The sequence below is a fragment of the Manacus candei genome, unplaced genomic scaffold (assembly GCF_025592945.1).
Source record: "Manacus candei isolate 608988 ecotype Guabito, Panama unplaced genomic scaffold, ASM2559294v1 h1tg000033l, whole genome shotgun sequence".
Classification (NCBI taxonomy): domain Eukaryota; kingdom Metazoa; phylum Chordata; class Aves; order Passeriformes; family Pipridae; genus Manacus; species Manacus candei.
In genome coordinates this window covers 11065080-11209258 of record NW_026138081.1, presented here as the reverse complement: position 1 = coordinate 11209258, position 144179 = coordinate 11065080, and the positions used below count along the sequence as shown (strand labels likewise).

Sequence of the window (144179 nt, the reverse complement as noted above, 5' to 3'; positions counted from 1 at the left end):
ACTTGAGAGGAGCCTTTTTTAAATGTCTGCAAAATCCCCTTAAACTTTTTTCTTTTTTATTACATCACAGAAACCTTCACTTGAATTTAGCTACTAATTCTTGTGTAACCTATTACATCCTTTCATCTCCTGAACTTCTGTCCCATCAACACCACTCTTTTTTCTTATACTTAGAATGACCCTTGTAACATGTTTCTGTTCTTCTTATCCTCTTCAATAACATGCTGACAAACATCAAAAAGAAAATGAGAAACTGCAGATTCTGTAGGAAGCGACTTCTCTAACACTTTCAAATATGGCAAAAAAACACAGACGGTAAAAAAAAAATCAGTGAAACTTATAAACTGCATATAACACAATTTCATGTGGGAGGGTTAAATAAAAAACATCATCACTACACGTACATTGCAACAGCAAAACAGAATGTAGTTTGTTTAATCATATTGTTTTGTGCTGTGAGGTTCAATTTTGATATTTCCTTCACGGAAAATGTGGCAAGACTTTCCAGCATTTCATTTTGCAAGCTTCCTTTTGCAAATGCTTTTGAGAGTGTTTGATCCTGGATTGAACCAAAGGTTAATGATACTTTAGTGGAAACTGCATGGGTCTCCAAGCTGATGACCGTCACTGACATTTTGACTTAGACAAATTCATTCACAACTGCTCTGCATCTTTTGCAATTAGTGTTTCTGCACAAACAAGATGCAACATTAGAAAATAAAAATGGTTGTGTTTTAAACTCTGTAAGAAGAGTACAAATGACCATATAGAGAAGAATCAGTTTATATCAGAAAGCAGCATTTTGTCTTGTGTTGTAGAAGATACTACATGAGTGCCAGTGACTAAAATTTTGAGGGCAATACTTCTCTGTGTAAAACTGCATCAGCACATTCACAGAGCTGTAATACAGAGGAAGAGTCTGGGCTGCCACCTTTTCAAATTGCCCAGTCTGACAGCATTTCCTCTGTTACTAATGGACACACAGCCTCTAGGATAATTATTCATTTGATGCAGCTCTTTCTCTTCCTTTAATAAAGATATTAAAAACAAACATTGGCTGCAGATCCACTGCAGATGAAAAAAAGACAGTCCTTGTCTTCACTCAGAAGCAGAAACAACCAGATGGTGACCTCAGTATTAATGGCTCATAGCAGGCAAAATTCCCATTGGCACAAAAGGGTCTGTGACATTGTAAAGAGCACATGGCACTTCAGAAAGCCAGTGCTGAGCACCACAGCAGTGTCCTTCCCACTGTGCTTAGAAGACATGCACCAGCATCAACATTTCCCCTAAGCACATTTTCCCAAAGGAAAACACGCCCAGACACTGGTCTGGATGTAACACCCTTGTGTTTTCCAGCTTATGATCCCATTTCTCACTTTCTTGCTTCAGTGTTTCTTCGCACAGATAACTCAAACTTAGAGCCTCAACAAATGCTAAGCAGTGAGAACATTCTATGGCTGTGGCTGAACAATATACTTTACACCAGTTTTTGACCCAAAAGCAAACTGAGAACTGTGGATTCCACAGTACAGCCAAATACTATGATCACATTGAGAAACATAGCAAGCAATAAGAATAAATGCTACTCAGTGTTTGTAACAATACACTTTTGGAAATGTTGTTGAGGAATACATTCAGTGCTGGAAGCACATTTTTTTCTCCTGAAAAATGAACTTCACAATTATACTTGCTGTTAATGAAAATAGACACTTTTCAACAGAATGTGCATTTTTAACATCGAATTAGTAGCTACCAGGACCTCCTTACCTACCTACTCACATGTCAAGGAAAGGAACAGTAATGCTGTCCTCCTGCTTCTTCATTCTAAATGAAAATATTATGAGCCTCTTGTCCTGCCTCTTCTAAATGTCATAATATCACTAATGCAATGCCAAATTGGTTATGTCTTTCCAAATTTAACTGATGATGCTGGTGTTGTGACTAAACTTGGTGAGAGACCATAAAAGAAAGAAAGGGAACTTTACTTCATTCAAAACTAATTTCACTGAGTCACTGTCCTTCTCTCATAGATTTGATTCATTTACTCTTTTACAATCATTCTTTCATATCCATGTATTCACAAGCCCTAAGTAGTCTGGCCATGATGAAAAAGGACAGTAGTTGCCAAAACCTCATAATGTCTTCCAGGACCTTCTTACACTGGAGATTATGGTCTAATGTTTGGACGTGCCTTTTATACCCTTGGCTTAATGATTGTCAACCTTTAGACTGATAATCACTGTGAAGCACTATCTTCATATTGTCCTATACTGTCTGAATCACACTGATGATTTACTCAGTGTGTTTTGTCTCCTTATCTGGGTGGCTTATAGTTTTAATTCTTTATCTTCCTGCCATATTTTCCTTAGATGAGAAGTCCAGCAAGAATATACTTAAAGATCCTATGAAGAGGACAACAAAGACACAAGGGCTAACTGCACATTACTACAGCTCAGGAGTAGCACATGACTTGGAGGAAGTCGGGACCAGAATGATCTTCCCACTGCACTTCCTGATTTGGCAGTAATTGGAAATAGCAATCTTTATGTTGATGTGGTTCCCAAGCACTAGGGCCAGATGTGCTGAACACTTGCAGTTCTGAGACCACCTACCACTGAAACAGTATCATTGGCTGAACATGGCAAAGGCACCTATTTGACAAGATGCACTTCCTGCATAACAAGTGGCTATACCACATTCCCTAAAGCCCTAAATAGCATAATGATCTAAAAAGCTACTATTAAGTTTTCTTGCAGATTGTCTCACTTGTGTGTGATTGTGCAAGTCTATGAATGCTTATGAGTGGGTGTGAAAAAACCCAGATCTGAATAGCAAGAACTGGAATGAACTGAGAAAAAAAAAAACAACATCTAAGTGACAATACAAATACTTCTCTAGTCCCATATATGGTGAAAAATCAACCCTGAAGACACTAGACTCCATTTCCTCTCACAATCCACGCATTCTAGCAGATTTTGTGAAGAACAGGAAGAACCCTGCTGCCCACAATCGGTCAAAGTCAACTATTTTACTTAGGTCTCTTCCTACTTGCACCACAAAGAAAAGAACTGCACATTTCAAAACAGGGGAGTCATCAAAAGTTTTACAGATACATGAGCAGGAGAGTAGCTAAGAAAAATACAGAGGGCAGAAAAGAAAAAAATACACATTTCTGTAAGAGTCATTGAACCAGACACAGTGTTGGTGCAGAAGGAAGCACTCAGATATCAGAAGCTGCAAAGCAAAGGTTTCACATGCAGGAAGTTATTGTCAGTTCTATTATCACGCCAAAAGCAACAGAAAGCTACACCAAAGATCAGTTGAGGGTGTCCTTTATAGACAGGAACTATAAAAAACAATAAATGCCCAGAAATTATTGATTTGTAGGAAGGCAGTAATGGTTAGAGGTTTGATATAGATCTCCTTCTATAGAAAGATAATGTAAGAAGACAAAAGGCTTTTAAACTGAAGAAGGGACAGGTGATATAAAAAACATGAGTAGTCCAGCTTTTAAGTTGTAAAAAATTCCAAGTGACCACATCAGAAGAATGAAAATTAAACAGTTTTCCAAAAAAACATCTCTGATCTCAAGGAAGTTCATATGATTATCTCTGGGTCCTGCTTATTGCTCCTCTGAGCAGTCTCTGTCACAAAGCGCTGCAGCCTCCCAGGCTGCACTGACTGTTGTCCTGCCAGACCTGGAACCTTCTCCCCAAAGCAGCACCCATGCCCTGCTCTCCTTTCCAAGGGCTCTCCTTTTCCAGCTACTTCATGTAGGGACACAGCACGTAACTGAGAACACGCACACCAAACAAATACCATCTGTCACATTTGGGAATTTAATTTGTGTATGCATTGACCTGAGACAAGTTCTGTAGGCAAGAATTGAACTACATGCAATCTCTGGCTGAGTTGAGCAGAACAGACATAAATTTGCTTCCTCTAAGCCACTTTCTTCAGATCTCCTAGTAAATACAAGAACACATTTTCTCCAGACCTTATATTCTGCAATAGGGTGAATTATTTTTGGCTCAAGCAAGCCACATAGGCTTACATGGGAGCACTTGGGGCCAGATCTCCCCATCCATCCCCTTTTACACAGATGAAGCTATACCACAATTACACTAAAAATATCAGTATTTTCTACATTGATCACATGATGGAGGCTATGCTGTACTGATCATGTAATGGGCACACATCCAATGCTGCACTAATGGTGTCCCTATATGATGGCTTGACAGCCAGTCTTGTCACATAGCCAAATCTGCACCCATCACTTGAACTGCAGGTTGTAAGATGGCTGTTATGTCACCCATCAGTTGTGTGATGGGGATGGGAGGAGTAGAGAGAGCAAGGTTACTGAGGAATGAGGTGACAAGCAATACACTACCAGCACAACATATTCTGCCTAGAGACTACTGCTTCTTGCCTTCTGAGGGGCCCCTGAGGAGACTGGTGGGAGTAAGATAGATTAATTGTTCTAGTATGACAAATTTGGTCTGCATGATGGAAGCTTCTTACATTGCCCTACGGTAAGAATGAATGTGCTCTAATTCAGTTTGAATTCCCTATACTGTATTCAGTCACAACTGCTCCCCATCAAGTAATGAATTCAGTAGAGGCAGAAAAGTGAGGAAAGAGCACAGTTGCACCAAATCACAGAAAATCGTGAAAAGAAAGTGAAAAAAAAAGTCCTTCAGATTCAGAAGACAAACTCATAGCCCTGGGCAAAAAAAACCCTGTTATTAATTTCCTGTGCCTAAGTGAATGATGCTAACTTTTCTGGGGAGTTCAGATAAGGAAGCCAGTTCTTTTTTGGAAGTTGTAGCTGGGGGTACACCTAACTAGTTCTTAAATGAGAGGATCAAACCATTGGCATGTTCTATTCCAGTTTGTCTGTGGACAGAATTGTCCTCTCTTGTACAGGACCATACCAAGTTTTCATAGTGTAGAATTGAAATACAAAGGGATGACAACCATTATTTGTCTGATTTCTGCATTGAGATGTCTTTAGCAAACAATCTGGGTGTTTTCACCTCAATCAAAGCTTTGTCAACACCTGTAGGCATTGGGAACTTCTTCCACTCTTAAAAAAAAAAAAAGTTAGGAGTAGTAAAATAAAAAAGGTGGATGACAAGAATCATGCAGGAAAACTCCACAGAGAGGATCACATCAAAATAGAACTTCAGTAGAGAAGCAAGGCCCTTCAAAAACTTCACCCTTGGTGAAGTAATGGTTCCATCAAATGGTCTGCAAGTCCAGAGTACTGAGGAAATTGCTGACAGTGTTGATTTCATGCTTTAAAATAGAGATATGGAAATATGCCAATAATGTAGAGGCAAACAGGAACTGCAGCTTGAAATGAGAAAGAATCTTAGTCTTTGTTTCCTCCTAGAGACTCTACAGAGACAACCGTCCATGACACCACTTCATTCCAATAACAATTTTTATTTTGCCTATTGATGACTTGCGCAGGAGAACACAGGTTATAGGCCTCCTCAGATCATTCTATATAGAAGGTCAGCAAGCCACCACATCTGTAAGTCAGAGGAAAAAATGAGGTCCTGACCTAACCAGTGGATTTAGAAGTAAATTTTTCATATTTGTCATTCTCAGTATTTTAAAATGCCATAAGACACTTTGAGGAGTCTCATTAACTGTGTAACAGAGAGGTTTTATCAGCTCTTCTCAAATATTTCTATTTAAAAGTCTGTTAATCTCTATGACCTGATAATCACCACAAAAATTAGACTGAGACCTGGATATCTAAAGCCATTCCTGTTCCAATAACAACCCTATAAACACTCAGAAGGCGGAGACAGACACGAGCTGCTAGTTTGCCAAAACATTTCCAGTACCAGCTACCACAGAGAAAGCTTCTTCGTCAAACAAAGTTTTTATATGACAGCCAGATGGTGATACAGGGACAGCCGGCACCTTGCAGTAGGACTAAAGATGGCTGATATTGATAGCTGGACAAACAGTACCAGAGGTATTTCTTTACTATGGATTGCAACCAGTTATGATTAGTCAATAACTAGGAGAGAAGTAAAAAGACTCTTCCATTAACAACAGAACTAGGGAGAGCTGAGAAATTCAAGAAAGTAGCACAGTGCCTCTATGGGAGGGAAATCAACATTTTCATAGCATCCTACCAGAGACATCTCTGAAAAGTCGATAAATAAGCATCACTGGAACATGCAAGACTTTTAGTCTTTTCTTCTTTCTTTGAATAGGAATAAAACCAACCACAGGAGAGGAAGTGTTTTGCTTGTGTACCTGTTCAAATGGGCATTATTTAAGAACTCAGAAAATTAGTAAGAGATATATCAGTTTTCATCATGAAATATTATGTGTCGATTATTTAAGTAACTGCAACTTTGTGTAATAATCTTTCTGACTACTAACCAGCTGTGAATATGGAGCCACAACACTGTACAGCAAACCAAGTGCCTCTTCTTTGAGATACACATAATTCTATTGTATTATTGTCAGGTGACAAATGTGACAGCTATATCAATATTATGGCCAGAAGTGGTATGAATGTCCCAACATCCAAGACTGCTTTTCTATTGTTACACTTTATATTGATCAAGAACCCAAGGAAAGTCCAAGACACTGCACTTCTGGCAATGAAAAAAACTACAGACTCATTCAGCAATTTCTTAAAATTCCAGCAAATTGTCAGTACAGAAATCAGGAAGGTGGCTTGGCTACTCAGTTCTCATTAATCTGCCCTCTGGCACGTGTCAGTGCTCTGAGAGAATTTTGCATTATGCTTTAATAAAATCATTCAAGAAATATTGAATGTGTAAGTAATTTTTCACTGAAGGACATTCATGTGGTAGTCCTTAGACATGGATTAATTTTTTACTTTAATATTTTATAAATAATATCTGGCCTCAACAATGCAAGAGTAATATTTTGTCATAACTCAGACTCATGTTATTATATCTGTTTGATCTTTAGAGGACAGTAAACAAAACATACGGTCTCATTTATTAATTTAAATGAACCGACTCTTCTAAGTTATTATGCCTATGTTCATTCATCTAAATTTTCCAAAGTATTAATGAACAAGAAACAGAGTTAAATTATATACAAAAAGAAGCTAGCTCCCTCGATTGAAACTCCAAAGAATATATTTGAGATAATGTTATTTTTTTTATTTCCACAGGTATTTCTTTATCAAATAGTTTTATCACCATTCCAAAACAGTAAAATGACACTGAGACAGAGGAGATAGGAAGAGGACTATGTCCCCAGCAGCTCCATGTGTGTGTGTTTGCTATTTTTAGCCCAGCTTTGCACTTTCCCAAGTCTAATATAACATCTATTTTTGTCTTTTTTCCATATCATTAACTGGGAAACCTGTTAGAAGAATTCTAATGTTATTGTTTAGCAATGTTCCACTCCCATGACTTTCCTTATTAGAACCATTGCCTTCTGCAGTATTATTGGTGTGATTCTAATTATCTTGCAATGCACTCAAAGTAGAGAACCTCTAGTTTCTTTTCTAAAAAAAAAGAAAAAAAATGAAAGAAAGAAAGAAAGTAAAACTAGATCTTATAACTTTAAGGATTGATACAGTCTCAGTATAAAATCTCACTTTCTGCTCATTTTCAAAATAAATTATATTTGATGTGGAGAAAGGAGAAATGTGAAGTCACAGAAATCCAAGTGACTACAGCACACACAAATGAAATGCCAGTTAAAAAGCTCTGAAAAATTCCAATATTTCAGAAAGGTCATCTATTTTGTTTCTGCTAGTGCATGGGCAGTTTGCCTGACTTATGTAGTAGAGAAAAAGCAGGTCATATTTTACACTGTGAGAACCATCTGATGAAAGAAATAACCATTTAGCACATCTGCCAAGAAGAAACACCATAAGGAAACATTTCCATGAGCTATTTCATATACGTTTCTGCAATTATATTTTCTTTAACAGGTGCACTGCAGGACAGAAGTGTTCTGTCAATTCACTGTAGATTAAAAACAATAAATCAAGCACACACAAAAATCTCCTCTGTTTGCTTTGGAGATTGTAAAGAACTATGTAGCTACATCTGAGTCTTTGCTGCCTCTCAACCATGTTTTGTTATTCTTCATAAATGAAACTGTGAACATATTTTGTGCTTACTCAACAGAGGCATGACAGGTTAGACCAAGACTGTCAGAAAGTTTATTGTGCAAAACTGTGTAATTTTAACTTCAAAACAGCTAAATGAAATGCTACATACCTGACTCATCCTGATGGCCCTGCAGGCTCTTGGGCAGAAGCATCCTAGAATTTATGACAATGGAAACTCCTGTCTTTCTTCTCCATATACTATACGATGAAATCTTTGAAGAATTACTTTAGAGACAAATTTCTAGGTCTTTCTTCTTTTTCCTTTTTAAGGGAGAGGAGGAAATAATAATAATAATAATTATTATTGTTATTGTTGTCATTGTTGTTATTGGTGTTGTATTTTATTTTTATTATTTTATTTTATTTTTAATATATGATCTGAAAACTGAAGCAGCTTCCATTCCTCTATACAGTAAAAAGAAGTTTCATTAGACGTTCACTTCCCAATTTCTATTTTCCTATTACTGGTAGTAATCACTCTGTCCTATCCAGTTCTGATAGCTCTGAGCAAGCAGTACTTAAAAAAAAATAAAAAATTGAAGGATTCCAAAACCTGGAAGGATTTGTTTGACAATGAGAAATTTGAACTAAGTAACATTTAATCAACCACTCAGGACAACTTTGTTTCAGAAATAAGGGGAATTTAAAAACAAGAGTTAGACAGTGCTCACACTTGTAGCTTCACAAAGCACATACAGTTTGACATGTAGATGGACCTCCTTGAAGTTCATCATATGTTGTCTTGCTTTCCATTGTACAAATTGCACTATCAGGTACAGGTTTCTCCCTATCCACACCTCCTATTATATCCAGCATGTCTGCCTCAGCTCCATCATACCAGCTTTTCTCCTTGATTCAGGGAATACTTACCTTACCTGAACTTTCTTGAGAACCATGGCCAGATGTTCTTTTATATACAACCTGATGAGGTGCCCTGAAAACTCTGCAGAAAAGGAGCTCTGAAAAATTTACACATTCCCGTGCTTTTAGATGTCTTGAAAAATTTCCATCTATACATCTTGTAATTGTTGATTTGGCATAAAATTTAACTTTAGGTGTATGTGTGACTTTTAAATATTAATGCTCTCCTGCTCTCACATAGAGAGTACTAAAAGCCCCAGAGAGTAACTCCTTTCAGTATGACTCTAGTTAACAGTAGCCAGAAGATGCACTTCATCTTTCTCTGGTCAATTGATGTCCTATTGAACATGTATTCATTATGCAGCCCTGTGAACCACACAGAGGTCTGAAAATTACAGCTTAATGGGGGTGATACAGGCATTGTTTGCAAATAAGGTGTGCTGCTGGACCTTGTAAGGGGATGTGAAGGCTGAACACACAAGGGCGTGTGAAGGACGAAGGCTGCCTTGCCTGTAGTTACCATGAGATGGTGGAGTTCGGGATCCTGAAAGGAGAGAATGTAAAAGAAGTAAGATCTCTGGACTAACAGGTAGTATGTAGAAGGTGGAAACAGGGATAGGTGACCTGCGAGGAATATAGAGACACTGGCCTGAGCATGCAGAAATAGTTAGAAAAGCCAAGTCCATCAGATGCTGAACCTGGAGAAGTCTTTTACAAGTGTATAAGTAGCAATAAATGCAGCAAATAAGTAGTAGTAAATAAGTTTTTGGTCCAAAACTGTCCAATGTCTTCATTAATGATCTGGATGATGGGGTAGAGTGCACCCTCAGTCAGTTTGCTGACGACACAAAACTGGGAGAAGTGGTTGATAAGCCAGAGGATCGTGCAGCTATTCAGAGAGACCTCAGGAGGCCAGAGAAATGGGCCAACAGGAATCTGATGGAGTTCAGCAGAGGAATTTGTCAAGCCCTACACTTGGGGACGAAAACCCCCATGCACCAGTATAGGTCACCCAGTTGGAAAACAGCTTTGCAGAAAATTATCTGATGTTCCTGTTGTACAGACAGTTAACCATGAGACAGCAATGTGCCCTTGAAACGAAGAATGACAGTGTCCCCCGATCTGCATTAAATCTAGTTTTCCACAGTCTCCTACATTTTAAGATATATCTGTTATTGCTTAACAAAACTTTTACCAGGTAGAACAGTTCACTACATACATTTTCAAGAAGAGAGGTAACAGAAAAAAAATCAGAAAACAGATTAGTCAGAAGAAAAGAAAGGTAACCAGACATTACCTAATCCTTCCTTTGTTTCATATCAAGGTCCTTTCTATATTATTACACTGTGCAATTTCTAATTTTTTGAACTACATTACTGTTTAAAAAAATTTTACATTATAAACACTGGAAATGGAAAACTTTAGTAATAAAAAGAGAATGTCAATGACTTTGAGGACAATTAGCTTGAAAAGGTCAGAAATATTCCGGCATTACTACACTATTGTATGTACTTAAGAGAGCCTTTGTTTACAATCCAGACTGCCTGAATCAATATTGCTACTTTCTGACTTTTCTTCAACTCACTCACTAAACATTTCTAGTCTACTTCACAAAAAAACTGAACACTTTTGTAAAACAAACAGAGAAGATGCACCAGTATATGTAAGTAATGACATTTATAGTACTACTTGTCTTTCTACACTTCATTAAATTTTTATATTTTCTCAGATAGAAGAGGATCAATTCAGGTATGGACAAAACAAACTGGCCTCTCTTTTGCAGCTACTACAGATGCTTTACAAAGTCTGAAACCAAAGCTGTTGCAGTCTAAATAACAGATGAAAGTGACATTTGTTGAGAGGACAGCTATTTTTTATGTTATGGATGCAAAAATCAGGGGGATTAAAAGACAAAAGGGTAATATGATAAGGCTCAATCTCAAAAATGGCACATGAACAGACATCCAAGAAAAACTAAAATCAGAAAACTAAAAAGCTTTTTTATCACATCAGTCCGACGCATGAAGCATTCCCATTCTCAAGCTTAGGGTTGAAAAAGGGTCTGTCCACAAAACTGAAAAACACTGCTGGGACTGTTCGATATACACAGGCTGCAGAACTGTATTTAATCACCATTTTACCTCCCATCCAGTCATAAGGTAGCTAATCTTATGTATTATCTTTGATTACAAGATTCTTTACATAGAAAAAGAAAATTATTATTTTTACTGAAAGGTACTTATCTGTAAAGGTTTATCTTCATTTCACAGCAGAAACAACCTTGCAAGCATCTTTGCTTCATTTTTGCATGTATCTTAAGTGGAATATGCAACCAAAAAATCCCTAATATTATCCTAAACAAAGCAGTTGAAAAGACACCCAGAAAAAGAACTTAAATGAAAAGCTGGCTTCACTCATCATATTTCTGTTGATACTAATGAAGCCACAATTTCACCCATTCATACATGAGAAGATATAATACCTGCATATAGCAGTGCCCAGGAATATCTTGTCTGTTATATGAGATAATATGAAATCTCATGGACGAAATATGAGATTTTCAGGTATAAATTAAAAGTTCTTCAGAATGTAACTAGATTGCTTTCATTCAACATTTATAGGTGTCTCTGATATCATCAAGTGAAAGATACCAAGAAACACAGAGCATAATAATGTTTACACAGTGTATATGCTTATTGATTACTTACGTATTGTGTGTGATATTGTTGTGATACATGCTAATAAAAAAAATTATTACATTTTAAACCAGTGAGCATGACCAAGGGACAGAAAATTAAGTAGATGCTATTTAAAAAGTTCTTTCTTCAAAATCTGTGGATTATTTTAGAATTTCAGGGAGTTTTTCTATTTATAATTTATTTCTTCCAGAGAAAGTAAGTCTGGGCATTCTTACCATATCACTAGTACTCTGCTGTTACCATTACACTGACTTGATGTATTTGAACTGTGAAAAAAGGAATTATGCTAAACTGAGTTTAAACTGAAATATACAAATAATTGCTGTATCAGCAGCAGTTTACAAAATTAACATCAGGGACCCTACCTTACAGTTGTTTATTTTTAAACATATTCATTTATTATACTCTCTAAGGTCAGTGCTCATGCCAAGCATTTTTACATAGAAATATAATCTATACCTTTGATTTAGTTTAGAAAGTAAATATAATCTGTTTAAAATTAGTAGGGTGGCATGGGGTTTTTTTTGTTTTTTGTTTGGGTTTTGACATGAACAATGCAAATGGATTACTTTTCTGAAAAGAACAGTCTCAGAAACCATAATTATGTAACAGTGCTAGCTAGAATCAAGCACAGGCAGAACCTATGGAATTTTTATAACACATAAATACATGTTGAGCTACGGAGCTACTATAGTCCATGTTTTTATTCCTCTCAAACTTCAAATCACAGATCTGTGCAGCCCTAGTAATGCTGCATAGGGCCCTAGTAATGCTGAAATTGTGTTCTGACCTAGATTTATAGATCATTTTCACAGAGACTCTGAAAATAAACCTACAGAATGACACACATATCCTCCTCTCTTTCATCTGAAAGCTATACACACATTTACTCCATGACACTCTAATATCCAAGACCTAGGATTATTACAGAATGTGTAAATCAGTTGTAACAAATTACATGATGGTTCTCAGAGGCAGACAAGTTAATCATCAACAGCTTTGTATTAATACCAGGGTATTAATAAACAAGAAAGAATAAAACTCCAAAACAATAGGCCCCTGCTGTTGCTGAGGATAAAGCAAATTCCAATATAATATGTATGACTAAAATCACACTTAGGGATCTGTGCAAATTCTTAGGTCACTAGTGCACAATGCATTCTTTGCTTCTGCCGCCTCTCTCTTCCAGTTTCTTTCCTATATAGGTGGTTCAGTCACGTCTGACCAAGCTGCAGAGACAGCAGAACAGACCCAGATAAAATAAGCATAGCTGTGTTTCAGCATGTGCAAGGGCTAGTTGTACGTCTCCCTGACTAGCCATACACATTTCTTGCTTTACATTACTAATTGTATCAGGAAGTGGGTTTATTTAATTTACCTACTTGCAAATGTAATCATGGCATACCTTCTATATATTTCAGAATAAATGCAAAAAACATACAGTCTCCAGAAAGGGAGAAAAGTGAGCATTCATCACTGGCATCTCTGCAGTTCATGATTTTGTTTCTCACCAAATGACTGCCCAGTCAGAGGCAGCACAGTACATATTTTTTCATAACTTGTTGTTGTTTACATTCTGCATTATTAAAAAAATTTAAAAGAAAAAAAGTATCCTCTCAAACATTGTCCACTTTTAGGGCCATATTTCCTCCGAAATTCACAATAGAGACTGGAGGTTGAACAAGACAATATAGTTTCAAGTCATTTTCATAAATGCTTTATCATTCACGTTCTGAGTTGCATAACAGAAAGAAAATAAATTTATGCATCAAGCATTTAACCTTCACAGCATCTGTGCCAAAATTAGAGGTAAATGTAAATTTGCCTTACTTAGTGCAAACAATGTATTGTACCAAGCCTCTTCACATGTATGTTTTCTCTGCTTAGATTCCATCAGATGTTTCACCAGTATCTTTCATGAGTAGTATGTCCAACATGATCAAGTAAGTAAATATGGGAATCCTGAATGGTTTTGTCCACTGCTTTGTTTGCATTCTCTGTTTCATAAACACTAATACCAACAACCCAACTTGAAGTGTCAGACACCATCACACATTAGTCCCGCCCAGTGACTACACTCACCTTCTGAGGATTCTCCAGCCTTAGCAGTCATGGTTTCAGTCTTCTATGTTTTGTAGCTGTGGGTTAATAGAAAAAAAATACTATTCTCCTGCAAGTATTGAACACATTTTAAAATAAAAATCACAAAAGTATTACCATATATATGGCTGTGTTCATTTTTTTCCATAAATTTCCAAATATATGCACTTATTATGTATACTCACTAAATTTAAGATCTTGATATTTATTTTGTCTAACTTGCAAAATTTTATAATAATAACTTACTCTATTATCCATTTTCTTTAAATGCTTACTGACTGCTGTTTCTTTGATCTTTCCAGTACTTCCTTTTCTTGCATCCAACCTTTTCCATAAAATAAACAGGTTTCCCTTAGTCCACCTACCTCTTCCTACATTTTCACACTACTTTGTGAAAATATTCTGCACTGTTCCAAAACTGAAAAAGTTGCAAATAAGTTATACAGAATGATATCTCTGCCAGCTCAGGTCACCACATCTCAAGACTATTTTCCTTTAGGATAGGAGTAAGCTTTCCAGATGAACAGAGGCTATTTTTCCTAGAAAAACATATTACACTTGTTTTCCCTCACACTGCCTCTTCCTTTACAATGGGAATTTTAAACAAGGAGTCACATTTCATTAACGTTATTGCTGCTCCTTTACTTTACATTGAATGCTGTACTAAAAATACAGCCTTACAGAAAAAGCTCTAAAACAGGCTCTAATCTTTTTCTGTATGTAAAAATCTCATGTACTGCATGATGCACAACTCTTAGAAAGCAATAATGTGAACATGTAATTAGCAACTGTATGACAATACAGAGATTCAAAGGAGAAGAAACATTCATGAAGGTATCCATGTCTGAGAACATGATTTCAGAATCAGAACAATGTTTGCTTTTGAACAAATGTTTTCATAGTAGAGTGGGAGATGGCATAACGTGGCACACAGTGTGACTAGTAGAACAGAAGCAAGTACATAGATCTTTTTTTCCTCTCCTCCTTTACATCAATCAATAACACTTTGCTTTCAGCATCATTCCTGTCTGCTGTAGGTGTTCCTGCAGGACCTGAATGTTTCAAATACACATTGTTCCTTTACAGCAGCAGCACAGACTTGTAGCCTTTATATTCAGTCATTTTGACAGCCTACAAAAATCTCTTTCTGAAATGCAAATGAAGTCAGGGAAGTGGTAATTTGTAAAATTTTATAATTCAATGAGAATTTAGAAATATTTACAAAAGACCTATCTCCTGCTGCAGGTCTTTGACCCTGGCAAACTTCAAAGGTTGGTGAAAACAGTAAGGTATTAAAGTTTTGAGGAAAAAACCCCAACATACTACAAAAATCTAACAATGGAAAATGCTAGGCAATTTAAATTATTCCACATTTCTTATTTTGCTTCTTTCATAACTAAAAACTTCAATGTTCATTTTTACTTTCTGCCTAATGAGGTCTATTCTTCCCTTGCAGACAAAAAAAAACTGAAAGTCCTTTAGAAATCTTATCTAAATATGTACATTTTCAACTTCTTGCATACATACTAGTTTACAGTACAGGTAAAAAGAACTCAGACTTTTCAATGTAATGTAGTAAATAAGTAAGTAAATAAGGTCATTGTCACTGTCCAACAAAATTATCTCTATTCTGAAACTGTTAATTTATACTTAGCAATAAAGTTTGAGATTTCTTTGAATGAGCTAAAATCCTTTCAAGGCATTGATCTATTTTTGCTGCATGTGTATATAGTTTCCCAAATCCTGAAGACAAGCTTCTAGGTGTTCTTACAATGGTAAACAAAACTTTAAAGACCCTATACTCAATTAACTCCATGAACAAACACGGGTATCACACAAAACATTTCCTTTTCCCTTCAGGAATCTCACAAATGTCATTATCACCATTTATTAATATGTTGATCCTCTAGTTATCCATTGAAAATAGCAATTACCCTGATTCCTATTACAGGAAAAAAACAAGTATATTTGAAGTTTTTCAAATTAAATCCCAAGTGGCATGTTTAAATGAAAATTACTTAAACACTGAAATGCATGCTAAAGAGCTCTCTTTTTCATTTTACATGATCTGTTTAAGTTTTAGCTGAAAGCATACAGGAAGAAGATAGTTAGTGCTGGAACATTTACTCTGACTAAAAAAGCAAGATGAGTGCATATGTTAATACCATTGAAGATGAAAAATTTGTGAAGTGGAAGGAAAGCAACAGCTCCATAAGTCTATGTAGGCACTCTAGCTTTAGATAATGATTCAAGAACTTAGGATTTCTGGCTCAGGGAAGCAAAAAAAATATGCAACAAAGAATGTCAGAACTGCTTAAATCTCTTCTCTCGGATACATTATGTTCAGTACACAAGGAAATTTCGGGCAATACCCTTGTGGTCAGGAGTATCAGTAAGCATTAAAAACACTGCACAACCAAACCAAGCTCATCAGCTGCATCATTCAGCTAAACTCAGAAACAACCTAATGTGGAACTATCTACAGTTACTGTGTGATCAAGCTGCACAAATTATAAAACCAATCTGGCTATACAGAATTTCTTTGTTTGGCTGATGCCTTTCCATGACCAAGGATACAGACTATAATTCTTACTACCTGACTAGTTTTCAGGACTATATTGGGGACAGTATTATGCAAATCTTCATCAATGACAATTTCTTCTAGGCTGGTTGCCACCAAAAGGAGCTTTAAAAGAAAGATAAATCTCCTAAGTTACTTTTTTTTGAAACACAAAGGCTTATAAGGTGCTGCTATGCTTACAGAGCAGCAAGAAGCCACCACTAACATTGTTCTTAACAAATGTCCTACAGTGATTCAGCAACTTTTCCAGTATACTTTTGAAAGATCTTTTAGATTGTTAAAGTCTTTCTTATACCTGCACAGGTAGACCTCATTGTGTGTCTCCTGGTTAAAGAGGATACTCTTTTTACTTTAAAATATCTGATAAGATTGCTTCCCCACAAGTATTCTCCAGGATGAAAAATCCCAGTTCATTCAGCATGGTAGATTTTTCACTCCCTTAATCTTCTTCTCGGCCCTTCTCTGGACTCACTTTACATCCACATTTTTCTTGCACTGGTAAGGCCAGAACTGAACACAGCACTCCAGATGTGTCCTCAGCAGTGTTGAGTAGAGGGGAATAACCACTTTTCTTGACCTGCTGGGATGCTTTTCCTGATGCAGCCTAGGACAAGGTTGACATTTGTTGCTGACTTATTCAGCTCATTGTCCACCAGGAACCCCTACTCTTTTTCTGCCAAGCTCTTTTTCAGCTGGTTGGTCCCCAGTCCCGCTCCAGTGCATGGGGTTGTTCCTCCCCAGGTGAAGGACTTGGCACCTCCCTCCATTGAACTCCATCAGACTCCTGTCAGCCCATTTCTCTGGCCTGTCGAAGTCCCTTTGAATAGCAGGGTGTGTCAGCTCCCCCTTTCAATTTTGTGTCACTTGTAAAATTGAGGTGCACTCTGCCCCCGTCAGCCAAGTCATCAATGAAGATGCTGAACTGTCCTAGGCTCTTGGATACACCACCAGTGACTGGACTCTAGATGGACTTCATGCTGCTGACAAAAAACCTTTGAATTCAGCATATCAGTTAATTTTCACTCCACCCCACTGTCTACTTCTCTAGTCATAGCTTACTTCATAAATTTGTCTCAAGGATGCATTTCAGAGGCTGTCAAAAGCCCTACTAAGATCAAGACAAACAAAGTTCACAGCTTTCCTCTCATTTGCTGAGCCAGTCAACTTTCCAGGATGTCTGGTTGGTTGAGCAAGACTTACCTATCATAAATGCATGCCAACTACTCCAAATCATCTTCTACCTTTAATATGTTCAGAAATTGTTTCCTCAATTAGCAGCTCTATGACTTCCCAGAGACTGATGCAAGGTCGGTCAGTTTGTAGCTCCCAAAATCCTCATTCTTGCCTTTCTTGAAAATAAGGGTGACATTTGATTTCTTCTACCTGTTAGGAATCTTCTCCAAACACAATGACTGTTCAAAAACAATTAAGAGTGACCTTACAGTGACATCAGCCAATTCTATCAGCACTTGCTGAGTCATGTGTGATTGTGGACTTGCATATTCCCAGTTTGTTTAAATCTTCCCTAAACTAACCCTCCTCCATGAAGGGTAAGTCTTCCTTGTCCCTGCCTTTTCCACTGGTCTCAGAGACAGGTGAGAGATACAAGTCTCACAAGTCTCTCCCTCATTTCCATTTTAAATTCAAGAAGGTATGACTGAGTTCATCCTGTCAAAGATGACTGAATACATCAGTACTCACAGCACCTCTCTGAATTAACCTTGAATGGGGACTTTGCTAATCCTGTTTTATGTCAGATTAATCTGAATGATGAATACAATGATGAGAAACTGCAACACAGTCTCTGTGAAACTTCTGGAACACGTTCACTGCAACAGCATTTGAGTGGATGAGAATAAAGTTGGAAAATTGATTAGCACCTTCATGGCTTCTGGACTGAGGTTATGATCAGGAATTAAACTCTCCATGTTTAATAGTGCAGAGAGCATTATCATGCTCAAATTATGTTACCTCAGTGGGCTCCTCACTTATGCTATGGAGAGGAGTATCTTTTAAGAAGAATCTTGTCCCTGTCAGGAAAGTAATATTGCAGTGCTTTGCAGGAGAGCTGTACGGATGAAATAGAAATTAAATAAGTATTTAAAAACTTGGGAAAAAAATAAAGGGTGTGACAGAATTTGAACTCTTCTGTGGTAAAGTGGAAAATAGACTTTGTCCAGGGGAAAAATAATCATAGAAATATCCCTTCTATGGGATTTTCTGTTTGGTAGCAAAAATTTTTTTTTCTGATAATTGATTATTCTCAGAAAAATCACAACATTATTCAAATAGTGAGCATCCAAACAATTAGAAACAGGGATAATGGAGCATGCTGAAAAGAGTTATCTTACAAGGGACCCACCATCAAGGCATAACAGGTCAAAAATGACAAGTAGCAAACAAAAAGAAAATATTTTATCTATCACACCTTATCCTTGAAAGAGTCACAGGAGAATTAAGTATAAACATAAAGATTCTACTCAATTCAAAATAGAACATTTATTAAATATCCTTAAGTTCTCCCTTAGAATTCCATTTTTACAGAGATAGTTGTCACGAGTAAACAGACTTCAGAAACTTTCCATTTTTGAAAGAGTACATTGACTTAGGATCTTTTCACAGGACACAATGCTGCTTGTTAAGTTTATCTGCAAAGATCTCGTTTTTCTTTCAAGGACAAACAAAGCAAACAGCACCTCCCCCATGGCTATGGTATGTTAATTAACCTATCATTTCTAGAATATAATAGCTTGTCAGCAGAAAAGGCTAAAATTGTGAACTGACTTCAATAAAGTTCCCCATTCCAGATGATAAGTTTCTTTAATTAGCATTTAAGCACTACTAGGTAGCCTTATTTGAATGGTCCAAACAGCTTTTATTAGGCTTGGTAGCCATTAGGGTATAAAAAGAAAAAATATCTTATATTAATCTTTGTCTTCAAGACATATTCTCAAAAGAGCAACTAGCAAGCTCTTAAATGCAGTCAACAGTAATTTTTTTTCAAGTGCATCGACAATTAGGACTTCAGTGTTGTGTAGGTGCATTTAATGTAGGGTTACACTGAATGAAAGTGTAATCAGGCTATGACAACTTTCACTTTACTATGGTTAAACTGCTGCTGTTACCCTACCTGGTATATAAAAACTGTCTGAAGTACGCCTGACTGAATAATCCACCAGAGTACAGGCAGCAGACCATTGAGAAATGGACATATATGATGATCAGGACTCTCCTACAGTTTTACTATCCTCCAGCACTTATGGATTAAAGCACTATTAAAGCAAAACTGAATTAATTTATAATTACCCAGCAATAATGATTATGTTTTCTTTTTGTCTGAGCATCTGTCAAGAAGTGTTTTCATCCTCACTGAACATTAGACAAACACCTGTTTCTCTGAGCTATGATGCTGTGGGGAATCATTCTCCAACAGGGGTTTAATATGTGCTGAAATGGGAATGCATATCTGTGCCTTTAATTAACAAGGAAAAATGTAATAATACAAAAATCAGCTAACACCTCTTGGAAGTTGAAACATAAACATAAGTTCTCTTTCAAACTAAAATGAGTTGAACCACTTAAAGCCATTAAAAAATAAGGATCAAGACCAGTTACAAGGACTTTTTAGCTGCAAGAGAGTGCACTATCATTAATCTTCAGGGTTCAGAATTCTTCCTCCTCTTTGACATGTTTCATTTCTATAAAATCAGGATCCAAACATGCAAGAGTAGTTTAAATGCTTTGTGCTTTTACCTGGCACATGCAATTCGGTCTAGATTTCAATTTCTCATTCCTAATATATGAATGTTACCTTGAAAAAATAAACTATCTCAGTTAATAAATGATGACACAGTATGAACTCAAATATGAGTTTCTTATGTTTCACTGATTTTAAGGCTGGTAGGTTGGAAGCTGAGAGTTAGTCCTGCCACTAACTAATCTAATCTAATCAGGGCAATTGTAAACAGAGATTACCACCTGACGACAGTTTTATTCATAACACTTAGGACAATTAGAGTTGTTCACAATATATGCTCAAATTAGGCATATTTCCCAGCCATTACAGTCTTATCAGTGTCAACTTCTAGAGACCAACATGGTTCCTGAAAATAAAAAAAATAAAGAGAGAATCATAGTATGCATAAATGATAATGCAGTTGAATAAATGATACTGGGAAAACGGTGAATCGATCTGTATATAAGACAGACTGTTAGAACTCTAGTGAAGAAATTAGCAAGCTGCAATATACAGTTACAACCACACCTACAGGGACAGTTCAGCATACACAGAGGTTATACATACTTCACATCATAAATCACAATTTATTTTAGACATTTTATTCACTAAAAATTAACAGCTTTCTTCATTCACAATTACTCTCAGTCACCCGAGTGCTATGCACTTTGTGCTTAAAGATAAGGATGGTTAAGGGATTGATGCCTCTGTCTCCCTCTTGTTCCTGTATCCCCTTTCTTCACTTGAGACTGCTTAACATTAGATTTTTATTGTAGACATCTTAAAAATACACGCAAAAATCTAAGGCTCTCATTAAACATACTGCTAGATTTCAACCACCATTTCAGATACCGTATTGTCTAAGTGCAGTCTCCATCAAGAGACTTTAATTCTACCATCATGTATGCACAAGCTATTGATATAACCATATGGAAAACAAATTTCTGGGATTTCTTCTCTAACCACAAGAATATATGGAACAGTGTTGGATGTGAGAGTTTTATTGTAGAACAAAGCAAACCGCTAGCTGAGTTGCATTTAGTACATCTTCCCTAAACTTGGGTAAAGATTAAATTAATTTTGACCTTCAAGCAATTAAAGAGATAACTCTTTGAGTTTCACTAATTTGCATAGTTTAATTCTGCTGAGCCAGAGAAGGACTTCTGTAACTTCTCTCAGTGATGTGACTACATTGCAGTAATAGCTACAGCAAGTGCGTAGCTGGTACTAACCCAGACAGGATTTTGCAGCACTGCAAGTACTCCGAGTTAAACTGTGTATCTAGTTCAATATCGTGAGACCTGCAGTTCAGGTCCCCCAACGACCTCATGATAACATTATTTTTAATTTCATTAAGAAGGAAAACGAACATTGCTTTCAAGAAAATAATTGAGCAGGCTCCAGTTCTGGTAAGATTAAAATATAAAGCTATAGGGATCTTGGAACCAAGAGGATTGGGGTTAAATAGTAACAAAGATCCATCATCTACGCTGCTATCTGCACATTCGCCACTGTTTGTAAATACCTGTAATAAGGGAATAAACCTAAATTGAGTGACTTAAGTTTTCCCATAAAAGCACTCAGTCTGCTCAAACAACATTCTCTCAAAATACAGAGTATAAAAATAACATAGATAGAATGATATACATACCTATTCTAGAACACGGAGAAATAATCTTAAGTCAGTGATAGCTAAAACCGAAAAATGTCACTATGAATTTGGGAACTATGTGTTTGGGTAAAAGCATTGCTAGTTATTCCATCTCTTAAACATGACTGTGCAGGAAAGAACAGACAGAGGAGTAATCTGTTTTTCTTGCCTTAAACCCTCAAAAAGAGCTATAACAGCCCTAGAGTGTAGTGGTTGATAACTAAAACACCCATGACACTGCATACCAAGGAGTAGAATAAATATGTAAGACAACTACTGAGAGAAGTGCAACTCTCTTAATACTAAACTCTTAATAATGAGAAAATACATATCCCTAAAGTATCTTTTTTTCTTCCTGATGTGTTGCTGTAATATGCATTCCACTAGGGCTGGGCATGCATTTCTGCACCTAAAGTCAGAAAATCGAGACCCTTCAGTTCCTAAGTACACTTCAGCCATTTATGCACAGTGTAAAGGAAACATTCTCCTCCTATTTCTTTTTCATTATGGACTTCATAAGGTGTACAGAAATATGAAGCAAAGAGGAAAGTTAGAAAAAAAGGAATCCATTGGGGAACAGCATGTTAGAAAGGTAAATCTGTTAGATAGAGGCAATTAACTTTTCTCTTTCTTGACCTATTTATTCAGTTGTCATTTTATTCCAAACAATAAATGAAGTAAGAAATTAGTCCTTTTTCAGTATTGATGGAAGGAATGACTAACTAGAAAACAGACCCAGAACAATGCTTGTTCAAAATACTTCAGATAAGGACTTCAGAGAAGTCTATGCTATTTTCTTGTACTTGCCAATGATTAAAGCTGGTGAAAATTTTTGGACATGCTGGAATTACACTGAGCATTCTTGTCTTAGACCATTCACAGCACTGCACTCCACTCGTATCTAGTTTGAAATTTTCTGGTGCAAACTAGAAGATTTGTCAGACTCTTAAAAGAGACAAAATTTGATCAGTTTTATTCAAAATCAAGTCAAGATTACAGCCATTGTGACACCTGAGCACTGTATATTTATCAGTATTTTTAGGAGCTTTGGTTAGGATTTAATTGAAACTCTGTAATGATGAAACACAGAGTATATGCACATATGTCTCAGGGGGTTCCTATATCAAAACTTCCAAAAATCTGTTCTAGCTACTGCAGTCTTAAAAAACATACATATCATAAAAAGATGGAGAAAGACAACACATGTATGAAGAGTATTAAAAAGACAAAATTTTAGAAATTTTATTAGAGTATAAGACAAAAGATACTGCTTTTTAAAGGACAGAAGACTTTAATTGCTTTCATGAAGTAAATCCTGGGAGTGCTCCAAAGTTTGCAAGGAAAACTACAGCCATTATCATCAGAAGATGCAATTAAACAAACTCCCTCCCCCCCTTTATTTCCATATCCTTTTTTTTTTTTTTAGATATTTTTCCTGGTGTTCAAATTAACCCTTTCTTGAATGCAGCCTGCATAGGTCAGGAATGCATACCAAAGTAACCTTACTAGATACTGTTGAAAAAAGTTACAGTGTGAAACTAATACTTTGTCATCAGTCAAAAAATCACCATTTTTTCCCAGAAAATGGGCAGATAATTTGAACTACTCTGTGAACTAAGTCTGTCTTATTTATGAAGAAATTGCCGGTATAAAGTCCTTTACCTAACTTCATCCTCAGGCAAACGTGAATTCCAATCTTTGAAAAAAGGGCTTGTTTCCCTTCATTGCAGATAAGTAGCTAAATGATACTACTGCTGAAAATAAGGATCACTCATCTAGGGAACTTCCTCTTGTGATTCCTGGAAAAATATTTTCTGCAATTGCAAGCATGCTAGAGATACTTAACTTCAATATTGACATGATAATCTGATTATGCACGCATGCACCCATTCCAGAGCACCAACATGTACACAGAAGGAAAAAGCATTTTGGAATTTAGAACAGTCTTGTCTGCTTGTGTAGCACACTGTTGTTATGTTGTCATAAACAAAGAGAATCTTGACATATGTTAGGAATTCTGAGATCATCAACATAAAACTCCTCAAAAAAAAATACTAATAATGAGAAAACATGGGCACTGTTCCAATGCACACTACTTTGAAAACTAAATGTTCTCCAGACAAAATTTGAAGACTCCAGATCAGATACTTTTCACTGAAATCAACATGAGCATTTTTGTCCAATAACATGTTCTTTTCTTAATTTAAGTGATTTGGATGGGACCCAACTACCCTTTGAACCTGTCTCCAGTAGTAAAATGTAGTTCACATACTTTATTATTCAGTCATTGAGTGTGTGCCATAATAAACAAGTGAGAGACTTCAAACTAAAATAAGGAAATGTTGTTAGTCATAGCTACTGTTCTTTAATAAAAACACCTCAGTTAAATGGACAATGATGTCACAAATCATTTGCTAGCCATACGGTTATGCAGTAAACAGTGATCACTTTGCACATCCTGTGACATCAAAATGATTAATTAATATGATATATCAGCGTATTGCCTTATGCATGAACAGCTGTTCCTACACTTCCAGATGGATATAGTTAAAGTTCTATCATTCATGTTATATACCACCCACTAGTGGTTATCTGAAAACCTTCAAGATGCAAAAACATTAAATACTATAACAGAATATCAAGGTAATTTCGTATTAAGATTAAAAATGTCTTGAGAAAAATTTTTATATAGTTGTTCTGAGAGGCAGCATTGAAGAGTCTGTCCAGTTCCGCAGATGCTAATTAAGGCCAATTTGTCACAGATAAGCAGCAACTTACATGAGCTGTTAAAGCAACAGGAGAAAACCAGGGGAAAAACAAATTATAATCCTGTGTATTTCTACTCTGGCATTCAGAGTAATCTTCTATGCAGTTCTACTTTTAGGAACTTAATGAGCTTTGTATTTTTATCATGTTTGTGTTAGGCCTAAATGATCTAATGTTTTTGGAAAAGCTTTACCACTGGAAACCTTTTTGTCTATTGTTTCAGGACTGAAAGTCTGAACAAAAATGAAATTTATTTTTTTTTTTGCCTCTGAGAACTTAAAATTCAAAAATGTGACATACAGAAGACAAAACTTGATGAAAAAATCAGATGGGATAACTTCTTTGCATTTCATTTTCTGTTTTCATTTTTTGTGCATATTCAGGGTTTTTTTGAGATCTACATCAACAGAGTAGAAGACCACTCTGTACATAAGCAGAGACAGGGAGGAAATCAGTTGGAAAATAAGAAATGAAGTTGGCACCAGTAGTAGAGAACTTGTTGGAGAAGATATTGCATAAATGAAGAGATTAATGGACACTGTTGTGCCTTGTTCTAGCAACACGCTTAGAAAACTCATTTACAACTCCTTTCAATCAGCCAAAACTATTGCCTTGTATGCCTGCACTGCACGATAATTTTCAAAACAAAGCAAAGCTGGATAAAAGAGACCTAGGCAAAAGAGTGGCAACGTTGGCAGAAAAAAATTGTATCACATGAAATTAGCCCTACCTAGTTCTTGTGGACTCCAGACACCTACTATCAGGAGGGGTCACCACTCTTTCTCAGCAATAAGAAACAGAAATATTTGCAGAGGTTTAAAGCTTACTTTTAGCATCAAATTGTCATCTACAGACAACAGCAGTAAGCTACTTGCTACAGAAGAGAAGTTAAAACCTACCTTGTAGGATTTGTATGCCAGCAAAGCAAATTACAGGCATCCTAGAAATAAAATATCAGACTCAAATCAGTAAAGAATGGCATTATTTCCTTTTTTTCAACCTTTGTGTATGACTTTACCAAAAGGAAATCCCTCAAGTAAAACTTTGAAGAGGAAGTAACATCAGCACTGCACTGAGAAAATCCAAACTGTTATACTACAGAGGTAGTATAGCAGAGCACCTGTATTAACATGATGCATTTTATTAGAAAGAAACAGAATGTTCTGGAACCAATGTCCATCCAGCATGAATTCATGACAAAATAATGTATGTCTGTTTAACGAATCCTGAAGGGGCAGCCCAAGAAGAGAACAACAACAAGACCTCCAGTAATCACATTGGCAGATAAACTCCTTCATATCAAGCCAACCACTGACTTGGTCACATCCTCATCTTCTAGAGGTTTCTCCAGATTCTTCAACAGATTTTATACCTTCATATTACATACATAACTGTCTATGGTGCATGCATCTGACCTTGAGAGCATATTCCTACAATGTGTTTTCTTGAGAATGAAAATCAGCATGAGTAAGCTCTAGACAGGTCAGCAAAAGGTGAGAAAAGCCTATTATTCCAATGGTCCTTACATTTACTCTCCTACATTCAATTTTAGAAGCACAGAAATAAAGGATATACATTCATGCTTACTGCAAAAATCCTCATTGACTAATATATACCAAACCAATCAGCATGATTATGAATCTGTTTGAATCCACAATGGAATAGATTTAGCATACATATGGTCAGTTATTAAATTCCAAGAGAAGGAATGAGAGTAAAAAAGTACACAACATAATTTCTTAAATCATTGTGCTGTTTCAGAACTAAACATATAAATATGCTATCAATGGCAAAGGTCATCAGCATGTAGGAAGGAACTAAGATAAGTTCCTGTATCTGTATTCCTGTATATTTGGATTTGCTGGGGTTTTTTTAAGAATTTCTTTTCATGTACACATGAAGGCAAATAAGCAATACATATAACAAAATATAAATGTAAAATAAATAAAAGCAAACTCAAAAAAATTCATATTGAATTTAACGGTTTAGAGTAAATGTTTAACACATTTTATGACTACAATTATTATTTATATTACTGTACTGTCTAGGGATCCTACTGAATGACAAGAATCCTAGTAGGACAAGAGTGTTCAAAACACAAAAAAGCACTAGAGGATCATAAATCTTACAGTCTAAACAGTGGACAAAAGGAATGAGCAATACACTCAGAAACATACAAACATCAGCTAATATGAATCAGTGTAATAAAGAGTACCTCATAACACATTAGCAGCTCTAAAGAAATACATTTTGAGCAGGTAGATGCATTGTAACTATAATTTTGTAACATTAATAAAACATTTTTCTCTGTTGTATATAAACAGAAGAAACAAGTAAGCAAACAAATCCATCAATCCTAAATCTATTTCATGAAGGTTCACTAGTGCTAGCCTCTGTATAACCTCTACTGACATAGAGGTTAAAAAAATGGTAAAATCAGCCCAACAAGATTTTTCTATCTTTGCTGAATAACTGAATATTAGTCATAAGCAACAATCATTTTAAGAAATACTCATGCAAAACGAGCTCCATCCCACAAGTCTGAACTTATTGTATATAACAACTTTATTCTCAAGTGAAAACAAAATTTTATAGATGTTAAAAACTGACCACATATTTAGAATTATAAACTTGTCACAGTTCATTCTCCAGCAAAAAGCTGAAGTAGTGAAGCAAACTACTCTCACCAACTAGTTAATTGCTTTCCAGTATCTCAGTTAGACATAACACAGGCCCAGTTCCTTCCCATTCACAAAGAACAAAGTAGGATGTCCTGGTTTTTGATTTCCTTCCATTCTTCCAGGTTGCTACTGTTTGGAAAGGTATCAACAAACATACTTGGGCTTCTTTAACAAACAGATCTTTTGTAGACAGCCGAATCGGACAGAAATCTTTACATTCAGTGGCTTCTCACAGCTGAGCTCTAATATCCTTGTGGCACTGTTTGCAGTGCAGTAATTGAGAATAGTGCAGCTGTATTATTAAAAAAAGGAAAAAAAAAAAAAAACCAAAACCAAAAAGAAACACCAAACTTGCCAGACAGCAAGAATACTAAAACTAAACTAAAATAAAAGATTCTAAAGTTGAAGAGAAGAAAATTATCTGTATAGTCCTGTAAAAAGACAGCATTCACATTGTGTCTCTTGCAAACTAAGCTGCAGGCATAAGTGTATAATAAGCAGTAGGCAAAAATGAACAGGGAATTCTATAGGAATACATCTTTCATCTAGTCAAGATACTTTTCATGCTATGAGCTGTAAACCTGATTATGTAAGGAATTTCTATGCCTTGTAAGCCCCCCTAAACGCTTCTCAGCACATCAGATTACAGTGTTTACTCTTTGAATCCTTGACTATACCAATTAGGGACAAAACAAAAAAATGCAATTCATAAAAAAAATAATCTGTCAGTAATACAATTTCACATGTTATTATGAAAAACCAAATACAAACATTTGTCCCTTGGACTCTCAGTCAAGTAATGACCACTAGGCAAGGAAATCAAAATATGCAAAGCAGAAAGGTTTGACAAAGGTTCCTACAACCATGGTAGGCCAGGATCAGATGCGAGTAGGCAGTAAGGCTATTGGAAGAGTAAAAAAATTCCATAGTCTTCCAGAAGCATAGATCTATCTGATTCTATTAAAATGGTGCGACTGAAGGATGTTTTTAAAGCAGTTAAAGGAAACAGGGTAAGGTCTGTTATACTTCTTGGAGAAAATGCAGGATAGTTGAGACTTTATCTCACCGTGTTCCAGGAAAACCTTCATAAATATATCAAAATGAAAGCAAAATCTCAAGTCTTTATGAAGTGAGAAAATAATGCAAAACTGAAAGTAAAACCAGTACATGTGTGTGCCAGCAGTTATAAAACACGTATAGTCCAGTGGAGACAGCTCCTTCCCTCAACAGCATCTCTTAAGGAGTCAGTCTAAGAGTGTGAAGTTAATTTTGAGCAACAGTAAAGACATTTTTGTGCAAAAGTTGTCATGATTTTGCATTAATCCAAACTTGTTTGATTTGCAGTGGCAATAGGATTCTGCTGACAAGATAAGTCAAAGGAAACAAGCACACAAAATAGAGGAACTCCACTGAACAGCAAACATGGTACCAAAAGGGGTTAAGACCAGCAAACACATCAGTGGATGGGATTCTTGAGTAATGTTGAAGATTTCTGTCTTACATACTTAGATTCTGGAATAATCTTGTACACAGTGATGTATTCAAACAGACTAGCAACTTTTTTTTGCAGATCTGGGAATTTTTTACTATCCTCTTATTTGTATCATGCAGTGCCACATTTCATGCTTTTTAGAAATGAACAGGATACTATGAAATCTAACACAACCTGTATACAGTTGATATTCATACGTAACTTACTTTGCTTCAGTCTTGTTCCAGATATGCTTGCAGGTGCATATAGAGGACCTTGAAAAAAGTCTGTAGCCTACAATAATAATTCTAGTGGTACCTTAGGTAAATGGAATTTTTGTGAGTTGAAAATGTAATTTTAGTTCAATACAATAAGAAAGCCAAACAGCCTTTTGTGCCCTTTGACAACCTGCTTCCAAGCCACCAAAATAGGAATAAAACTGTAACATACGTAGCAACAACCAACTATCAGAATATGACCAGCATGACTTTTATATATGTGACTGGGACTGGTATTAGGCAAAATCAAAATGAAGGTTGCAAATTCTAAGTATTTCTGGCAAAGAGCAGAATGATTTCGCTGGCAGAGGTCCTTAACCCAGTACTGAAATGTTTATTTGTGTCTTCTTATTAGATTATTTCCTCCCCATCTCCCAGACTAAGCAAATTATTTTTACCTGCATTCCTCAGACACATTAGAGATTGCATTGTGAAGAAACTAATGACAAGGAAAAATCAAGCTCGATTCATTGTTTGGAAAAAATTTCAAATAGTGCTACTCCACTTGCATGAAAGAAAATCTCCCTCCCCCTATCAACAATTTTTCATGAAAATGTTCTATTTATTTTCTATTATGTTCCTAGCTCAGAAGACAAGATCCTTATTTTATAATTGCATACCCAAGAAACATAAAACCTGTTATGGAGGAAACTTTTACATTTCTCTCTGTAAGAAAGCTATCACCAGTCCTCCTTTCTGAAAATTGGTATAGGAGAGAAATCTTTATGGTTTCCTTAAAACTCAATGGTTTCCTTAAAACTTCCTTAAAATTCAGTGATAGAAGGGATAAACAAAAGACTTATCTGAAGATAAACATTTAAAAATATTTTAAAGTTTTGAAATAAAACATAATCCTTCATAAACAAATCCATAATACTCAACAGTTCATATGGGCAGGATGTTGGTAGAGAAGGCTTGTAAATCCCGTGCATTTGACCACAGGCCAAATCAAGGACAGAACTCAGGTTGGTGGTAGCAGCAAACCGCAGATGATGACCCCAGGTGACCACTGTCACAGAAGACTAGTTAACTGAACTACCCAGAATAAATTTCTTGACTGGCAAGCAGCATGAGAGCTTCCAGAGACTACATTTACCTGGCAAGTAAGTTTTTACAGAGAATGTGACAGCGATAATGTAAAATAGCAAAGAACAAAACAGTGCTGTTCATATCGTTTTTATGTACACAACATGCACACACACATACAAATGTTTCTTAAAGAGAAAAGTTTAATTAAACAGTAGTTAAGAGAGTATGAAAGCTCTTTGTTTTACGGATGTCTGAGAAGGTGGTTTGGTATGAGGCAAAAATTACATGACTGGACTGTTGCACAGCTACAAGGTGAACAGAAGAAACATGATGTACACTTGCTTCCTTGCAAGCATTCCAGCTAGTATCTTAATGAGTTCACAACCTTCAAAAGATTCAGCTTTCTTTCAGGAATTAAAGACAACATTTTTATTTCCTGTTATTTTACTTTTCTGTGAGCTACAATAAAAAATCTGGGGTTCTCTCTTCCACTTACCCATGGATGTTACATGTTACCTGGACTCCATTGTAACCAAGAATAAAGTCTCAAATATTCATTTTGTTTAATATAAAACAAATTCAGTTTTAGCGTACCAATGTCCCAGGATTCCAAGACATAATTAACTGGTAGTCTTAACTGAAAGCAATCTCTAGAAACAGATGCATCTAGCAAGCAGCGTATTGCTAGATTTCTTCCTCCGAGAAGTACTGAATTATACGCACTAGAGGATCATAAGACCCAGGGGAACAAGATCATAGCATCTACATTAGTACATTTCTGAATTATTAACAGAAACTCTATAATTTTGTATCATTCCATGATCATTTTCGCAAAGATGATGACCTAATTATTCATTAGGTACTCAGAATATGTAAGGAGGTATGTGTACCTTGCCAGTACTTTGTCAGATATAGTCTGCAGAGGAATTGCCACACTGTATAGGTACATATTTTATAACATCAGCATTTTCAGTTCTCTCGTTGCCATCCATCTCGGAAGATCTGCTCTTGCCTTTGGGCTCATCCTAGATGTTCTGTTATTTATCTTCTTCAGTAGTATTTTCAACTGAGTTACCTGACTCTGGAGGAATTTTCATATGTTCATTTATTTATGAATCTTATTTGTGAATCACACTCTAAAAATGAGCAAGAAATTATGAGCTCTGAAGTCATAAGTAAAGAGCTTAAAAAATAAAACATTTTCAAAATCTATAAATATCAAACAGATAATGTAGTATTTGTGGAAAAACAATTAAATTAGTTTTCCCAAAGATAAAATGAATTGATTTAATTGTTGAGGAAGAAATGTGCATCAGTTTGGATTTTTTTTTTCAAATTGAAAAAGAAAGTAGCAATAGTTTTATCTGTACAATTCAAAATAAAATTTAAAACAATTATAATTTACCCTACCTTTGTACCTCTGAAATATCATGTTTGCCTAAGTTAGTGGAAAATTTATCAGAATCACTTAGGCAGGAAAATAACATCAAGCCACTTCTAGTTCCAAGATACAGAAACACCAGTTAACCCTAGGCATCTTTCATCACAAAAATTCATCATCTTTAGCATTTCTTGGTCACTCCTACTCATTTGCCATTATGCTTCAAGTAGTCTTTAAATCTCATGTGGTATCTATGCTCATTTTCACTGATATGTCTATTTAATATTACGATCAATGTATCTTTTTTCCAACAGAAGTTTTCAGCTTAGATTTTGTTACTCTTTTTCAAGACACAAACCAGTTTTCCAGTTAAGGAACACGTTACTGGAATGGATCTACAGAATCAGTCCTGCAAGTAATGTCAGAGTACCACTTTGTAATTCCTTCACATTCCAATACAGTTCCATTTCACCACTATTTCGATTGGAAGCCTGCTGCTGAACTTCACACTGCCAGAGATTTCCTTTTATTTTTCAGCCTAACATTTATTCATGGTCAAGTGCCTCCATTCATTATGTTTACACTATCCTTCATCTATTCATAAATATAATTAAATATACTTTTGCTTTGTTAAGGTCAACCAACTATGTTTTTTTAATCTTTACTCACGTGGCATTTTCTCAGTCCCTGAACAGTAAACATTTTCTGCACTTCCAGTAATCCAGACTGAATTGCACTAGAGCCTATATAAAATGTTATTAATATTCTTCTTATTTGGAAACAATCTCTTGTTATCTTGCATATTTCATATATATATATATATATATATATATATATTTGTTTATGTGTATATATATATATATACAACCGCCAAATCTACGAATTTGTTTGTAAAATTATTTTGTGATTTCTCTTTTCTTAATAGAGAGCTGACTAGCAAAAGATTTCAAAACACTAAGTATTACTAACAACCTCATGACATGCATAAAAATTCATCCTTGTGTATATTTTTCTCAAACCTACTATTTGGGGGTAAATTGTTAGATTTTTTTAAAGTAGTCCAGATTGACGGGTTCTATAAATGGGATAACCTGAAGTATTTTACTTCAAAGTAACTACACTCAATGCCAAAAAGATAAGAGGCCACCTATAATACTCTAAAACCTGAATTAATTTCAGACAAGAAACACAGAAGGTAAAAAAATAGTGCTAGAGAGTAAATGTAAGAAATTTAGTCACTGAAGTCATTCTGCTGTTACCTACTGTCCACAAAACTGAGCAGCACTGTTATAGTACACAGTGTTTTAAAATTCAATGAAACTCCACCTACTTTTTCCCTTTTTTGTGGGTTTTGTGGGTTGTTGTTTTTGGTTTTATTTCTCAATCAGAAGCAATGTCCAGAAACATTATCACTATTAAAGAATCTGTCCATGGCATTGTTTACAAAAGTTCCTAACAGACAGTGACTATTTTATTGTCGAATTTATCCTTTATTTTATTAGTGATGAGAAGTAATCAATGGAATGCTAAAAAAAAACCCCAAACTTGTAAAGAAATCTAGTCTGAAATCTGAATCTTGTTTGAAGCAAGTTCAGTGGTCACGGTAACATCAGATGAAAGTTGACTCTTGCCCATTGTGAAATAGGCATGGCTCTTCTAAAAAGGTCACAAACTTTTCAAATATAGGCACCATGTTTTAAATTTTGCACATACAAAATATGTTCATGTCACTCATATTACACAATGTGGCAGTGTTATAAGTCTGAACATTATTGTAAATTAATGGCAGAGAGAAGAGCCTAAAGCTCACGTAAGACTAATGACTGGGATAAATCCTGAAAAGAGACAAAAAGTATAAAACAACAGTTTTCCTGTTATATGTGGGTTTGTGTGTGCATGTGTGAGAGTGCATATAACAAAAATGTTTAAGAGTAAGTTCAGATAATAGCCCATCCATTTGTTCTCAGCTTCTTATCCAGTTTCATTGCAAAGGCTCTGATTTTAACTCCATGTTAAAATGCAAATTCAAATCCCATATAAACCATTAGTTAGTGTGTTGTTGGCTGGTTCGAACCAATCAAAATTGAGAATTACTGCTGAATGTCTTCCTTTTAATCTACTTGTCAGCCTCTGGATATGTAGGATACTTGACTGTCTCAATTTTCTCCTTAACTTTATAGGATGGGTACAGGCCTGTTCTTCCTAATTTCCTATTGATGCCTTTTGAATAACCATCCCAGTGATTTCCAGCTACTCCAATTATATCTCCAGGTTCCATGGGAATTTCATCAGCAGTTCGTGGATGATGAGCATAAATAGCAATCTGGTTGTGAGCATTCTGTCCCCCAAAGTAGTAGATATCATCCAAAGAATGGAAATATGCTGAAGCATCTGGATGCAACGTCTGCATAATTTCATAGGCAACTCGACAAACCTTAGAAATAAAAATAGAAGAGAAGCCATTAACATTGTGTGTGCCTGCAATATACCACAGAAGTCAGCAATCAATGTATGGTAAGTTTCCCAGGAGATCAAGTTTTGGAATGTCCAAGTTAAAAAAAAAAAACCAAAACAAACCTCAAACCACCCACCCCCAAACTGGATATTTACTGACAAGATGCATGAAATTGCTTTTTAATTAATCCTCTGGTGATCAGATTTGGTAAACAAATAAACAAATTGATAAATAATTAGAACAGTCAACTCTTCAATTTTTACTGAAAACATCTATATGAACACTAGCAATCCTGCTTTTAAAAATAAATGATCTCCAGCCAATCAAATGTAAGCACAAATTAAGTTTTTTTCTACTACTACTAAAAACTGTATTTACTTCCCTTTGAACCCTTAGAACTTACATTTTCTAAGTTTATCCTGCAATAATGAGGTTTTATGTTTACTTTTCTAAAGGAAGTTCCAAATTTCACAATCAAGCAATTCCAGAAGTCCAAGGCTTTAAAATGCTGTTATAATATTAGAACAGTGATAGAATTATGACTATTGGCAACTTAGACGACAAGTAAACGAAACTGAGTTTCAGCAAGATGATGTTGGTGAGAAGAAAGATGCATTTTTACTTGTCATTATATTCCATTTTATGAAGGGAATTTTCTCCAAACTGAACACAGGTTCCCATAACAGAATTGTGTTCTCAGAGTTGCCAGAAACACAAAAGGTTGCCACTATATTAAACGAAGTTCTTTTCAACAATTGGCTAGAAAGCTCTTCTCTGTCAAGTGTCTGACTTGGCCACTGCAAGCTTTCTGATTTCTGATCTGCACTATTGTAACTTTCCCTGATTTTGCATAAGTTTGATAAAGGTTAATGAACTAACAATACAGCGGATTTCTTCAATATGAAGAAGCATTTGAGCTTTTTCATAATTTTTAGTCTATGTTAATATAGTAAAGCTTGATTTTACTTTTCTCCCTTTGAAAATACAGTGAATAGAACTTTGATCAGTCAAACCAGACATATTTGTACATTCCTAGCTTCTTTGAGAGAGGTATTTAATCTAAAAATGTGATAGACTTCCTTTTATCCCTCTCTATCTGAACTTTAACTTTTGAGAAGTAGCTTTCAGAAGATCAGGTTGAAGTTAATTATTTGAAGTACCTGTTACACACCATAACGTAGAAACCAATTTGATTATCCATACATTTGTAAAAGCTTATTTTTTATAGCTTCTCTGACTGCTTTTGATGTTTTGTTCTCTGCATGTGTGTGTACCCCAGGAAGAGGATACACACACATATTACTAAAGATTTTACATCTTTTCAATAGAAAATGCTTTTTAGCAAGTGAATCCTGCATGAGTTTACTCATGTCTTGGTCCGAAATAGCCTATATTAATAACCTTCTAAATATGCTATAAAAGGTCTTCTTACAAGGTGTGGCAAACAGTAAATAAAGTGTATCTACAAGGATGATTGAAGGATAAGAGGTTTTTCTATACTTTTTGTGGTTTTGCTATCTTCTTGCTATGGCAATGTTATTACAAATTCTGCTTGTCAAGATCAACATATCACTGTATTGACCATAAATTAGTATTAATATTATGCTTGTTACTTATTTGTAATTACAGTGTAGCAGACAATTTACATTTGAGGCTGTGGAAAAATGATTTCTTTTTAAGTAAATTTTAACTTTTGAGCTTTGTGTCCACTTCCATCTAACAGTACAATCACATGTGATTTAAGAGAATATAAGAGAATATATGACAACAGCACGTCAAAAACATTCAGTCTGATTTCAATCATATGTTGCCATATTTGAATCAGGTGGATCAGCATACCACTCACAAAATACTGCTTGGTGACTTTTTGTTGTGCTTTTAATCTTAAAACAGCTTTTTATAAAAGCTTTTCATGGTATATGAAATTAATGTACAATATAATGCAATAAAGAACCAAATACCAACAATGACAATTATATGATTCAGTTTCCTACTGGACTCCAATTTCCTTCATCACATCACTCAAGAAAGGAAGCTTGTAGCATATAATTATGTGCAAAAAGAAGTCTCTACAGATTACAGAGCTCAGAATTCACACTTATTATGCTACCACTGGATTGCTAGAAATGGAATAGACTGAAGAGAAACTAAATGTCAGTGCTCTTCATCTTTTCCACTCCCACCATCAATGTCAGTGCTCTTCATCTTTTCCACTCCCACCATCAACTAAGGCAACAGCAGATATGTTTGAACTGTAGTAGAATGCAAGGATGTGTAGAAATGGATGGAAACAAGCTGTATATTTCCTTCATGATAAATTAAGGTGTTAAACATGTTTACAATTATTTTTATCTATTTCAAATGCCTTACCAAGCGGCATAGAAATGGATGGATACAAGTTATACATTAACTTTATGCAAAACAAGAAATGTTTAATATTTTTTCTTGCTTATTTCAAATGTCTTAATTAAGGCAGTCACTTCAACTAAAGAGAAGTAACCAATGCTTACAGTCCTCTAAATGTTCACATAAAATACCAAGCCTTTGATTCTTGCCTAAAATTTTCATGAGAGATCACTGAGAACAAGATAACAGGAGCATGAAGAAGACTAAGATTTAGAACTGGTACATATAATCTACATTGTATTTGCATTGCAGTTTACCTGGGACGAAAATGTACAGACCAGGAAGTCTGCCTGAGACAAAAAGTGAATATCCAAAATAACACCTCTAAGGGAGTTTTCAGTGTATCGGTTATGAAGTCCTGCTGACCAGGATATGGAGTTATCACTGATAAATTCGTAATTTGGATACCTGTGAAAATACAACACACTGTTAACAGCAAAGTCTTGTTCTATTTATTTTAATTTTTTTTAAGAAGCATTATTTCTGCTGCAAGTTAAGGTTGATAGTTTGTGTTAAGTGATTCTCTGCCTGATAGGAAGTGAATTAAAATTTTGCTGAACCCTGTAGAATGTTACTGCTGCCTCCAATCATGCCCTCTATCTACAAAAGAAAAGAAATTAAAAGATGCTGTAAGTCTGTCTGATATATAACACTGCAGAGGAAGTGAAAAAATATCAGGAATTATATGTTACATTCTGCTAATGATGCTGATATGCTGATTTTAGATTAAATATAGTCAGATCACTTATAGTTTTCTCTACTGCTAAATAGGACATGGGATTCTGACTTTACTATACTACATTTACTACCACACTGTTTGTTAGATACTGATTATGACACTGCACAAAAAACCCCAGTCACCTGTAAAAGGGACATATTTAATAAATTAATCTAAATTAACAAAAATAATAAAAAGTCTTTCACTGTTCTTAAAGCCACACAGAAAACAAATTTTGCAATTTACTGGTCAAAAGGAAATAAATGTAAAATTTCATGCCAATGCACTTTTCTTATTATAAAAAAAAGTACTACTTTAAGTCAAAATATTTTATTTGAAATATAAAGCCTTGTTTTATATTATTTTAAAAATAAAAGATTTTATCATGTAACAATAACTACTTAAAAATATTAAAAAGTAATGGTCTTTCTAAAAATATTTATGCCCCTGTACTCTGGAACTGAATCTGAAAGAAACTGTGAAAAGGAGAATGAATTAATTAAATTTTCAATCACCTCCTATCACATTTTTAGAGACATAACAAAGGTGGTAATTACATTGATGTTACACATTAATTATGTTTAAATCATGAACTGCAACTCAAATGGCTAACCAGTCAACTACAAAATTTCAGCTGCAGGGCTAATTATAAAACAAATGCATATATATATATAATTATATATATAAATATAACAACTTTTTTTCAAATTTACAACTTCACAGTAAATATAAATCAATACATTACATAAGACAGTAAGGCAGCTAATATTACATTTGTAAGAATTAAACATTCTGATACTGTTTAATAAAGAAAAATAAAAATATAGAGCTGCCTTTAATGCTGGAGTAACAATAAACTAAACCCATAACTAGATGTTTCAAAGTCTGACAGCTCTGTGATAAACATTGCTCAAAATTAATCTTCAAAAACCAGAATCCACATTCTGAGTAGAGACGAAAGATCTTTTCTTGAAGAATCTGATTCCTTACTAGCAAAAGATCAGTCAACTTTAAGGAATGAAGCACAAGAAAAAAAAAGTATCATATTGGATCTGGTTAGAAAAGTAGTCAGAATTATTTACACATCTTTTTATGCATAAATTTAAAATTTTTTCCTTCTTTCCTTTATTCTGGAAACAGTCTTTGAGATGCTTTTAAATCTAGTTTTCAATCCAGTTTGCAAAGTTGATCCAAATTCATCTAACCAACAGTTTCAGGGCCCATTTCTTTAAAACAGTGATCAAAGCTTATAATTTATCCACTCACACATTTAAGTTTTCAAACAAGCACTTTTATGTTTTCCCACACACATAGTGTTCATGCTTGGAAAAAGAGGTTTCTTTTAAAATGTTAGTAAAATAGCAGCCATATTCAGTGTGACCAAAGAATCTTCTGATCCACTATCCTGTCTCCAACATAGGCTGAAAGCAGAACATAAAGAAAAATACCAAGAAAAAGGCCAAGCGTATACTTCTCTCAAGCCGTACGTAGCCCACTGACTTCCTGCATCAAGTGAAGTTTAATTCTCCTTCCCATTCACTATAGTGCTTTAGATTCTATTTAGATCCGATTCCTGCAACAATGGCTGCAAAGAAAGTGAAAATTCTAAAGTTCTATAGTTAGTTCGTGCTTCCTTCTATTCCCTTTTCCTTCTGTATTTATATTATGACGAATGTAACACAGTGTAATTTCTGTGTAAAAAACACAGAAATGTTTTTTCTATTGAAGTAGAACTTAGGCACAATCCTATTACTAGGATTCCTGAATGTGTGGCAAATGATTAATAATATGTCATATTCTTACTGACAAAATCACCTAAATACAACATTTGGTAAGATGCCTTCTAGCTTTACTCACACATTCTCTTCTCTAAAACAGGAAAGGACCAGACTGTGAATCATAGAATCATTTAAATTGGAAAAGACCTTTAAACCCAGCCAAGTCCTCCACTAATGGATGTCCCTAAGTCCCACATCTCCAATACTTTTAAATACCTTGAGGGATAGAGGTATTCGGCTTCCTTGGGCAACCTGTTCCAAGATAAATCCAAAGAATGGAAACCAGCATAACTCTGTTTTCTTTGTATCGGACTACATACGTGTAGTATATCTCCTCCACATGTCAAAAAATAATACCCAATTCTTCAAAAGCTATCTAACAGATTCTTGAAACCTATGTACAGGCCAGGAAGGATTTTTTTTCTTATAGGAGAAGGGGAAAACGCGAAATCAGAAGGAGGTAGGGAAGAGATAGTTAAAAACCTTTTCTTCCTGCACCTACCAGCCTCAGATAAGGATACAAATCAAGCACTATGGGACTATTTCAAGCTTCAATTGGTTTGAGAAGCTGATCAACTAATTGTGTAACTACAGCTTATCACTGCAGATGCAAACCAAGGCAAGTCCCAAGCTCCTGTTCTCAGTTTGCTAGGCCTGTGGAAGCGTCCAGAAAAGGCACTGCAAATTTTCTTTCCTCTGAAAGAAGATTGTGAGCACATGTGTAAACAGATAGAGTAACAAATAATGTGTTTTCTCAGGTCTGAAGGACTGCTGAATTCTATATATCAGACATACTATGACTGGGGGCAGGGGGGATAGCTCAACTACAGATAGTGCACAGACATTAACCTGCTATTGTGGAAGTAGATAAAAAGTGAAAAAGAAAAAAAAATACAGATGACTTTACAGGTAAACATTCTGGAAGGAAGAATGTGATTTGCTGAATTTTTGTGCTCATATACACAAGAAAGAGACCTAAATAGATTTATATATAAACTAGAAATATATTAAATATAGTTTCTTAAGAATTTATGTGCATATTCAGCTGTATTATTTTGAATACCTTAAAGGGTATTCTGTAGATACTGTAAAGTAGTATTATAGACTAGAAATACAAATACTAGACAATCAAAAATTTGCACTTGAAAACTATTAAATCAGCCAAAGAAAAAGCAATTTACACCATCCCTAACATATCACCTATATAGGACAAATACCATGACCTCTACTTACCAGAACCTATCAGATGCTTTATCCCATAATCATTACAGTTGAACTCTCAACCACACTTCTCTACTCAAGGTGTTCTACATCATCCTAATTCTGAAAATATACCACTTCTTTTGTTCTTTTGGAAATAAAACAAACAAAAACACTCTACAAACTGACAGTAGTGACTCCACTATTTTTACTACTGTAGTTGCAGTTAGCAGACATCTGACTGCAAGGGAAGTTCCTGAAAACATTTCTGTTTTCATGACTATGAATAGTTTAAAATACTTCTCTTAACAGAAACAAGATGCCTATTCATGTGAATGTTGGCTCTAATTTTTCATTATTTAAATGACAACACTGTTCGACAGCCAATCACTCTCATGTAGACAGATATAATATCTAGTACTTTACTAATATTATTGCACTAAATAAAGAATGCAACATAAGCTACTGCAATGTGACAGCTGTTTCTATCAAAGCTTGGTGACTTTATTGTCAGAAGTGTAAACTAATTTGTAGTTGATTTCACAAGAAGAAGAAGAAAAGCTTCTTTAGTGCCAAAAAAAGACCTTGACCTGCCTCCAGATGCCCTTAAATGCCAAAACATCAAATCCTGCCTCCTGTAAAATCACTGTAAGTTTTGAATGCCTTCTGCTCAATTGCAAGCAACAGTAGGGTGCGAGCAACTTAGGAAATTATGTTTCAGTGTAAGCTTTGACCTGAAAACTCAGCAGTAACGCATAAAATATTCTCCACTACTTAGAGATTCTATGCCTTTCATTAAGAAAACATACAAAATCAATGCTGTACTATTGAGCTGTAGCTTACCATAGTGCAGTAAGACTGTGATATGGAATGGACCTGAGCTGCAATGCTTAACATAATTCAGTACTGTTTTACTGAACCCGTTACACTTCTACAATTAGTTTTTGTTGCTATTGAAAATTTGGGCTGATATGTTTACATAGGTAGAGCATCTCATTATTATTCACAAAGAGTGCTAAGAACTGAAAGGCAAACAAAAGTAAAGAAAAAATGCATAACTAGGATTGTTACAGAAACAGTGAATTCTGTTATGTTACAAACTAATTAAAGTTACGTAGGACAGTACAAAGAATTAAATATTATAACCTCAATTTTGTATTACCTGTCTTTTCATTGTTTAGATTTGCACTTTAAGTGTTATTTTATAATTGTTTCTGATACTGTTCTTGCTTCTACACATACAAAAATGGAAGGATTAGGTTGCCATCATCTGGAGTTGTGTATGTTCATTTAGTTTTTATAAAACACCATAACTTTAAACAGCAGCCCTTTATAGATATGAAAGAAAAATAGAAATAGCACAGTTGAAATACAGAGACTTTCAATGCTGTAGAAAATTCCTCTAATAGAAAATAACATTTTCTGCTTACCTTGTATATTCCAAAGAAAATTTGTTACACAGTATGTTATCTTATATATTTTTCCAAGAATGTCTACCAAGGATAAAACAGTTCAAAAACTTGCCACTATTAAGTAACCTTGATTTTAAGAAGTATTCATTAATTAAAAGTACTAATTTACATGTAAATACGGGCCATATTAGGAGTAAATGAATGCAAACTGCACATCTACGTTCTAGAGAGCTAGAAGGGGACAAAGGGGATAAAAAGGGACAGAGACACTGTCAAGAATCCCAGATATAGTTAAGGACAAACTTTATTCAACATGTAGGGTGAAAGTCTTCTAAGTTGTCAATACAGAAGTCTATCTGAAAGTCATCAGAAGCTTTTCAACCTACTTACAAAAATTCCTCTGGCAGCTATTCACAGAAAGGTATTTTTAGGATAAGTGAAACTTCTCAATATATTAACCAGTTTTTACAATATTCCTAAATAGTTTATTTTTAATATGTATGTTTTTTAAAAAGTTTGGTGTGTTTAATATTTATATTTCTACCTCCCTTTTACAGCATTGCTTTGTTTTTAAATAGTCAGAGGCATCTTGCTCAACTCTTCTAGATTTTTAACACTAATCTCTGAAAAGCATATTTGGGGGAAAAAAATCCAAAAGCAGCATATCTTAGAGGAAAATCAAAATCACTGGAAAATGAAATGCAATCTGAACTGAAAAAAGGATGAAAAAAATTATACTAAAACTTGGGTGTGCACAATACTCAGAAATTGTAAAGCTAACCAGAAGGAACAAACTGTAATATAAAAATAATTCATCTTACTTAGACTTTGCCTCTTGCAACAAGGAAGGGTCATCTGTAGCCAAATACACTCTCTTTTTATCAACTTGCATTCTGCGAGCGAGAAGTTCAAACCTCTCTTCAACATGTACCATGTATTCTTCAATCGGATGAAAGGCTGCCTCTGTTCCTACTTTGTCTGTCCTCCGAACGTGAACACTGGGAAGAGGTAGAATACAATACACACTTTAGCAAATGAAATTTTTACTCTAAGTTTCATGCCTGTGCTTTTAGAATGCATACTAATTGAATTCCTACATAAAATAGGGAAGGATTTAAAGTCATCCACGTTTATCAAGACAGTGACAGCATGAAGTTAGCTGCCAGTCTGTTCTTGAAAGCAATAAAGTAATCTTGAAAAGAAGGCACAAGGTAACTGAAGGAAAAGAACGAAGGACATTGAATTACAGCATACGAGGTGTTTCTTCTGTGCAGAAGGTTATCTGTTGTAGCTAGACAATGCTTGATCAATACAGCTCAAAAGGAAACCAGGAATATTTCCATCATGGACATATTGGGACACCAACTACAATGCATGGTTTGAATGAAAGTTGTTATAAATGTATCTTTTCAACCTTCTTGAAACCTAACAAGTCTTCATATACACCTGTGGTGAAGGGGCCTACCAACTCAATGGTCAAAAGCCGACTAACATTTGGACAAACCTATTGTGTACTCCTCAAAAAGAAAGTTTAAGGTTTGAAGGAAAATTCTGGTAAAGGAAGCAGTAGTTGCAGACTCTAGTACAGCAGCAGCAACATTTTTCATGTTATATGACAGCAAAACCTTTCTTCCACAAGCTGCTCTTTATTGCCCACAGGTGCTTTCCTTCCTTCTCCCCATATCTCCCCATACAGACCATTCCAATTCATAGTTACCACTGAGAAACAACAACTGTGAAAAAATCAGCAGGGAAGCAAAAGGCACATACCATGTCCATATGTAGCCAGTGATAAAATTAGTTGTGGATTGTGGCATGCAAAATGTAGGCCTAGCCTCTTTTCCTCAAATGAAAAAGCTACAGGCACTTAAAAGAAGACCCAGACAGTAAAGTGTCTGGGTCTTTAATTGCTGTAAGGCAGTTAAATCAACAAAATTCTGTATTACTAGATGTGAAAGGACATGTTAAAAAATCTTCTATTGAGATGCCTTTTATATATCAGTCCAACTGCAGGTAGACAAGTATGCTGAAGGAGTACTTGTAATCAATTTGTATTATGCACAGTTAAAAAATAATAGCTTCATCTAGAAATCTCTACATCTCTCCCTACAAAATACTTGAGGCTCTTGGATAATCATCATAAAACAGTTTTTCCTGAACAGAAATCACTACATACATATTAAAGCACAGAGAGTTAAAAAGAAAACTAAATACCCACCCGATCACTGGATGTTTGAAACCAAGCTTCCTTGTGGCTTCCTCTATTTCTTTTTCTAGCCAAGGCTGTGGACGAATCAAGTATTTCACAAACTGTGAAACCCACCACACTGCAGGATCCCCATGTACACGAATTAGTCTATCAGCCAAGTCTTCAGGGACAGCCAAGGGTAAATAAGGTGGCCGTGGGTGTAAGCTGTCAACAATGGGAAGTTCCACCACCTGAACATCCTTATCATTAGCCTCACCTGTTTTAAAATACATACTAGGATGAGTCAAGTAGTTTACTTTATGAATAAACTTTACCATTGGCAAACAATATCCCAAACATATCAGCTAATCTGTATCTTCAACTTCAAAAAGACTACCTAACCCTTGTTCTACTTTTTCAAAATAGCATTAAAAAAATCTAATAAAAATCATAGTTCTAGATTGGACTTATATATGAACTGTATCTAACAATGCACTTAAGTAGAACAAAATTGAAGGTCCTTGAATTCTTAGCAGCTGTTAATTAATAAAATAAAAAATGTGTTCCGCTTTACATATTCATACCTTTTAATATACCACTACACCATTACTGTGTGGTAAGGCTTACTTGGACAGACTTGTTATCTAAAATGTCTAAAATTCAATTAATTGTGAAAAATTAAACAAAGAAATATTTTGAGGCACAAGAATTGTTAAAAAAATAACTACAGCTCTGCTGTTCTTTTGAATACATTTTATTGGAGTAAATCTTGGCATTTTAGACATCATTACAACCACTGAATTAGCTATTCTGTTGATAGAAGAAAAGAAAGACAATTCCTGGCTTCAAAAATTCAAACTATGACGATAAGCAGCAAATTAAATAGATCAAGGAAAACACAAGCACAAGCAATGTATAAGCATGTGAGGTACATCCAGGTAAGAATTTGTTATCTTTTAAATACTAACTATAGTATGGGATGGATGCTTTAGAAGGGCTTAAGAGCTACTAAACATTATTTAAGAGTTTTCACAAATTACATGAACACAAACGTCTACATAATTGATAATTCAAAGCTATGCTCATATACTGAAATAAATTATAATACATGACAACATAAAACAAAACATTACATTTTTGAAGCACTGAACATTTCAGGTAATATTTCCACTGTGCTCATTTGCTCCAAAATAATGTTTTTGTTGTTTGCAGTGTTTACTGGCAAAGATGGTTAGTTCTCCCTTTAGTGCTCACCAGCTAGGAAAGAAAACTGCTTTAAATACAAGCAAATCAAACTCAGGACTTACATGATTTTTCATGATTTGGCATAACCTTACTATCTCTCTGGTTTTCAAATTTAATCTTTGTCTTTCTCATTTAAAGCCCACTTAGAACCTTTTGCTATTTCTATCTTTCATATCAACTTCTTTTATACCTGGTTTGTCACAAAAAGCCTTTGGAATTTTGTCATTTTAGCTAACCTTACTTCCTGCTATCTGAACATTGGCTCATACCTGCAGTTGAATGAGCATTTTCGTTGGGTGTTCATTACTTTCTTACTTGACATTTTGCCATGCAATCACTACTGTTAGTTAATGTTAACTGAAAACCTGTTTGATCATTTATTCTCCTATTATTTAAAAATTCACCAGCTGATTTTGAAGTATTTTTTTTTAAGAAGTTGTCCTTAAAAGTATGCCAAGGAATACCATGCTAAGGACATTCCTGTCTTGTAAATGAGAACTGCAATTTAATTTCTGTTTCTGTTGCTAGAAACACAACTGAATAAACTCATGTACAAATGGAATTGCTTCACTGCTTTTCTGTTTCTATAATATACTTATTTAAACTGATATAAACTTGCATAGACTAATCACAGATCTACTTAACCAAGCTCTACAACTTGAAAGACAGACTGCCAATTTGAAACCTTACCCAAATGAACAATTCCTAATTCAACCACATGAGATATGTCAGAGTGCTAAGAATGCTGTTTGATTAGCATTCAGACTATACTGAATTCTCACAAGGCTCCTTGTTGTCTTGCTGGCTACTGTTACTTAATGCAAAGACAGCAGGTTCAGGATTCATCAATGATATTTTAATGCTTTTCTTCACAAATCAGATAAGGTAAAAAATGAAAACTATACAAAGTTATGGTGTGTTATCCTACTTATGAATTGTCAACTAGTTCAGAAGAAAGAAAAAGTAGGCTTTTATCTGTTCTGTGATGCAGACTACATCTACTACAACTATCTTTTGGGGATTTCCAAACCTTAATAAAGTTACCTCACAAGAACTTTACGCTATAGTTGAATTATAAAATGGAATTGACATGAGATAAAAATCCTATTTTTCTTCTAAAGTACTCAGTGTAAAATATCACTCATATATCTAAATGTTTTTTCTCTAGGGTTTTGCTTTGTACAATTTTTAATACAAAATTTTTGAGCTTAGTTTCTGATTACTTTCTCACTAGTGTTCCACTTACTAATTTTTTAATCATCCTTTACGTAACCAAACCTTTTAAGGTAGGCAGGTGTTGAATAAATTTGGGGCAATTCTGATTTAAAGAAACTGAAAATACAGTCCTTTTTTCCCTAGGTTTCATATGCCATATGAAGAGTGTTGTTCCATTTATCATCCCAAGAGGTTCAGGAATGAATACACAAAAACGTTTTCTAAGATGCCAACATGCCTTTCATTACTTTTTTCAATCCAGCACTCCCAAGGCTTTTTTCCTGAATCCTTTCCTCTTCTCTCTTGCACAACTCTTGCAACTATACTCACTCTTATGTCTCTTACCACTCTCTGTACTGTTTGCCTTTTGAAAAGTGACATCTGTGATCCGTCACTGCTTCTCGCTTGCAGGCCTGAATATTGACTTCAGTACACAGTCTATCCATTTTGAGGACTTCTGAGCAACCTTAACAAGACCTATTTCTTTTGGTCAAATTTGGCCAAAATTTATCCAACATTCAGAACTTGCACTAAGTTAGGATTAAAAAGAAAAAGAGCAGATAGAAAGATAAAGCATGACAACAAAACTTTCGCTCTGACAAGACACTTGCCTAAAATACTTCTCTGACAAAGATACTATTTTATCAGTTCCCTCCTAAAAAGTAAAAGTGTAACAATAGTCTTTCTTCTCCTGCAGAAACCCCTAACTTCCAGAGTTCCTGAACTACCAACATGTCTTTGTAACACATGTGGCTTTCAATAGTATTTATCTTCTCATGTCATTCTGGTTCTTTGAAAATCCTACCCATAATCAAAACCACAATGTAAAGATAGACAGTGCTCTTACTGCCTTAACACATGATGAGATTACAGTAAATGTTTTCCCTTTTGGACTTAACGGAAGCCTGAACTGAGTGTAATGATTTCTGCATTTGAAATAGCTCTGTCTCTAACAAAACTAAGGCAGTTGCACCTACTGAAGCCTTTAGAGCCTCCATTCCCTTTTTAGCAAGCTCAGGAGAGGTGTATTATAAAGACCTATATTTCTGTTTCACTCTGTTGAAAACTTCTCATCACTTATTGGAAGTTTTTTGTGGCAATTGCCACATCACTTTGAGAGAACATCAAAAAGTAAAGATTTTTCCCTTCCTCAATTGTTTAGATACACAGCACAACAGCTGGAAAGTTTACAGATGAAGTGACTGCACAAATTGACTTCATATAACAGTCAGCAGACTATTAAACTAAGAAAAAATCAAGAAGCTTACTAGTAATTTATTTTTCCTTTTATCTTTATATATTCAAACTGCTTTTGAACAGTGCCTTATTTCATCTAAAAAGCCTATATCAAAAGGGGTGCCTGCTTAAGAGGAGTTTCAATTCCCTAGCTACCAGAAAATATCATACAATGTATTTGTAGAGGGAAATACACTTTTATAAATGAAAAGGGGTTTTGCCATGTTATCCAAGTTTAGTCATTCAAGTAAACAGTAACCACAGTTGATGATTTAAAAGTAAGATCTTACATAAGGATAGCTGAAATTACTTAGGAAAACATAAAAAAAAGACCTTTACAGCAATATTGAAGAAAGACTGACTTTGGATTTGATTTCATATAATTCCACTGAAGCTTAGTCTCTATTTCAGTCTATTGTTAATTACTATACACTTGAAAATTCTTCCAAATACTTGCTTTGTATATTAGGTTATCTTTTCTGGAACACAAGATAGACTACTTTTATAATAATCCTTCAACATCTTCAGGGACTTATCTCTTGCATGCATATGCTCATTGGACATACATCTGAGCCTGTAACAAGCATGTATAAGCACGTCAAAAACAAGACAACATGCAGACAATATTTTATATCTCATGATCTAGAAGTTTGCAACAGGTCATGAGAATGGAGTTAATATTTGCACTTGGTTGTCCACGTGTCTATTGGAGGAGTGCTCCCAGTTTAGATGAGACATTTACTGTGTTTTTGAGCTAGTGGTTTGTAACTTCCAATCTTGTATTGTCCTAATATGAACACTTGGAAGATTCATCTTTCAATGAATTAGTAAAAGTACCTCCATATGCAAGTCTAAATGGAACAAAACTCTCAAGGTATGAGTAGACAGAAAGACATTTTAGTTAGCCATAAATCAAACAGGAGACAATAAAACTGCTATGTTGTTTGAGATTCATAGCAGTGAGGCACACATCACCCTAACAATGCATCTGAAAGAAACAGGGATGCATTTTACATCATATGGTCTACCAACAAAAATCAAGAGTGTAACTTTGCAATAATGGAAAAGGAAGTTTTTCTGGTCTTCAGTCATAGGGGAAAATGTAATGGAAGTATTAATGTTTCCTCCATATATAATGTTTCCTCCATAACTATTACAGTAATAAACTATTATTAATTTGCATACTACTGGAAATTTAAACCCACTACCATTTCTTATAGGAATTAAGAGTACTTGCAAACAAAATACCTATGGTGTTGAGGTTTGTCAAGTATTTATGTAATAGTAAATAGCAGAAAAAGGAACATTAACACAATGGTATTTATGGACATGCAATGCCAAAAACATGATATTATAGTAAATATTTTTCTTTGAATATTACATATTTATTGCCTTATATGAAATGTTAACAAAATAAATATGTGTCTTCCCATATGGGTAGGAAACCAATGCAATAAAATGCAGCTTTTCAAATTTTTTATCTTTTCACAACACTAGAAAGAAATCAGTGGGCTGATGGCCTAAAGATTGTGAAACAGAAATATAAAATGCAAGAAATACTTCTGCCTTAAAAGCCTTAGTATAGCTTTCAGCTATTTCACATGGTGGAAAAACTGTTTTAGAACCATTTGCCTACAAGCATCTTTTCTTTGTGACATTCTGAATCCATTCAAAAAATATATCTTGAGAATTAGCTGAAATTTTTAGGTAATTTTTTTAATTCATTACTCAAATGCAAAAAGACAAAAACTTTTTAGGACTTGGTGAAGTTATACTGAAACAAATGAAATGTCCAGCCTTGCACTACAGCCTCTCTATATAGAATTAATAGTACCTGCATTAATAGAAAGAACAACCCCCCATAATAAACAACATATTATCAGGGTGATAACTCATAGTGCTGGAGGTGCTCTGGGATGTCTTCTACCTGGAAATGGCGCTAGCCATTTTCAAGACATAGGAAAGGTTTGGATGAAATATTTGCAAGACTGGAATTCAACTCCACAGCTGGCAGTTCAGAGTACCCCTGTTTAAAGATTACTTAAAAACAGGTAATATTACTTAACCAGTATGCTGTAATGATCAGTGTAATACATGAGAAAGTAATTTGAAACTTGAATGCAGATTATAAGTCCCCAAAAATCTAAGAATGCTTCAGTTTGGATTGAAATTTATGCAGCCAAACAAAGAACTCAGATTAACATGTGAAACTTTGTAAAGATTCCTTGAGACCTAATATACTTCTAAGGTAATTTTACTCTCAATTTACCTCATGCTGTCTTTTTATATTCAAAAAAAAAGGATTTTTTTTCATTTAAACACAAAGCACACTAATATTCTTCCCTACTGTGCATGCTGCAGTACAACTTTTCGAGTTTGTTTTTTAAATCAAATAAACTCTAATATTAGTCCAATTTGCAGCTCTTTTGCTTACAAGAAGGTTGACAGTTAAGCAAAAAACCTTTTTTACAGTTTATAATGGAAACTTTGTTTACCAATCTGTAATTTAGCATCTATGATTTAATGCTCATGAGAAAAGTTTGCCCTTAATCACTAACCTACTAGTATCAGTTTTGCTGCTACACTGGGGGCAACATCGGTCTTCTAGGAAAATAGAAAAGGTAATATTTCATATGAACAGCATAAAATCTGTGATCAAATATGTGAACAATTATTAGTACCACCGCATAGAACAAAGCCAGGAATCCTTTTCTCCCACTCCATGCTCTCCATAGATTTCTAAGTCTACAAAGAACCAGCAGTGTTTCAGCTTCTCCTTATCAAGAAATGTAGGGAAGTAAGTCTCTGCTATTTGGAAAATAATTATTTCAGTGGTCACATTTAGATTACCTTCATTCACTTCAATACACTTAAACAATTCTCACTGAACAACGTTTTTGCTAGTCTCCTTATGGTCCTGCCCATGCACTGAACTATTATCAAACAGTCAATTGCCTTCTATACAGACATCAAATCTTAATCTAAATTAACAATGACATAAGGAGAACTCACGGTATAAAATCCCCACATATTTGCTTCTTGAACATGATTGGATAGATAGCACAATTACATACACCAAACATTAAAAAAATACATACATTCGCACTCCTGCCACCAGAAAATTTACTTAACAATGGCTGTATTTAAAGGAAAGTATTCCCCATTTTTCTCCCATCCTACTAAAAATGCTGCTGACATGGAAAACAACCTCCAAGAACACCATTCCTTCATCAAGAATAGACTTGCTATAATTCCTCATACAATTAAATGAGAACCAATAGTACACTTAGCCTATGTAAATGGTTTAATTACAATCACCATTCAATGGGTGGGCTTGATTGATTATAGCATGAAAGAGCACACAGATGTATTTTATGAAGAAGTTATTAAAATACAAATTAATTTAGTTTAATATGGCAGATTTGGGATTGCACAAAGGAACTTCATGTCACAAATTGTAAGACAATATTAAAAGTATTGCTACAAAACAAACAAACAAACAAAAAAAACAGATCCACTGAAAAAATAAAGGCAAACATTCATCTATGTAAAAAAACCCCAAAATAAATAAAACTAGTTTCAAGAAATGACTGCATCTCCTGTAATTCTTATTTCAGATCATGCAAGCTTTTCTGCTTCTGGACAGGTTGTCAACAGGGGTCAACAGCAGGAGCAAGTTGTTGTTAAAAAACAGACCTCATTTCCAACTGTCCAGCTACATCTTTGTCTAAAAGTAGAAATATTTCCCATATAGAAGTGGCAGGACCAGCTTTTAAAACTTGCTTCATTTTAGAATTGAATTATGTTCTTTAATCTCCTATTGTGAAGCAGATTTTTGTGGCCTTGAATCAGTGCAGGTCTTCCTCAGAATCCTTTCATATTTATCAATATCCCTTATGAAGGCCAGATAACAGAACTAGACCGTTCCTGCAGCCTGTCATTGCTCTGCAAGGCAAAACTAACTTCTTGCTATTATTCAATAACCTCCACTTAGACATGAATAAGGATCACATTTTGCTCCCTTAGGCTACTGCATTGCTCTGAAAACTTAGACTTATCTCATTAAAATTCCAAGGTTCTTCTAAGAGTTACCACTTCCTAAACATATTTATATCTTTACATACAAATGTCTTTCTACAGAGTATCCTACAAGGCACCTTGAGGACAAAACATCTACACAGTATCAGTAGCTTGATTTCAAGATTAACACAGCTGAAAAAAAGGGAAAACACAGACACTGCTGTTACACTCTGTTCTCTCAAATCACCGTTCTCCAGTATGCTTCACAGAAATGGAATTTGCTTGAATTAAAATATAAATAATGAAAGTCCGTGTACAAAAATTATATTAAGAAATAGAAATAGAAATTGATCCATTTTTTTCTGCAGGATTTTATAAAGAAGATTGAAATGTGGGAGCAAAACAGAACTCATACAATTGTATGCAAGTTAAAGGATTTTTTAGGTCAATACTAAATATTCATCTGATTTGCATAAAAGAAAAACTACTCTCAAGGAATATCTAGTTCATGGAGTGAAAGTTTTATTTATTGCAATTAATTCTGCACAACTTTTTATGCTTTGATTTTGCAATTTTTATTTAGTCCTTTTGATACTGTTGCCTGATAGGCTTTAATAAATTAAAAATTCATTTTGTGTACCCACAGCATCCTCTTTCTTGAATTATACATATAAACATATTAGTTAATTCATATTTTAAGATTATAGTTCAATTAATACTTAAAAGCTGGCACTACCAACAAATGAAGAGCTCTGCCATTTTTTTCCCCTCTGGGTATCCCTTCCTTAAAAGCATTAATTCATCAAACCATAGCTAGAGGCAGCAAAATCAATATTCAAGGGTAACTGCAGGAAACTTTGTTTCAGGTTTTCTTTTTCAAGTTATCTTTCATCTTAGCGGCTTGTAGGCCCAATGGGAAGGAGCACATACTGTTATTTAAAGCATGTAGATGGCTTCTTTATTTGCACATCCCAAGAACTGCAGATATAATTTCTAACTGTACATTAATCTGTTTTCTTTTTCCATTTATTGTACAATTCCATTTTTTTATCTAGTTATTTTATAGTCCTCTTTCAATGTATTATTGGGGAATGCCACTGTAACATCATAAATCAGTAACTAAAAAATTATAAGAAGAGGCCTCCTCTGTTTTAGCATGTTGCAATGACAACAGAACGTTATGACCTGACTAAGTAATTATTTTAAAGAACATTAATCAAAAATTTCATTATAAATATGTCTCCACAAGTTGCCTATATTTTGGCTCTTATTACTAAGAAATCATTCATGCTTCTTATATAAATTCCTACCTAAATTATTAATGAACAGTTTGACCATTGATATCAAAGGAAAAATTAACTACAAGATGCAATTACAGGCAAGACAAAATTTTAAAATTAAAAAGAGTATGCATACCATCATCTCTTATTAAGATTTTTTTTTTCTCTAGAATGACTGTATGACTGAAACAAAGGAAAATGAGAAATTATGCCATGGTGTGAAATAACTGCTCTCTTTACAAAAACCTGTGATAGAATTCTCAATCTTTAAAAATGCTTAAACTAGAAATGCTGAACTTGATTATAGAAATGCCATGTCAAACACAAAGAACAATTCCTGCCAGACATGGCACGAGCTGAGATGATCTCTAATTCTCCACACAGATGAGAATATGCTTTACTAATCTTCTGATATCAGATTAATATCAGCTTGCTTATTTAAATTCACCCTACTTCCCAAATTCCAAAACCAAACTTAGCTTTTATGACTAGTTAGGAGAGGACTGGACAAACAAAATTTCAGAAATATATGTATTCTCAGCTTATATAAGCTTCTTAATTCTTTGTAGAAGATAGTAATATCTAAATTGTTTCTCTGAAGATAAATTTCAGAAACTTCCAAATTTTGTGCTGCTAATAAAACTAAAATAAAAGTGTCAAGTAGAGGCAATTTAATTAAAAAGAAGAAAGATAAATGTACAGATTTAAACAATTTTGTCATGAACCACTTTTTACTGAACTATTATCTATGCAGGTCTGCAAATTACATGAAAGCAACTCTTTTAGATTATATACTTTTCTGACTTTTTGCCTATTTCTATAATTTAGATTGAAATCTTCTTAAATGATTCACTTGTATGAATACTTTCGAAACATAATTAAAAAACAATTTTTATTAAAAATCCCTATATACAGCATAGTAAGTACACTACATAGGAGAAACACTGAAATGGAAATTTATACGTCAATGCATTTTTATGCATTTATTTTGAAAATCTAAAAAATACGCCACTGACTTGAGAATTTGTGGAGGAAAAGAAAAATTAAAGGTGTGGTTTTGCAGAAAAACTGCTGCTAACAAAAGTCGAGAATTTCAGACTTATTTTGTCCCTGTAAAGATACAGGAAATAAAATAAATAAATATATAAGTAAATAAAAATCTATATAAATTTAGGGAGACATAAAAAACATAAGAGAAACCTTCAGCGAGATAGAATGTCTTTCAAATTTACCAGCAATTAACTATCCAGTGTAGATTCCTACTGAAGCCACATGGAAACTAGTAAAAGAGATTGATTGTCAGTATCATTCTTCCTCAATGATCATGCCATTACAAAAGATTAGAATTTAACACAGTTTATAGTGTGTGTGGCTAGTCAGTAGGCTAACTCTAGAAAGATATTCTTTCATAGTTGAATGTCTTCTAGCTCTAGAACATCAAAACTCAGATTAGTGGTATTTATTATTAGAAAAAAAATGATCACATAAACATATTTCATGCATTCAGCCTTCAAACTATTCATCCTGATAGAAAAACTCATTGGAAAAAAAAAAAACAACAACAAAAACCAACAAAACAAAACTGTAGGGAGCTAAAGTGAAACATTATTTGTACTTTTACCAGCAAAAGTCCATATTGCAGCAAATCATGATCTATTTTAACAGATTTTCATAAAAATATCTAGTCTTTTAAAGCCACGTGTGCATCAGTGCTCCAGAACACTGTTTTCCAGCTTATTATGCTAAATAGTTGCTCACAAAACTGCCTGCATCTAAATTCTGGAGTCATATAGTCTGCTGAGAACCATGCCCAGATGGTAGTTTCACTTGCTAACTTTGCCAAACATGAATAAAACTTCATCTGGAAACCTCAGTATCAGTTTTCCATCTCTAGTTGCTTTTATAAAACATTCAACCATTTCTAAGAAATATCTTTTGGAAAAAAATCTCATTCACAAAATCCACTAGAACTCTCAAAGCAAAGTTTGGTAGCATCTTAAAGCTTTGAAGAACAGATGTTATTTCAATGTGCAAATATTGTTTCAATATGTAAACACACAAGTAAGTTTACACACAATCTGTAAATTGGATTTTCTAAATCTGAGTAACTTAATTTCAGATCTGTAAAACCTTAATAATTACATTCTTTAAGATTCCATATGCACTGGGTATGCAGTGTACTACTGAAAAGACTGATGTTGATATGTTTTGACTATTAATCACATGGAAAAAGATGTAATTTAAAATGAATGCTGCTTACTTTGAGAGAAACAAAGATATCTGATCCTCCAAACATCAATGCCCATCTACTTATTCTAGGCAAATTGTTCAACCTGGTATGAAAATGGATCAATTTCCTGACCTACAAATAAAATGCATTTTTAACACTGCTGCTGTTTTTACAACTCGTATTCTGCATCTGTTCAGCTTACATTAAGAATTATTTCAACTATTTCATTATTTTGTTGGTGTGTGAATGACTACTAGATACTATTTTCTTTATATCTATTTTGCTTGATATTTGAAACATGCTTTATTTTGTTAAAAGTTTATCAACAACAGCCTCTATTTAATACTCTCTTCCCATAAAATTGGATTAATATCTGGCACACAACACAGTGGCAGACTGCTGAAGGATTATAATTTAAATCTGAAATACAAAACTTTTGAATTAAAAATACTCTGCCAAAGCAGAGACATCTTAATAAAGAAAATGGTTTTTTCAATGAAATGCGGAAATAAGATGCTTACATGTACAACTGCACTCATAGTTATTATGCTCCACGTAACACTAAGGAAATAACAAAACAATTCTACGTGACTGAACCTGCAAAAAAACAAGGAGAAATTATTTGAGCTATTAAGTCTTACCTGACCAGTGTCCAGTGGTGGAACCTGATCTGTCAGTACATGTCTCGCTCACGGGCCTAAACACAGTCTCCCAGCCACCGGTAGCATAGCGCCAATTCTGGGACTCCAGAATAAGCGTTCGCTGAGTGCCGTAAGCGATCATGAAGCAGTAAACTACGTGATGAAGTTGACAACCATAGCCACAGCCTTTGTTGATATTACACACAAGTTTCTTAGCTTTGCTGCAATCCTTCGGGTTCTGTAAGGACGGATGAAAAAGTGAAGCTGAAGACAAGATACACACGAAGGCATACTTTTTTTCCTGAAAAACTGACAAATGTCATAAATCACGCGAGCCATCCTGCTATGATACATCTCATATTAAAATGGATGAGTAAGCTTCAGCTCCATGAAAATTTTATTGGAATTTTTCACTGTGAACGTGAACAGTTATTGAACATGCTTCACTATCCTAATGTAAAATAGAATACCTTCAAGATTTTAAATTACTTTCTCATTTGTGAATCTGTCAGAATAAGTCAACATTTGGACTCAGAGTTCTCATTTCATCAACATGATTTTCAGTGTTGGAATGTATTTTCCTTTGGCATTTTTCCAAGTTTGTTAGTTCTGTTACAATAAACATGGATGCCATCCAACAAAAGAAAATTTCCACCTGCCTACATGGTACAGAATAAAATAAATGCTTATTAATGGACTACTTCCCAGACTAGCTGACCACATAAACAAAGGAGAGAATTTTAATCTGCATGTACTCTCTATAAAATAATATACTTCACTTCCACAAACCAAGAAACCATAGCACAGGAGGCAAATGCCTACATTATATGAATGCTATGTTTAAAAGTACAAACTAATAAATATTTTTATATATGTGGACAACACAACAACATAATCAACAAAAGTTTTTCTTGTTGTAAAATACAGTGCTTCGCTGTAGACATTCATGCTTGCATGCCTCCAGACATACTTCTAAATTCCAAAAAGGTTTTCCATAGAATCTCTAGAATGAAAGTTAGTTTAGGATAAGATGCAAGAACACTGATATTTGAGCATCAATATAAATTCTGTTCCTCTCACATCTAACTTTAAATAAAATTTTCAGTAAATTTGCAACAAATCAAATCAAGTCTTTACAAAAAAAAAAGATCTCTGTCTAGAGAACTGAGATCCTTCCTTCAAGTGATCTTAAAGATAGTCTGAATATTCTGAGTACTAAAATATTTAAAAAAAAAAATTAAAAATTGTGAATTCAGTTGTGTAAAGGAGGGGAGAATAATTCAGATCTGGGAAATAAATTAAAAAAAACCAAACCAAACTCCAAACCCTACAACATATGCTATAAATTCAGCATTTTATTTTTTTCATTTTAAGGAAAATACGTCTGATTCAAAGCCTAACTAGGTATGAAAACAATAAATTAAACAAAATTTCCATTCCTTATTTTTGTTCCTCAGACCAGTACTTCTGCTATCACAAATTTAAGGGATAACTTGAGACTAAATCTATCTTTGAAACTATAACAAATGTACTTCTCACAGTTTTTCCAGAGAGAAAGTGGGGCTTTCTAGTATTCTGTGCAGGTCCTCATAGAAAGAATTCCATGAAACAATACCTGGTCATACAATTAGCAGTAGTAGTAGTATATTTTTACTATTATAATTATCATCAGCATTATCATATTTTACTTGGTTTCAGTTATTAAATTGTTCTTATCTCAACCCACGATGAGGTTTCTTTGTGGGATTTTTGTGTATGGTTTTTGGGGTTTCCCCACCCCCACCCCCAATTCTCATCCCTGTCACACCAGGGAAGAGGCAGAGTGAGGGAGCCTCTGCATGGTACTTCGTTGCCAGCTGGAGTAAAGCCACAACACTAATTTGAAAGGGATAATCTCTGAGAATTTTTAGAAAATATCGATAGGTAACATTTTCCACACTTGCAATTACCTTCAAATGCCTGTGTCCTCTTGAAAATTAAAGCAGTTAATTGATGGCCTATTTGAGTTTTGTCTTTTATAAGGAGTGCCCTTCTAACTTTATTTCAGGAAAATGTAAGAGTTATATAATAGTTATGAACAATATTACAGAAATCAAGTAGGAATCACATAATGAAACATAATTTAATAGCGTAACTGCTTATCAATATTAATATAATGCACTTACTTGGGTTTTAACATTCGAAGACTTAACTAAAAACTATATATAAATATTAGTTTGTGACAAACATGAAGCTAGTTCAGCTAACTTCTTTATGCCTGTGGGTTTTTTCAAATTGCTATACTCAAATAGCAAAAAGACAAGGCAGTATTTGGGCTTCAATTACCTATTGAGAATTTAAAAAGAAAGGGAAGCAGAGATACTTATATATATTGCAGTTTCAACTGGTATTTCCTGGAAAAGGTGGAATTATTAACCATCGATAAGGAAGAAAAATTACATTGCATCAGAACAGCTTGTGTGTTCATTAGCCAAAACTGCCATAAGCAACCCATAAAGGTACTGAGCTGATAAAGGGTAACAGCCAATTTCAAAACCAGCAAAGACTGACAGAAGCTTTTTCCTCCTGGCCCAAAGTCACAGAAAAGGATTATGTTATTTTTGACTTGAATGAGCAGTGCACTCTGTTCTCAACCATAACAACACTGCTCATGACAGACTCCAATATCCAATTAAACGGTCTACATAATCAAGAGAGGGGTGGAAGGGACCCCTAGGAATGTCAAGCCCTGTAACGTTAAAGCCATACAACTGCGTTAAAAACAAACACACACATACAAAAAAACCCCAAACCTACACAAAATCCTAAACAAACAAAAACCCTGCAACTGACCAATCACACAAAACATACTGCAATATGTAGAAGATTAGATTATCAAGCCATGCCAGTTTACACCTTTTATTTTTCTCAGAATTATTTCTATGAACAGTGCAACTGAAAATGGTAACATTTTCAGAATAGTAAAATAGTTAAAATTATAAATTTCTATGCAAGAGAATGTCACCTAAAATTAAAATGGATTTGTATAACTGGCAAAATGGATTTGATGGTCTTTCATCACAACTAACATGGGCATACACTGTTGCTCTTACAAAATTCAGGGTTTCCACTGTATTCTTCTCCAGGGCTTTTGGTTGGCCTACTCACAGAAAGTAGGATCAGATGGGAATGATGTCAGAAGTGCCTCAATGTCTCACCACCTTCCAGTGTTTTCAAGTGTGCAGTTAGCCATCAAAACATATGACAAACTGGCAAAAGTAAACTCTTCTCCTTAACATACATTTTACTATACAAAAAAATGACTGTGGTTTTTGTAAATTTAAAACTGTTCAGAGAAGTGTACTTGATCCAACAAATCACAGCAGGATAGAGTGGAGCAGGCAAGCAGTCTGCTGCAAATTACTAAGTAACCTCATAAACACAGTATGATGTTCATTAAGAAAGCTGTTCTTTTTTTATATTTTCAATAAGTATTTTATTCCTTGATGCTACCCAGTATGCTGGAAGAGACAGTCCCACCCAAAATCTGTGAAAAAAAATTTTTTTTTAAGAGAATGATGTCAAGGAAGGGTGTTTCTTATCCTAGTTATCACGAATGAAGTTCACACCATCTTCTATTGCCCTTTCTTTATGATGCCACTTGTAATGGTTCTTCTTCATATCAGCTCCCCTTAAGACTTTGGTGATGAAAAGAATCCAAACAAACAGAAAACTAAACAAACAACCAGAAGTTTGCCTGAGTTGCTGGAAGAAAATGTTCTTCTTTCCCTAGTCAGAAATATTACATATTTGATTTGAGAGACAGAGATTCTTATCTGTCTCTAATGTTAATTCCTCTAGTTTGCACCTACTCTCCTACAACACACAAGCTTCAGCTGGAGTAAAACATTCCAGTATGCAGATGGACTAACCACACTACACTCCTCAATCCACTAATTAGAAATTCTAGAGAAAACCTCATATAAATACTAGCAGTAATCACACTTTAAGTGGTTATTATCCTAATGCCATAATATCAGATACTGAATTTACTGAGTAACCTTATGAGGAAAACTCAAGACATGTTTCAAGACATTCAAAAATCAGATAATTTTTCATTTTCACGTGATAGAAACAATTCAGTCCCTTTCTAAACACGCATAAAAAGTCAGAAAGATTGGCTCTTTTTAACTCTTTTGTTTCCCTTTCATATCTATTTTGTCCAAAATGTTAACTTTAAAAATGCTTAGATTCATTCATATGCCTAAATTATCTTTTCTAATGTTACAGGAAAGGAACTCTTCCAGTGCTGTGTAATAAATTCAACAATCTAGCAAAAATGGGAAAAGATCTGCAAGATACAAATGAGCTTACAATATCAAAGTGAATTATCAGGATTCTCTATATTTGGAGTACATAGCATAAAACTTTTAAGGATGCTGAGTCTATCACAGGGAAACTGAACCACCATATGGTCTGCCTATTAAAGAAATCATCTCTTCACCCAGAACAGTGCCCATACTGACAGATGGCTGAAATCCTTCGGCTACTGTCCTCCTTCACCATAAAAGTAGTAAAAGCTGATGGAGAATTTTCTATGACAATTTTTCTACTTTGTGTTTCAAATTAGTTTGAATATATCAACATCAACAACACAGTATAACTATACTACAAGTTGTTTCTCATGAGTGAAGTGGAATAACTGGGAAAATACATAATACATTTGATTTGCTTGATTAGAGGATACATGTTTACACTTTTCAAGACTTACAGTTGTGAGAGCATCCTTTTGCATGTATGCAAAGTGCCCTGAGCCTTTTTTTATTGTTATTGTCATCTTAGCATGAGCACTTTTATTAAGAATATGTATCAGTAATTTTAATGTAAGGGAGAAAGGATTTAATATACTTTAAGACAGAAAAATCTAAGTGACACATTAAATCACCAAAAATACAGAGAAACCTAGAAACCTCAGAATACAATCTTGTAAGCAACTTGCTTTTCTTTGCATACATACAAACCTCCAAATAAATAGCATAAATATGGCAAACTATGACTAATATAACTGATGTGTTGTTGAGTACTTAGTAACCTTTCTCACCTGCTTATATTTTTAACCTTCAAAGCTGAACAGAAAGCTCTGATTTTTTTTTAAACAAAGGCAAAAATATTCTGCTACTGGGAGACTGCACGCTGAATCAGAAACTTCCTAAAATAAACAGAAAAAAAATAAGCACAAAAGGGAAGAGACAGAAAACTGCTGCTCTCGTAATCATTTACTCACTTGATTACAGTACTACAGGTGCCCTTGTCTCTTGCACCTTCTCTTCAACTGTTTGATAATAAACATCTCTGAAAATAAGTTCTTTTGCTTAAATGTAAGTTCCTAGCTTTTTAAATGTTGTTCTAACTACAGGGAACTAGTTACATGTAGCCTCATTAAATCAAATTTATGGTAATGTTATCCAAATGAAGTAGCAGTCATTGCTATTCACAATCATTCAGCTAAATGACTTCCCAGGGAGATGTCCCAAAATAATGCAGCTGTCACTGTTCAACATGTACCAGAAAAAAGCTATACAGTCCTTTCCTACTTAACTAAAATAAAAAATTACAAATATGTTCCATATAATTCTTTTTGGCATTGAGTTGAGAGGCAAGGGTTTTTGAATTTTTAATTCGATTTTATTTTTTAATACAGGTATATTATTAATAAAGGGGTATATATGTGTAATTTCAAACCATGGACTGCTTTACATTGCTGTTTATTTGCTAAACCCAAGAACTTAGTACTCTTTTGATGACTTGCACAGTCACTATAATAAAAATATCAACATTTATCAAAGTTAGAATTACATTTTTTGGAAAATATGTACTGCCCTTCCTCAGCTTAAACCACAAAGACAATTACAAGGAAACACATGTCCCTTCTTTATGGTTTCTAGACCCTTTCATACGAAATAGTCACACGGAATTTCATGTGCAGCAGTAATACCTCTGCATGTTTCCAACTTCACCAGTGATGATTTATTAAAAATACAAAACAAGGTAATTTCCTCTGTAATAGTAAAAAGAGGGAAATAGTAATTTTTGTGTTTCTCAGTGTCGAGATGGACCCATAATGATTAAATTCATATTTTAAATGCATAAATATGAAAAAACATGCTTTTTCCATGACCAAAATTTTATAATTGACTGCTTTTTAATAAATTTATAAATAAAACAGAAACAAAATGGCCTGTATGAAGTAAATTGATCCAAGTATGCAGACCTATTTCCGATTCCGAATCTAATACCACAGCTTTCTGTAAACCACCTGCTCATGCTCATCAACATGTTTTCTTCTGAAGATAATGAGGATAAAGATAGCTACCTCTCTTGGAAGTGCCTGAGGATATAATAAATTTCCTGAAAGACTTAACTACTTGTACTACTTGAAATGTTAGGATTCTGTATGTGTTGTGACTTGGCATTGGTTTCACTCTTAATATTGCTTCTACTTTTTTTTTTTAAGTGAGAAAAAATTAGCTTAATAAAGAGGAAAGTCCATTATCATAGATTATATGCATCTAAATAAATTTTAGGAGCACCTAACTGGTCTTCCAGCTCTTCAGTCAGTAAGTAAATTTATTTCAACTTCACTAGAAAACAATGTACACATTTACCTAATGCTTCAATTTTGAGCTTCTGCTCTCCTAAGCAACTTTTATTCTTGTTATTCATTATACATACTTGGAGGTCCTAATCTTGAACTCTATCCTGACCATTGTAAAACATACAATAGGAAGACACTCACCCTTCAGAAATATAAATATGTCTAAATAAGACAACAAATGGATACCATGCAAGAAGAGGAAAAGGTAGAGAAAGACTATTTATCAGCATGAAAAGTAGTTACAGTATACCACTGCCAAACAGTGACATCAAAAATGAAAGAATGAGGAACAGTTCTCAGGAAAGAGTTGAAGGAATACAATAAAGTGATGACTCCTGCATAATTTACAGGGATGTTTTTTCCTCAGAAGGGTGCCTTTTTTATTTAACAAGCAACAAATACATAGTTTGGTCACAGAAGATTCCAACAGGTGAACTGTGAAATAATGAACATCTCAGAAACAAATTCAGCTATTCACACAAGAGAAAAGATCAGGCATTAGGAGTGACCATACAATACAGGTTCACACATGCCACAAAAAATAAACCAAGTACAAATAAAACAGATTACATTAAATATCTTTTTGATCACTACATAAATAGCTGCATGCATTCAGACATGAAAAAAAGTCCCAAAACCTTCAGAACAAGTTTTATTTAAATTTATACACACACACAAGCACCTGTATAAAAAAGGCCTTATGCACTCAAAATATGAGCATATATGAGAAGTCTCACACATCTGTTGAAACAGTCTAGACAATATACTATACAAGCACTTCAAATTTGCATACTCGTGTTTTTAAAAATGGTTTTGTTCAGAAGTTTGATACAAGGACTTTTATATTTTTGTTTTAAACAGTGTGCAAACATATTTTTGAATTCTGACACTCTAAGGATTAAAAAAATAAACCAAACTTATCTTTTATAATAAAACAAGGAATTCAAACAGCTAAATACAGCCCATTGAAAACCACAGATCCAAAAAAATAACCACATACACAAGGAAACAAATAACCAACAACAAAAGTCCAAACCCTAAAGATTTCCTTGAAATACTATCTTCCATATACATATAAAATATATGTTTGAAACAAATGTTATAATTTCTTTTCTATGTAATTCATTCATATAACAACATTTATTTTAAAATATTGTGTAATTACTCTATTACAAGGGCACAGTTAAGTGCTATATACATAATAATAAAAAACGTTTACAGAATCACAGAATATGCTGAGTTGGAAGGGATCCACAAGGATCATTGAGTCCAATTCCTGGCCCTGCACAGGACTATCCCCAAGAGTCACACCATGTGCCTGAGAGTATCATCCAAACACTTCTTGAACTCTGTGAGTTTTAGTGCTGTGACCACTTCCCTGGGAAGCCTGTTTCAGTGCTCAACCACTCTCTGGGTGAAGAACCTTTTTCTAATATTCAGTCTAAACATCCCCTGACGCAACTTCAGGCCATTCCCTCGGGTCCTATCACTGGTCACCACAGAGAAGAGATCAGTGCCTGCCCCTCCTCTCCCTCTCATGAGGAAGTTGTAACTGCAATGAGGTCTCCCCTCAGTCTCCTCTTCTCCAGGCTCAACAGACCAAGTGACCTCAGCTGCTCTTTATACACCTTCCCCTCGAGGCCCTTCACCATCTTCATTGCCCTCCTTTGGTCACTCTCTCATAGCTTGACTGAATTACCTTGATTCAAAAGCGCTATTCTCTTACCTGTAAATAAGTTATTCTCCTCTGTACCAAATCTGTTAGATCTTTGGCCTCTTTTTCTCGCCAATCTCCTGCTCCATCTGTTTGACTGAGGTAGTACAAGTCGGTCATTATTGACCTATAAACAACAACGGAAAACAATCTTAAAAAAAATGGGAAACAATCTTGGCATTACTAAATCGGAGGATTAAATTAAAGATAAACTAAAGTGATATTTCAATTGTAGCCTCAAAAACAGTTTCTTCATGCCACCTCCTACTCCACAATTCAAACAGCAGTCAAGAAAGATTGAGTGTGTCCTTCATCTAATGTACATTCCATACTCATGTATTCAACAGGAGATGGGTTGGAAAAAAATCTTAGGCATAAGACTTGCTTGATACAAAGCATTTGGGTTTGGTATGTGCCAAAGCAAACTAAAAGGAAAGCACAGTTACATGCTAGATACATTATCCAGCGGTGCCACATGGAAATGCAATAGTGATTGCTACAATACCTTCTATTATAATGCATTGTTACTTTTCCTCTTGCAATTATCTTACTATGTTTGTATAGAATATATTATTACAAGTGTCTTTAGCACAGGTACAACATTTCTTCTATTTCTGTTAATGAAAAGCAACTATAGGATATTATTACAAGGTTTAGTAAGCAGTATGTTCTATAATATGGAGCTCCTTCCGATTCTGGAAGGAGACAGCAGTGTTCCACCTGCTTACAATGACTTCATGCCACTAATACTCAAGTAGAAAAGAAATAAAAAATTAAAAATTCTAAACAGACTCATGGCCATACAAGTCCATATTACAAAAATTGAATTTTGATGAACTATCAAATACTAAATTGAGGTTATGTAATACACTAGAGATTCTCTTCTTGGGGTTATAACATTTCATTTGTCAAATAACAGAATAAAGAATATTTTGTTATGAGAAGATAAATAATATATGGCATTTTTTTGTTAAAATTAGCCAGATTATTTAAAATTACTGATTTTGTGAAAAAGAGTTCAAACAGTACCATCTAGGAAAAGATTTTTTTTTTAATCTCTGTGGTTTTTGGGAGGAAATACTAAACGAGAGGCATATTATTTAAAGTGTTTGTTAAAACGTTAATGGTTATTCTAAAAGTAAAAGGTAGCCCAATTCAGAACTAATAATTTCAGAGTTGGTTTCACATATTGAGAATATTTAAAATTGCTAAACACTTCTCCATAACAAAGTTTTAACTTTGCACCACATTTCTTAATATTTTCATCTGAACTTTAGATGTTGCAATTTATTGCCTGAAATTCTTGATAAACCACAAGTTTAATCACTTGTGAGAAAGAGATGCAACAGAACAAAGGCAGAGAAATTTGGGAAGTGACAAAAAAGGAGTATGAGGATAAGAGAAGTATATTTCATAGCAATGTGTGAAGGTCCCGTTGTTGGCAGCACCTGTTAGTACTGGAAGCACAGAGGTAGTTAGCTAAGGCAAACAAGCTTAGCAAGTGAGAGAGGAGCAGACTGTGTATCCCTATTAAGGTAACTATTTCCAGTGACACAGTACATAAGCAATAAACACTGAAATACATCAAATTGGAACAGGCCTATCTTTATCAGTAGAGTTATCACACAGAGTTCTCCTGCTAATAACCATATTCATGGATCTGTACCTTTTCACTCTCATACGCTCTCATACACACATTCTGGCCTTTACACCCACACAGGGTAGCAGTGACACTGACCTATATAGCATCTAATGTTGTTGTAGTACATATTATACCCAAATTGTTCACCAGCACTAACCTTCACCTTCTGCCAATCAACTGGAAGAACTTTATCTACATTCTAATCTCAAACAATATAAACTGGATTTTCTTTTGCATGGTAACTGAGCTTGAAACACCCTATTGCAGTTTTGCAAACAAATAAACCATTTAAAGTATCATCAGGTAACTAGTATTAAACCAGTAACTATTAAAGACACATAATACTCAAAGTATATACTCAAACTGTGCAAACACAGTTTAGGGAAAATTAGAACAGAATTAATGATGGAGTAAATCTAATATAATAGATTATACACAAATAACAGATAAAGAGTCTGCTGCTCTTAAGACAGTGTTTTCCAATTTACAGAAAGCATTTAGGCTAGTAGACATATTAGAAAGGGAAACCCACGTACTTTCTTGGGAGTTTAAATATACTTTTCTTCCCAAATGGGATGCAACCATTTTGGGTGTTTAAGATAAAATATAAATTTAAGGTCTAAACACTAAAAAAAAAATCTTCTATCATTAAAAGCAGCTGTGCAAGCACACAGCCATATTTTAAACAATTTTCAAATGCTCTTTCACAAGTCTTAAAAAGGGTCTTTTGTGTACTTCTGATGTAAGTAACCAGTATAGCCTCCTTTTACTTTATAGAAATATACTTCTATTAAATATTGACATAAAATAACTGAAAATATAAAGCTTACCAACTAAAAAACATTCTCTCTCAGATCTTAAGTAATTTTTACTATTTCTACAGAAAAAATTGTCCAAATTTTATATTACTGGCCATGGTGTCCATAGCAAAGGAAAGGCAGTAAGTAAGTTTTAATAATCAGCCTTACAGATGAAATATAATTATCTTCCATCACTGCTGAGCTAAGATAAATGATGAGAGAGCCATTATACAGCCTCAGTGGCTTGAGACTTTAGGTAAAGGCAGCTTTGCTCACTACAAACCATAAAGAATATAAAATAATTTGCAGGAAATTTTTATGAATTCATGAAAGAGTTTTCAGATAGTACCCACAGTCTTTAAAAAAAAAATTATAAAACTCTGAAGTAAACCAGGAACTGAAAAATTAATAGGTGTTATCACTCAGAAATTATTATAAAGGTAGTTCTATTTTAGGACACAGTGATAGAGACCTTCTTTCTTTGATTGTTACTACTGAGAAATGTGCATTTTTAAGTTTACATCTGCTAGGGTTTTTTGAGTGTGACCATCATGAAGGCTTATTAATGCAGATTTAGAAAAGACACAAATAGCAAAGACCAGGGTCAGGGGCCATATAGAGAGTTAAAAGTAGATGGACCAGTGATTCATGAGCCCAGGATAGGCAAGTGCAGACAAAAGATTAGCCTGCAAAGTATTATTAGAGGTTACTGCAGGTGGTAAAATGCAGAAAACTTCAGACAGTGGCATTGCAGATATTTAGTATCACACTTGGTCTTTCATTATGCTACTAACCAACGATATCAATTAATTGTTATTGCTGTTTCACATCATAAAATAAATCTTGGACCTGCTCTTAAAATCATTTTTCTCCTGCAAAGTATAATGAAGGAAAAAATCTGGCTATATATTTCATACGCATTTGATTGCCAAAATAAAGGGAGGGAGAGTGGGTATTTTTAATAATCAGTCTAGACAATTATTCCAGTCATAAGGCAAAATTACACTTAAATCTCCTAGGAATTTTACATCAACAAATAAAAACTAAAAGAAAAATCTGTGATTCAATGGAAATAATGTGAAAATTTGTCCAAACATTATGCATCAAACGTTGGCCAAATACCACAAAATCCCTGCTGACAGCTGTTCCCCAGGAGGAGAAGGAATGAAACTAACTCAGTAACAGCCACCTTGTCAACAAAGGAAACAACCATGACAACTAGAGCATTAATTTGCTCTTTTTTATTAACTCTGTATCAAGTAGTCTTTCCAATGTTAAGCTGAAGTTACTCTCAACAGCTCTCTTCCCTATAGCAACAAGAAGAACACAATTATGTAATTCCCAATGCAGAAAACTCTGTGTTGGGCAACGTTGTTTTTCAAACAGAATCGGTAGTGAAACACTTCACAAAAACATTTGCAAGACTGGCACTCTCTGAGGGAAAAATCTACACAGTCCCTAGGACATAGCCAACAAACAGTGATTAAGGCATCCAATAACAAGCACTACCTTACTCATCTCTTTCCTTACGAAACTATCTCATCATCTGATCACTACCCACCTCTTTTATTTGCTTTCCCACATAAGGACAGCATGACAGACTGCTTTAAGTACTTATAATTAACATTAATCTTTCTAATCCAAATATTAAAATATGTATTAAAATTTCTAAGATATCTATTCATGTATATTCATGTATAAATATATAAATAAGTAATACCAGCTTCACTTTCAGTGTTCCATTCTAGTAAGACAGCACTTTTTAAGACAGCACTGTCAATGAAAGGGCATTTGGCAACTTTTTTAATGCCTTTAAAAAAATTCAAGTGCACATATACTTAAAAAAATTAAACCAAAAGAACAAAAAAACCTCAGCAATAACAAAAAAAACCCAAACACTAAAAACCTGTTATTCTCGGAGTGAATGAGAGCATCTCATTTGCTCATTCCAAACTTATGCTATGTTCCTTTCAGGAACAGAGACCAGATGGACTGTGTGGAGGGAAGACAAGACCGCTCCTTCCCTGGGGAGCTCCTGTGCATTGTGAGGGCAAAGAACACTCCAGGGACAGCAGTGCATCACATGCCAAAGGATGTGCACACAAAGAACTGGGAGTTTTCTGCAACTTACATGGCAAGACTGAAAGATTAAAGGAAAAGAAGCAAATAGCTTGACCTTAAAGGTGAAAGAAAAAAATTCCTTGGGACTAGAGGCAACCAAGAAGACAAGGTAATATTATTGCTTGAAGGCAATATTGTAAGTACACCAAGAACACAGGTTGAATATTGTAGAAACATTTTTGTATCTGTTTTCTCGTATGCAATTCCTTTGAATTTCCATACTGTAAATAGATGGTCTACATTTTAGTTTAATAAAACCTAGTTTCTGGCTGTTTGGCTTTAGCTTAAATAACTTTAGTTTTCTTTGAGGACCTTACCATACAGTAAGGTCTACACAGATCTACTACTAAGACTCAAGAGACTCCAGGATATTCTGCTTTTGATAACCACTGTGACAGTCAAAAGAAAACATGTATTCTACACAAAAATTGTCAAATTAAAAAAAAAAAAAAGGATGCAATTGCTTGTATCATATACAAACTTCTTCCAGTACCACAGTGGTTTCACACTTCCACACTGGGATTCATCTCATAACTTTTAAAATTCAATGCAAGGGACCTATGCATTTCTAGAATGGGTTTCACCTCATCCTTAAGTACACAGAGATGTGAACACAAGGCTGTCAGAAATACAGATACTTGCAAATTGGGCTTACTGAATTAATAGTCATTGGTGTAGAAAGGAAAAGGACTCATCCTGGGAGGCAGGGACATAAAAACCTTCTGGCGTCAAACACACATTATTCAAGGTTTCACTGTGATGACTGCCTCATCCTGGCTTTATAAACAGGGCAAAAATGCGTACACAAGTGATTTTATTACCATGATGAAAGTCTGGCATTAGACTACTTGCTCCAGTTTTTGGCAGAGATAGTTTAAAAAGTACGTAAGAATCAATGACCTGTAGTCCAAGAAACACAAACAGAAATAACTTCTATGAAGAACAAATATTTCTGAGGGGAGATAACTGTAGAAAAAACTGTCCAAGGAAGTGGCAGATTCTCTGTCAGTTCAGTGTTCAACTGAAGATCTCAAGTCTTTAGGAAAATTCTACTTCAGCCAAGCACTACTTTTATTTCAGTCAAACATACATAGCTGCACTTGAGTGAGAAATAATTGGATGAAATTTGATCACATCTTTTATATGAATAATAACGCTCAACAATTGAATAGTCCCTTCTCACTTTCAACTCAAACTGTGACAAACTGGATTTTGGGATTGTGGAATATTAAATTACAAAACTTAATGGACTATATTATTTGCCCCCATTGATAATCATAAATAGAAATAAATACATATTATCTTTAAACTATGTTTTAAATAGTATTTAAATTATTTCTAAAGAATTGAAAATTCTTACCATTTTTCCCCTTTAGTACAGTATTATTTTCAAAGGCTCATGATTTATTACTGATGCTTACACATGCAGATCGCAGCTTTTTTGGGGAAATTGATACTTGTTTAAGATGGTATATCTAGTTAATTCGACTATTTTCTTATAACTGTTTACTGATAAGACACAAACTGTCACAGCAATCCTGTTGGGAACAGAGTTATAAACATAATACGCTTCAAGACAGATTTCATTGAATTTTTAACAGTTTCTGGATTAATTTTGTTCAGTATGAACAAAACTCATACAGAATATTTTAATATGATACAAAAGGTACTCCAACAATGCGGAGGCCAAAAGATTGACAACAACTAAAAATATAAGTTCCAATGCACCTTTGAACAACATAACAACAGTTTAATTAAAAGTCAAAACCAACTAACAGAAGTACCTTTCCTGATGACCCAAATCAGACAGAAATTCATCAATGCGTGTTTGAAGTTCACTTCCTTCTAGATTTTTCAATTTCTTCAGTTCACTCTGGAGGAAAAACCAAAGTTCCTTAGCCCCATTTTCAATCCTCCTCCTCAGTATTTCATGGTCTTTTCCAAGGCCTTCTATTTAAAAAAAAAAATTTAAAAGGTATAAAAGCATCAGTAATTGTAGCTTTTTTTTAAGGGTTTATTTGTTAAGAAGCCAATACATTTGTGATATTAAATACCAAAACACCAAAACTTGTTTCAGAAGTAAAAGAAAACTTATCTACACACCATCTCCTGTCCGCTTCTTATAGTTTTCTATTTGTTCTTTGGCCTTTAGAAGTTGCTCCTCTAAAGCATGTACCTTTCCTGCAGCTGGTCCCTGATCAATGGGACCATCTGGTATCCTAGGATATAGAAAATAAAAAAGTCATATCACTTATAATTATTTGATAAATTATTTGCATTAACAATTCAACTCTCCTCTCATTTTTATGCCATACTGATTTACTGATAAACCTTGGTCATATTTTCTTAAAATGAAGAAGAAATTAAACATATTAAAGATTTTAAAACCTCGATCCCATAGAAGAAAAACAGTGCATAACACAGCTGCAGCATACAGATTCAACCTGATGCTAAACCGTGTTGCTTACAAGACTTCCACTCACTGACAAGAACAATTCTAGGCTCCGCTTGTGAAAATAGTATTTGTGGCAGCTTAACAACCATTTGTTGAACTGACTGGCATGCAAACAAAGCCTAATCGACAGACAAACCTTCACAAGACTCAAGTTCTGACTACTTTTTATATTCACACATAAAGTACATTCTGCTCTTGAATGCTGGCCATATATTCTTAGAGAACCAGAGCTCCAGCACTTCAACTGCACTCTTAAGTCTTCCTACACATTTGCACAAGATTATATCAATGTATTTTCTGTACTCAGAACAAGATCCAACCTTCTTAAATTTGCCATAATGATGATTTTTTATGACAACTCTAGTATTTTATACTGTTGGTCACCAAAAACAACACCAAACAACAGCAATTGTAACTTCCAGTTATGAAATCTCTGGTATGTGAACACAGGAAAAGTATGGAAATACGTATCATGAAATCTATGAGCCATAAATCAGCCCTGAGGGTATTACTGAGGTTTGTTCATCATCCAAACTTGAATTCATATATTAATAAACTGAAATTATTAAATGTTATTAATCAGATGCAAACTTCTATTTGCCTCACAAATTTAACATAGGGAAAGTAAAAATCCTTTCCATTTCAAGAGAAATTAAAAATTATTCCACCTTTCATTAGCTTTTGTAAGAGCTGACCCTGAAAAGGATTAGAGGAAGCAGATGTGCAATGAAAAGTCTTGAGAATTGCAAAGAATACAGAATTCTGGCATCCAGTCAGGGTGAACCAATTAAAAGACACCATGATAAATGAAATGCAATTATCATTAACTGCTCATATATCTGCTTTTTTATGCACTGAGAGAACAAGCATTTAAAAACTGAGTAAAATATTCTAATCTTAAACATGTGCACTCTCTAAATATACTCTATCAACAATCCATTTGTGAATTTCTTTCTACAACAAATTTACAGTATACAAACAAACTTTTAAAAAGTATATTGAAAGACATTTAAGCTCTCACAATAGTTTAAAACCACCAGATTGAAATGTATCTGCTGACTTTCAATCCACAATTTGTATTGTGACAGAACAACTAACTACAAAATTACCAGAAAAAAATGGTTTATCTTGTACAAGTCACGTACCCTAAAGCTAGAATCTGTGAAGAACAATAGGGTAAGAGGATACAAAATCATTACCATAAGAAGTCTTAAGACAGCGCACACATCTTCTTAACACAAGCAAAGTCTGTTAAAGTAGTAATTACAGAATCCTACAGAAGGATGGTTGCCGATGATATGAAAGAAGCACAATAATTCTGCTCATTTGATATAATTAAGATCTTAGAAAAGTACATTCATTTTAACAATCAACTTGCTTTGGCATACTTCAATAAAAATGTTTATCATACTTAGGCTGTTAGATAAAAGGAGGTAGGATGAGGGGGGACATTCTCCAAGCTAGTTGTTTGGACTTTCAAAAATTACATCATTTTAGGATAAAACTAAGATATCTTCTGTTTTTTTGCAGTTTTGTCTCTACATCTGTTACCTCATCAGACACGGAATTACTGTCTTCCTCACTTTCATCCAGTCTCAAAATTAAGGAAAAGATTCTTCTCTGCAACCAGCACAGCTTGCCTGTTATTGCCCTCTACAAGTATTTCAACTGAGTTGGAGATAAGACAACATTTGAAGGAAAAGCATTTGAATTAAAATCCTTATCTATTCTCCTGGCATCATCAATGCAGACAACTTTTAGAGCACAATATCCTAGCAATTATGTGTACTTATTAATAAAAATTCCTGTTGAAAAACAGGAATTCTTACCAAAACAATTATTACCAGAATAATTCCTGACAACTGATTTGCTCCTTAGAATATAAGAAGTCAGTTTAAAGTAAGTTCATCTAAACTATGACAATCCTAATCAGCAATAAAAAACATGTCAGTAAGCATCTAGCACAGAATATCCTTCACTTATTGCTATGACAACACTGTAAATTCAGTTATAAACAGAAAATAAACACAATTATAACTCACTTAAATGGGCAATCAAGTTAATACACCGAGTAGCGGGTTTATTTGAATTCTCAATACTTACTGGTGTGATGATGCACGCTATTTCCTACCATTTTATAGTAAATACAAATTATCTTTTCCATAATCAACTCATCAAATGAAGATATTACCGTATAACTTTAAACATTAAAAAAATTTTATCCTAGAGAAGCCCTGTTTCTTGCTTTGTCCCTTCTTTAGTAATCCAGCTACATTTTAAGACATGAAAAATAATCCCTACCACTGAGGTCACTTCACCTTCAGGTAACATAGAGGGGCAATGACAAAGTTGTGATCTCTAGTCTGGATCTCTGAAGGCAAAAAGAACCCCTTAAAAATTAATCATAGTGACATTCAATTTAGCTAGAAGAACTGCCATACTATGTAAAAGAATTGTAAAAATAATTTAAAACAAAACATAAATTATAAAAACCATTTTAACCTTTTTCTGTTTCCAAGATATTTAAAAGGTCACCCTAATTTATCAGTAAAAGGAAAAATGTAAGATTTCACAAGTTCACACTCAACTATTTTCTCTTTTTGTTTATACCCAAGATCTTTGTATGAAGCTAGAAGGTTTAAAACTCAGTAAAGCCATGTTATGATTGTCTTTTCTTCTTTCGCTTTTTTTTCTTTCCCAAGATGAAAATCACATTCAATTATTAATGACCACTGACACAAGCAAAAAGAATACAGGTTGTCACTTCACCCTCCTAAGATAAAACCTCCTCAGTTACTAAAACTGAAAGAAAACACTCAATGTTATCTGCAAATAAAAAGTAAGCAGCATCCATTATCAATTTAAACCAGCACAGTCCTAATTAGTGCTGATTTATATCCATTGAAGATGTGTCCCTTCCCTTAATTCAGAATTGTACAAAAAACAGTAAAAAGAGCAGAGGTGCACACCACGTAGTTCAGCTATCTTCATCCGTTGCAACAGCCTCAGCTTCAAACCTGAGATACTTTAAATACATGTAATAGGAAACCACACTTTAAAAGAATATTTAAGGTTTTATCAACCCAGAGCTATTCATCTATCCAAAACCCTTTCAGTGTTTTCCACAGGCTTACCAGGCCCAGTAACTGCCCAGAATTATGTACTTTTAATAGAGTTGGTAAAGATCAATTGATCTGGAGTTTGGATTCTATACCAGCCCCAGCACTTGCTACTTTAAAGCAACTGTAGTGCTCTTTCAAAATTAAACTCTGATCTCTTCTTTCTCTTCTTTGTCAAGCTACTCAGAACTATGAGAACAATGTCTAGAGATACCTGTGTTTGGTTTTATTTGTTTGATTACATTTTGCCCTTTTCCACTCTTGTTCTGCTTTATAACACATAGTCCTATTCAGATTAAGAAACAGGTTATCAGATTTATCAAAAGAATTGCAGGTTCTACAAAAGGCAATATTTAATAGACTCTAGGAAGCAAATATAGTCTGAATGAGATGTATTGGTAATATGTACACACTACGAATACATTTAACAAGATTCTCTATTTCCCTGAAGAGAACTCTGAAATCACTGGTTCCTATACTGCCAGGCTTATCTTCCACAAATGTACCATAAAATATAAAAATTTGACTACCACCCAGCAACACACAAAGGAAGTCCAGGACAGGGATGAAGCTTAGGACAGGGATGAAGGCATACACAGTTTCACAGTTTCCATCTAAGAAAACAGGACATTACAAAAGCTGACATTTTAAGCCCTCCTCCTCCTAAAAGCCTTATATCACCTATATGCAACAGAGACAGTCTTTAGCTTTCATAATGTAATCCTAATAGTAAATAAAAATTTTAGGTAAAACTACATTACAAGCTGTGTTACAGGCAAATGATGAAAAAACTTAATTTAATACTTTGATTTGATTCTTACTCTCTTATGGACTTTCTCTTAAATAGCTACAAAAATTGTACTAAAGATTTCCCTTTTTGCTGCGAGACCTACTATGTCTGTATTAAGTGTTCTTGAAGGGGCTCATTCAGTTCTACTGGATATAGAATAGTAAAACAACAATCTCTAAAAGCCTCTGTTTTATTACTATTTGCACTAATGAAATCTAGACTGCTTCTAAAATCAACCCAGCTTTGCTCACACAATATTGTTTATGATCATACAAGGACTACGGTAACCTCCAAATCTCATTATACCACAATATTCATGCACGTAATTTAAAAAACTCAGACAATACAAAACACTTTTCATTCCATTTATCTTCTGCATCACTAATATACATCTGTGCCTCTTTACAGCCCACAAGTAAGGTTTTTACAAAGCATCTTATCGGCAGAAGAAAAACTACAGTATGTTCTCATGTAAGGCTTTTTAAATGCACCATAAAAACTAAGTGGTGTCTGAAGTCATTACAAGTAATCAGGAGTGCACCACAAAAGTGTACTCAGTTCCTAAAGGATTTTTTTTTATATTTCAGGCACTTTTCAAAAAGATGTGAGTGTTCCAACTTGCACTATTGAAAAGGTACATATTAGAAAATAAGTATCTCAAAATACACTCCCCAAAAATCCGTACAAAAATATGAACTATTCTTAACCAATACTAGTAATAAATTAGAAATAATTTTTTAAAAATCATAAAATCAAGAGAACATGATGTATTTTGTGAAATCAAACACAAAAATGCTTGGGGTGGGAGGGAAACACAAACCAAAATAACCCAAAAAAATACTTCTCCCTGTCCTAAAATTCTACTCCTCATGCATCCTGTGTGAAAAGAAGAAACCAGGGGAAAAAATTAAAAAATCAGACATGATTTAAGTATCATAGAGTAAAAAAGGGTTAATATTTTTTTAAATTTTCTTGCATATATGAAATTTTTTAACTTTTGAATGTTTAGTTTTGCATGCACATAAGGTGTGTTTCATAAGGCACATTTTTGGTTTTCTTTTTTTGCTGTTGTTGTCTTTGGGGAGCTGCTACATAAATTGGCAGTAAAAGAGGATTCAAATCTCGGGGTGGAAAGATCACTTCTTGTCGTTGTATGTTGGCATTCATAGATGGTTGAATGAAAATAAGCATAGCCCAGCTCCTGTTTTCAGCCATCCTAGAGGACTGACACTTTTATCAGAAGGATGTCAGAGAAGTCACAGGAACCCATAATAATGGGAAATTCCAAGCAACTGAAAGGTATTGTATTTACACACAGTTTACCATATAAATAACATCCCAATGTAATTAAAGATGAAATAGCAATTTCTTCTAACTTCAAAATGGAAATGAAAAAACAACTTATGCTTTCATTAAAGTACTAATTCTTGTAACCATACCTGCCTTCTATCCCTTCCTCCCTATCCTAACTAGCTATTATTATTGGCACAGCTAGATATTATAATAATTTTCTACCATTCACGAAACTTCTTTTCCCACTAAGATAAACTCTGTTAACTTGGAGCTTTTTATCATCCAAAAGTTTTATCTAATAGTGTCAAAACTAGTGTAGTTACTCAGATGTTTGTTTATTGTTACAATTTTACAGGTAGGCACTCTCATCTTGTTTAAACTCCTCCACAAGTAACATTAAGTTAGATTCTTAATTGAAATACACTTCATTTCATGCACCGGCATGTTGGATACCATAATATATTGTATATTTTAACCACAAAGGGTGTGCTGCTTTGTTCTCTAGATGTAAAATCTTAGTGGAGCAGGGCAGCAAAAGCAAGATTTTACCTCAGTATAACAAAATCCAACTTTGCAAGAGGGTTTACCTTTATGAGTTACCCTGGTGTAGAGACTCAACTACTCAGAGTTCACAGCCAGTATTAGTAAATAGAGTTTTCAGTACAAAACCAAAAATTCTGGCAATTAAATCATATTCAAGTAATAGTTCCAGCCTTTCTGTTTCTGATCAGTAAAGCCTAAATCAAACTATGTCTTCACTGGAGGATGTAAACCAGAGCAAAAGTAATCTTTTCTGTCTAATTCAATTTCTGAAGTTAATTGGTGTTTTGTTTCTATAATGTATGCTCATAGGAGCAGTGACCTTTTCCAGGACCCAGATACTGAATCCATGGACTGCTGGTTAATGCCCCATTTTAAACAGACATAAAACTGCTATAAAACGGTAAGTCGGATAATTTTAAAGCCAATAGCTATTTTCAACGCAACTTGTTCTATCTGGCAAACGAAGAAATGAGACAATGAAATTCTGTATCACATTTGTGATTTAATACTTTAATAATGGAGGTTGACCAGAATATTTCTCAAACCTATTTGTGACATTTTTATGAAAACAATATAATGAATTTGGCACAATAAAAATAATGAATTTGGCTCTATATTGTCATAGATCACTTCCCTCAAAGTCTACTACTTCATCAACCTCAGATTACTTCCAGCAAAAAAATAGGTCTGATAATCTTCCAGTTTATACTGGCTCATTCCTGGAGAGCCCTAACTACTGAAGCTGGAAATGTGTGGCTGTTCAAACTGGTATTTAAAATCATTTAGGCTTTCTCATGCAAGAATTTCAGATTCACCTGGGGTTATATACAATCACTTTGAGTAAAGGTCTCAAATATTTTTAAACAACATATTCACAAAAAGAAGCTGAACAAAGTCCTGTTAACACAGTTTTGGATCACCTAATCTAATTCTAGAAACTTGAAGCAACTAACTGAAGCATAGAGAAGGAATGCTGAAATGTTTTATTCTAACATGGTTAGATCAGAAATAAATTAATGTTTGTATTTTTAGAAATCATTATCAACAGTATAATCTATTATATAAAACTTGCCCACCAAAAACACAACATTTATTTGAATATAGATAAAGTTAGGGAACTATAGAAAGGTATCTAGGAAAACCATCCCTGCCTAAAGTATAGTTTAGCCTCTATTTAACATCTCCTTTCTCTACTGTGTCCGTCTTGAGAGGAAAAGAGCACCCTGTCATCTGTAAAATCATATACTCTCTTCTAGTCACTGTGTAACTTGAACGGGTTATATTTCAATGACTGTGCAATACAACACATTATCATTTATTCAAGTCAGACAAACATGGGGGGCTGAAAGCCTGGAGGGTAGTAATCTTCACATTCAAAGCCAAATATTATCCCCTCTGAAGCAAGAAACCCTAAGGTTCACTATTACTGTCTAATAGTTAAGAAAGCTAAAGACTGCATTTATTCAAATACAGGATCTTGCTTAAATTTCATCATATCAGCATACTCTACATTACACCATTTTGTCAAAAAAATATATTACAGGCTTTGCCAATGCTGTTGTTATCATTTATTAATAAATTGATCATAGAAAACTACAGCCCACTCAGCCACCTATGGTCACATTACTCAAGGTGAAGATTATCTGTTCTTACTGTAGAGAGCTGTCATTGTTGGGACGGACTACGACATATAATATTCAGCAAGAAAGTTTATTGGAAAAGAAAAATGAAGCAGCAGCAGCCACAAGCTGCAATTTACAGCCTCTTAAATACAGCTCTTTTGGTACACATATACCACACAGACAGGTCAGCTTACATACACAAACTACAATTCTCACAGCTAATAGGTAGATTTTAGCTGGACTTTCTCAGTCCTACTTTCTCACAACATTTCTGTGCACCTGTCCCTATTTTCCTTTGATGTTTATATTTTTCTCAGTCACTCTGTTCAAAACAAGTCCTTGTTCGCATGAGACAGTGTTCCCTGTTCCCCCGGGACAGCTCTTCTCCTGCTGCTCCTCTGCTCTCTCAGGATGCATCAGTATGTTGTCAGGACCAGGGTCTCCATTCTCAGCCAGTTTCTTTTTCCATACCAGGGGTCCCGGCCCAGTCGAGATTCCCCACGGAGAGCACTTGGGTAAGCAGCATTTCTCCACCTCTGGGGAGCAGCACATGAATGCTGAGGTATTTCTTCAGTGATGACATGTTCAAAACTAAGACATCTTCCTATGCTAAGAAGCCTCATCAGCGCCCAGCCACATCTACAGTGCATTCCAGAAACCAGGAACAGAGTGCAATGAGAAAACATTTCTGCAAGGCAGGGAAGCCTACCCAGCCTACCAGATCAAATAGCCCTGGCTATTCATGAAAGAGAGAATGCACCAGAAGAAACATCAGGACAGGGTTAAGAGGAAAGGTATTCAATTCACTGCTACAGTCCATATGTGTGATTTCATTAAATGAACGTCAGAAACAAACTGATTTAAAGATAAGGTAACAGAAACAGGATTAGAACCCTACAACACCCTAGTAAAGAAAATACATTTGTGCAATTCTATAATTTTTCCTGTGAAATATGAAGCAAAACATCAAGGCAGAAGATCCAAAATGTCATCTGCTGCTAGAGAGTATTAAAAGGCAAGTCCAAAATCAGTCTCTGCCTGCCAAGCAAGAAGCAACCAAGGGACATGATGAAGACTCAACTTTCAGTGCCCCTTGCTCTCCATGTACTATGCAGGTGATCCTGGCCACACCAGTGCTACACACATCTGGTGCTTGTGAGTACATAGTTGTAAAAGAGACAGTAAGTGAATTCAGCTCATTTATAGATTTTTAAAATAAACATTACCCTCCCATTCTGAAAAATCTTGTACTGAGCTTTACTCTTCTCTACCTTCCTACCTTCTCTACCTGCTCTTGTCCCCATGATCCACCAGGATTTTTACACTGCACATGATGTCCACAAACTTAGGTCCAATCTGCCTAAGCAGCTTTCCCTTTCAAGTTCTTAAGAAAGGAGATATCATAAGTCTATGTTAAAATCTGTCTGTCTGAAAAGGTGAAAGAAAACACTGTAAATTGTAAATGTACCCATCTACAATCTAATAAATAATTATAAAAAGTGAGATGATCCTACTACTTTACAAGTATTTCTACAAGTTTAGCAGCAAGGAAGAAAAGATAAAAAAATTCATATAATGCACCAATCTATTGCAGCTCATCTTCAGTTTATCTTCAACAAGTTGTACAAATGTTTTCAGTATTTTTAAAATTAGCTCTTCCAGATACTGCATGTAGAGTGTAAAGAACTAGTTGTTCTAAGTTGTACAAAGATCATAATAATTGCATTTCTTTGAAGTTGGCATTGAGAGGTGAATCACCTATAGAACCTGTTATTGTAACAGTAGTACTTGCACACCATTAAATAATGACTGTTAAATAATAACTACATTAGACCAGAACTAAATGTACATTATTCGTTTAAAGGCTTTGCAATATATTTTCAGCTACTATAGCACAGATTAAAACACTCATCTATACTTCTAAATGTTAAATATGATTTTACAAAAAATCCCACATACAACCCTTACAATTTAATTTCTGATATTTCATTTTTAACCATTTTCTGAACAGTTTTAATTACTTTTAGATCCTACCTGAGAGATTCTGCCATGCGCCTTAAGTCTTCATTTTGCTGCTTTAACCGTTCAAGTTTAGCGAGGATCTTGGATAACTCACGACTAGAGTGATCTGGGTGCTCACTGTCTCGTACCAGGTGTCCACCAATATAAAAGAGTAAAGTTCCCCAAGCAAAGAGGATAAGCATAATCCAACGCCAGGAACCAGTCCATGGCCGCATTTTCAGAAGTTCAATTCACTCCAGAACTGCTTCTGCTCACAAAATAACAAACATTTTAAGTCCTTAGCTTGTACAAAGGTGGACAATTTCAATTCCTCTGCTTCACCACATTGTACCAGAGAAAAATTATTTTCAGTGTTTATCTTACTGCAACTCCTTAAAGAAGATTCTTATAAGGCTGTACATAGAAATCATTAATATTGCATCATTCTTCATTTATATTCTGTGGGAAAAAAATAAAAAAATCTGAAATTATAATTCTGATATGTAAAAATATATTGGATTGCAATTAAGCTAAACGTACTGTCATTAACATTCAGGAATGATAATAGACAATGTTACTACTTTCTGTCACAGAGACAAAGAAATAAGCTTTTAACCTTCTACAGAACAGCTGAGTTCACGAATGAATGACAAAGAATATGCAATTAATCCCGGGTTTGAAATGCCCAGAAGAAACGTTGCTTTTTATAAGAGAAATATTTACTAATTTATGTGTCATTTTATACATTAAAATAGTTCAAAAATCATTCTGTGGTAAAGTCGACAGTCTCCTTTACTATCAACAAATAGCTTTTATTTAATTACAAATACATATCCACTTTTTTTACTTTTATTTACTTTCTTCTCCATTTTTACCATGACTTCCACTTTGTAACAAAGGAGTTATAGCCATTGTAACAACATATTCTGCTATTTGCAAGTATTTGAAAACCAGGCATGGCTTTAGAAACCTAAGTTTTAGAAACACTTCTCTACTGTTTTAAAACTATCAAACCCATTTTGATAAGTTATTATTAAACTATAAAAATGCAAAAAAATTATCAAAAGGTAATATCATCTCTCATACAAAAACACTGCAGCATTTTAAAAAACGAAAAATCACCTCAACTCGTTTTCTACTTGGCAAAACATCATTTAATGAGTGTAAGAATCTCCTCAGTCTATCTAGAACAGATTTTAACTGACAGCATGTCTAAAATCTTCTTAAGTACTTCTCCCTTCACTTCCTTTCTCAGTAATGTAAAATTCAGACCTTTTTTAAAAGGTATATATATATGTCATTCATATTCAATTTCCAAAATAACCCATATTTTGAAGTCTCAGGTCTATAAATCCACAGTATTTCCTTTGAGTGCTATCCACACCTACCTTCTCTCAGACTACTCTTTTCTGTTTAATCCTTCTTTAACCTTGGCTTCTTTTTAATTTCATTTAGTTATCCTGTTCCAACTCATTTCAAGTTTAGAGAAAAGTCTTCCCAAACTGCAGTAACTTCCAAACTGACCCACTTATGGAGATATGCCTGGAGTATGCATTTCCAGGAGTATGCATTTCCAGATACAATAACGTTAACATAGTATTGAAAATGCTCACAAATTTCTCTAGTTATCTTTTAGAAGGGGGGTTGTTTGTATATGCTTGAAAGAGGCAAAAAAAATTCACTTATGACTTATAAGACAGTACACAAGACCAACTATTTGAACTGAAAGTTGAAAATGAAATGGAAAATATTTGTAGTACCTCTCAGGTTTTTCCACCTAATGTATCTGTGCCAAGGGGAGTTATAAGCAGATCAGTTTTCTTTGAAAGTAATGTCAGAAGCCCACTTTAAGGGCACGTCATTTTCTAAAGATCTCTAAGAAAGCTGTGTATAGCTTTTGCTTTAGCTTGGCAAAAGCATGGGACTGCCTTCAGGAAAACAGTGGTTTTTCCAATAATCTTCATGGATCATTGCATAAGTAAATGGAACCCACATTGCATGTAACAGAATAAGCCATTCCCAACCCACAGCGGATTGTGGGTATAAGCCAAGCAAGCCTAGTTACTTGCCAGAATGATAAATATAAAACTCTGATGGATTGACATTTCAGGTTTAAGTGAGAAAGTGCATTCTTATATCTATACTAACAATCAACCAGAAAATGTCTGACTGTGGTTGCAACACGGTAAGTGAAATCACAAAGTCTATGACAGCAGTGGAAAGAAAAAAATAATAGGAGATTTTAAATATTCCTCTACTGATTGGGTAAATATTATACTGGGAATTGTGATAGAGACTAAACAGATGCTACAGACACCATAAAGTTACTGCTTAAGAGAAAAACTACTGTTAAAAATTCTTGACTTAATCATAAGCAGTTTGCGGAACTTTGATCAGAAAGTTTCTGCTGGAGGACCACTTTATAACAGTCTGCATAATATACTCAGATACGACTGCCTCCTAGGAGAAACAAAGTAAAAACTGCACTACAGCTGTGATTAAATTCAAGAAAGGGAACTGTTTTAAAAGAGAAATGGACTTCACACCACGGGGAAAGATACCATGTTTCTAATTAAAACAAGAAGTAAAGGTGCCTGATATAATTAGCAAAGAAAGTATCCTAATAAAAAGTTATAAGCATGGTCAAGTGACTAGGTAGATAAGACTAAATTCTGGTATATAAACCACATAAAAATTAATACTAAACCTTTTATCCAAAGTAGATAGCTTACTAGAGACTCCAGGGTCCACAAATGATGAGAGTATATAAGAACTGTTTATAGAGTACTTTGCAAGGAAAATACTGATTTTCTTTTTTTTTTAATCTGTTTTTTATAAAACATGAGCTTAAGTAGGCTCACATATCAGGTACCTTCTTTACCAGAGGAAGTGTTGGTCTGTCTCAAACAACAGTGCTAGTAGATCAGACTATCAAACAAATCCACAAAATTAACATAACAAGTCATCAGGAAGAGATGGTACTCTTCCAGCAGTTCTAAAGACGTTAAAGAATGCAGTAGTTTAATTATTAACAGTAGTGTGTAACATCTTACTTATAATCACCATGCAGCAAAGCAATGGAAAATTAAAAGACTAAACTGAATTATTTGTAAGGGCTACAGGAGGAATTCCTGCAGCTACAGGGCAGAAAAAAATTATATTCATGTCAGGCAAACTGGCAGAAATTATTGTAAGGTGAAATAAATCTGCAGACATTAGGATGCATGCAATCAAAATAAAAAAGTACTAAATGGCTTTTAAAAAGAAATTGTGCCTCATAACTTTATTGAAGGTCTTTTGAAGGCATAAACAAACACATCGGCAAGAGAGAACCAATCCCAATTGTTGATCTAGTCAATATGGATTTTCAAATGACATTCAACAAGGTCCCCAAAATGTTTCAAAAAACCTAAGCTGCATGGAAGAAGAAAGTTCATCATGAGTTAAAAGAGATGAAACATACAGTAAGACTATGTTTAAGTTGAAAGAATGATCAGGGACCTCTCTGGACCCATGGTAGAGTTCATACAGTTTGATATATTCATAAATCATTTGGAAAGCAAAGCAAAATAAGAGGTAAAAAATCTGATAGCAATGATCATAAGGTCATCAAGATGTTGTTTAATGAAGAAAAAAAATTAGAAAAATCAATTAATCAGTGTGTAGAGTTGTGTATAGATGAACTTTGAAGGCTATCGGCAATGGACTTAGCTGTGATTGGTAGTTCCATAAAACACCAATTCATCATTGGGCTAAATGCAACCAAGTCCTCACAGGTTTTATCTGATTTCTATCAATCTCTGCTGATGTCATTGATCTTTTTATAAGTTAGGTCATGGTTAAATATAAAATAAAGATGCCAAACTAGCTGAATAAATAGGAAGAACATTCTGAACTAACATTAAACAGTCAGCCTGTACATCAAATGTGGTGTATCTAATTATACATGAGTTCTAACAAATCTCAACAACTGACTTTGTACTGTAATGTGGCTTTCACATTATTTCTTCTATTTCATACTGCTCTGGGAATGCAAAATGTCAAAGTATTTGACATTCCAGGGATGAGGCATCCAGTAACCCTGGATGCCCCGTCCCTGGAAGAGTTCAAAGCCGAGTTGGATGCAACTTTGAGCAGCCTGATCTAGCGAGTGGCAACCCTGCCTGTGGTAAGAGGGTTGGAACAACATGATCTTTAAGGTCCCTTCCAGCCCAAACCATTCTATGATTCTGCCATTCATTACTTCAGTCCATAAATCAAATTATACTACACAAAAGACTAGCAGAAATAAAAATTGAAATAGGGAAACAAGAAGGAAAAATTATCACATTTATATAACTCTTCAATTTATAGCTTGTGTCAGATTTCTGAAAGATCTCCACATGTAGACATATACCACAGATATCTGCCTGACAGAAAGTCAAGATGTTATGTCAATATTTACACTTGCCTAATTTTCTACAGCTGCTTTTGAGTTTTCATACTATAAACTAAGCTCAGGACTGCCAAGACCGAACACATGAGCCTCAAGTTAGAAAAAATCGTAGCAGCAGCCAACAAATGCAGTAATTCAAACCTGACATGAATCATACCAAACATGGTCATGAACATCATCTGACTCTGAGCATCTAAATAAGAACCCACCAAACCTAAAAGATGTAGGAGGAGAGCAGTACCAATCAATATATTTTATTAAGTGGATGACAGAATAATATTTAAATAGCAATGATTAGTGTTATTATAAATTTATGTTATTATATAGTGACGAATCCTTATTCTAAGAATACTATGTTACTTTTATTTTACCAGAGGAAGCCATGTATTTTAATTTATTAGTTATCCCCTGAGATTTACCATAAGTTCTTGTCTTACATTTGATTGGATTTACCCATACCCTTGCATTTTCCAGTGCATAAGCACGTCAAAACATAGTATATTGACAATTAGCTAATTTACATTTTCTTCCCTGCAATTTCAGATTATTTTCCCTTCTAGGGGATCTTGAGAATAGCTGACTACATTTGTATAATGTCACTTTCTAAAATAATGTAATAAAGTATCTCCTTTATCTCTTTCAAAAGGCTTACACTGGATATACAGACTGAAAAAGAATGTATTCCTCTATTCCCCCCAACAGCTCTAGAGCAATCTTTCATGTTAATTTTCTTTTAAAATTTAGCACCATACCCAGTTAAGAGGGTTTCAATCTGATCTCTCAGGGAAATCATCTCTCATTTATAAGAGCCCAGCTACCATCTGAATTTATTGTCAAATACATAGCCCAGAAAATGTGGTTAGTGTCACAAATTTATCTAGACTCCATTAAGAGAAGACAGAATATTTACATAAAAATAAGGATCTGCTTCAAGTCTTAATTGGTAAATCAAATTGTGCGTACTATACACATAAGCCAGAATTGATTGTAAGAACATGAAAATGTTTTGTTACCAAATTATCAGGGAAAATTTGGTTAAAAACATTGCTTCAATGCAAGTGTTTACAAAATGACTAAAGGAAACCGTAAAGAGAACATTAACTTCATTAAAATTATAACTAAAAAGAGACTGAAGTGTAGCACCAATACCTTAATGAGAAATGTCAAAGTTATTTTGCCATGGAATAAATGATTTATCAATAAAAAATAAATACATACTACCTTTCCACATCTTTCTTCCATAAAGCCTTCTATTTATTTTAAAGCTTTAAAAGGTACTTACGAATTAGAAACTCGAATAGCCCAATACTTAATTTCAAACAGAAGGACATATCCCATGACTTAAATAAGGTCCTTATTAACTTACTATTCCAAACATGCTTTCAGTAACAAATTCAGTGATGCAGTTGAGATCTTCTCTTTTTGTATGCTCTTTCTGTTTGCTTGCTCTTCAGAATTATGGCCCCAGAATAGCAGTACAATTTTTCTCAGTAATGTACAGTTTCAAGTTATTTTAGATTAAATTGAAAACGAACTAAGCAAGTCTCCTTCTGGTTCAAATACCTACTGACCTAAATTCAATCAAAAAAGCATACCTTATGTAAGTTGAAAAGAAAAAAAATTACTCATTAAGTAATACTCACACCTCACTATAGCTAACATATACAGCTCTATATTTAATGGCATGTTCATCACCTACAATTGTATGATATATGAAACTCCACTTAAGAGCTATCACAATGACTTATCACTAAATTTGAAACACTCGAAAAGCATGTTACACTGTACATACAACTTAGATTGAACCTTCCCAACCTTGTTAGTTTCACTTAAAAGTAAATTTAAGTAAGTAAAGTTAGTATTTATAAGATTCCACTCATAAAAATTATCTTCTTAGGAGAGCATGCTACCGTACTTAGAGCCTGTTGTGCTCTAACAATAATGAAAACTAAAACAACTTTCCAATTCCATATAATGATGATGTGATGGCACAATCTCTGATAAAGGATTAGAACCTAACGAAATAATCCTTTTACGATATTAAAATAAAACTAAGGATCAAAGGACAAAAGTAACAGGTAACAAGTCTCTGTAACATTTGATAAAAATAAGCAAACATTACAAATATTATTCATGGTGTATGCAATGCATCCTTTATGAAGACTTAAGAGAGTATTTGAAGTAGAATTCTATATGTTACAGAAGGTGTTGCTGGTGTCTCATATGAAATAAATACTTGCTTTTCTCTCTCGGACCTACCTCCTGTAATATATCCTAGAACACGATTTGTCTTCCCTGGCCACATTACTCTGGCAGTCAGGAACCATTTTACAAGGACATAATACCACCAAATCTTTTTGCATCTGTCTCTCTTCAAATTTATAAGGTCCTATCTTATACACAGAAATTCTTCATCCTTTTGTGTTATCACATTTTATCCCATTCTACCACTCCAGCATCCCAAATAAAAAATTATTGTACATTTTTCTGACCCCCACTAGAACACTCTTCTACTTTGTGACCTAAACTTCATTATAATCTATTACATTTTTGTGACATTGTCACTACTGAAAACACTCAAAATGAATAACACAAGTAATCCACCGCACTAATAGGGTGTCTCCTCCAGGCTAATACTCTTCCTTTTAGCACAAGTCCCTGTCACTTCATCCCTTTAGCTACTTCTTTTTCCAATGAATGATTTCACTTTTCATCTACCTTTTCTCTCACTCAATACTCAAAACTTTCTATGTGCCAAGAAATGCTGAAAGGGGGTCTACATACACAGTTTCTCCCAAACTACGTTTCATTAGGAAATTTACCTCATTGAAACAGTAAGCAAACCCAGAATAATACAGAGAAAAAAATCTTTGACAACAGATCTGTGTTGCATTTATCTAATTTTCCATTTTTATCTACCTTTACTTTGTTAATTCTCATTTCTTCAAAATTTGTCTTCGTGCTTTGCAGACTACTGTGATCAAATCAGGACTGGTAATTATTTCTAATTCTAGCATTCATATACATCAATCCCAAGAGACTTTATCCTACTTAGTTCCAAACATTTTTAGACTATTGACTGGAAACAAGTTGGAAAGTATTTCATTCATCTATAACTTTTTAATTACCTTTATTAACATACAAATTGTATCTATTATTTTCTTCAACTGGAGAACAGAAAATCATTCACAGAGCATGTATTAATATTCTGTGTTCTAAAAATACCCAAAATGAAGTTCCTTTAGTTTCCTATTCAAACTCACTGTTGTAGGTATATTTTTTCTACCCATAAAAACTATCCATTTCCTCTTTTTTTCTGGAACAAGGACATAAAATTTGTAGCATTACATATGTATAATTGGTGTATAAAATTACTTCTTTTTTTCTTCTTAACTTCTATTCACATGTACAGGACATAAGTAAATATAATCATGAAACTTGCTTAGTATTTACTCCTATATCCACAACTTCCTCTTTACTATTGTTTCTTTCTGTAAAGCCTAATTTGATGTCTGTACGGATTGCTCTGAGCAATTTGAGTGATTTTCTTTTCATATGCTCCCTTATAATTTTACATAAATAAATATGGCCTGCTCATCTGACACAATCTGCAGATTATTATCAAATTAACATTTTGTTAATGGAATTCACCACCCTTTTCAATTTCATTGCAAGTGGAGATTTATTCAATACTGAAGTCTTCAAAGACTACAATTTTGGATCTTCATCACAGAAAACTCCCTGGCAGGAAGAGATGGTACTGAGGGACTTCCTTAACTATGTGAAAGCTACAGGCCCACTAATTTAATTTGGTTAGAAAACAAATCATAACCAACAAGAACAACCTTTGAAGAAAGATGCAGTGTGATTTATCCTTCCTGAAATTTGGCTGGAGAGGTTCTACCACTGAGTGTGGAAGCTTGATGACTTTTCCGACTTACAGAGATTATGAAGGAAGTAAATTACTACAAGTTGAGCAATTAAAAAGTTAGAGTATAAAAGCAAGATTAACAGCTTGAGAAGAGTCATCTTAAGATTCATTTAGAAGCATTAGCAGAATACATATTATAATACAGAAAAAACCTTCAAAGTAGAAGAATGTAGGGGAAGATTCTGGTATTATTTTGGATTAATTGCCAAATTTCTTCTTCTTTTAGGAAGCCAGTATTTACTGATGCAACCAAAATAAAGTCAACAGGATGAACACATGTAGAATATAAACAGAGATCTTATTAACACTTTCAGAGTTGCTGTATTTGTAACCCAAGTAGCAGCAATAAATTCCCTAAAATGACTGATGACTAGTGAAGACATGACAGAAATCACCAAACCAAGGTCGCTACTGCTTTTTTCAAGTTTTTAAGGTGTGTAGCAGACAAACTGAAGAGAGAATAGTAAAAGTAATTTCCCTTACAAGTCTAAGTTCAATCAGAACCATGTAGGAAAGTAATTAAGGAATGTACGCACTTATTTTCTATAGGTCTCCTCCTCTATCAGTGATCCCTAACTACCACAAATAGCTGAGTTTTTATCCAGAATAATAATCTTGGTAGCATTAGTGAACAAGGTCTTAACTCTTTCATCTCAAAAGAATTTCTAATATTATTTTGTATTTTATTATATTCCTTTACATTATCTTGTTATGTTCAAATTGGTAAATATTACCCAGGTCTTCTCTTCATCCAACTGCATCTAGTTACATGTATTTTTCACTTTGGTACTGAATCTCCTCATGCTTCTCTCATTTACACTCAACAGACACCAATAAATATATACTCCTGGCTTTATATCATATCTTTATAACCTTAGCTCTTTGCACACTTCTGTAGGTTCCCTACAAGGTTCTAGCTGACAATGCCACAAACAAAATCATTTTGGGATATTTAAGGTTCTTCACTAAATTACTCATTATCTGGCTTCTTTAAGAATTTAATAACACTGACAAGGACATATTCTTAAATATTTCTACTGTCCTGCACTGACAACAAGTACTAAATTCTTTGTATTTAGTACATCACATGGTCATACTGGTACAAGTCCAGTAAACAGAGTTAGTGAAGTCTCCATCCCTGGAGGCTGGGCAAAGACCTGAGCAACCCACTCAAATTGATCCTACTTGATCAGTGGCGTTGGACTAGAAGATCTCCAGAGATACTTTCCAAAGTCAGCTATAAAGTGATTCCATGAAATAAAGGCACTTTTATAGATATTGATGTGAAAAAAAAGTTCTAAAATGCACAGCATGCAAATGGTACAACATACTTTATCTTTCACATAAATAGCAGTAATTTTTTTAAAATCATAACCTTGTAACATATGAAGAACAGCTTACCCTCTCCACAAGAGCAGGAAATAAACACAACTGCATCATGGAGGTTGGAGGTTAACATGCAATTCCACTATTCCAGCAGTCAGTGAAATTAGTAACTGAAGGAAAAAAAGAAAGTCCTTTTAATTTCACATTCAAACAAAAGTATTTCACATTCTAAAAAAAATCTTCCTTTTGATTTACTCTTGTATCATAACAGCGAGAAAGAATCTAATGTTTAATTTTAAAGTATCATATTTTCTGCTTGTTATTTAACTAATCATGGATTATCCACAAAGATAAATCATTCAATCAGAATATTTTTAACTACCATCTTGCATTGTATCTAGCTTAGATACAATGTGATCTAGTAATCAAAGAATTAAATCAAAGAATATTTTAGAGTCTGTACTGAATTAATGAGTGACTTGTACAAGTCAGTCTCACCAGGCCCCAATTTCCCTTGTTAATATTTGCCAACTTCAAACCTGTGTTTGAAGTTGATTCATTAATATTTACAGATACTATCAAATTTGCAGCTGAAAGATGTTATACATTTTGAACGCAAGATATAAATCTGCATAATCAATTAAAGCAATTCAGTCATTTAGCAGTTTTGTCAAATAATTGTTTCCCCATCTCCAAGCATTACTCCCTGTTCAAAATACTAATCTAACTTTCACATTGAAAAAAAATAAAAAACAAAAATTCAGGATAGAATGTTTATTTTTAACCTTAATTTTTATAAAATGAATACAAGTGTATTCATGTATATTCTTTCATATATGTTATCATTTATAAAAAAATATAAATATGTTAAGGAAACCTTGTAAAGAAAATTAATTTTCTTGCAGTCAAAATATTAAAAGTCACTAGAATAATCATCTAATGTAACTGGAGAAAGTACAAATCTGGAGACTTGGAGAAAACAAAATACAGATAAACTGAATAGTTCTTTAAAAGTATCCCATAGGAGAAGAATACAACTCCCAAAGTTTCAAGAAAGTTCCTGCTATCTTGCAAAAAAACATAAGCTCTCTTCATAACTTCTTAACCCAAAAACACAAATTCTCTCTCAAAACAAAATTCCTCTTTACTCATTTTAGCATTTCTTAGAGACAACACACATATTGCTCCAAGGTCTGCCTTTTGTGAAGTGTAGTAAGACCTTCAGAATCATAGAATGTTAAGTGGTTGGAATGGACCTTACAGATCATCTAGTCCCAACTCTCCTGCCAAGTGCAGGAACACCTCCCACTGCACCAGGTTGCTCAAGGCCTTATCCAACCTGTCTTTGAACACTGCCAGGGTTGGGGCATCCAAAACCACCCTGAGCAATCTGTTCCAGTGTCTAACCTCACTCACAGCAAAAAATTTCTTCCTAACACCTAATCTAAATTTCCCCTCTTTCAATTTGTATCCATTACTCCTTTCCCTATCACTACAGTTCCTGGTGAAGAGTCCCTCTCTGGCTTCTCGGTAGGCCCCCTTCAGGTACTGGAAGACTGCGACACGGTTTCCACGCAACCTTCTCTTCTCCAGGATGGACAGTCCCAACTTTCTCAGCCTGTCCTCATAAGGGAGGTGCTCCAGTCCTCTTATCAACTTTGTGGTCCTCCTCTGGACTTGCTCCAACAGTTCATGTCCTTCTTATGTTGGGGACACCACAACTGTACACAGTACTCCAAGTGGAGTATCACAAGGGCAGAGTAGAGGGGGAGAATCACTTCCCTTGACCTGCTGGTCATGCTTCTTTTGATGTGTCCCAGACTGTGAGTACACACTGCCACCTCATGTTGAGTTTTTCATCAAATGTGCCCTCCATTCTTTCTGAGAGACAGCATTAGGGGGGCAGAAGGCATTCTGCTTGCTTGTTCCCAATCAATTTAATGCTTCTCTAAGATGATTATATCAGGTACAGCCTCCTAGAGAAAGAGAGACAACTCGCACTCCTTGGAGATACCATGACTATGCTCAGATCCAAAATTCAAGAAACTGTGCAGTATGACAATCAAGAAAATTCCATTACAGGAGCTTGCAACCCAATAAAGAAATTGCAGCAAGGAGCAGGGAACAGGCTGTTTGACCTTTGACATGATAGGAAAATCTTCCAGCAGATCAGAGGGCACTGCACAGTTCACAGCTTAAAGTCACTGAATTAACTGCAACCAACTAGAAGCAACAGCAGACTCACAATGACAGTGTAGGCAGGGAAAAATTTGGTAAAATAAAAAAATTTCCTTTTCTTCTTTCTTCCTTATTCACTGAGTTTGCAATATTAAAATGTTAATTATCCTAACTGTTATTCTAATAAAACTTGGCATTTTTTCAAATAAAAAACATTTGTTTTCCTTTGAGGAGATAATTATAAGGAGAAAGCCTATGCTGAATCACATCAAAATTATTGCCAACTCAGGGTCCCATGCCCCTGTAGTTACTAAATTTATTTCTACTGAAAAAAACCAAAACCAACAACAACAAAACAAACAAACAAAAACTCAATGGAGTTAAGTATTATTACTAATCCTACTTCAACTATACAGCTCCTGCTCAGAGGTAAAAAACAATCAAACCCACCAATTTAGGTAGTTTTAGTATCACAGACCAAACATTCTCAAAATTATGCTATATGAACACCTAGAGGTTCAATTATCACAACAGTAGCAGTTCAGAGAAGTCTATACCCACAGCAATTGGGTTTTTTTAAGCTAAAGATACACACGGAACACTGACCTCAAAAGATTTTAACCGGAGTTAAGAACTAATTGGAAGTAATAACTTTTCTAAACTAGATAAAATAATTACATCGACAATTACAACAAATACAGTTTGAAAATACTAAGCACTCCTTTGTTTTAGATACAGTAACAAATACAAGTGCTCACGATTTTTGTAACATATTACATTTGAAAGCTTGAAAAAAGATACAGTAATTTCTAATTTTTTTTACAATTGATGCAATTTTGAACAAAAGAGAGAATTGTACCTTGAAAGAAAAAGAGCAGCTTATCTGTCAAATACATGCAAGATTGTCTGTCAAACAGATAAAAAGTAACTGGTGATTTTTCTTTCAGAAAGATATAAGAGTCAATTGCAAAAACAATACACTCTTCCAAGGAAATTATACATATATATATATATATGGACTTATTTTAATAAGCACTGGATAAAGCAGTCTTCAGTTTTAACTACAAAGATAATACATTAACCAGAAACACAGCAAAGTGAGAAGTTATCTTTTGTCTTATCCAAACGAACGAAATGTCTTTGTAAGATAAAAATTGTCTTGGAAAATGAATAGGACAATTGCATTATAGTAAAAGTTTTTTTTCCTGTTTACTTACTGTATTGACTTCATACAACTCTAATCTAATACAGTCACAGTCAATGATAAATAATAAAAATTCAAACATCAAGCATGATCTTCCTCCAGAGTAATAAGTTAATAAACTACTGATAGGTCTTGCAGAAACCTCATTCCAAAAGAAAATACAGAGTGAGAATCTTTGGAAGTAATGAAATAAAAGAACAGGCTATGGAAGTTTCAAGGACACAATTTGTGTTAAAAAAGAAAGAATTTGTGACATCAAATTGTTTCTTACACTTGCAAACAAAGGCATAACAAAATCTGGGGATTAGAAATTCAACCTGGATAAATTCTGCTCATGAGAAAGGGGAAAGTAGTTCCTAAACACACAAGTGTAAAACAGATAAAGGCATCAGCCACTGAAACAGATGCTTTCACTAAGTAACAGATTCTTAGTTACTCATTCCCTTTTAACTGAAGAACCAAAAATGCTTTCAAAAGCCTATAGTAGTTCAATCAAGAGGCTGAAAAGAATTGGGTTTTCTGCCCTGCATTAGTCATATGAGAGCTGATGAAAAGGCACATCCCTTTTTTAGCAGAACTCAATAGAGCACCAAATTTAATAGTCCTGATTCTGTGAAATACTTCCGGAGATCAGTAAACCTCTACCATAAAGAAGGTCAATCTTTTTAGCCTATCCAGCTGCATGTCAAAATTTTGACAATAACCACATAGTACACAGTACATATCCTGAAAAGATAAAGTGTTCAGAAGCTTCCCTGAACAAGACTTGATGGAACATCCTGCTGAATGTCACTGCTGCTTCAGTAGCTGGGGATTTCTATTAACCAAGAGCTCCAGTGTCAGCATGTCCCCACTACTTGTCACATGATGTGATTCTAAAATGTGAGCGGCATTTACACCGCATGTAAGCTACAGATTTGCCAACACTTCTCTAGAAAAACAAACCCCAAGGCCTCTTAGCATGATCTTGTCAAAATGTATGCAAACACACTTAGTCATTAATCTTTCAGACTACTTTTCTGCCACAACAGCCAGACTTTTGATTTTTTCCCCAAAAGCCACAAAAAGCCCAATTAAAAAAAAAAAAAAAGCTATTGCTTTCCAAATTCCTCTTGAATTAAGCTGAACTTGTCATTAGAAGCTAAAAGAAGAACACTGTTGCTTTTCTACCATTTAGAATATAGAGCAGTAAGGTAAGGTCTTTCATCCTGCATGTGACGTGGTTCCGTAATTAAGAAATTCACAAAGTAATGAGATGCTCCTTTACACCCAAGATGTTACTTTGTTCCACAATTTTGCATTAGAACCCAAATTTATCAATATCAGACATACAATGTTTGCTTTCCATTTCAGTGCTCTTCTGAGACCAAAGTACAGCTGCCTCTTCTGCTTGGGGAAAATGCAGCTTATCCTCAGCAGAATAATCTAGATGCCTTGGGAAAGGAATAGAGTGGGACAAAAAGCAATGGACAACCTTAAGCTAATATTTGATGTTTCCATTCTCATTGGCATTGAAGCTCTCCACTAAATCTTTTCCACTAGTTTCCCCATGTCATTCCTTAATGGCTGCAAACATCAGAAGCAAGATCAGAGGTAATATCTTTCTTCTTTTGGCTGGCATCAAAGCAACATGCAAAAATTTAATAACCAAGAAACTTAACATCAGTCTGTTCACAACTCAGCTGGATGTTTATAAATCAAGATGAAAAACAGGCAGATGAGAGAGCTGCTGAGTTTGTAATAGTTATGCAAAACTGTATGACACTTGGCAGCCATAAGAAAACTGAAGTGCTATTTGCAACTAGGAGGTTTTGCAAAATCAAAGCATAGTCAAGACTATATGGTATTCAGACGCTGAAAAAAAGTCACAGAACTGAGCTAAAAGCCTTTCTTCTTACACATGGCAGGCTTGGAGACTGGGTGATTTGACAACCCAGTAACAAAAATGTCAGAATATGGTTTTGAGTGGGCCACATCAGGGAAAGAATGTCAAATGTGATCATTATCTAAATAATCAGACTTGCTTTGTATCACCATTTTCTAGTTTAAATTGACTGTGGTTTATGCAGTGCTTCTTTAGAACAAGACAAATTTTACCAAGGATTATAAATACTAATATTGCCGTATGATGAAGTATTTGCCTTAACTTTAATTCCACTGTGCCACAATATATGGATCTTAACCTGTAAACATTCCCCTTGGGAATCCAGTTTTCTTCTTCATAGATAGAAAAGTTTTACTTTGGGACACGGAACTTTACATGCTACAAAGCACAAAAAAAACCCAAACACATCTAATAAGCTAATTCAAGTATGGGAAGCAGTTTATTTGCATTAGCATATAGGTTCATGCTGTCTAATTTACACTGGTTTACAGCTGTCATAGAGCTCCATGCCACCAAAACTTGATTGCTTTCTGTATATGATTCTCACCGTGACCATGGCCCACGAGTACCACTGATCTAAGATCTATTCATTTATTTAAAAGTGAAGGAGCTGAAAAACTCAAAGTATTTTGTACAATAATAAGGCTATGAATAAAACAGGACTGTGTAAGTTGCAAGTCAAAACCTCACATAATACTGTCAAAGCCTTTTCCTCTCAAAGTTGGTGTGACATATCATTAAGGGGAAATGACAGATGAGTTTAAAACTTACTGAGTTTAAAACATCTTTGAAGGTATTAGCTTCTTGTTTAACTCCTTTTATGTCAAGTATTAAGTTTACACTATTGCATTTGGAAGTAGGTAACAAGAGTTGAATTCTGCAGATGCACATCTGAATTCTCTGCTGGAGAATTTAGGGACAACCTTTGCAAAACTAAGTCTTACCATATCAACGCTAATATAGATTAAATATATAGTAGAGCAAATAAATTTTACTTAAGACTCTCACACTCTTCTTTTTCTGAAGAGCAGCAGCAAACCACAGAAAGACAGAAGTCGCAATGTGTGCCCAATCATGTGAAACCAGAGAAAGATGAGGGGCTATCACACAACACAGACATTTTTACAGAACAAATGTTATAAAAGATATTTGGATGGTAAACTAAAACATGAAACACAACTTTTTACCTGTAGTTTATAAAATTATCAGTATCAAAGCTTAGAGGAAACAAAGCTGTTACAGGACACATTTTGTCTGTAACTGCTCTAATCAGAGAGCTAGCCACTTCTCATAACAAATTGACTAAAAAATCCCAATAATAATTTTAGTAAACGCAGTGATTACTATGCTCTTCTATGAAATAATAAGGCATTCCTAGCACAAACATAGTTAAAGGCTCCAAAAGGCAGCCTATTCAGAAAACAAGATCAAAGAAATTTTGTAATTGTCTGTGATTTTTATATCCTAATGCAATCTGAGCATACCAACACTTGGTGTTCATGTTTTAATTTACAAATATACACCATTTCATGTGTACATGTACTATTTAAAGCACAAGCAAACTGCACTTTTCAAAACAGTGTAATAAACTAAAGGGCTCACAGGGTGTCACGTGCTGCTGCTAGTATAATTCAGTCCTTCTGTATTCAAAGGACTTACTGTTCCTGCTTTGCACCCCTAACTTAGATCCTGATCCTGCAACTGGCATTCCCACTAGCACCCATACATATCCAAAGTGTCAGCTGCAACCAGTACAGGAGAATTCTCAGAAACAAAACAGAACCCCATACTACCTATGGGATTTCACATATTTTAATTTTTAAAAAACTGGTCTGAATTATTTTTAATCTTTTCAAAATTATATTCAGTCATCAATTTGGAGAACTATTCATGTTTCCTTTTTTTTTATTTACATGCATTTGTGTAAGTGATGTCAAATAAAAAACTATTTACTAAATACAATTATTCAAGGGAAAAAAACCACAGAGTACCAACACTGCATTCTCAGTGCAATAGTGCTTGACATATTTTCTAATCACATTATATAGCGTAGAAGATTGAGACTGCCAAAACACCAGAGGCTTCATTTAAAATATAAATAATCATAAAGAATTACATTTCAAGTCTGTCAGAGATTTAAAAAAAGCACATTAATGTACTAAAACTTGTTTTCAAAGGTCAGGGAACACTACCTGTCTTAAATTATAAAAATTCTTAATGTCTGCTATTCAAATATCCCAGAAGTATAGTGCATGGAAAAACATAATCTGAAAATTAGACAAATAACACTGATAAAGTGGTAACTGATTTTCTCCCCATGCTCTATCCATCACCACACAATACTACCAACATAACAAGCATTCTGGAATTCTTTCTTTAGAAAAAATTTCTTATGCTCAATTGAACTTTTCAGATATACCAGTTCTTCAACAGCTTTTGCCTGCTGCATATACATATGCTTTTATAGAGACTGAATCAAACAGCCACCAAAACTCTGACTGCATTTTACAATCTGTACACAATTGTAAATTGTAAATCTGCGAAATACAACTTGTATTTTACAATCTTCTTTTTCTCAACCTGCACAACTTGCAAACATTGACTTGTAAAGACATCAAAATATCTAATCATATCACTACAGTATCTCAGATGCAATTCTAACTCTCTCTCTTCTGCTCATAGTTAATCCAAACTTGATATAAATCTAAATAACCTTGGACCACATACAAATGCTGTTTTCAGATTTTTCATAAGGCACCAACTTGAAATGAAATGTAATACTAATATGAACACATTTGTAGACTGGATCCAGCAATAATAATAATATCACCTGATTGAAAACCCTATGATAATTGGTTCCTCTGAAAAATAGTTTTATGGTCTGTTAAGCCACCTTTTCAGGTGTTGATTAATTCCACATAAATGACTTCAAGACTGTCAGTAGGTGCCACTACATTTATTTGGAGTAAAGTCTTAGCCTTCTTTACGCACTTAAACAGCTTGTATGACAGAAGGAATGTTCACACTGAATTTCTTTCAGAAAATGTGTAAAAATTTTGTGATAACATTTCTTCTTTATAAATTCAGAATAAAATACAGAAGTGTTAAATTCCTTCATTAAATTATAACACGGAGGTTAAATGAGAATGTTGTACTTTTTTACTTTTACCTAGAGCACCACTACTAATTATTTCTGCAATTGCTATCTTACCTGTCACTACCACAGTGTTTATCCAATACAAGTGAATGTTAAGGCTTTTGCTATGGTCAGTGTAATGCTTTAGCAGTTTAAAATATTTACAGGTCTGGTCGCAAGATATTCTACTTCACATTGTGGTCATCAGTCTTCAGAAGCATAGTGATCAGTTTTCACACATTAGGAGGTCAGAACTCACATAAGCTTTCTTAAATAAAAGAAACTAAAAAAAAAAAAAAAAAAAAAAAAAAGAAGCTACCAGAATACGACAGGCAGATGGATTTTGCTATCTATTTACTAAATACATTATACATTTCAAATCGATATTAAAGATAGCAATATAAGGCAAAGACAGTAAAGAAAAATGTAAACATGCAATATCACAACATCCGACTACTGTAGTAAATCTGGGTGCTTTTATTAGCTAACGATTTTCAGAAACTTATTTTCAAATATCAGATACTTAGCAAAATATTTTTGTTTTCTTTCAGAAAAAAAACGGAGGGATGGGCATGTAATTTATGATTACAAACTGTTACTTGTTCTTTCACAGAAATACACATAACATTACAAAAAGGTTCCTTAATTACATATAACAAGAACCAGTACTTCCTACTTTTATACAGTATCAGTCTAAGTACTTATTAATATATTTCATAAGATTCCTCTAGGAATAACACTCTATGAAATAATTGATGGAAGGGAAATTACATACACTGAGTTTATCTCACTGTGATTTACACAATTGGTTCCAGAGAAAAATAAATTATTTCGGATCCAAACTTGAGACTGGGAATCTTTATGCATTTCAGTCACACGCAAGTAGTTGAACTTCTTAAAAACATGCATGCAGTGGAATACATATTTTATGTATATCAATATACCCTTGCATTTTATAGCAATCATGATAGATGGAGGTCTAAGACAGCATTGGGTGATCAAAATTTCAACACTGGTGTTTTTTTAAAAAAAAACTGATCTATTAACGTTTTCCAAACTGCAAAAGAGATTGCTGATGCTAGCAAAAATAATGGTGTTATGACAGCCATATCTACAACAAAACAGAATGTTTTCATTTGTCTCACATTGCTAAATAATAATAAGTTTTTAAAGAAACTTGGTTATGCATAAGTATAAAAACATTTATGTGTTGTCAAAAGCCAGGCAGGTTTTAAACATATTATTAGAATATTTGTATTGCAACACACAAAAAGAAATTATTTGCGATAAACAGCAACAACTGTCAGACAATACTGTTCTTTTCTATTCTTTTTCTTTAGCAATACATATTAAGATCATAACCAAGAAAATGGCAACACTCAAGGCCACTGTTTTGAATGATAACTTTAACACAGTGAGTTTATTAAACACCATCTACAAGCTCACACAAAGTCTTAGTTTTCCTTGAACTAGAAATGAACCTAAAGCTGTACTTTGACACTTGTTAAAACTAAACCACAACAAATTGAACCAAACTGAAAAATGTGCTGGTTGCTCTTTAAGTGTACATACAACAGTTCCTGTTTTCAGGGAGGATTGGGGGTCAACATTTCACAGTGCTGTTGAGAAAGGTTTCCACATAGAATACATACTTTTGGAACAGTTTGACATACGGGTTTTTTTGTTGTTGGGCATTTGGTTTGGTTTGAGTTTGGGGTTTTTCTGTTAGCTTGATTGTTAGATGGTTTGGGACATTTTAATGTTTTAAGTGTTAAGCTTACTCTTCTCTCCTGCCCAATTCTCTCAGATTTTCTTTGCTTGATGAAAAAAAAGGTATATTATAGACCAAACTTAATGTTAGGATATAAATAAAAAGGCATGAAACAAAATAAATCATTACAATCATACACCATCAAAACATTCTTTACATATAGTTCTGATGATTCTAGAAATGAGGATCATTAGTCTAAAACACTGAAGAGATTTATCAAGAAGACAATGGGGGAAGGGAAATCAACTTATTCTGACAATGAATAAAGAAAAACATTAGGTTCCTCCAGACATTTTTTAATCAGCTCTACCAAAATGATCCCAAAATAATTGTTGTATTTGATATTAAAAAATAAAATTTTAGTGATTATATGGTTCTTAAAGTGTTATAAAATAACTTGTCTTCCCTGTTTGCTTAGGAAAAGGTATTTTTATATTTCATTCCTTAATCTTGTCTAATCTTGTCTAATTAAATGACATGTGGAGAAAGATAAAAATACTCCCACACAGCAGAAAAACCTAGAACCCTCTCCTCAATTTGACTGCATGAACTGGTCCAGAGGAATAGAGGGAAACATGGTAAAATTGTTCTTGCCTTGAAGAACACTGAACAGACACACTGAGAAATCCAGCAGCTGAACAAAGATAATCAATTCATAAACACAACAATCTTACTAGATGAAAGTAACATTTGATTAGTCATCATAACAGGTCAGGAATTAGAAACATAAAAATACTTGCAGCATTAAGCTGAGTACCAGAATAAATCACATTTCAGAAAAAATAATGTAGCTGTGAACAAAAGAGAAAACCAGAAAATACATTTGTTCATACTATGACTGCTAAAAAGAAAATAAACCAAAAATTAAAAAAAGAATCCTTTTCTGTGTGCGTATGGATACATAACATGCTCCTAACATCTCCAAAGAAATGGCACAGATTAAGATACTTGGAATACAAGATACTAATAGAAGTACATGGCAATGACTTAGAGAGTGTCTGTGTGGAAAGGGCACATACATGTATGGATGTACTAAACTGCATCAAAGTCCTGATTATTTTCTGCATCAAGCTACAAGTTATTTCTTCTGATGCTTCTTTACAGCCTGTTTTGAGTCTCATTATATACAGACCTGGAGAAAATCCATAGATTTTAGGAAATGACACAAAACCTATTCATTATATTTGATGTGCACTTGGAAAAGATCTCATCCCCTCTGCCACGAACTCCATCTCTAGATGATATGTTTACAACAGTTACAGTTACTAAATTATGAAAAAGCTGATGCAAAGGAATAAATGAAAAGCAGGCAATAAGCAATCCTTTGACACAAGGCAAAACAGGAAAACCCCCAAGTACTGCCAAATTTGAGGGATTTGCAGAGTTCAAGACTGAAAAATCAGTGTTCCAAAAAGGCATGTGTAAGAAAAAAACACAGAATGACAGGTGTAGAGCTTATTCTATTAAGATACTCTCTGAAGCCATTAGAATTCAGGAACTATATTCCACTAATTTTTTGAGCAGAGATGGAGTTTTCCTTTTTCTTGACCTTGCTTCATGCTATGATTCCTGCTCTAGTGAGGCATCAAAACATTAATCCACTTAAATATATGTTGCTGTGAAATGCTCCCAAACTCAGAGATTATTTTACAATGGTCACACCCTAACAACACTCTCCGGAATAGTGCTGTTGTACTCAACAGCCAAAACTAAATATAAGCTGGTAGCTGAAAAATCTAAGTTTGGCAGAATAGTTCTTAGTGATTTTGTAGCATGTTCAGAGTACATGTACATGCCACTACTTTTGACCTAAAGTCAAAACATTTTCAGAAATATACCATTTCAAATATATTATGAAGCACTGACATAGAATGAATGTTCAATTTTCAGTTTTTGCAAAATAATTTCCAAAGTATCAGCATTAACTTTTCCCATCCAACAGAGCTTAGTTATTCAGATTCATCATACAAATCATTTTATATCAGAATACATTTTAAGAATATATTAGTTAACAGCAAAAATTATTAATTGAAAAACAGAGATTCCAGCTATATGTAAACTAGTTTTCTGGAATATCCCAGGAAAAACAGGATACAACATTATAAAACAGTAAGAAAACATGGAGATCAGCAGACTGAAAACAATTAGATGAATTGTTTTAATGGAATTAGTGGGACAAAATTAGCGTAAGCATCTTTAATCTGAATGTGAATTTAACATAGAACTGGTTTAGTAACAGAGAAATACAAAGATCATAAAATATGTTTAGCAAAATAACTGAAGAACCTATTTTAATAGTACTGCTACACTGGAAATTTTTTTTTTCCGGAAAGGATTAATTATCATACTACTGCTAACAGTGGCACATCACTTGTTTTTGTAAACATTCTGGCTCCTGTTCACGAAATCCTGTAACCACAGAAAGGTGTACAATACAGTTGACTTTCCAGAGCCTTTTTTATCACTAAGATACAATTTATATGAACTGTTTTACAATGCTCTGTGAGATGCTAATCACAGCATTCTGGAAATTAGGAAAACTCAAGAGCCCACTTCCCACAACTTCATTAGTGGCTTTTTAGTGTCCCTTTTATAAAATACCTGTGGTTTATCACACCAGTTTTCATTCTGCCACCCTCCAGAAGAAACATTAATTCTTTTCAGATGAGTGTTATGTACATATAACAATAGCATACATAATTTTTCCATATTTGTTTGACTTCAGCAACTACCAAACCACACCAAAATGAAGACAAAATAATCAAGAAGAAAGGATGCATGGCACAGATGATGCACAAAAACCACAAACTGCTGCAAGTATTCACTGACCACCTGCACAGTGCTGAGTAGTGCTTTTGGGTCTGTGAAAAAAAGCAACAAGTTATAAATTCATTCACTTTTCCAGTTATAGGACGAGCAGTAATCTTTCAGATTATGTTCATGCCAAACACGACTGCACATTACACTGACAACAAAATCAAAGTAATTTGACAATGGCTCAAAATAGAAGGATTGCCCTCCAGAAATTTGCAATCCCAGACTACTATCAGCCACCAGATCATCTGCTTCAAGGAAAACATAAATAGCTATTATCACATATTAAGAGCCACTGAAAACACGACCTTCTGCCCAGCACTGCAACTGCAACATGCAGGAAAAAATATTTTAAGACAATGGAATTTCTGAACTGTGATGAATCAAGACAAGAGAGACCTATGGCAGTTCTACCTTCCTAAGCCAATCTTAAGCATAGAGGTGAAAGAAGTACTTTTCTACAGTTAAAAAAAGAATACCATGAATACTAATATGGCTAGGAAGGAAGGTGCAAAAAGCAGTCTTTTAAAAACATTAGCATATTTCCTGGACAGGCACATATTCAGTGGCAGAATTGCAATGCCAACATTCATTCAGAAGGATTCTACCATTAGCCCTACAGGTGAAATTCTACATACTGTCTAGAGAGTAGAAAGGAGTAATACAACTTCTGCATAAGAATATGCAACATGATGCTTGAATATGCATTTGGCTGGCTGAAAAGGAGATAGTAATGCCTTGAGACAAGAACGGATTTCACAGACTCAATGTTACTGTGCACATTGTATCTTACATGGTATTTGTGACAAAAATGTTACCAGTAATACACTGACTTTGGTAAGGGTATATTAATAGTCTGTTGGCAAAGGGGACTATGGTACCAAGAACTGAACTGGGATTCCTCTATAATAGTCTGTAACGTGCTTGTTCCCTGAGCCAGAAAACGAGGTCTCAGTTCCATCTGCAAGACCAATGGCAATCCTTCCTTTCTTTCCATCTTATCTGAATGTTCTACTATATTGCCTTGTTGCCCTGACTCTAATATGTCATGACTACCATCTTTGCTTGCCAAGTAGCCTTTTTATCAACAGAGAAGCTCAGAAAATTATTATCTAAGCTATGTCTTCCCTTCTTCTAATCAAAATGAGATTTTCAGGTGTCTGATATCTCAACCAAAGGCTACTGATGGAAAGCATGGATTTATTTTGTTCACGTTAAACAAGGAGGAGTGTGGGGGAGAACACAAATACATTTTTCCTAGGAGAAGCCAAATTAGATCCGTTTGTTTCAGGAGTGGTTTGTCACCATCTTCCAGAGAACTGTAAACCATTCATCATAGCTTGCTTACAGATACTAAAAGGTTGTTGGTTGAACTGTTGAGTAGTTGAAGATAAAAAAGTAGACAGAGTGCATTAAAATAGCCAAAATTTTAGAGGCAGTGGCAATTATGGCTGCTGTATGATACTGAAGTTAATCATGGCAAGATCGCACCTGGAATACTGTGTTCAGTTTTGGGCCCACTACAAGACAGACATTGAAGTGCTGGAGTGTGTCCACAGAAGGGCAACAAAGCTGGTGAACAGTCCAGGGAACAAACCCTATGAGGAAAGGTGGAAGGAGCTGGGGCTGTTTAGCCTGGAGAAAAGGAGGTTCAGGGGACACCTTATCAGGTTCCCTGAAAGGAGTAAGGTGGAGGTCAGCGTCTTCTCCTAAGTAACAGTTGAAAGAACAAGAGGAAACAGCTTCAAGTTGTGTGTGGGGAGGCTTAGATTGGATATTACGAAAAATTTCTTCAATGAAAGGGCTGTCATGCATTGGAACATATTCAAGTAAGTGGCTGAGTCTCTATCCCTAAAGGTATTTAAAAGACATGTTAGGGACAGGTTTAGTGGCAGACCTGGTAGTGTTAGGTAAACAGTTGGGCTCTACAATCTTAAGGGTCTTTTCCAACCTAAATAATTCTATGATTTGACAGCAAGGAAAAGGCATCTGCTCAAAACTTTACCAAAACAACACATAAAGGAAAAAAAAAGAATTTAAGAAATGCCTTATTGTACCATTCATATTTCCAGTTTACCACTCAAATCTGGTTTAAAAATCAGTTAGTTTGGTCAGTTAATTACTACCTTACTTTCAAAGAGTACTTCAGATCTCCAACATATTTTATTGCTATGGCCTTGGTTGTGACATGTTTTTGATTGCAATTAATTGCTTTTATAGTACATAATCAGAATTTCTACCTGGTTGCCAGAACACAATAGTTTATCCAATTTCATGGAATTTTTATCACCTACTAGGTATTTAAGATGCTTTGAGAGCTAGTTCTTTCCTTTCTTTTCCTTACCACATACTCAGAGCTACAATGAGAAAATTGCCAGGGAGGGAAGAATAATATTCTTGTGGCAGCTTGACATAAAAATAATAAATACAAGCTATGCCTCTGAACTCACTTAACCCATTCGTCAATCCTCATACAGGTATCCAAAGGATTCTTCCTTTCTCTAAGAGTCTGTATCTGCTGGTACACCACCTTTTCGTGAATTAATTTTCATGGATGTAACTATCATACCCTCTTTTGAGTCTTGAAAGAAATCCACTCTCACATAATAATGATCCCAATGTATCCCACACAGGGATGGCATGAAACTGCATCAGAAAGTCAAAACCATGGACAGCAGCATCCACATTTCAACTAATATATTTTCCTCTTCCGGTAAAAGTCACCTATCACCCAACTTTTCATTCTTTTCCTGGTTCTCTTCTTGTATAACTATTATATACACAGAGGTATTTCTGGCAGATGGGGATGCACTTTCTTCTGCCCAATGGAAGGACAAGATGTGGAACACAGCAAATTCCAGCTCAATAACAAAAAAAAAATAAAACTGAATTATGATGATTGTTAAACACTGGAGTAGGTCTCAGATGATATGGAATCTCCATTCCTGGAAGATACACAAAAGGAGTTGAGTAAGGTGCTCTGACCCGAGTTGTTACTGAGGGGCTGAACTAAATGGAAATCCTCTCCAGTAAGATCCTACAATTCACACATGCTGAAAATAAACCTGTGTCATTTACGTTACACAGACTGTAGCATGAAAAAAGTTTTCCAAAACACACTGGTTAATTTTAAAGACAGCAGCTTGATTCCTATCATAGTAACCATTAGGCAACTGAAATTGTGAGGAACATCATGAAAGATTATTTCACAAGACAAGGAATATGGCATCTACAGAGTGAACCAACATTAGAAAGAGACTTCTATTCATTTACAAAATAATTTTGTTTAAATACTAGATCTAGCTTTATCAGCAAAAGTGCATTTTGAAACTAAGACATGCAAAGCTAACATAAGTAAGTGCTATTACAAGCAAAATGTTGAATTGTGAGCTTCACCACAAATCTACGTTCTTCCTATTTCAATAAACTAGGTTTGAATTATAGGCAAATCACAAGGAGTTTTTTAATAAAAAGATCATATAAGTTCAGCCACTTACAAGCCTACATTTATGTAGTATGAATGAAGGTTAACTGCAGTAGTTACAATGTTTTCTGAAATTTTTATTGAATTGATCACTGAAATCCAAAGATCACTGAAACTTTTTCCTACTTTTTTTGCATCAGAATCACACATATTCTTCCAAGTAATGCACATCTTTTACTAAAACCATCCATGAGATTCAATCACATTAAATGAGAGAATTAGAGAGAATGAATAATTCCCAAATAAATTGCTCAACTAGTTAGTTACCAAACAAGTCTGTTTTCAGCTCTTACCAATTCCCTTTCATATGGATTAAAGCACAAATCTTCATTACTTCTCAAGTAACACTTCAATAGAACAAGGTTCTTAAATCTCTAAAATGAGATACACTCTCACAGACTCCAAATTCTTATAGCTTTTCTAAACTTATTCTTAAGACTAATTCTGAATAGTCTTAGGAACTTCAACCTAGCCATAATGTACACACCACAGTCCAATAATACTGTACACAGCAGTTATACCTCCCCTACATCCCTCCTACTGGTTGTGTTATTCAAAAATACTGTCTGCAACTTGTAAGTGTAATCTACAATATTAGTCTCCAGACCTGGGATCAAACATTTGGTTCATTTAATTGCAAAGCAATTTAACAGTTAGTGATCTCTTTCTATCAAATTCAGAGATTTATTAGGAGTCAAGAGCTAGCAAAGGCAATGACCAAGAACCTACTGCCATTTAGCCATACAGGAACCTTCCTTAGGGTTTGAAAGTTCCCTGCTTACTGACAGTTTTTGCATTCATTAACAAATTTTAATACAGTTAACATGAGTTACAACAAATATGCTTAGGAAAAATCAATCTCATTAAAAGACTGTACCATTAGGATCAATTTCAAGTGAATCATCCTATAATTAACCTCTGTCTTGATTGGGTTTTTATACATACTGGCAAGCATCTAATTTTTCTTATTCCCTTTAGATTTGGTTTATTTCAACAGTTGTTTAAGAATAAAAGTAACAAAAAAAATTCCACCAAGACTGAAGTGCAAAAAGAATTAAATGAAGATTTTCCTATGCCAACAGGTTCTTCCAATTTCAGAAGTGTTTATTAGCCACTATTTAACATAATCAAAACAATAAAGTACAGAATTATTAGTATAGTATAATTACATCATTAAAAAAGAGCAAAGCCAAAACAACCACAGAATACTTCTATATTGTAGGTGTTGCCTTGATATTTAACCTCATATTGTTCTTGTCACCATGACAAGTACAATTTCTTTCTTCATATTAAACACAAAATGAAAAAAAAAAATCCTGTGATATAGATCCTCACATATTTAACTGCAGGAACTTGTGAAGCAAGAAACATTGCAGACAAAATAGACTTCTTGCCTGGCTATTTGCTCTGATCTTGTCCCCTTAAACAATTTGTCAACACATAGGTTTTGATTAATTTAACAGTCTAATCATAGATATTTTTTAAAAGGTGTAAGTTATCAGTGATATTTGAAATTTGATTTTTCAGGCACTATAAAAATAATACTAACTTGGAACCAAATAATATCCACCAGGTTACCATGTCTAGTTTTTTCAAATTTTCAGTCAGTGTTTTAGATTTGGACTATTTAAGTTTAAAATTATATCCATTCAAGATAAAAAGTTACCTGTTACCTGGTCCATTGGAAGAAAATATTTAGGCTAAAAAAATTTTAAAATAAAAAGACTGCTTTCTGTATAAAGAATTCTCTGCTGCTTCTCGGCATCTTTTGCAAAAAGCTGCTCTCCCTATGCTCCACTCACAAAAGAGATAGACAGTTAAGAGGGGGGGAAAAAAAGCAACAACAGAAAACCCCCAAAACCAAAACATCTAGAAACTAGACATTAAATCATGAAGTGTAGTAAGATTATCAGAAAGTTATTAGATCACTCCTCTCCTCCAACAGGATATCACACAAGCTCTTGCGTCTGACTACATTTTATGAACTTCCAAAGACAGACATATGCTATTCCCAGTCTATTGCAGTGCTTCATAAGCCACAATGCATTAATCTCCACTGGTAAAAATATAAGCTCATTAGGTTTTATGGTCTTCCAAAAGACCTAGAATAGCAACACTTACTCTCTGCATTAATTCAGCCTCAAATTATTTCAACTTCTCTTGGTCTTGGATCCAGTGTTATGATCTTGGATACTATTTTCTTCTGGACTCTCCAATTTGGCAATATAATTTTGATTTGTTTGCATGTACTAAGCGCCTGGTTCCAAACTGGACACAATGACCTTGGTGGTTCCACTCCTAAGCTATACAGAGAGATTTACATGGTGTTTTATGACAGCACTTCCATTTATTCATCCTGATGCGATGTTACATTTTCAGAACTATTTTTTGTGCACAATACTGTTGATTTAAGGTCAGTGCTTAACACTCAATCTTTTTCTTCAGAACTCTCAGCCATTTCTTATCCTGTACTTGCCTATTTTCTTTTTCCTTAATTTAAAAGCAGTATTTTAAGTTTGCCCTTAATGGTTTGTATCCCATTTTCCCCCGACCATTCTAATGTGTTGCTTTGTGTAAAATCCTACTCTAGTTTTCCAACCTCTCTGCAGTGTCTCAATTTGGTATCATTTTTCACTGCAGTAAATGTGCAAGTCAATGGATACATTAGCAACCTCTTTTCTTGAAAAGAAAAATGTGAAAGACTGTTGTTTGTGCTGCTGCATCAGAACTGACTTATATAGAAAGCACTTTTAATAGGGAATATATTTCAGAGAGTCAGAGAAGCAATAAGCCATCTTTCAAGCAGGAATCCAAGCTAAATTACTTTGAATTTAGCTGAACTGAAACAAAATGTTTCAGAACAAGAAATAGACTTTGCTGATCCTCAGGCAAGGGGGAAATCTGTAGCAAGCGAGAAAGGTAGTAGATACTCCAGAACCACAGATAAACGGTCTTGATAAAAGGGCAGGGCTAATTCAGCAATATACCCTTCTGAAAGCATATTTTCTTTTTCCATCAGGAATCACACACTGATCTATTTAGATATGTAGAAACAGTGAATATCTATCTGAGATTTTAGGTGCCCTTACAATAAATAAAACTCAAGATATACGGGCCTTTTGTGGAGATTAGTTTATCTTCAAAAGCCTATCACAGATTAATCTAACTTACATAATGCCCAAGAAAGGATAAGAAAGTATTTCAGAATGTAATAAAAAATGTGCAGTTGATCTTTCTTTTTTTAATAAACTACAAAATTGCAGTTCACAACTGAACTAAGTGTGAAATATGATTTGGAAAAAAAAAGGAAAGACTACCTTGGAAATGTTTGCACATGTGTAAAGAATCAGGAAAAAAATATTAAATTAGTAGATAGATTAAATATAGTTTTTCCAAGCCAGACTGTGATAGCAAAAAGTAATTCCAAATGCAGCTTGCTATGCAATCTGACAGGAAGCAGGTATCCAACACAATCCATAGATTGCATAATCAAGTAATATGGGGAAGGTATCACCTTCACTCTAGTACTCAGTTACTTGTCTCAACCTAGCAGCACTACCTACATCTTACCTAGACACTAAGCTTAAATCAGCTTTGCTCCACTGCTCAATCTCCCTTTAGTAGTTGAGCAATGCGTACAAAACCACTGGCTTAACTAGTGCTCCAGGCACTGCAATTTATAGACCTGAACAAATCCTTTTAATTAACTTCCCATACAGATGGAATAGAAAAGGCAAGAAGAGGTTTCATGCAGTTTTCAACCACTGTTCCTTGTTCTTGCCAAAGGAAGGAATGCATCTCTACAGAAGGTACAACCATCATCACAGCTTACAGACAAATCAAGGTAGTGTGAACACAACATGAAGTATAAAACTATAAGTTAAGTACATATGCATTCATGCAGGCTCTAACAAACAAACAAATTTTAGTTTACAAAATTGTAAACCAAGATACAGACAAATTACTGTACTATGTAACATCATATACAAGGGACCAACCAATTCTGATTAGAGGTGAGGTTCTGACAAGTCATGCAATTCTTCACGTGTACCTTTCATTCATTTTCAAGACTTGGAGATAATACACATGATACTACACAGATACTACACATGGGGCTGAAGAGCTGGAGGGCAGCAGGTAGATGGGGGAAGATTATTACAGATTTTCTAGTTATCTGCTAAGATTTTTTCCCTCTGAATCATTGTTTCTATTCTGTATCAACAGGTCATTCCCACTAACAGCAATGCGGGATCTACCAAAATTAGCCAATTCTAGTCTAAAGTTTTCATAGAAGCCATGTCTGCTCCTCTCTAAGGTCAAATTATCAAATCCCAGTCTAACAACTTTAAGACACCATTACTGCAACCTGCTGGACAGATTCACTGACTACTGGTTCCTGCCTGGAGGGACAGGTTATGCTCCCATACTATTTGCTCCTGCCTGCAGAGTCTTCTTTCTTCCTTTGCACCACTGGAACACTTCTGGAACACTTATCTGAGCTGATCCAATCCACAAACCCAGAAACAAAATTAGCCACCTCTTTTCTGTATTTGTAAGATAATTCAGTTAACCAGTTTCATCAGAATAGGGAAGAAAGCTGGGTTCAGAAATGGAAACAACTCCTTTCAGCAACAGGAAGCAGTTACAACAGCTAACCCAGTTTCAAGGTACCTAACCAGACACTAGATGCTTGGAAAACTACCACCATATTCTTTGTTCTGTTCTGACCCCAAGGTCCTTAGAACATCATTTGAAATCCCATATTTTCTTTTTTTTTTTAAACTATTCATTAAACTCTTACACTAACATAGTACTTCTAGAATTATAACTGTATAAATAAATCATAATAATTGGGAGTACTTTAGATGTCATCAACCTGACAATCAGTACTGAAGTTGGGTGAACTGTAAAAGCATCTCATCTGCAACAAATTTGCTTGAACTTCTTGTTCAGTTGTGAAAGTTCAAGACATTTTCACAACTTTTTTATCCTTATCATAATTAAGAACACTGATCATAACAGTCTTTTTTGTTTCTTTGCATCAAAAAAAGAATAATGTCATAATGCTCTTGGTTTCCAAGTTCACACCTGAATCCATGTTTCAGTGAAGTTCATTTCATCAAGCAACTTCTCAAAATGAAGAGAGTTTTATTTAAATAAAAAATTGTATCCTAAAAGATGAGTATTATCATACGTGCACAGACCTTCAAAACTGTAAGAATATGAAGTATTAACTTTTTAATAGTTGTCACCATATGAGAAAAATCTAGCACTGGATCTAGGATATCCAAGAGCACACAATACTTTACAGTCACAAAAGCTTAGTTACTCAAAACTCTCATAATGACACTTCATGGAACAGGGCCTGTGCCCAGTTTCTACAGAAGTATCTTTGAAAAATACATGTAATATCTGCAATACAGGTGAAAGGGCCCAAAAATACTGTCAAAGAAAAAGGGTTTTGTACCTAAGATGAAGAATACATTAAAAATGTTTTAATAGATTCATTTTTTTTTTAGAGATGAGACGCAAGGAGGAGAAGGGAGAAAAATCCGTGTAAGGAAAAACGAAAGGTGAAACAGGTGACTGACCCAATTTAGTCAGTAATCTGACACAAAAGTGAAGGAGCTGACCTCTCTTTTGCAAAGTTTGCTTTTTTCAGCTGACAAGGGTTTATCAACAGAAAAGCAGTTGTCAGTTGTGGACGCAACATCACAAAGAACAAGAAGTACTTACTTAAGAACAATAATTTTTATTCAAATTAATACTTTTGGGGACTCTTCTTCCTCACTTCCATTTTGAAGCATAGGTAGTTATCTGAAAGTAGAAAAGGAAAAGAATATCATTAGTTTTTATCACAGAATCATTTAGTTTGGAAAAGACCTTTAAGATCAGCCAGTCCAGCCATAAACCTACCACTGCCAAGTCCACCACTAAATCATGTCCTTAAGAGCTACATCTACACAACTATTAAATATTCCCAGGGATGGAGGCTCAACAACTTCCCTGGGCAGTCTGTTACAGTGCTTGACAACCCTTTTAGTGAAGAAACAATTGTTTTAAACAAAACCTTACTTTTAGGTTATCAAGGCAGAGAGTTATTACATAATTTCATGACAGTTGTCTAATTCAGAATGGCAGCACACTACTGAACCAAATGTTGATTCCCAGCCATTTAACAGAAAAGTAATCAAAAGCTGCACATATCAGACTGTGAAACAGCAATAAATTGGCTTTTGAAAAAGCTTATTTGTGAACCTGATTTTAAGGGAAGGAATAAAAGCAGTAAAGAAAAATAAATAGAAAACCAATTCAAGCAACAATAGTACCAAGAACAGGAGAGAAGAAGATAAAATAATAAATGCTTCAGATAACTGACTTTTACTGCAATGAGAATTCTGCCAAATAAGTCTTATTTTTGAACGATAATTAAGTGATTTGATATTTCAAAAATAAGCTTCAACAGCTGTAGCATTAAATGAAGAAGGTGAACTGGCAACTCTAAATCTCTCAAAAGCAGCAACAGTGATTGAAAAAAACAAAACAAACAAACAAAAAAAACCCCTTGAATTTTGTGTTTTCTTTTTCATGTAATAAATTATTTAAAATAATCAGCACCTACAAAGTCAGAGCCCATGAACTTCCAAAAATGGAATGCCTGTGGAAAAGAGGGAGATAGCCTATTTTCATTTCCATTTGAGATTGACAGTTTTGGTATACTTCAGCTAAGGCAGCACTCAATGAAGATTATAGCTTTTCCTGTGATAAAGTATCTCAGGCATTCAAATAAAAAAAATACAACATTGTTATTCCATGTATAAAAAGCAAAATCAGGGTTTTACCTTTCCAGAAAAAATAACCTATTTCTTTTATTGTACCTCTCATCAAATTAGTTACACTGCCCGCTTCACAAAAATGGAAAGGTGAAACTTTCAGCTGAAGGTAAGTCAAGAAGCCAGGCAGAATGAAATACAGAGCCCATCTGTTCCAAGAGCTACCCCTACAGTGAACCCATTAGAGTATGGTCTAGAACGATAGTTACTTTTACCTTTGTATGAAACATTATGATGTATCTTCTTACAAGTTCATATTTGCAACCTCATTAACAAGTAGAAGGTAGTACATTATGTGAGTATGGAAAAATAGATTTAGACAGATTGGCTTATGGTAAACATGAAGTGGAAACATTTACATTTCATATAATAATGAAAAGAACTATTATTAAATTTACAAGCTGATTTATTTGTAAGTAATAAAATTGCAAGCAGTACCAAAAGACCTTCCAGTCCTACCAAGTTCAGAAAATCACCATGCTCTACAAAAACTTCCCAAAATTTTAAACTGTGATAACCTAAAATACATAAAAACACACAGAACAATAAAAAGAAAGCAAGAATATCTGGGTCAGTTTTTTCCATACTAATCTACCATCGGAGTGTAGTAGCTACTCAATAGCTGCTGACAAAGCAGAGGAGGAAAAAACCCAAAAAGTTCCAATGTAGTTTACATCTCTACTGCAGGAAAATTTGTCCACATACTGTCAATGATCAATTAAAAAAAAAAAGAAAAAATTACAAAACACTGAAATATGTGGAGTTGAATTGACACAAAACAACCCAGTTTAGGCTGGACAAGACATTCGTAGCTCTGCTTCATGCTCCCTGTATGACAGTTAAATTTTAATGTGAGTTACGAGCTTTGTTTTGCAACCAACTATGTACTTATTTTAGAGTATTTTCTTGTAGCCTGTAGTCTGCTCAGACTAACTCACGAAGAAGTAACAAATACTGTACTGTAATCGGGATGCATGAAAACGGCAAATTTTCCTGTCAATCCACAAATCTATAACTAAGAGGAAAGAAATATAGCTTTTGGGGGCTTTTTTCCACAGTTCCACAAAAAGAATAGACAGTAATTTTGCATCAGTTGTGATTATCTTAAAACGGCCTACTCTGAGACATTCAGAACTTCAAAACTATCAAAGAGTTTGTAAGTTTCCGGTTTAGTATTGCTAATAAATCCCTGAAAATGGAATTCTATTTAAAATGTAAAAGATAAAACTATTTTAAAAAATCTTTGCATTTGTTGTTCAAACACCTCAACAATATTTACAAATATCGCTAATTAGACAGTGGTTTCTTCCAGATAAATCTGGTCCTCTTGCAGAGATCTTTATGGAAATAAAGGTCATGAAGTGACCTTGCAGATAGGAAATTTTGGCTATATGCCCAGTTCTGACTGAATTGTTGGGTGAACATGGACTAGTCACTACAATTATTTTTTAGAAAAATTAATCTATTTATAAAAAAAATATATATCCTTATAAAGGGTTCAATACCATCTGCAGTGTTTAATCCAGTCTCCTGCATTGCAAGAATCCATTCAAAACCAAGTCCAAAACATTTCCTCAGCATTTTTCATGTAATTTGAAATTGAATTTGAAAAAGATGCAAAACTTGAATGCACAACAGCAAGATAATAGAGTTCCAGGATGTCACATTTTAAGTGCCTCCAACTACATGTTAGCTGAAAAGACCTACATCACCTCGGGAATACAGAAGGGTGCAGCAGTGGGAAGAAAATGGAAACACTTCTCCCTTCCCATTTGTCTGGGGTAAACTGATTTAACTTTGAACATAGACACTAGATCCTTATGCCAGGCCATACTTCCCTAATACCGCAGAAAGAATCAGACATCACTCAAAATCCCACCTTTAGTGAATGGCAAATTGTCTCTGCTTCAAAAAAGATAAACTATGCACCAAGAAGAGAAAAAATAAAAATAAAAAATATTCCCCTCTGATCTGAACAGGATACCAGTGGTAGCCCTAAGGAACAGAATTTGTAAACTTGGAAGCTTTATGACAAATAACAATCAAATATTTTCTTGTCTGCTCTATCCTCTTTCTCAGAGATTTCTGTTATTCTATGACTACAAAATCTCATATGTTTATTTTTAATTTCTGACTCAAGGATCAACCTCATAATCTTACACAGTCTTCTTATATAAATACACAAAACATCATCTTGAACCACTGAGTTTCTTTCTCCCCATTACTGAGACTAGACCTCATCCTCTGATTTTCAAACAAGATTTGTTATTAAGTTTATCCCTCAGATACATTTATTTTCAGATGTTTCTCTCCCATATATGCCCTCAAATCCAATTGAGACTTTTGTTATTCTTCCTAGGTCTTACTTGCCAAATTCTTTCATTCTCCTTTAAGAAGGCAACTTCAGCTTAATCACACTAACAGTTCTTTCTTATCCCAAGGACTCAGACTTTTCTGGGTGTGACTGTGATCAGAGCTATATGCCATTCTAAATGTAAATCAACCTTTACTAGCTGGTCCCAGCAATCTTTTTTAAAAGCTAGAAACCAGGAGGTGTGGTTTAGAATCAAGTTACACCCACGAAGTCACATGATCTGAGAAAGAAACAGATCAGGATCTGGGTCATACAAAAACAATCCCCCTTTCTGGTACCAGGAGTTCTCATCTGTGCTCAGGTATGTGAATTTGCAATCTATTTGTTTTTTATTAAACTTAAATCATTTTCTATTACTCCGAACAGACAAATCTACTACTAAGTGTGAAAATCCTACCTTCTCCAGTACAAGCAATTTCTGAAGCACACAGACCAGCTTTTTAGTGAAGTCACTTGCATATTTTAGTGCTGGCTCTACAGTTTCAAGTAGCTGGCAGAGAACTCACTGAATCTGTGTTAGGGAAAACATATGAAAAGAATCAAGTTTAAACAAAAAAACCACTTAAACAACAAAATCGGTAAATTAGTAAAGAAAAAAATTATTCCATCTGTAAGCCAAGTGAGGCTCAGAACATGATTCTTCCAGTTTTAAGATATATACTGTTGTATTCTAATAGAGAAGTAGTTATTTAACTGAAAAACTGAACTTCGTTTCTCTTATACCCATCAATCCATCTGTCTGGTAGCATTATTAGTTGCTGATACTAAGCAAATTTATTTAAACAAATATGGAAAGAAAGAACATCCCAGGGAAACAGAGGGGCAGATCATCTTTTTAATGATTATATTAAAAAAATAAGGTTATCAATATATATTATATAATGGCTTAGGGCTTGGTTGGGTGTTTTTTTTCCTTATGATTCCTTACTGCTAGAGCTAAAAAAGGTGGAATATATTCAATCCATAATATGCAAGGATCAAAGCCAAATCATCTAACTTCTACTGCACACAGAAGAAAGCTCTCGGGAATTAGCTGTTTTGCAGAGAAGTGCAAAGGATTCTTTCTGCAGTTCAACTCTGTAAAGGAGGTTCCCCTTCAAACAAGCTTTGATTACCACTGGTTTGAGAAGGACATACAGTTGTTCAATAAAATTCCACTTCAATCAAACAAGATCTGGGAGCATTATTCCTCACTATTCCTCAAAACAAGCCTAAAAGACAAAGATCACCTCACACTTGTTTTTCTTTATCAGATATGACTTTGACACTTTGACCTTGTTCTAAGAGTACACCATTTTTAATAGCACAAATAACAGTTAGGAGCAAAATTCAGTATCATTTAGTGCTTATCCCTTACAGAAGAAAACATAAAATAGTTGCTATAAGGTATAAAGTCCCTTCATGATATTGAAATTTTCACACATAATCATTTCTCAAGGCATAAACTCAGCACTGTCTACAAAACTGATACAGTACACAGAACAGTACAAAATCCACTGATTTCTTTTATGGATGTATTAAAGAGACAAACAATTAAGTTATTCAATAACATCCCAAATGTAAGCATATTTTTAATCAATGTGACACTATGCAAGTTCTTTCCTGCTCCCCTCCTTCAAGACACACTGACTGACCCAACCACTTGACTTATCTTTCCATTTTATTTACATGTCCATGGCTGACACATCCTATTATTCCTGGAAGACAGGTCACTGTTGTTCAGTGTCTGCAGCCCTACATTTTTCACTTTATAAAGGTTGATGTATGCTAGAGTGACATTGCTCACACATTACACTATTGCATGTGTAGCACAAATTTGGGGAAAATTTGGAAAAACACTTCAAGCACTGGACCTCTCTTAGTTCTCTAAAATCCAGGAAAACATATGTTTCTTTTCCCCAGAGTTCCACTTTTTCTCAGCCATATGAAGTGCCATCTGTGCTTCCCAGCCTGGCAGGCTAAAAATTTGCTGTCATTCAAATCACCAGTGAGCAAATTAAAGGCAAAGAGTGTCCTCTTTGATAAAATAACAAGATTTACAAATGGCAACCTAGATCACAGCTCCAAAGTAATGAGTGGCAAGCGTGGGTAGTTAAAGGGTCACAGGGAGGAGAAGACTATCTTCAGAGCTTCCTTGTGAACTTCTGATTCTCAGTAAACTAACACAAGAACTATGGAGAATAAAACTAAGGGTTGCTGGAAATCTCAGAAAGTAAACAAAAATATAACTCAACTGACACAACACATTTAGTGGGATACTCCATAGCATTAGAGAGCATACTTGGCTCAGGAAGGACGGATATATATGGTGGAGCAGGAATCTTGTCTTGAATATCTTAAGATTTGTATACTTGTTCTGAGATCCAGAATGCAACAGAAGCCAAACACTCCACATAACATTAGAATGAGAAAGTTACAGTGAGAAGGAAAGTGTAGACCTCCTATAAATTACCAAATCAGAAAATTTAAGTGGATGAGGACTTGGAAGGACTGTTGTGAGAGATTGTTAGATTGTTTATTTTTTTTTTTTTTTGTTGTTGTTGTTGGGTTTCTTTTTTTTTTTCATTCTAGACAGCTAGTAGAATCATTCAAAGCACAAGATTTAATAATAATGATTCACAGAGTAGGCCTTTTAGGAAGCAGATCACAGATAAAACTGAGTTAACCTAGCTGGTAACTGGCTTGACTACTGCCTTTATAAAAGTTAACCTTAAAGGTTACATCAATATATTAATGACTAAAACTTTCCCAGACACTAAAATGCAAATCATCATGTCAGAACAAGTCCTGAAATACTTTTGATAAAGGCCAACTGCACTCTTCCAACCTCTGGGAACAATCTGAGGGTTATCACATGGCTGGGAAAACTTCCAAATGGTACTGCACATAGCTACCTGTTTTGAAGGCTGAAAGATTAACAGAAAGGACAAATCTCAATCTGTGCCAGCTGTCCTCAATACCAGACAATGGTCCACTTTATTAGTGCTGATGCAGTCAAAAGGGATTTGAAATCAAACCAGCTTAAGGGAACTAAAATTAAGTGCAGATAAAGTCCGGAAAAGTACATAAAAGAAGAGGAAAAAGTAGTAACCATCTTTAGAAATTTAACTAAAAGAATCAGAAAATTTAGAGGCAAGAAAACCACACAGAAAGAACACTCTGTAGACACAGGCTAATGAGTGAAATGACTGAAAAAAAGCTGTCAGGAAAGCCCAATTAAGAATATTGTTAAGTGAGAATACACTCAACATAAAAACGAAATAAAAGCTGAAATGCTAGCAAAACCTGTCTCTTGAAATAAGGTTAAGAAATAAAATAAGAAAAACAAACCTGGGTTTGAATTTGAGAAAGAAAATAGTTTGTGCAGTACAGCTCATGATTATTTGTTACAAATTGCAGTAATTAGTTCAAAAGAGAAAGTCTATCCTACCAAAAGACAAGGCCATGAGCAATGTAGGACAGTCACAGAAAAAAAAAAAATCAGCAAGCTTCACAGAAGAAGGAAGATGGTACCATACACGTCACTGAAAAACAATTATGATGTTGAAAACACAACACGAAGGAACATGGCTGTAAGCTAATAAAAAATCTAACTTGCTTCTAGTTCATTTATATAAAAAAGCAAGGGGGTCTTGCTATTAATTAGGAAGGATCATTTTAAACTCCGGGGTTTAATTCAACTTATCAAACTTCTGACATAAAGGAGGTAAAGTTTTTTAAAAATTAAAAAAGATACACTTTACTATCCACTACAAATACCACCTATGCCTACAAATAACATTACCCAAATCTTTTACAGACAGAGAAATTTGTATTGAAAAAGATGGGAACACACGAGAAATACCAACAGAACCATTAAAAATCCTTTATGTATGAATTGAAACAACTCATTTAGTAGATTAAAAGAAAGAAACCTCATTTTGTACTGTGCCTTAGATGGCCCCACCCTTCTTCCTCTTTTTTCCTTCTTAAAAAGGTAAGTTCTTCAAACCTGCCCACAGTGAGCACACGGTTTGATTTTGCTATGGAAATTATAGTAGGAATTCATATATTATTTCATCTTTCCTTTTAAGTTTTTCAAGCAAGAACCAAATAAAAATCATACCACTTTATTCCAAAGTCTATCATTGATCAGCTGAGTGACTCTGTTTTTACTAACTGACTGCTCAAATAGCAGTGCATTAACAAGATTGTGGTCAACCTCACTGCTGTGACTCAGAGCCATACCAGCAGCTGTGCAGATTTAAAAGATAGTATCAGTTTCGTGCTGCTGCCACCGCTCCTCTGTGGGAAGGCAGTGAACAGATGCAAGCAGCGTTCAGCATCCAGGAAGCTGAAAAAAAGGAAGACACAACACTGCTTCCCTTGAGAGAGCAATACAGCTTCATGTTCATATCAGACATGATAAATGTTCATATTTATCAGACAGACTAATAAAGGCAGATCTTCAAACAAATGTCACAAAAACTATCAAATCTGAGATCCTGGCAATTAAGATCAAAGAATTGGTCAGGGATTTTCAATAAGAAAAATCTAAAAGACCTTTCTGAAATTTGCCTGTTAGGAAGCTGATGGTGCCTGATAATGAAGGAAGCTGAAAATTTGTATTGAATTAATTCCATCAGCATGAATATTATACAAAAACCCATGCAATTTATATCATTCAATACACCAGAAAATGCCTTTGAATCTATTCCTTGATACTACACACCAAGTTTAATAGAGCCTAAATGTTAGGGAAAAAAACATGCACTAATACTAGAGTACATTTCATTTCAGAAAGGTTTCAGGTGTTTTAAGTTTCTCATATTTGCATAAATCCTGACACATCTTTTCCTTGAGCACACTTCACCACAAACAGACTAAAATAGTGTGATATTAAGAGACTGTTGCTAAATGTATGCTTCAAGCTTCCTCCGGAAGTGATTGCTATTTTTCTATCTCCCACTTTTACTATCCATTAGGCAATCTTGTTCTGTATTTGCCTCTTACTCCTCTGACTCCTAAACCATGAAGGAAATTTTTTGAAAATTATACATGTGTCTTTCCTAATTGGTGATAAACAGCAAATAAAATTTTTAAAGTTACATGTTGAATTTAATCAAGCTAAATTTCATTTTTTTATCTCTTTCAGTCTATAATATATGAAAGAAAGCAAACAGACACTTCAATGACTTTACTGTGGGTTAAAGGGTCCACAAATGAGTGCTCCATTCATTCCCAAAACAAGTAAATATTGGTAGTAAGCCATCTTTCCCTACACTGTACAATGACCACGATACAAGCTACCCTATCGTGTTGAGCTGACCTTGGCTAGACAACCTGTGCCCACCAAGATCATCTATTACTCCCCCTTCTCAGCTGGACAGAGGAGAGAAAATAAGATGGAAAACAACTCCTAGGTTAGAAGAAGGCAGTTTACCAAAGCCAAATCGAAAGTTTGTGCAGAGGAAAAAAAAATAATTTTTATTCTCTCCTTCCCATCAGCAAGTGCTGTCCAGCCACTTCCCAGGAAGTAGAGTTTCAGCTTGTGTCGTGGTTGTTCCAGAGGGCAAACACTGTAAATAACAAATGGCCCACCTTCCTCCTCCTTTTCTTAGCTTTTTCATTTAAGCTGACATCACATGGTATGGAATATCCTTTTGGTTCATTGGCTCACCTGTCCTAGTTGTGTCCCCGATCAGGATCTTTCCCACCACCAGCCAATTGTTGGGGGGCAGAATGTTGGAGAAACAGTGCTGATGCTGTGCCAGCACCACTTAACAGTAGCCAAACACCAGTGTGTTATCACCACCTTTCCAGCTACCAATGCAAAGCACAGCACTATGAGGGCTGCTATGGGAAATATGAACTCCCTCTCAGCCAGATCCAATACACCTACATGACCAGTATAAGGTATAAACCAGTATAATTACATAGTTTTGTATATACTTATGTCTATACGTGTATTATACGGATATGTATAGTTTACACGTATACTCTAGTTTTCTAGCAGGAAAGAATTTTATAAATTGCACCAAGCATCACTTCTGTTTTCCTTTATAACAGTAGCTTCAGTTAACCACAGATCACCCCTTCCCACTGCAGTCAAGTTGCTGCCAGATACCAAGCAAAGAAAACAAAGCAGAACTCAAAGAGAGATACAGAATCATGAAAATGGGTTTTCTGCTAAATCTTGATTTCAGTAAGAGGACAGCAGGAAAGTAAAAAGTAATATATGGAAGAACTGTAGGAAGCATGAAAGAAAAGACACTGAGACAATGCTAAAAAAAAACCAACATTGATATGTAATCTTAAGACTGATATAAAAGCAAATTTTGTAGCAGTTTTCACTATACACGTAGTTTTAATGAGATACAGTTTGACATCAGTGTTGACCATCATTGAACTTATTAGACTGTTTACTGGACAAAGAAGGAGAAACTTGTGACTACACTTCATACATTTCTGATAAGAAATAGAAAGTCTAAAGCTGATAAAGCACAAGATGAAAGATAAAAGATAAAAGACAGATGAGAGAGATGTTGAGGTTCAAACTGCACCCTCAAGAATTGATGACTCTGCCTTCCAAAGATCTTTTCTCTACACACTGTACATGCTACCACCAATTACATATACCTAATAAGTGCAGGTTAGGGAAGACAGACCCCTGTAATAGTATAAATATCATTAGAAATCACAGTTCAAAAGAAAATACTTCGTTTTGGTTTACCACACTCCAGCAGAAACTTTTCACACTGATACATGTGCTACTAATACACCACAAAAAGTATTTACACTGATTCTGATTATTCTTAAAGACCATCATATGGTATTTGGGGTTTTTTATGTCAGTACATACTAACTGCACACCTGGACTATCCACCTTCAAAATAAAAGTCTTTACACAGCATATCCAAACACAGATGAAGAACTCTCAGATGAGAATACACAGTTTTCACATCTGACCTAACATAAAAATTTTTAAAATGCCAAAACCTAAGGGCCCTGAGCTCTAGATACACTTCAACATCAGATGATGACAGTCAAACACCATATTAAAAATATTTTCAAGCAACAACCAGAAAAAGAACTGTCCAAAGGAGCATTCCACATGCTTCCATTTCACAGCACTTATGATTTCAAAAAGAACAGTTAAAGCTAACACCTTTTTTGATAAGATATGGCTAAGCCAGATAAAGAAATAATCAATCTCATTGTGGTTGCTTCTGCCAGGGAAGGTAAGAAGTTTAAATTAAATACTGCACAATTGTAGGAGACTTCAGGAGAAAAGCCAGTGCCAAAAGCTTATCAATCTAAAGATTCCCTGTTTGTTTATGACTTCGAGTATGCCAGAGAAACATTAACTACACAAGCAGCTCTTTACTGTCCTAGAAGTCAGATCAGTGGAAACTGCTGTAAGAAACAAAAAACTGTACTGGCTAAATGTTTGACTTGCAGGTGTCACTGAGTTATATCCACTATTTACAAATTTCTCAGCAGGAACCAATAATCTTCATGAACATCCAGGATGCACCTTTCCTGTCTAACACAGTGTAAGCATATTGCAACATTTCACATCGGTGTCATAAGGAAATATATTTAAATGAAAATTTAATGACTGTGGAAAAGTGCTTACATGTTTATATTAGCCATATAAACATGAAGAAAGTCAAAAGGCCTGACTGCAATGAAAGCTGTTCAGTATCTGTACACACCTTTGAGGTAGCACTCTGAAATAAACAAGATACAATTCTGCTTACTATTTTTCACACTTATTTTAAAACATAACCATGTAATTGATACATTGGTTAGCATTTTTGATGGGACACTAAACCATATTTCCATTTACTAGCTCAGATTTTTGAAAACATAAAAAATTAGTCCAATAAAACTATAAAAGCAAAAGACCATCAAAATTAATCATTTATTTTCCTAAACAATCTGTAGCAAAACACATTTTGTGTGGTTTAAAGGACAAGATGCCATCCAGAGGGACCTGGACAAGCTTGAGAAGTGGGCCTGTGGCAATCTGATGAGATTTAATAAGGTCAAGTGCAAGGTGCTACACCTGAATCAGGGCAACCACCGCCCGTGTCCTGGTTCTGGCCAGGACAGGGTTAATGTTTTGCAGTAACCCGAAGGAAGCATGGCTAGGACACCAAGGTTATTCTGTATCACCTCCTGTCATTGCCTGGGCCAGGAAAAGGGGACTCTCACTTCTAAGGAGAAGGGATTCCTTCCAGTCAAGAAAACATGGTTGATGAAGCCGTTCAGTATTGTCTATTATTGGGAATGTTTGTCCATGTGAATCATCTTTTCTCATACCTTTTGTTATTAATATTGTTGCTGTTACTGTTCCTTTTCTTATCTCATTGCTGTTTCCATCAAATTGTTCTTATCTCAACCCGTGATCTTTGCCTTTTGTGCCTCCAATTGGAGGGAGGAAGGGGAGTTCCACCTGGTTTGGAGAGTCTTGGTGGGGGCACTGAACCAAGGAGTACCCTTCCTAAACCACAACACCCTGGCATCAGTACAGCCTGGGGATGAACAGATCAAGAGCAGCCCTGCTGAGGACTTGGAGATGCTGGTGAATGAGAAACTGGACGTGGGCTGGCAGTGTGCACTCGAAGCCCAGAAAGCCAAACGTACCCTGGGCTGCAGCAAAAGCAGTGTGGCCAGCAGGATAAGGGAGGGGATTCTGCCCCTCTGCTCTGCTCTAGTGAGATCTCACTTGGAATACTGTGTCCAGCTCTTGGGTCCCCAGCACACGAAGGACATCGACCTGTTGGAGTCAGTCCAGAGGAGGCCATAAAATGATTAGAGAGATGGAGCACCTCTCTTCTGAGAAAGGCAGAGAGATTTGGGATTGTTCAGGCTGGAAAAGAGAAGGCTTTGGGGTGATCTAACGGTGGTTTCCCATACCTGAAGGAAGCCTACAAGAAAGATGGAGAGGGACTTTTCACAAGAGCATTTAGTGATAGGACAAGGGGGAATGCCTTCAAACTGAAAGTGAGTAGGTTTAGATTAGATATTAGGAAGAAATTCTTTACTGTGAGGATGGTGAGGCACTGGAACAGGTTGCCCAGAGAAGGTGTGTATGCCCCAACCCTGGAAGTGTTCAAGGCCACGTTGGATGGAGCTCTGAACAACCTGGTCTAGTGAAAAGTGTCCCTGTCCATGGCAGGGAGGTTGAAACTACATGATCTTTAAAGTCCCTTCCAACCTGAACCATTCTGTAATTTCATAACATTCAGAATATCATACAGATGCCTTAACCAACATGATGTAAACTTGAATATACATGAAGATCTTTACTACATTGTACCACAGTGAATTTTATGTTTGTCTTCCAAAATACATAATTTTTTTTCATAAATCTCCACTTTAAGGAGAGGGCTCTCTGCCTGAGAAAGCAGGATATTATTTAATCAAGAGCAAATCCAGAATCAGACAGGCCAAAGTACTGCACAAGGGATCCCCAAAATTAACAAACTGGTAAAATTTACATTGTATTAAAGTTCCAATCAAAGACCAGTTGGAGGGGCAGGGAAGTGAATACATGTCATGTCAACAAAAACTGCAGATAAAAAAGATTCATATTTAATCTTTCCCATAAAAAAATGAACAAAAGGATAGCTTAATCACAGGTGAAACCTGTAACTGTGATCAAACCAACACTGGAGACTGGCATGCAGCTAACTAATCCATTTACAAATACAAATGTGACAGTTCCCTTCAAAACTTGTGAAGAAAGAGCAAGCCCAGCCCAAGCAGTCACTCCATTCAAATAGTGAAGCTGAGTAATACACTTGGACTAGTAGATATATTCACAATCTGCTTAAGAAAATGTGTCACAAAAAACACAGTCCTGAAAGGCCCAACTGAAAACATAGTTGCTCACAAAACTGTAACTGTCTCTGCAAAGCAAGGACAGCAGGATCTTATCTCCTTAGGACTTTAGAAAACAGTGGATTTGGAAGTAAACAAAAAATCAACATTCTGTAGAACAGTATTTCGAACTCATTCTGTGGAGACTCTAGGATCAAAACAGCTCTAGCAAAGAGATACCAGTATATCCTGTTATACCTCAACACACAGTTTTATGACCTTTCTGTCAGATTTCAGTAGTTGGGGTATTTCCTATTCTTGGTCCAATAGCTTTAAGCAACTAGATGTGTTCAGTGTGTCTGAGGATAAACTGCAAGTGACTTTTTACATGTTTACAGAGAGGTCTTAAGAGCAAGCAACTGAATAGAGACCATGTTCTCTCAGCTCTTCTGTAGACGCAGAATTCTTAACATTACCTATGCATGACACTCCAGTATGTTGTACAGGAAAATTAAATAAGCATTTTAAATTATGCTGATCCCTCTGTATCTCATATGTATGCCTAACTCCTTGAGAGACCAACATTTCTGTGCTCTAGTTATACCGAATCCCTCATCCTGTAAGAGCACTGTCCATTGTAATCAAGTGACGAAGAATAAAAGGGCTTTCTCATATGCATTACAAGAACCCCGCTGCCACTGAAGGAAAAAAATTACATCAGAAGAAATCATCAACAACCTGCTAAGGAACACCCCTTGCTCCCTAGAAAGCACACAAAGCACACATCTGCAGAGTTTGAAGATGCTGTTATAGGATGGAAGCTGCCATATTAGCCAAATTGCAACCCATCTTTACAGCCTGGCATGGTAAAGTTCTGAGTACTGATACCTAATCCAGCACTACCTCATTGAAATTAAAAGACAAAACTGGTTGCAGAGAGAATGTCTAGCAGTTCAATCCAAATCCAGACTGCTGAATAGGCATCTGCAATGAAGAATAACTCAAGGAGAACATCCTTCAATGACAATGGATGCCTCCAGTGAGCCACATGAGGAAAAAGGTGTAATTCATACTGTCCTAACTACTATAAATTAAAAACACCCCAAGTAGTAGACAGATCAAAAAGTCAGATGCTGTACTGTTTAAAAAAAAATCCCAACAGAACCATGAAACAGATTTAGTTATTGAACAGGAATGTGAAGACATGCATCCAGAACATTGTAAACCCCAAGTCATTGTAAACCCCAGATTATAGAAAAAGGAAGGGTAGAGACTATCTAAGCATACCAAAGCATGGCACAATATCATGAAGGTGTCTCAGTGAAACCCCAAAAGTAGGGGAAACAATTAATTTTTTTTGTTTGTTTCTTTTAGTTTTTCTCCTGTGAACCCAAACGTTGCCCTAAAATAAGGAATAAATGCTTGCCTAGGCAGACGAGAGGAACAAAAGACATAACGAGCCCTGCCATGAATGGTCTTATACCACTGGGGTGGGAGAAAAACAGAAGAGAGAGAGATAAAAAGAGTCCATCAACATATCACATTTATTAGATGACCGTACACTTGAGATGAAATAGTTTTTGCTGTTGCAGTATGAGTATCCATACTGATTGTCAAACACAGGAAGTTATTTAGCAAACACCCAAAAAGAGACCAGACGTCAGCTAAGTACAGCATATCAGAAACCTGTATACATATTTCAGGTATATTATGTATTTTATCATCATAAATAGAGGCACAGAGCTAAAAACAAAAATCACAGGCAATCTGAAAGCTCATATCTTGACATTTGGTCAACAGAAATCTCCCTAGAGGCAAAGTGTTTAAGGAAGAAATGTTTGTAATTGAATAAACTAATAATTTAAAGAAATTAAAAATAAAAAGTTTTATGAACTGTTCAATAAACAGCATATTGGACAAATACTTAAATATTTATTACATACATGCACATAGACAACTCCAAAAGAAATAAACTCCAAAAAGCTTAACAAGTTTGTTGGTACCCATACAAATCAGACTTACCTTGAAAAGTTACTATGTCACTGTGCAAGTTCTAAACAAATTACAGTTAAGTTTAACATAAATAATATAATAAACTAAAGATGAACATTGGGAGGTTATTGGAACAGAATTCCTACTGTTCTTTTAGAAAATCTTTTGTAATAGCAATGCTTTGAAGAAAGAGCTTAACTCACAGCAACCCAAAATTAATGTCCAGAAGATATTCAAAGCAATGTTCCACAAGCTTCTAAAAAGAGTCTTCAGCTTGCAGAATTAATAATGTCATGGTGATACTCATTGCTATTAACTGTCTCACAAAAGAAATACCATAACATTACAGAAAATTATTTCATCTTACTACTACAAAGTTATGAAGCAAACATATAATGAAAGCAGACTCCTAAAAAGCATTTACATTCAGAATTAATATTGCTACCACAAAGAAATTGTAGCAGCACAAACTTCATCAAATTCTAGAATTACCAACAGTTAAAGTGTTTCATTTTATTTTTTATGTATTATATATTCTGAAAATAAGTTATGTAAATTATGTTTTATTAATATCTAATATTTGAAGGAGCTAAGTTAAATGGTTGATTCGCTGGAAACTATGCTTTGCTACAGAAATCACCACTTTTTTTGGGAGGATACCTAAAGACTACAGGTTAGCAAACACAAATAAAGAGGCAAAAACCTCAGGAAAAAATCATTCCTCCTGTAACATCTCATCCTTGAATAACAAAACAGAAAAATAAATTCTAAAAATATATATGTGAGTATGTATATATATATATATATATATGTGTGTGTGTGTGTGTGCATATATATATATGCACCCAGCCTGTTATTTAACAGTAGTTCTTTGCTACACACAACTTTTCTGATTTGAAGACTTTTAGCCAAAAGCTTTCCAAAACGGTTACTGAGCTCCTTGCATCTGAGGACTGCTTCTCTTCCTTTATTTATTCCCCAACCTCACCCTGAAAATGTGATAGGGGACAGAGGGAGAGAGAAGAGAAAAAAACAGGAAGAAACAATAATCATGTGAGTGTGTATAATGTTTGGGGGTGGGGGGAGAATCAGAATTGATTGCAATTGATTTAACATACTGTCAGAAAATCACCACGTTAAAATGATGCATTATAAGCTACATAATATGAATTTACATACTTATCATGACAAATGACCAAGAGAGATCACCTATTTTTAAGGTTGACAGATACTTCCTTGTAGAAGCTTCATTTTTGTTTCTTTTAACTTGCCAAAGGCTTTTCAAGATGACCTCTTCTGTGCCAGATGTCCATGTCAAAGCTGAGCTACTTCAAAGTTTCCATTGTATGCAACACATATTTTTCCCCTTTCCAAGGAAAGCTACAGAAAACTACACTTTTGCCTCATTACAAAAGGCTATTTTTTCTTTAAAAACATTAATCACTTGCATGCTTTAAGTTCCACATGCATCTTTCTAAGAGACAGCAAAACACTTATCCTGACATACAAATGACACTTTTGTCAAGCTCACTGTAATGTTAGTGTCACTGATTTTGTTTTGATATGTTGCAGCTGAACCACCTACATATTCTGTCTGTACTGATTCCATTCCAATGTAAGCTTCTAGAAGCTAAACATCCATAGTTGTATTATCACTGGATAATACAGGTTAGAAGGGACCTCCACATGTTCCCTAGTCTAACCTCCTGCTCAAAGTCAGCTATGAGATCTGAACAGGTTGCTGAGCTTTACCCATTTGGGTCTTGAAAATCTCACAGCTTCTCAGAGCAACCTCCTATACAGCTTGACTACACTCATGAAGAGAAAGTTTTTCCTTATATCCAGTCTGAACCTTCTTTATTTCAATGTATCAATACTGCCTCATGTCCTCACACCACACATCTCAATAAAGAGCCTGACTCCATCTTCTCAGTGATGTCGTCAAAAACACCAGCAGGTTGCTGTTAGATCTCACTTTAGCCACCTCTTCTCCAGCTCTCTCTCTCAGCCTCTCCTCACAAGGCAAGTGTTCCAGCTCTCTGATTATCTTGGTAGCCCTCCACCATCTTCACTTCTTTTTATCAGTCTTTCCTGTATTGAGAGTCATAAAACTGGGCACAGTACTCTAGATGTGGTCTAATGAGCACCAAATAGAGAAGGATAACCACTTCCCTCCATCTACTGGCTATATTCTTCTAACAGAGTCCAGGATGTTGTTGCCCTCCTTTTCTTTAGGCTGTGAGTCAGGGTTGTTCAGCTTGAGGAAGACAAGAGAAGAGAAGACTCCTGTGAAATCTTACAGCACCCTCCAGGATCTAAAGGAGAGCTGGAGAGGGACTTATGACAAATGCATGTAGTAATAGGACAAGGAGGAATGACCTTCAGCTGAAAGAGGGAAGGTTTAGAAAAGATATTATGAAAACATATTTTACTGTGAGAGTGGTGAGACACTGCAGCAGGTTGCCCAAAGAGGTTTTAGATGCCCCATGCCTGGAAGTCTTCAAGGCCAGGTTGGATGGGGCTTTGAGTAACCTGGTCTAGTGAAAGGTGTCCCTGCCCATGGCAGGGGGGTTGGAACTAAACGATCTTTAACATCCCTTCCAACTCAAACCATTCCATAATTCTGCAGCAGCATGCTGCTGCTGACCCATGCTCAGAGTGCTGTCTACCAGGACTCCAGGTTTCTCGAGCAGAGTTGCTTGCCAGCCTGTATCACTGCAAGGTGCTCTTCTTTCCCAGGCGTAGGACTCCGCATTTGTTCTTGAATAAAGCTCCAGACGGGCCTTGTGTTCACAGTGACAAAGTCCCTCTTAGTGCATCCTCATGCATATCAACTATTCCCCCCAATTTGATGTCATCTGCAAGCACAAGAGTACACTGTATCACCTTCCCAGGACCCCACTTGCTACCAACCTCCCTATGTGGCATTTATTTATGAGTCCATCCACCCAACCAGTCTTTTACTCATCCAGTTCTCTATCCACTCAACCTGTAATGTCCAAATCTGGATTCCAGAATATTGTTGGAGACACAGTTGAAAGTCTTGCTAAAGTCAAGGTAAATGAAATCCACTGTTTTTCCCTCATACAAACATTCAAACATTTTACGGTAGAAGGCAATCAGCCTAGTCATTCATGATTTACATTTGATAAGCCCATGTCTATTGTTCCTATTCACTTCCTTCTTGTGCCCAGAAATGTATTCCAAAAATACCCATGCCCTTATTTTCCCAGAGACAAAAAGGAAGTTAGCTAGCTTTGTAGCTCTTTGGACTGTATTTTGGCCTTTTTTGAAGGGTGCAACACATGCCTTTGTTCAGCCATTAGGAGGTTCTTCTGGTATCCAAGACGTTTCAAAGATGATGGGGAAGGACCTCACTGTGACTCTGGCCAGCTCTATCAACCTCCTCAGTCACAGTTCATCTGGCCACATGCGCTTGTATGATTTGAGTTCTCTCAGTAATTCCCGACTGAACCTTCAGCCACTGCTGGTAGCTGGTCTCCTCAAACGCTGCTACTAAGCACAGAGGCCTGGGAGACCTTGCTGGTGAAGACTCACTAAGGAACAGAGGGTACTGAGTACCTCAGCCTTCTCTGTGTCCACTGTCACTAAATGACACACCACACTCTAAAAGAAGCTCATATTTCACTTGTCCTATTTTTTACTACTGAAGTACTAGAAGAAACTCTTCTTGCTGCCCTTGACCTCCCTTGCAAGTGTCATCTCTAGGTGAGCATTGGCTCCCTTGATGTCATCCCTACATAACAGGACAATTTTTCTAAATTTCTCCTTTGTAGTCTGTCCCCGCTGCCACTGCTCATATATCCCACTTTTGCACTGCAGCTCAGACATGAGTTCCCTGTTAAGCCAACCACGTCTCTTGATAGGCCTGCTTGTTTTCCTGACTATCAGGATGAATCAATGGCATCTAAATTTATTCTCGGTGAATCCCTGCTGGACAGAGCAAGTATGAAAAGGTAAGCCATCCATGTGAACAAAAGGGTGGAAAAGAGAGGAACCAATAGAATCTGACTGAAGAAAGAACTGCAATGTGGGAAAAAGCTGGTACAGTTGACACGGTGAACACAATCTTGAATTTAGGATACAGACCAAGTCTTAGACAGGTAAGAAAACAGGTAGGAAATGAAAAAACAAATTCAAATGGAGCCAGTGGAAATGCAGAACATAGAGAGTATAGATCCTAGTTATTATGGAGAACTGAATGTGAAACTGAGGATAGTGGACAGAAACCTGAGACCAGAAGACAGGAGTGTGAATAGCTGGAAAGCAAAGAACACTGGGATAAACAATTTATTAGGCAAAATCTCCCCACACAGCAGTTCTGGATCTCAGACAAGAAGCTCTTTAGCAAGAAACAAACTGTTTACATTGGAAAAATAGGATTGTGACAAAAATTTCAGAATAGGACAAAAAAGATTGGGACAGGAAGATATCACACAAGGAATAAGCAGAAAAATCAGCATCCAACAGAATATGCTCACTGGAATAGAACTGAAGATTCCAGAGTTTTATCACTACTATGAAACACTTAAAAATCTCAGAAAACCATTCGCAGATGACATCATTTGGACCACAGATAAAATATAAATTACTAGTACCACATTCTCTGCTAGCTCAAGTAGTAAAAGTCTCATGGCAAAATATACAAACTTCAGCATTTCTAAAGACACGCTATTAGACATATTAGTCTTATATATGCAATCCCACATGACAGAAGGTTTCCCCCTGTCCATCAGGGTTGCTGACCTTTTTTTTCTTTTTTCATCTAGTGTGTTGAACACTTTGTTTATGTACAAAGAATTTTTTTTAAAACAAGTATCAAAAACATAATCCTTCATTTAAAAAAATAGAGTCATACCACAAAAATTAAAGATTATTTGATCTTGTTCTCTGTGCCCTTGTGCCCAAGATACTCTTGCTATGATCCTGAGCAAAATGTTAAAAAAAATTGAAATAACAACCCTATATGAAAGAAGTGCCATAGGCACTGCAAATGTTGGCATGTGCACTGTTAATAAGACAGGTACTGCAGGAAAACAGAGGAAATTACTATTGTCCTGGAGAATTGTATTTTCTTCTTGTTTCTTGCACACAATTGATCTTTAAAAGAAAAAGAGAGAAAATATATAAAAAAAATCAACAAACTTTTAATGACCAATCCATTCTTCATCAAAAATATGGCCTTAGTAGCTTGTGGTTAACGTTGCAACAGATCTAAGTATTTATACTTGCAGTCTAAATCAACACACACCATACTACAAATGAAGCAGTGAGGTCTTTTCTAGATATGGACTCATGGATCCCTGTTGAAGGGTCCATTAAAAACAACAAAGAAAAGCCAGGTTATTGTTAGTAAATTAAACCTGTAAGGGAAAACATATTAGAACACACAAATCATTAAAACACTGATAGATTATTTTGAAAAATCATATCATAAAGGCCCTAAATTGGACATTCAGCGTGATATTATATATATCTCCAGGGATTTCTGTGAAAATATTACTAGTGAAACATGCAGGCACTAGAGACTAAAGGTAATGAAACAGCAGAAGAGGAAATTAAGAAGGTATAGCATGAACAGCGCATAACCAAATAGTAAGGCCACACTTCATTTGATACCAAGAAAAAGGATTCAAAATTGAATACTGAACACAATCTATGCCATTCTAAGCTATATACCAGAAGAAACATTGTAGGGAAAAGTAGCATTTAACCCTACATTTACAGGCCAAATTACAGCTCTTACAAGAATCTCTAATTTTGGCATGTCATGATTTATAAGAGCTTGACCTTGCAACTTCAAAGTTCTTTGAATACGGTTTATGTTGCACAATAGCAAAACACACACTATTTCCCTGAAAAACACACATATCACTTCACTTGCAGGTTATATTCATCATACAAGAGATGCATATTAATGCAATCATACATAACATGCATGCATTTGTTTTCCTTATTGTATTAGTAGCATATTCTATGACCAAACAACAAGCTTTTGAATGAGTCCAGAAAAAACCTGTCATATTTTGCTTTGACACTAGCTCCCCCTCCAGACCAGTCTAAGATTATAGTAATGACTTCTTATTTTCATTCTGGCTCTGCAACAAGATATAAATGCTCAAATCCAAACCTTCTTCATTTTTATCCACTTAAATGTCAATTAACAGACTGATCAGAGAAACTATATATAAAATTATCTTTTTTTTTTTTTTTTACTGTACATAGATTCCAAGCCTGGGAAAATCATTTGGTTTAGAAAAGATCTAATAGATAAAGCACCAATTCCATACAGCCACAGAAAGACAGGAATGGACCAAAAATACAATTTTTACACTATGAATTGCGTGTACTATTTTTAATACTTAAACATTCACTTACACAATTGAGTCTCTATTTGCAGTCCCAATAAAGTGATCACAAACCACAAACGCCAAACCAAAAGGAAGCCCCTACATGGTTTAGTACTACCTTTACTAATCCACTTAAGCTGAACCAGTTCCATTTCTACTTCAGCAAGTAGAGCTAACATTTTTCTTGTTCTCGTGTTATCTAGAATTAATCTTTTTCAGTTGTTCAGCCAATAAGACTGCCAAAATTTTAAACAAATAAAGACACAAGACCAAACGGTAAAGAAAGCTACAACTTCTAACTGACCTTCTGTATTTCCCAGTTGTCAAATGTCCTGACAGCTACATAACTGAAAGAGTGAATTTGACTGATTCAACACTCCAAGTTGATTGCTGTCTTTCCCTCATTGTTGAACTGCTCACTCAGAAAGTATGAATAATTAATTATACTTTCTACTCTGAAAAAGTTTGTCTTATTACATGTTGTTGGGCAAGTATGCAAACTTTGCAATATGCTAGTCTGCCAGTATAAGGTACATATACATATGAAACCCTAACAAGTATCAATAAAAACAAAACTTGGCAGCAAGCATACCTGTAAGAACCGGAGAAACAGACACTACTGGAAATACATCAAAGCATAGTCACCAACTCCTAATAACTAGTTTTCTTTAATAATGGAAGGAATTGTAACAGTCACCTGTAAAACCACCCCAAGCACCAGCAGCACAGGCTATATTGGACATTTATTTGCTTTTGCAGTTCAGACTTTTCTTAAGTTTTTGACAATTTACAGTGGAGAATTACTTGGAAAATGAAACAAGATTAATGCTATAAAATCAAACCTTTTCATGCTTACGCACTCTTCCAGAAGTATTTACTCCGTTAGCTTTCAGGCCTAGACATTAAGATACTGCATTTCAGGGTAGAAAGAGTATGTGTGCGTATATGTAACATGTATACCGAAACATACACTTTTCAGCAGCTGTGTGTGTTTCAGTATGCAAACACGGGCAAAAAAATAAAAAGGCACTAAGCACTAATGCAAGATCACAGGTGAAGAATGCTGTGAACACATGGTTGCTTTCCACATCCATGTGGATCGTGGTGTACCGTGTGTGCATTGAGGACACAAGGACAGCAGGTACTGCCCCGAGGAAGTTAGTCTTTCAAAAAGCAATTTTGCAGCTGATGTCTTTGCCCATAGGCTTCTTGGTACAACCTGCACCACGGCATTATAGTTCCTGTCTATTCCTATACCCTCAACCAAAAGCTTCTGAAAGCAGGGGGTCACAGCCTGGTCTTTGGAGAGCGTCAAGAAGAACACAGTGTGCGCACACTTGCACAGGCGAGTGAAAGACCTGAGAATACATCAAGCACAAACCCGCCTAGAGGTAAAATCGCCAGAGCCTTATCGGTAACAGAATCCATGACCAAAGCAGCTAGTTGTGCCGAAATACGGTAAAGGTCGCCGTGGGAAAAGCTCCAAGCAACAACCGATGGCTCTGCATCCTTGTCACACAAGCACTTCCTCGAGCTACCAGGCGGCCCTAGAGCGTGAGGTCTGTCTACAAAGCCCACGTTTCCCGTTTATTTCTCTCTGCCAAAACCAGGCGTCCCCCCGGGGCGGCCGCAGTTCCCGGGACAAGGAAAGTTGGAGGCCGCCTCCCGCGCCCTGCGGCCGTGGCGCACGGGACGGCGGCGGCCGCGCTGCCCGACCCGCGCTGCCCACGCCCGCCCCGGGGCAACGCCGCCGCCCGGGGCTCGCACGCATCTCCCTCCTGGGCCCGGCCCGGCCCCGCTGCCCACGGTGATGCCCCGGCCGCCCGCCGAGCCCCGGCCTCCCCTTCCTCCGCCGCGCTCTCCGGTGGCCCCAGGCCCCACTAGCGACCCTCAGGTGAGGGAGCCCACGGGGACCCCGGTACACGGCAGGGACCGGCCCCCTCCCCGCCATCATCACCCCGGCGGCGGCGCCCGTTGCTGAGCAGCGCCGGAGTCGCAAAAGCGGCGGCGCCAGGCCCGGGGGAGGGATGGGGAGCGCACCCGGAGCAGCCCCGTCTCGCCTCGGTACCTGCTTCGCCGCCGCCGCGGCTCACGCTCAGCCCCCGCATCCCCTTACCCGAGTGCCGGCGCCGCTGGCGAAGCCCGCTTTGCCGCTGCCGAGGGTGCCGGGCGTGGGGAGTCGGCGGGGCGGGCGGGGGGAGCGGCGTGGAGGGCGGGGGCGCTCGGCGGGGAGGAGACGGAAGCAGGAACCCGCCGGCGCGGAGCGGAGCGGGCGGCGGGGACGGGGCGCGGGCAGGGCGCGCGCCGAGGGCGGGGAGCGGCGCGCGGGCACCGCGGTGACAGCGGCGCACGGCCGGGGCAGCGCGCGCCCCCGCGAGCGCGCCGGGGAGAGCCGCGCCGCGGGCGCGCGCCTGCCGGGGGAAGCAGCCTATGGGAGCGCGAGCCCGGCCCCGCTGCTGCGGGAGCGCCCCCGTCACGGAGCGCCGGAGCGCGCATGCGCGCCCTGGAGTGCCACGGCCGCTCCTCCAGCCCCCCCCGCCGCCTCCTCCCGCGAACCTCCCATCCCGGGAGCGGCCGGGCGGGACGGCGGCGGCGTCCCTGCATCCCTGCACCGGGCTTTCCCTGCCGGGCGCGGGGCCGCAGGGCGGCGGGAGCCCGCGGGAGGGGGGAGCGGGAGCGGGAGCGGCCGCGTTCAGCCCGGCGATGGGTGCGAGTGAGTGGGGAGCAGCGCCTGGCTGAACCGCCGCTGCGGTCCTTCCTCCTGCGGGGGAGCGCGGAGGGGATGGGGCGCTGGGAGGGGCGTTGCGGGGCTCCCCTGATCTGCCGTTTGGGCCCTCCGGGGAGACGTCTCCTCCCCGGGGCCGCGTTATTGCCGGCGGCGGTGCCGTGCCGGCTGGCAGGGCCGGCCGCAGCCCCCTGAGCTCGGCGGCGCCGCCCGGAGCCCCCGGCAGCGCTGCTGCCGCAACAGGCTGGTCCCCGCCCGCAGCGCCGGTGCATCGTGCCCGGGGAACCGGCTCGGTATGGCTCGGTGTTCTTAATGTGAAGATCTCTACAAAGGACAGAAATCTCACCAAAAAAGTATTGTGAGAGTAAAAGGAGTGCTCTCTGTCTGCTGGGTGACAGCACGACTTGGGAGAGGTCCGCTCTAAGCACCTGGGACTGACTGCTACTTGAGCACATACAACTTGTTCTGCTTCTGTGGCTTACCAAAACCCTTCCTGAAAGAGCACATAAAGAGGTAAATTCGGGTAGATGCAGAATTTCAGGGCATTTAATGTAACTATCGTTTCATAAACATTCACATGGGAAAGCTATATACATTTCCAAAGTTTGTAATGGGAATGTTTCGGCGTGCTTGGGAATGGCAGAGATGGGAAGGCAGCATGTGCAGTGGGAATTGCAGTAGGAGTATGTTTCAGGATACTGTGGTTTCTGTGAAAGCCAGAGATGGTAAGGATGGATGTTTTGTAACTAGCACATCCTTCTTGCACCCTCTCCTAGGCTCAGAAGAGCTGTCCTGCATATTGGTGCTCTGTCATGTATTTGTTCACACTTGTCATCTCTAGTTTGTTCCACAATCCCTCTTCTTGTTTTTTGTTTTGTTTTGTTTTGTTTTCCCCAGAACGAGTAAACATTCACAAACATGCTTGTAAGGTCTCTGCAAGTGTGTCTTGGTATTTCTTTTTTGACTTCATATGTTAGGGGTCAGCTGTGTGCTAACGTGGAGCTTGGGGCACAACTGCTGCCAGCATTGTCTGGGGGGCAGAAAGAAGAATTATAATATTAAATGCCAATAGCAACCTTCCAGAGAGATCTGAAAATTCAAAAATAATTAATATATCTTTTTTCCCTAAGGTTTCGATTCCTAACTGACAATACTACAGATTAGTTTAGAAATTGAGATCATAAGCAGATTACCAATCATTGTCAAGAATTGTGTTGGAAGGGGCCTTTAAAGGTCATCTAATCCAAACCCCCTGGACATCTTCAACCAGACCTGTTCAACCTGATGTTGAATGTTTCCAGGATGGGGGCTTCCTTCTGAGATGCAATGTTTGCAAACTGAAAAAAATCAGGCCAAAAAAAATAGGCTATTTCATTAGTACACTTGTGATGATTTCAGTTGTAACACTGTAATGGTGTGAAATTAAATGCATTTTAAGTGATTGCTTAATGCAATGAGGAAACTACCACTGGTTTACTTGCTTTCAAGCCCATGATATTCTACAAGCCCATGTGCTATAGGCATATTATCTTAAATCAAAGAAAACGACACAGTACTAGACCTAGTATCCACTGGAGATACCAGTGGATGAAATGTGATCAATCTGCACATAACTTGTATGGTTATGTGTTATTTTTATTTGTATTTTAGTTCTAACCATGCTATAGCAGCTACTGCTATCAGCCTCATTTTTATTTTGAGGAATTGTTGACCTGAGCAGTGCTAAGCCATGACATAATAGGAGAAAGAAAATTAAATTGCTAGGGAGAAAGATGAAAAGCTACCGAGGGAAGTGCTGTTATAGAGCGCTAACTTGTTACAAATGCTGAATGCAGCAGGTATATACATTTAAAAGTACATTTCCCAAATCAGACTGAAAGGCCAGTAGCTAATTTTATTTTCACCACAAAAAGCTCGTTGTTAGGTATGGAACCCCACTTGTGACTCCAACAACTCCTTCGTCACGTGACCAAGGGTCAGAGTCTTGTTGATGCTCTGAAACCCTTGAGAAGGGAAATTTTCAGTAGAATATCGGACACTTTTTCCCTACTATAGTTAGGAAATCAATTATCCTAAAGAATTTTAAGGTGGAACATTCTAGTTTCAGTTGTCCAGTGTATGTTTTCTAATGCTTAATCTCACAACCTAATGAATCACTTTACCTGATACAGACTCAAAATCTGCTGGAGTCAGCTAATTTTTCTGGTTTGGCAAGAAAGTGATAGCACTTTTACAAAGCAGGTGGAATCTCAGCAGGGTAACTCTAGTTTCTCTTTGATGAGATATCCTGCCACCTGTCTCAGAAGTTTCTCTGAGTAGCAACTTGAGTTAAAATGAAATATAAAGGTAGTTTAAGTTTTCCCTCAAATACATGAACACATACTGGAGTCCACACTTAAATATCACTGTAAATAAAATTCTACTTTTGTGAATGTTTTCTTTCTCTATGCGGTGCTAGCTGTCTCCTGTTTTTCACTGTCTCTGAACCCACAGCCACAAAGCAGTCTTAATGGATACCAACAACTCCCCAAAAAATACCTGACTTCTAGAATCCTTATCCCTTTATATGAAATGCATCCTCATCCCAGTTGTCTAGTGGTCTCAAAAACTTTAGAAGCAAATTCAGATTTAGCTATCATACTAGTAAAAGTAAGCTTGAAAGGAAGAATCCCCAGAGCTGGAAAGCATGTTAAAAAAATGCTTCTTTAAAAAAAGTGTCAGTTTTGGGGTATGGTTACCTTAGGTTTCCTGAGCACTTTTTATTTATTGCAGTACAACTGTATCTTGGAAATGCTTCACTTATACAGATACCCAATTCTCTAGGTGATGCCAGAGTTAAAGCACACACTTATCTGAATCCCTCCATATGCAGCTTGGTGCTGCAAACTGGCTTTACTTCACGCCAACTATTCTATATTATCTGTTGCAGACCACTGTAAAATGGTAGAACTCAAGTACCACTAAAACTAAAATGAGAACAGAAGGGGGTTACAGGCATTTTTCTCTGTGCTGACCACAAAGAACAACACAGTTTCTAGCATAATTTATCCAAGCTTTATTTTGTCATATGAAGTAGGAATAAGGCATGGGTAGAAACAGCTCAAGATCCATATATTTAACAAACAAATGAAGAAATTACATTTGAAAAAATGGAATTGGAGTGGGAGGGTGTTACATCTTTGTCCCTCTTAAATACAGAGGAAGAGCTGGGAAAGAGTACTAACTTCTAAATCAGTTAATTTAACCTCCATATAGAAGTCAACATGTTATGAGTACTCAGACACTGTACCAGTCAGGAAACTGCAGAAATGCAACCATAACATAAGAATTACAGAAAACATACCACAAGGGTTAAAGGAAATTCAAGACACAGTCAGCAGGGAAATTACAGAAACTGCCAATGTTAAATAAACCTTGTTTTTAAAATATCTAAGAAAATTACCAATCCTTTAATACAAAACCAAATTTCTTAAATTCTAAGGAATGTTTTAAAGAGTCCATCAAACGTTTCTTTTCTAGCCCTCAGTGTTTTTCCTGCTTTTTCCAATGACTTGAAATCTGATCTTGTACTTGTTAAGTCTCAGTTTCAGGTAGAATAGAACTGTAAATAATTGAAAAATACACAAGCTAGTGATGTTATAAGAAACTTTTTAAAACATTTTAACTAAGACTTATATCTGTGTCCATTAAAAGATATCAAGAAAACCTGTATTTATTTCTCGTTTTCCAGGAAATGCTAGCAAGTGCAGCCAGTCACTGTAAGTGCAGTAAAAGGTAATGGTTTTTCCTCCATGGAAAACAAAACAAAACAAAATTTTCTGAGTAACTGAGATGTATTGCTGTTATAAGATGTAAGATAGCGCTTCAGCATAACATATAGAAGTGGTTGCAGCTGCAGAGCAAGTTAACACACTTTTCTGTCCCATTTATCAAAACACTTTCAGTTTCCAGCTTAAAGCAGGTGAAACCATAACAAATATTGCACAAGGACTGTTTATCTGTAGCCAAAGCATTTGAATAAAGTGTTTATATAAATCAGTGCAAACTTATTTTCTCTTGACACTTCTACTTTTACAATGTTTCACTTTGAATTCTGGTGGGATTTGATGTGGCATACCAGTTTGTTTCTGTCCACACTGGTTTTGTTGCAAGCAAAGGCTTAAAGGTCAGAAGGAACGAAGTGCAAACACTATTAAAATGTGCTGGGTGGGTCATGTAATCAAAAAATCACATTGTGGGTGTTCATTAAACATCAAAGGTGCCTGTAGATATGTGAAAAATATAGCTGCACAGTGGTATCTCTTCTGGGGGAATGAAGCAGGAACAGCTTTACTACCACAGCAGCAGTCTATGCATCTCAAGAGAACAGAGATGATACCTTCATAATATTGGAAAGACAGTAAAGTAAATGCAAAGACAAAAGGATCTTCTCCAGGTATATTTTTTTTAAATTTAGCCACAAGTAGTACAGCTGTGTAAACATAATCATTTGTCCCTGCAGGTAAGTAAGTAAAAAACAAATTATCCAAAAATCGTGATTTGGATTATCCAGAACTATGCACAGTAAACGTTGCTCCAACAATGCAACTTGCATTACAAGCTGGATGAGCTGCAATGTGGACATTGTCACCTGAAGTTGGCTCAGCACTTCCCACATGAAGATCCCATTTCAGTTGCTGACAGCAGAAGTACTCGATTTCACAAACTGTCAGCCATTTGGACCAGCATTTCCAAAGCTCCGTCCCTTTTCCTTCAAGTGCTTTGAGTTTTGGAGTAAGAGTTTCAAATTTGTCAGGATTATGCTGGTGAAGAGAGTGTGCTTTTCCTCTAAAAATCTACTTGTATTTAGCCAGAGTATTTCTATAAGGAGCAAGGGGAGGATATGACTTTAAAAATCAGATTTTTCACACCCTCAGAACTGCCATATAAACAAATTGAGTTTTGCAACTATGTTTTCTAATCAAATTTCCTTAAGATGATACATGTATCAGATACGGTCTACTCTTTCAGTAGGACCTAATCAGAAACCGAATTTCTGGTCTAGCTGTATATTGGAGGCAAAAAGACAGAAGGAAGTCTTCTTACTCCTGCAGAAGCTAAGACATCTTTACAGAGAGACAAACTCATCACTTTTTCCACTGTAAAACATTAGAAGAGACAGCATTTCTAGAGCTGACTAATGAATACAAACCTCTAAATATGTTAATGTGCTATTGTTAAGATGTTAATTGCTACAATATTCAAGGTTTCCTCACTCAGATTTATTTTATCATAACTGAATGCATGACACCCAGAAGGGTGCTGGCATCCACATTATTTGCATAGTATGTTACAGCTGTATTAATTCTTTCTTCTAGACACTATTTCCCTCTACGAAGGAGATGCACTTGTTCATCATCAATACATTTTGACATGAGAATTTCCTAGCTTTACTCAGGTCCTGTTTCTACCACAGGAGGGAAGGGGAAAGTGGCAATTTTTATTGAACACTTGACTGTGCAACAGTGTTTCTTCAGATTAGTGTTTGATTTGTATATATCCAGAGGGAAATAAATAAAGCTACTACATTACCAGCGGTTTTGTACACCAGGTCACTCTCTTGCTTTAAGATCCTGGCCCTTGAATTAGGGATTCTTGCTAATTTGCAGTAATTTATTCCAGATTGATCATTTGTCTTTCCATTGGACTGGGCATTAAAACTCTTACTTGTTAATTTGCTTCCTCTCTCACATGAAGTTGCCTACCCCAACAAATTTGTGTAAATAAATTTATCATTTCTAGTAGGATTTTCAATATCGCAATTTAACAACAGCATTATCAGATAATTTCTAGGTATTCACTGAGAACAAGAACTTATCTGAGAGCCCCATCTGTGTGCTCACAGGGGTGTGGTGACTCCATTAGCTTTCCAAACAATGGATTTCCTGTAAAGGTAAACTTACACTCAAGAACAGCCCTATCTGGTTTACAGTCTGAAATAGAAATGTGGAACATTTTATCTGTGGTTTATAGAGAAAATAACCCCAGCTGTCCTCTTTCTCAGCATTGCCTTTGCAAGAGGTTTATGCATACACTTTCAAAGAACAAGCAGCCAATAAAAGATCTGCTGGAGAAAGACAGTCTGTAGCACTGGCCCAGCACGTCACATGAAACTCTGCCGAGTTCTGGACATAAATACTTCTGTAAACTGAAACCAGGAAAGACAAACGCATTTTATTCCATTAGGCTTTCATTAAACTATTACATTCAATTATTTTATTTTTCTTTTGACTAATTTATGTGAATTTATTATTACATCAGTAGCTGTAATTGAAATAGTTCTTAAATGTCCCAAGGGTATTTCATTGTTGTTTCGTCTATCGGTATTTGGCGCAAATGGAAAAACAGCTAATAAGCAAGCAAAATCAATTTATCGGTGCAATTTACTTATCAGCCCATTCTCAAGTCACATGTCCCACACGTAACTTGAACCACCAGTTTTTTCTTCCATTAGCAAGTACATTAAGAAAAAGGATCTACCTCTCAGCAAGTGCCAGATAAACCAGATACTGTACCCTACCTAGAAATTTAAAAGTTATATACAGGGCCTTCAGTTGAATTTCATTCCTGTTTCTAGCAGCATCAGCACAGAGCAAAGACTGTGGCTAATAAATAAGTATAAAGCATGACTTTTTATCTCATAAAATAAAATAAACTCCCCACAGTCATAAGTATCTACCAGGAAAGAAATACAGCCTTCACTTCTATCAGCCCTTCTCCTGCAATTGAGGCAAAACATCTACTTGCAGCTCTGGAAAAGGGTCTTGCTACAGTGATAGATGTACTCAAGACTTTATTTCTAACTTATCAAAGTGTATTATCCCTGGGAAAAAAATCCTCCAGACGGTTAAAAATATACCAGGCTCTTTGCTGGGAATGAAAGGCTGTAGGGAACGAAGGGCTGTTGTGAGCAAGCTACTCTAGTATGCCCATCTGTGTTGTTTCTCCACCAAATGCCAAGGTTGTTTAAGGTTTTGCTTCTAACATCCAGCATTCCCACATGGTGGCAGTTCCCTTAGCATCCCACTGGAACCAGAAAGCTGCCAGCTAGTGGAGAGAAACAAAGCTTGTGTCAGTAATGCTCAGAGCCACTGCACTGTTACCAGGTTTCAGAACTGGCTATCTCCTTTCTTAGTTTTCTCTGGATTCTTTTGATAATCAATTACTTCTAACTTTGAAGAAGAAAAATATATTTAGAAAAGTAAAATTGTTAAGACTTCTCTGGTAATTCTGAAAACTGTTATATCATGTAATATGAGGAATTGACTTTCATTGCTAACCTTCAGCTTTCTTGAATTCAAGTGATGACATCAGAGCATCTCTCACAATCAGCTGGGGGTGTTAGACACAGGTAATATACAGTTAGTCTTTCTGAAAAGTCTGATAGTTCTTAGATTAAGTATTTAACCGTTGTTTAAGGTGGCCTTCTCTCCTACCAGTTTAAGCTGACTTGCTGCAATGCCATTCAGCAACACGAAAAGCAGCAGAGGTTAGGAACTGGTTTGGCTACTGAAGTGGTGTTTATTTGCGCTACTATTAACTAATATATGCAAGTATTTTCCAGTTCTGAAGTAAAATTTCAATATGAAGATGGCACATGTGTGAGATTAAAATTCATTTTATCTAAATTGGTAGCACAAAACTTGAATTTGCACAGGGAATTGAGAGAGAAGTGCTTTACTAATTTGAGAGTTATACCCAAAAGCATGCAGGGGGTAAATAAGGTTTTCTTCCTCAAGAGGGCT

The 144179-nt window shown here is 35.5% G+C and overlaps 1 protein-coding gene and 1 long non-coding RNA gene across 9 annotated transcripts; both read right to left on the bottom strand.

The window, feature by feature from the left end:
- Positions 1-12716: 12716 nt before the first annotated feature.
- On the bottom strand, positions 12717-14281 carry LOC127473001 (uncharacterized). Its single transcript, XR_007905231.1, has 3 exons — positions 14074-14281; positions 13777-13832; positions 12717-12923 (listed from the first exon to the last, which is right to left on the bottom strand). It is a non-coding gene; the product is annotated as an uncharacterized LOC127473001 (long non-coding RNA).
- Positions 14282-32842: 18561 nt separating this feature from the next.
- FUT8 (fucosyltransferase 8) lies at positions 32843-136232 on the bottom strand. Of its 8 annotated transcripts, none has more exons than XM_051792074.1 (13): positions 135787-136232; positions 112027-112107; positions 89894-89988; positions 80160-80585; positions 70407-70522; positions 70088-70253; positions 69761-69841; positions 63753-63891; positions 55393-55630; positions 43556-43802; positions 42159-42335; positions 36487-36637; positions 32843-33802 (listed from the first exon to the last, which is right to left on the bottom strand). In XM_051792074.1, the coding sequence occupies exons 4-13, from the start codon at positions 80360-80362 to the stop codon at positions 33485-33487; spliced, it is 1836 nt and encodes a 611-aa protein (XP_051648034.1). In that variant the 5' UTR covers positions 80363-80585; positions 89894-89988; positions 112027-112107; positions 135787-136232; the 3' UTR covers positions 32843-33484. The 8 variants fall into 8 exon arrangements, with proteins under 8 accessions (XP_051648034.1, XP_051648032.1, XP_051648028.1 ...); XM_051792072.1 differs by lacking the exon at positions 69761-69841 and adding an exon at positions 92856-92902 and having other exon boundaries at positions 63753-63867; positions 80160-80394; positions 135787-136221; XM_051792068.1 differs by lacking the exon at positions 69761-69841 and adding an exon at positions 115895-116008 and having other exon boundaries at positions 63753-63867; positions 135787-136220.
- Between the last annotated feature and the right edge of the window lie 7947 nt (positions 136233-144179).

What these genes read in the sequence shown, in the direction of transcription:
- FUT8 (XM_051792074.1), bottom strand. Translation starts at nt 80,362, where the DNA reads ATGCGGCCATGGACTGGTTCCTGGCGTTGGATTATGCTTATCCTCTTT. An exon ending in TTGCAAGAGGCAAAGTCTAA is followed by an intron (nt 36,638 to 42,158) that starts GTAAGATGAATT and finishes GTATTTTCACAG; the next exon opens with GTATCCAAATTACGAATTTA. An exon ending in TCTGTACATTTTCGTCCCAG is followed by an intron (nt 33,803 to 36,486) that starts GTAAACTGCAAT and finishes TTTATTTCTAAG; the next exon opens with GTTTGTCGAGTTGCCTATGA.